Source organism: Hemitrygon akajei, chromosome 2, assembly GCF_048418815.1.
Source record: "Hemitrygon akajei chromosome 2, sHemAka1.3, whole genome shotgun sequence".
Classification (NCBI taxonomy): domain Eukaryota; kingdom Metazoa; phylum Chordata; class Chondrichthyes; order Myliobatiformes; family Dasyatidae; genus Hemitrygon; species Hemitrygon akajei.
In genome coordinates this window covers 73,925,070-74,069,248 of record NC_133125.1, presented here as the reverse complement: position 1 = coordinate 74,069,248, position 144,179 = coordinate 73,925,070, and the positions used below count along the sequence as shown (strand labels likewise).

Genomic DNA, 144,179 nt, shown 5'->3' with positions numbered 1-144,179 from the left:
AATTTAGGGAAGCGGGGTAAGCATGAGCTGTGACCTTACTGAATTTTAGACAGTTTCGAGCAGCAAGATGGGCGTCTCCTGCTGCAGTTGCTTCTGTTATTATAAGGAGAAGTGCTATTCAACGTTATTGAACGCCTGAAGTTTACCTTGGGCACTCTATTTCGTCCGAAACAAACTGGCAATTTCTAGCATGAATTTACAACCAGGACAGTCATGACACATGACTGATTCCCGAGCCCACCGACAGTGAAATAAACGACAAATGTAGACAGTTTACACAATGCTTTCGATAATTTTCTTCATAAATTACAGTGGAATTATTAATCTTAATCTCCATTCCCACTGGAATCGCCCAGAAGCTGTTCTGCCGTCCGGAATCGGAGAAAAATACATCTCAATTCCTGTCTCTCATGGTACTCCACAAGAAAACGTTGGGGAAATTTTGAATCTGCTATGTATTGACTGTTACTCTTTGCTGGTTCACGGAAGACTGAGGTACTACACTGACCTACATTAAGTCTCCTTTACTCTCGTTTCGATTTCTGGTTGTGATCTGTCGTGGCGCCGATGGACGTTTCCGCATAGAGTCCATGCACATGCAATTCTGCACGTCAGACAATTTTACTCTGACATTAAACTAATTATAATCACTACGACAGAACAAATATCAATGAACAACACATACAAAATGCTGGTGGAACACAGCAGGCCAGGCAGCATCTGTAGGGAGAAACGCTGTCGACGCTTCGGGCCGAGACCCTTCGTCAGGACGGTATTAATTAACCACCAGACAATAATCACGACAATTGGGATCTCACTTTTTAAAAAAAATAACAATCGGGATTGCAGATTGCAACAGTGACCGTGGATTGCATCCCAACACTACCGAGTACAGGAAGATTTAGTTTGATTTGCAATTTTCTTTTTGAATGTCAGGGAAAAAAAACTGTAAGGCGACATTATCAAAGTCTTTATCTCCTCTCTGAATTTAATTTGTGTAACCGCATAAATACAAGTGTTTGCACAGGAACTCAGGCGAGTGAGCAGGTATCCGATCTGAGCAACGATATATACTGGGGAATAGTAGTCCAGATCAGAATGCATGGCGAAAGCGGCGATAAAATGATTCACAGAGGCTGTCATACTGAGTAACATTTAGCTGTCCGATACAGTGAACAGTAAAATTATGGGTTTTCAATTTCCTTACAATTTCCATATCACTAGTATTGATATTCATCTCACTTCAAAATACTTCTCGGCATTTGCTGGTCACCAAACTATGCCTGACCCATTAACCCATTAAATAGAAATATTAAACCAAAGGCGCATAATGTCCCTAAGAAAACTTTCAATCGCGTGAAGGCAAGAAATGCCAGCGAGCTGAATGGTATCCAGATTAAACTCAATACCCCATGGGATATTCCCAATGATTCGCATGGGCGGAAATACAAACAGACGCGGAATGTTCTCCAAGGGTCAGAATTACTGCCGCAAGGATCCTCACAGTTTTCACTCTGCAGTTCTTTGTTTTAAACTTCTGACAACACATGGCAACATATCGGTCAAAGGCGAAGGCGATGGTATAGCATTTTGACAGATCCAGGCTTAGTATTATCAGATGCACCATTCTGATTAAGAAACTCCTGTAATACAGAAAGGTATGTGGCAGGCGTCGAATTCAAATGTCCTGTAGGACGACATTGAAGATGATGACGGATAGGTCTGACACTGCCATGATCATCATGTAGGCGCAGATACATTCAGAAAGACCGCAATTCCATATAACCATATAACAATTACAGCACGGAAACACGCCACCTCGTCCCTTCTAGTCCGTGCCGAACGCTTACTCTCACCTAGACCCACCGACCTGTATTCAGCCCATAACCCTCCATTCCTTCCCTGTCCATATACCTATCCAATTTTACTTTAAATGACAATACTGAACCTGCCTCTACCATTTCTACAGGAAGTTCGTTGCACACAGCTACCACTCTCTGAGCAAAGAAGTTCCCCCTTGTGCTACCCCTAAATTTTTGCCCCCTAACTCTCAACTCATACCTTCTTGTTTGAATCTCCCCTACTCTCAATGGAAAAAAAAGCCTATCCACGTCAACTCTATCTACCTCCTCATAAATGTAAATACCTCTATGAAGTCCCCCCGCAACGTTCTATGCTCCAAAGATTAAAGACTTAACTTGTTCAACCTTTCCCTGTAACTTAGGTGCTCAAACCCAGGTAACATTATAGTATATCTTCTCTGTACTCTCTCTATTTTGTTGATATCGTTCCTATAATTCGGTGACTAGAACTGTACACAATACTCCAGATTTGGCCTCACCAATGCGTTGTACAATTTTAACATTACATCCCAACTACTTGTCAATGCTCTGATTTATAAAGGCCAACATACTAAAAGCATTCTTCACCACCCTATCCACATGAGATTCCACCTTCAGGGAACTATGCACCATTATTCCTAGATCACTCTGTTCTATTGCATTCTTCAATGCCCTACCATTTACCATGTATGTCCTATTTTGATTAGTCCTACCAAAATGTAGAACCTCACACTTATCAGCATTAAACTCCATCTGCCATCTTTCAGCCCACTCTTCTAACTGGCCTAAATCTCTCTGAAAGCTTTGAAAGCCTACTTCATTATCCACAACACCACCTATCTTAGTATCATCTGCATACTTACTAATCCAATTTACCAGCCCATCATCCAGATCATTAATGTATATGACAAACAATATTGGACCTAGTACAGATCCCTGAGGTACACCACTAGTCACCAGCCTCCAACCTGACAAATAGTTATCCACCACTACTCTCTGGCATCTCCCATCCGGCCACTGTTGAATCCATTTTACTACTGCAATATTAATACCCAGCGATTGAACCTTACTAACTAACCTTCCATGTGGAACCTTGTCAAAGGCCTTACTGAAGTCCATATAGACAACATCCACTGCTTTACCCTCGTCAACTTTCCTAGTAACCTCTTCAAAAAATTCAATGTTTTCACGCACAAATCCATGTTGACTGTTCCTAATCAGACACTGTCTATCCAGATAATTATATATACCATCTGTAAGAATACTTTACATTCCCTCGGGAGAGAACGATAATTGTCAGTAAGTTTGCTGTTGAAAAATAAAAGTGAAAAGAAGTTATTAACGCAACTGCCTGCCTCTCTTCCTGGACCCTGTTTCAGTCATTACTTCAATGGAGGGCGGAATCATCACGGTTCTCAGAACCAAGCATTGTAAAACTGATAACGTTTGGGCAATTCCGAGTAGGACAATGTTCAAGTAAAACTGGGCGTTCAGACAATAACACAACGTTCAGAGCGGAACGGAATGACTGCTTAGATTTGCTGTAGGGTTGACGTGAATTAGTTCTTTACAGCCCAGCAAAGGAATCAATATTGTTGCTGGAAAACAAACTATTTGTGTTTTGTTCATTATTCCCAGCAGGTGGGCGTGCTCGGCGAGAGGCAATTGCATTCAGCGTTCCCTATTCCCTGCATAATCCACATCCGCTGTGTGAAGAAAAAACAATATTGGGTCAAATGATCAATTCCTGCTCGACAAGTCGCTACTTTGATTTACCGGGTATACCAAAAAGTGCTATGATCAGGTAAGCAACACTTTCCATCCGTAGAATCGGGGCTCGATATTTGTAAATTTTGTTTAAATTCTAACCATTCTTGTAATTCACGCCAGAGTAGGATTAAAATCAGGAAACCTCCCGCTTTATAGAAAACTCGAACCCAATGTCAAGGTGGAATAACTGATTGTTCACAGCTGGCTTTAATTAAAACCACTGAACAAACAAGATCATATTCTGCTCCAGTACGACCGGGTCCCCAGAGGGTCGGTTGAGCAGCTGAAACAGTAAACTTATAGACTCACATTCCACACCGGAAAATAGTCGTATAACGAGTGGCGTCATCGCAAGAATCGTGATTCCCGCTGAGCTCCTCCTTCCAGAGCGACCTGAGCTTCCTGGTGACTCGGATTAATTTTATGAAGGCGTCATTCCATCGTTTTATAATTGGATCTGCTATACACTGCAGGAATCTCCGGTATGAATTGGCTTCGTATTCATGCCGTTGCTTTTGTCTTCACATTTGTAAAGATGACTCGTCTTCAGAACTTATTCTATGATTCTAATCTAAATTTAATTGTACTGCTCTCAGCGTAACATTGTAATCATTGCCGTTCGCCATCCATTTCCAACAGACCTGGTCATGCCAGCACGGTAACAATGCAGGTGGGGGGTGGAAGCTGCACTGCAATATTGAACGTGGTCACTCTGATCGAGAATGTCTGTCCACTACCGCACAGTGGTGAATATGCACATATATATACCAATGGAGTGTTACCTTTGTCTATAGAGCTGATAAACAGAGAAAAGCACAAAATATCTGTCCATTGGAAAACTAAGAGTTTAACACTTCCTCCTCACTTCCCACTGTCGTTGGGTTCTGGCTGATCATGTTGCCTCTCTATAACTGCTTGCCTGTCCACTGAAAACGTATACGTTGTGAACACAATGTGATTTCGAAGCGTCCACAGACGATCTATGCAATGTTCCACATAATGATTGTGACCAAATGATACTGTTCGACGAATAATGCGGATTGACAATAATCGGTAACAGTTCAAGAGTGCAAAATATTCATCTGTCCAACATGTGAAAAGCGACTGGTTATCGTTCTAGTCTCTCAGTAACGGAGGTGATCATGTCTAACGTTGCAGGCGCTGATTCAACATTTACATCATTGGCCATGCGAACCTAGGATCATCCACCTTATTTCTTACACTACGCGCAATTAGATACAACGCCTTGAGTACCGTTTATGCTATCCTTTCTGACTCTGGACAGGAGGCGGAATTGCGTCACTGCGCGACCGGCTCTAACGTTACGGAGCGCGAAACTGGAGCCAGTTCCATTCGAACTGTTGGGAACTTTCTCTGGAGCGCGACCCTTAAAAGGGAGGGCGGCCGTTAAAGGGGAGTGCGTGGTATCGGTCAAAATGTCAGCATCTCGCGGTATGTTCACACATTCAGAGGTTCACATGGTCACTCTCAGTCCGGGTCTGAGTTCTTGCAGAGATCTTAGTTCCTTTTCCCCGGTCTTACTGAACTGATTGTCCCACAGCCTGAAACAGAAGGAAGAATAAACATGAAATAAACAGATTGCGTAACAGTGTTCGACTGGGGTTAATGTTTCAACACACTCACAGACAAATATCACCAGACAACCCGCCGATCCGCTGATATTTTATCACACTAAACAATAACACAACCACTCACCCAATCCACTCCAGACTCGGGAGGGTCAGTATGAGGCGGCGGAGAGCGAGGAAAGATCGGTCTCTGAGCGAATTTGATCTCAAGTCCAGCCCAGTCAGTGATGGGTTTGTACTTAGAGTGGAGACGAGATTCTCGGCACCAGAATCTGTGAGACCGACATTGTGCAGCCTGGAGATGACAGAGAGTGAGGGTGAAGGACACAGAGAGACAGGAGACGGTACAAATCCCCAGTGTTTATCAGTAACAGAATTACTGATCACATTAATGTTCAGAGTCAGACACCCAGTGACTGTAAATACAATCTCACAGAGTCTGGGACTAACCACAGTTTCTGTATTTTACACTCCGGGTTGCTCAGAGCCGCAAACACCAGTTGAAATCCGGAATCTCCCAGTTCATTACCACTCAGGTTCAGCTCCGTCAGTGATGGGTTTGTACTCAGAGCGGAGGCGAGATCCTCGGCACCAGAATCTGTGAGACCGACCTCCATCAGCCTGGAGATGAGAGGGAGTGAGGGTGAAGGGCACAGAGAGACAGGATGACGGTACAAATCCCCAGTGTTTATCAGTAACAGAATTACTGATCACATTAATGTTCGGTGTCAGACACCCAGTGATTGTAAGCACAATCTCCCACTGTATGGTACTTACCCCAGTTTCTGTATTTTACACCCCGGGTTCCTCAGAGCCGCAGACACCAGCTTCACTCCTGAATCTCCTAGGTCATTCCTCCCAAGTCTAAACACAAACAGACAAATTGATGAACAAAGTGATTCTGACCGTGGGTCGAAGGGAATTTCTCTCACTCGGTTATTTCCGGAAACATTAAACCCTTAAGTAAATCTCTGATCGGAGTACCCATCGCTGTCAATGTCCCTCACTGACTAGCTCCAGGGTATTCACCGAATGTCAGTAATTTAGTCTATCGGTGTGACCCTGTAAACTTCACATGTTTTGTCTCATTCTCCGATGGTTAGAAAAGTGTTACTGACGTGAGATGGTCGGAAGCGGCAGGGCTGAATGGTGGGAGAAAGTCTCACAGTGAGGAAGATTTGTCAATTGGAAAATGCCCATTGGAGTTGGCGGAAAAGAGATCCTTTCTGAGGAAGGTGGATGGAGAAGAAAGATCCCCACAGAAGGAAGAGATTTGCGGAAGGGAAACCCCTCCAAGAAGAAGAGGAATGGTGAAGTAATTCTGCTAGAGGAAGGGCGATGTGGAAGAGAGATCCCACAGGTGGATACAAATGGGAAAAGAGAATCCAACAAAACGAGTGGATGCAGAAATATATTGCACGGGAGTGGTGGATCTGAACTGAAGTCCACAATCAGGAGAGGAGGTGCCAGCATGGGGTCTGGGTATCTGTTAGTGAGCATAGTCACACAGGTAGACTGATGGTGACAGTCACACACGGGGAAGGGCAGGGGGTGGACAATCTCACACTGGTATTTCTTTCCCACTCTCTGGGACAGTCTGCTGACTCTCTCTGGTCACTCACCGGGAAGGGGTGTGAAGCTCTGACCCGCCTGCTGCAGTAAGTGTCGGTCTGGGTGTCAGTAACAGTGAGAAGGTCAATGGACATGTTACAGGCAGCGAGAAACACGGCCATTCCTGTGATTTACTAACACTAAATCAAAGGCTGTTGTTCCCTGAAGTGATGAAGTTTCCAACATGCCTTCACAACGAACCACAAACCCTCCTGTCCGTGGGATTTACTGATCGTTCCCCTGGGTATTTGTCGCCATTCTTCACAATCTGATTTACTACAGTTTTACGCAAATACCGTTACATTGGAAAAAAAATTGAATAATTTCGCTGATCAGAGTGAGAGATTAATCAATTACCTCAAGTCCTGGCAATTGTGCAGCCCCTGACCCAGCCTCTGGATTCCGTCTCTCTGAATGTGGCAGTTGTCCAGGTCGAGATGTTTTATTGTATCACAGAGTCCGATGACATGAGACAGGACCGCACAATCAATCGGGGTCAGTGTCATTCCATTGAACGAAAGTGTTTCCACAGATCCCAGTGTGGCCTGAGCCAGTCCATGATTCTGAGACTCAAACAGATAGTGCAATGTGTTCAGGAGGCTCCTTTTACCAGCTTTACTCCACGTGCGTCCACTCTGGCGTATAACCTCGTCCTTCACCCAGTCAATCACACGGCAGGTAGTTTCATGAGGAAACGGGCCCAGAAACTCCTCAAGGACCCGAGCTGTCATTGAGGAGGAGAGCCCAGCAACAAAACGAAGAAATACTTCAAATCGCCCATCTGTCACGCTGTGGGCTTCTGTGAGGAATTTCAGGATATTCCCGGGTTGTGATTTCAGGAATTGTGCAATTGCAGCTACAAACTCTTGGATGGTGAGGTGTGGGAATGTGTACACCACACACCGGGCAGAATCCTCTCTCTCCAAAAGCTCTATCAGGAACCCGGACAGGAACTGGGAAGGCTGCAAACTGTAACTGATCAAATCTCGATCTGTAAACACAATCTTCTTCTCGGACACTCCTCTGAAGGCCATCTGTCCAACTCTGAGTAACACATCACGGGGGCTCCCAATCTCACGGCCGTGGTTTTTCAGGATGTTGTAAATATAGTAGGAATACAGTTGGGTGATGGTCTTGGGAACTCGCTGCGGGTCCTTGACTCTTTGTGTGAAGAAGGGGCCCAGTGCCAGAGCGAGGATCCAGCAGTAGGAGGGGTTGTAGCTCATGGTGTACAGGATCTCGTTCTCCTTCACGTGTTTGAAAACAGCTGCTGCCACCGTCTGATCTTCAAAATACCTGATGAAATATTTCAGCCCAGGATTTCAGCCCAGATACTGATTTCGGCCTTTTCCAATAAATGAAATGCAGAGGGGCGGGTGGTCACCAGCACTGAACACCCTGGGAGCACCTTTCCCTGGATTAAACTGTACACAATGTCAGACACCTTGCACTTGAATTCAGGATCTCTGCATTTGTACTGAGGTTCTGTGTCTCTCCGACTATCAGCAAAATCGATTCTGTCCTTGAACTCATCCAAACCATCGAAAATGAAGAGTAAAACCTTTGGGTTCTTCCAGACCTCTCTCAGGATATTCCCGAAGTAGGGATACTGATGCAGAATCAGTTCTTTCAGGTTTATTCTACAGTTAATGGAGTTTAAATCTCGAAATTTGAAACTGAAGACAAAGTGGAATTGTTGATATAATTTCCCTGTGGCCCAGTCATGAACTATCTTTTGTATCATTGTTGTTTTCCCGATTCCCGGGACTCCGGCCACTGCTGCAGACATCCCCGATTTGTTTCCAAAGAAAGATCTTTTCAATTTTTGAAAAAAGCTCCTCTTGAATAACTGATCAGTCCTCATTTTTTCTAGCTTTCCGCGGAGATGTTTTTCTCTCCACTCCTCGTGGTCTCTGCCTCTTGCCAGCAGCTCATGTTCCATCAGTCTCCGATCTCGAACAGTAGAAATGACTGTGAGCTCAACGTATCGATTAACCAGCTGGAAAACCTTCACCCTCTCCGTCATCAGGATCGTGTTCACTCTCAGTGTTTCAGTCTGTGTCCGCAGAGTCTCCATGTGTTTCCGTCGAACCTCTGAGGATAGACAGAAATAGGTTGTCAACGCCAGATCTGATGAACACGTAACACTCACTTACTTCCCCTAATATTTAAAGAAAAACACTTTTTAATGACATTCACAAAATGATGGCTGAACCCGGCAGGCCAGGTAGAATCTATAGGAAGAAGTAGTGTCGACGTTTTCGGCCGAGACCCTTCGACAAGACTAGCTTAAAGAAGAGTTAGTAAGCGATTTGAAAGTGGGAGACGGATGGAGAGATCCGAAATGATAGGAGAAGATAGGAGGGGGTGGGATGAAGCTAAGAGCCAGAAGGTTGATTGGCAAAAGTGATACAGAGCTGGAGAAGGGAAAGGATCATGGGACGGGCGGCTTAGGGAGAAAGAAAGGGGAAGGGGAGCACTAGAGGGAGAAGGAGAGCAAGCAAGGAGTGATTGTGAGAGGGACAGAGAGAGAAAAAGCAAAAAAAGGGAAAATAAGTAAGTAAGTAAGTAAGCAAATAAATAAACAAATAAATAAATAAATAAATAAACAAACAAACAAAGAAACAAACAGACAGACAAACAAACAAATAGATAGATAGGTAGTTAGAAAGATAGATAGATATATAGATAGATAAATAAATACATAAATAAATACATACATACATGCATACATGCATACATACGTGATGCGGAAAGAGAGGGCGGAGGATCATTAACGGAAGTTAGAGAAATTGATGTTCATGCCATCAGATTGGAAGCTACCCAGACGGAATATAAGGTGTTCTTCCTCCAACCTGAGTGTGGCTTCATCTTGATGGTAGTGGAGACTTAGATTGCCATAGATTGCCATATCATGATCGGAATAGGTCGTGGAATTAAAATGTGTGGCTACTGGGTTATCCTTTCCGCCAGAGAAAGCAGGATCTCCCAGTGGCCACACATTTTAATTTTACGTCTGTCCGCCAGAGAAAGCAGGCAGAAGAGATGTGCTGGCATTGGAGAGGGTCCAGATGAGGTGGACAAGGATGATTCCAAGAATGAATGGGTTATTATATGAGGAATGTTGATGGCCCTGGATGTGTCCTCGCTGGAATTCAGAAGGATTAGTGGGAATGTCATTGAAACTACTCGAATGTTGAAATGCCTAGACAGAGTAGATGTGGAAAGTATGTTTCCCATGGTAGAACAGTCTAGAACAAGAGGGCACAGTCTCAGTACAGCGGGGCGTCCTTTCAAAACAGAGATGCCGGGAAATTTCTTTAGCCAAAGGGTGCTGAACTTGTGGAACTTGCTGCTACCTACAGCTTTGGAGGCCAGGTTGTTGGGTGCATATAAGAGATTGATAGTTCTTCATTAGACATTGCATCAAAGGTTCCAAACAGCTGCCTAGCACTCTGAAAATTAAAATAAATGATGCCCAGAAAGCAGGAGAGGGCTATAAAAAGATAGCAAAGCGTTGTCAGGTAGCCATTTCCTCAGTTGTAATGTAATTAAGAAGCAGCAGTTAACAGCAAAGGTGTAGATCATGTTTTGGGCTTGTGTTGCTGTACGGGGAACATTTCACTGGTAGAGAAAAAATGAATCCAATTAAATACCTGCAAATTCTGGAAGCAAACATTACACCGTCTGTAAAAAAGCTGAAAATGTAAAGAGGATGACTTCTACAACAGGATAATGATCCTAAACACACATCAAAATCCACAAAGGACTACCTCAAGATGCGCAAGCTGAAGGTCTTGCCAAGGCCCGCACAGTCCCTCGACCTAAACATAATCGAAAATCTGTAGATGGGGCTCAAAATAGCAGTGCATGCAAGACGGCCCACGATTCTCACAGAACTAGAAGCCCTTTGCAAGGAAGAATAAGAGAAAGTCCCCCAAACAAGAATTGAAAGACTCTTGGCTGCCTACAGAAAGATTTTACAACCTGTGATACTTGCCAAAGGGGGTGTTACTTACTATGCACTGACTAAAGGGGGTACTGACTATGCACAGTGCCCAAACTTTTGTCTCGGGTCCTTTTCCTTTTTTTGTTACTTTGAAATTGTAAAAGATGGAAATTTAAAAAAAAAATCCTGCTTAAAATATTAAAGGAATGTGTCATCTTTAGCTTTATGCCTTCTGGAAATCAGGTCAGTCAATAACTCGCTTAGTTATTCACAGTAACAGAAATTTTTACCAGAGGTGCCCAAACTTTTGCATGCCACTGATATGTTACATGTATCAGTATCGTATTGAAATAAATAAATTTACAGAGGCACGAGAGAGGAGCTTCCCCAGGTTGATTGGAGAAGGCCACTGGCGGGGATGACGGCATAGTTGGCTAAACTTGGCTAAAGTTTTTGAAATAGTTCACAAGGCGCGAGATTGATATGTCCAACAGCGGAAGAAGTTCTTAAATGGCAAATGTGAGCAACAAATTATGTTAAGGACTGCACAGAAGCCAAGGAAACGACATATAAGAAAGTAAAAGTGAGCGGGAAATTGGATAGTTGGAAAGCTTTTAACGTCCAACAAAAGTCAACGCAATTAAAAAAGCAAATAGAAGGGGAAAGATGAAATATGAGTGCAGTCTAGCCAGTAATATAGAACAGGATAACCAATGTTTTGATTCATTTATATAAACATTGAAAGGGACTTGAGAGTTGATATTTGGCCACCGGAAAATCATGTTGGTGAGGTTGCAATGGGGTGCAAATAAGTGCTAGGCAAACTGAAGGGTCTTAAGGTGGATAAGTCACCTGGATCAAATGGACTATATCCCAGAGTCCTGAGAGATGTTGCCGAAGAGATAACGGATGCATTGGTCATTCGAGGATCACTTGATTCTGGCATGGTCCCGGAGTACTGGAGGATTGTAATGTCACTTCAATCTTTCAGAATTGAGCAGGAGAAAATCAACGGAATTGTAGGGCAGTTAGCCAAAGCCCAGAGGCTGGGAAAATGTTGGAGACCATTAGTGAGGGTGAAGTTTCAGGTACTTGGAGACTAAAGAGAAAATATGTCTAAGTCAGTGTGGTTTCAGTAAAGGGAAACCTTGTCTGACAAATCTGTTAGAGTTCTTCGAAGACAAAGGAGAGCAGAGAATGACATTTATTTGGATTTTCAGAAGACATTTGTTAAGGTGGCGCACATGAGACTGCATAACAAGATAAGTTCCTATGGCGTTACAGGAAAGATATTGCCCTAGGTAGCGGAATGGCTGAGCGGCTGTCATGGTCCACTTCGCGGTCCGGTCCGTGGACTCTGGACTCCGTGTCTTCCGGCTGTCCCTTGATTCCGGCTTAATCATAGGCACCTGATGCTCGTCTTGGAACTGAGAATATAAGTGACCCTGGGAACGAGTGTAGGTGCTGATTCGTCTCGTCACTATCCCGTCCTCGCCTCCTCGGGGTAAGCCAGGCCGTCTTTGCCATTACCCTGAGGCTAGACTGTTTCCTGTCGTTCCCCTTCTTTCTGTAGCCTTTGGATGAAGTCTCGCCTGCTAGTTTCGCCTGGAGCCTCGCCTGCGTCCTTGCCTTTAGAAGAATTTAGAAGAATGCTGGGAATCTGCTGGAAACCTACCGAATGTTGAGAGGAGAAAAGATGGTCGATGTGGAGAGATTATTTTCTTTGGTGGGGGTATCCAGAGCTGGAGGTCGCAGACTCAAATCTGAGGGGCGATCCTTTGGAACAGAGGTAACGAGGAATTCTTTTAGCCGGTGAGTAGTGTTTCCGCAGAATACTCTGCCTCAGACTGCGGTGGAGGCAAAGGCGAAAGTTCATCGTTGCCTGATCTGTCAGGGCATCAAAGATATAGCAAGGAGGCATGTGTATGGGCTTCAGTGGAATCCGGGATCAGCCATGATGGAATGACGGGTTGAATGGCCTAATTCTGCTCTATATCATATGGTCTTGTGGCCTTATTGAGGTATAACAGCCAGCAAATCTCTTCTCCACTTTGGATCCGAGGTGTGAGAGCTCTTATACGGCTGTTGGACGTTCCAATTGGAACGGTTTGGCTTCACCTTTGTCAAATCCCGGGATATTTGGCGCTAGGGGAAGGCTTCCTCTCTGACCGACGGGAATGTCTGTTTATAAAACTCAGAGGCCTCTGGGCGCACGGCCCGAGACCTGGAATGTGCCATGTGTTGTGACAAATGCAAAGGTTTTCCAGTCCTACAGCCACAGCAACAAAAACCTTCCTCCCAGACTCTGATAGTCTCCAAACAGATCTCCAAAGATAGGTATTCAGGTTCTCAGAGTGAAATAAAGACTTCGAGATTTCCGGTTCATTGCTTACCTTTCAGGGGAGTGGGCACTTCAGATAAACCCCGCTCGGTGTCCATGTAGGCAAACTGGGCATCACCTGTTCAAACAGATTAGCCAGCATGAAGTCTTCTGTGTAATACTGTAAATTCATCAGCATTTACATATGTAACACAGAGTGTAATGTTCTCCGTACCACGTTCCCGTATTTCCTTCAATATTCTGCTCAGCTTCGGTAAATGGTGGTGTAGTTTCACAAAGGATTCCCACATCACCCTCCGGGCCCCGGAGCCCTTCTCCATCACCAGATCCAGGAGGAGTTTGGAAGCGCCCGCTCGGTTTCCCTTCTTCGCGAGTTCAGTGACGCTCTGTAATAAACATCGGTGAATACATTGAGACGCGAAGGGCTGAGTAGAATTCTACACTGAACACGGACAGACCCAACACATTCTTCTCGCCACATATCACTCACTGCTAGTGAAGTATTCGTCGCGTGAGTCAGATTTTAAAAAGAAGCGACCGGCGTCCGTCGAAATATTCTTCAAATCACAGACTTCAGGGTAATTATCCACTTGGCAAGGTTTATGCCGAGCAAACATAGCGTGAATGAGCCAGAGATAGAGTGGGGAGTTGAGCCTTTGTTTCTGTGTGGGTTCAGAGAGGAGAGACTTAGGCTTTGTGTACACACACAGTACACTGCAGATGCTGTGGTCAAAGCAACACGCACAACACGCTGGAGGAACTCAGCAGGTCGGGCAGCATCCGTGGAAACGAACAGTCAACGTTTCAGGCCGAGACCCTTAGACAGGACTGAAGAAGGAGGGGGCAGGGGCACTATAAAGAAGTGGGGGGAGGGTGGGAAGGAGAAGGCTGGTAGGTGCCAGGTTAAAAACCAGTAAGGGGAAAGATCAAGGAATGGGGGAGGGGAAACAGGGAGGGGATAGGCAGGAAAGGTGAAGAAGGAATGTAAGGGGAAAGCAGTATGGGAGCAGCGGCCTTTCACCTCTCTCATGATTCCGCCTTCTTCTACTACCTATAGTGCTTTCCCCTTACATATATTCTGCCATCATATTTGACCTACAAAAATGAACCACCTCACGCTTATTTGGTTTGAACTCCGTTTGCCACTCCTCAGCCAAGTTTTGCTTCCTATCAATGTTCCGCTGTAACCTGACAGGCCTCCAGACTATCCGCAGCACCTTCAACCTTTGTGTCATCAGCAACCTTACTAACCGATTCCTCCACTTCCTCATCTAGAATATTTATAAAAATCAAGAAGAGTAAGGATCCCAGAACAGATTCCTGAGAAAAGCTAAGAGAGGTAGTAGAGGTTTGCTCTCTGACTGTATCAATGACTAGTGGTATGCTTCAAGGTTCTTTGCTGTGTCTGGTTCTATTTGTCACATATATCAACGCTCTGGATAATACTGTGGTAAACTGGGTCAGTAATTTTGTGGATGACACCAAAGTAGTGACAGCGAGGAAGGTTATCAGAGCTTGCAGCGGAAGTTGGAACAGCTGGAAAAGGGTGGAAGGGAAATTAGCAGATAGAATTTAATAAAGACAAGAGTGAGGTGTTACACTTTTTGAGGACAAACCACGATAGCGCTAAGACACTGTGCAGTGCGTAAAACCAAGGTATCAAAGAACACAGATCCAAAGTGTTCTTAAAGGTAGATGGCGTTGAAATACTTTTAGGACATGGACCTTCATAAATCAAAATATTGAATACTGAATTTGGGATTTTAATTCGAAATTGATACTGCAGAGGCCTAATTTGGGAAAATGTGTGCATCTACCTCTCGGAAGGATATGAATAAGTTGAACGCGTGGAGATGTTGTTAGGACTTGAGGGGCCTGCGATAAAGGGAAAGCTTGAATAGGTTAGGATTTTATTTCATGATATAGGAGGATCAGGAGAGATGTGATAGATATATACAAGTTTATAAAATGTATAGATAGGGCAGATGCGAACACGCATCTTTTACTGATGTTGGGTGAGATTCGAATTAGAGGTCATTGGGTAAGGATGAAAGGGAATATGAGGGACACTTTTTCAATCAGAGGCTGGTAAGAGTTCGGAACGAGCTGCCATCGGAAGTGGTTGATGTACTTTCGGTTTTAACATTAAAAACAATTTGGTTAAATACATGGGTGGGGGGGGGTATGGTTGGTCTAGGCATATCACAGGTTAGTGTGGACTAGATGGGGTGAAGAACTTGTTGCTGTACTGTAGGTTTCAATGACTATGACTAGGTCGAACTATGACAGGGTCACTGTCGATTTTCCCCAGGGTAACTGCTGGTGAAACGCAGCAGGTTCACACTTCACTGTCAGGCACCACGAGGGTCCAGTGTCAGCCTTCAGCTGGGAATTAGCAGTGAGCAGCAGACGTAATTTCAAGACCTTTGTCTATGTGTGAGAGACAAAAATCAAACCGTAGTAATGCAGAGAAGGAAGTTTGGATTGAAATTGTCAGCTGTCTCATGTTGATTGCTAGGCTTAGGGATAATGTGTGGCTCTTCAGTTTTGTGAGCAATAGGTGAATGCACGGCAATAACACGAAGGCCATTCGGAAGGTGTTTCTTTGTAATTCTGTGTAAGCTGCAGATGCTTGGAACATTTTCAATAGTATTATTTTGCAGTTCTCAGTGTCCACAGTATATACTGTGGTAATTACAAATTTTAAATGGAGCAGTCACAAGGAACAGAAGGTAAAAGTACCATGAGGCATGTTGGGATATTGATCATATGCTTGAGGGTCAACCAAAAAATCCTAAACCGTCTAAAAATGAATGTGTTCAGAAAACTGGAGAGAGGCTGGTGTCGGTGAATAAAGGTTAAGGGTTTCAACAAACGAAAACTATTTTCTTGATGTTGACCACAAGCATTACAGGATTTTCAAAGTGCAGACGTGCAGCTACATCGGTTCTGTCGGTCTGTGATAGATACAGTGGGATCTACACTCAGTCTATATTCCTTCCACTCGCTCATTAAAATGATGATCATGTGTTAGCATGAAGCCGACTCCCTCCACACCCTCTTCAATCGCCTGCTCCAGTCGGTCCATGTAGAATCTCGTCAACTGCAACAGTTGGTGATCCCCACAATTTGTCAGGAAGGCGGTGATTGAGGAGTTCAGATCTGTTGTCAGACATAGAACATAAAATAGGAGAGTGTACCATACATATGCGGACCACGATGCAAACCTAAACCAAGCCCATCTTCAGCAACGTGATAAATATTCCTCCGTTCCCGGCCTACTCATGAGTTCATACACCTCTCAGATGTTGCTGAGTATCTGTTTCCAACCCCACCCTTGGCAGCAAATTCCAGACACCTATCACTCTCTTAAGACAACCTGCATCCTACATACATTTGAAACTTTTCCCTTCTAACCTTAAACCTAGTCCCTCGAGTTGCCACGAGTTGCAGACTATCGACCTTAGCTATGCCTATCATGAATTCATAAACTTCTCTGAGAAAGGTCTGCAGTGTGCGCCAGTGTCAAGTAAACAATCCAAGGTTGTTCGATCTATCCCGATATCCAATATTCTGTAATCTTGGTAACATCCTGGTGAAACTCATCTGCACCCTCTGCAGACCCTGCACATCATTCTCGTGATGTGGTTACCAGACCTGCGCACAATACTGAATTTGTCTCTTAACCAACGTTCATCCAGTTACAGCTCAACTCGTCGTTAACACGCTACCAACTGTGTCGCCACTTTCAGGGAACTCTGCATATCCATCAGAAGACCAGTCCGTACATCAGCCTTCCTAACGGTCCCAGCATAACTGCACACATCGCTCGCAAACTTGACCTCCCAAAGTGCAACTTTTACATTTGACTGAAATAACTGTACCTGGTGTACATGTTCGTGTTTCTAACTGGATGCCGAATACTTTGACAACAGACCTGAAACGTTGGTTGTTCATTTTCCTCCATAGATGCTGACTGACCTGTTATTTCTCCAGCATTGTGTGCGTTTCCCTCTCTACTTACCCTATTGATGCACTTTAATCCTCTACGCCAAAGACATTTCATCGCCTCCGTGGCACACTCAGATTCCCTGTTGAAAATATCTCCTGCTCGCTGTCTCCTATACCCAGTCCGTTCTCCCACAATATAGTGTTCATTAACTCGGCCACAGAAAACAGACACCGGGAAACATCCCTCATCTCCATTGTGCAACAACCCGAAAATCCGGGGAGAATTCGCCACTGGTCTTTCGAAAGAGAAAACGACATCTGTTTCTCTCACTGGCTGTTGGAGGCATTTACCATATCAGGGCGTAAGACATACTAACAGAAATTCCATCTGTTCACTGGACTGTTCATTATCCGCTGTTCCAATCCTGTCTGAATTTCACCCGCCCACACCTTATTCAGGACCTCCTTCTCCTTTCATTCAGGTGAAGATTTGCACGGTGAACGGAGTAATTCGACCATTACCTTTGTTACGTCCCTGCGCTGGACCTGGTGAATTGTTCCAGTGCTCAGGGTCCCTTTACCAATAGGATCAACGACCCCGTTCGGCATTTTTTCTGTGCCGCTTCAGCACCCAAATTTATTTCTCTGAACTATTGATGATTTCTCCTCACGTGTACCATGATGACAGAGTTTTACTGAGAACGAGCCCAGTGAGCATACCTGTGTCCATTCTGACTCTAACCGACGTCGGTTGATTGTCGTCTGCTTGTCTGTCGTCCGGATGGAAGAAAGCTGTACCTGCTGGCGATGATCTGAATTACACAAATAAAACAGAGGGAGTCAGTTACTCTGCACTTTATAGTTTAAAACACTTCTCTGAGATCGCTGCTCAGTCTCCTACATTCCAGGGAGTAAAGGCAGAGTGGCATTCCTTTTCTCAAAACTGAGACCTTCTGGCCCTGACAACACACTCGCAAATCTTCTCTGCACTCTTTCCACTTTATCCAAGCCTTTACAAACATAGTAACTAGAACTGTTCATTGTACTGCAAACAGACTCTCACCAACGACTTATACAACGGCGCCATAGTGGTTAACACAATCTTTACAGTTCGAACGACCCGGCTTCATTTCCCGCTGCTGCCAGTAAGAGTTTGCAGGTTCTCATCGTGATCGCATGGGTTTCCTCCGGGTGCTCCAGTTGACCCGCGCAGTCTCAAGACGTGCCGGTGGGCAGGTTAATTGGTCATTGTAAATCGCACTGTGATAAAACTATGATTAAATCGAGGATCTTAATGAGCAGCGCGGTCGCTGTATCTCAATTAAAGTTAAATAAAATAATGTCCCAACTCCTGCACTCAGTACCCTGACACCTCTTCACCACCCCCGTGTCGCCGCACTGAGCGAACTGTGCACTTAATCTCCTCCGTCCCTCTGGTCTCCGACAATCTGAGACCATGAGCTGCTTGTGGCAATATTTAGAATGAGACTGAAGATCACCAGAAAATCCAACGTACCAGAAAAGTTTAATGTTGAGTTCATCGTCCCTCAAGAATATGCCGCAGAGGTGAAGAACAGATTCAGTGGAGTAAACCTGGTAGACAGAAAGCCAGAAGAACTAGGGATAGAAGTAAGGAGCATTACACAAGAGGTGCCAACAAAAATATTGCAAACCAAAGATGACCAGGAAAGCTTTCTGCCGAGGTTGAGCCGTGAAGGGAAGTGAAGGACAATAGAGTTCGGAATAATTACCTCCAAACTGAACACAACGTTCAGGAAGATAGAAAGAAAAGATATGGAAACTTACTGAAAGGAGAGATGCAAAGAAGCTGAAGAAGCCAAATGAACTGGGGGAAAAAAACAGGAAATCTATTCAAGAAGTTTAGCGAAATGCAAAAGACAAAGAAGTGACTGACATTACAGAAGCAGAATTCATCGAAAAGAGATGGTAGAAATACACTAAAGAATTGTACAGGAGAGATATCAACAGCGAAGACACCTGCAATTACTCCCTCATCGATCCTGAGGCGGATATTTTGGGAAGTGAAGTCGAATGTGTGGTAGAAAATACTGCCAATAAGAAGGTTGCAGAATGTGACAGGATTGTTTAAAACTTTAAAAGATAATGCTGTAAGAGTGTTGTATGTATTTCTCCAGCAGATCTGGGGGAAAAAAAAGAATGACGTTTCGGCTGGATAAATATCAGTTTATATACGAATTCCCAAGAAGGGAAATGTAAAGAATTTCACTAATGTTACACACTAGCAAGGTCTTGCTAAGATCAGGCAAACAGGATTCCAGCAATATATGGAACAAGAACTGTCAGTTGTGCAGTTTGGTTTTAGAAGAGACAGAGGCACCAGAAACCAAATTGGTAACCTACACTGGTTAATGGAGAAACAGAGGGCATTCCAGTAAATTATTTATCTATGTTTTATTGACAACCTTCGACAATGTGGACTATAATAAATTACGGAAAATGATTAAAGAAATGGGGGTACCTGGACATCTGATCTGCCTTATTAGAAACTTGTTCAATGATCAGGAAACGACAGTTAGAACTAAGCACGGAACAAAAAACAGTTTCGAGATTGGGAAAGGAGTACGTCAAGGCTGTATACTGCCACCCTACTTGTTTAATCTATATGCTGAACACAAAAGGGGAAATGCTGCTCTAGAGGACTCAAATGCTGAAATCAAAATTGCCGGATGAAATATTAACAAACTTCAGATACGTAGATGATACTGCTCTAATGGCTGAAAGTGAGGAGGATCAGTGGAAGCTTCTAATCAAAGAGAAAGAAGATAGTGAAAAAGATGGCTTGTTGCTCAATATTAAGGAAAACCAAGACTACGTCGAACTGCTCTAATAACTCAGTAGTAATAAATGGAAAAAGAAGTGGAAGCAATTTCGATTTTGTCTTTCTCGGTTCAAAGATTTCTATCGTTGGTAACTGCAGCCACGTAATTAAACGGCTCTTACTTCTGGGCAGGGCAGTAGTGGCAAATTTAGATAAAATACTTAAGCGCAGAGACATAACATATTTGTATTAGGCGTGTTAACATTTAGTGGCACTCATCGGGAGCTAAATAACTCGCACGTCAGTTGTCTGGCAGAGGACGGCGCGAGTAGGTTTCCTCACCCGTCCCTGCATGATTCCGGGTGTGCGAGGACGGCTAGTCTCCGCGAGAGGGCGCGGATGGGGCAGAGGACGTGAGCAGGTATTTGCGACATAACTGCAGCACATTTGTAATTTTCTTAAAATTCGGTTATTCCAATTGACCAAAGGTTTACCGAGGAAGGGGGAGCTGGGCTGATTGAAAATGGGACTATTGAGGGAGTGATGTAAGAACTCCAGCAAGAACTGTTGTTAGAATGGCGTATTCACTAAAAAAAACAGGCACATACATTACAATGGCTCAGAGGAAGAGAATGACGTACCGATTGAAAATGAGCACCTGGGAGGAAATTGTGTGCTGATTAAAAATGGAATCGTCACTCCCCTCTATCCGTGACCTAACACTTCCACTCCCCATCGCTCTGACGCATGTATTTTCACCATGATTTTATATACCTCCATCAACTCTCCCCCAAAATCTTATGTGTTTCAAGGAAAAAAAATGTAACCTATTCAATCTTCCCTTATAACTCAGATCCTCCAATCGCAGCAATATCCTTGTAAATTTTCGTTGTACTCGGGTAACCTTATTTAATATTTTCCTGTAGTTAAGTGACGTAAACTGCACACAATGATCCAAATTATGCCTCATAGATTTTTTATGTAAATTTAACATAACATGCAATACCCTGTACTAAATAAGTTATGAAGGCCAAATAGAAGAACATTATATTGATATATTCCAGATGGAGTTACAAATGCAGAAATCTCTCTGCCTCGATCCGTCAATAGAACGTACCCTTTTAATAAATCAATCTTTGTAAGGAACTTTGCTTTTCCACCTTTATCTGCACAATCATCTACTCTAGGAATTGAATATGCATCTTTTTCGTTACAGCATTCACCTTCCTGTAGTCAGTACAAAATCGAATACTACCGTCTGACTTAGGCACCATGACACAAGGTGAACTTCAATTTGAATTAGAAGGACTAATAATATTATTCTCTAACATATACTTAATTTCTTTCTCAGCAAGTTCACATTTTTCCATATTCATCCTGCATGGATGTTGCTTTATGGGTTTGGCATCTCCAACATCGACATCACGTGAAGTTACTGTGGTTCTTCTACGAACGTCTGGAAATAAATTTATATATTAAGAAAAAACGTAATTGCTTCATATGCTGCTTCTGCTCTGGCTGTAAATGAGCTAATTTCCCATCAATATTTTCCAGAATCGTTTAGTTTGGTAATCTGTCAGAAACAATGTTGGGTTTAGAATGAGTTTCAGATGAATTATCCATTAAATTCGTAGTGAGATCAGACTCATTATTATTGTCCACAACAGACATAGTAGCAGTCTGTTTCTCATAATATGGTTTTATCATATTTATTCTTTTTTACTTTTGAATCTTTTCATTAATTTTCCAGTAAAGAATATACAAATCAGAGGAGAAGTTTAGCAAACAGATAATACAAAAAAAAACATATAAACAGCAGTTAAAGAGAAAGTATATATTGTCAAAATCAGACAGGTAAAATGTTACGCTGTCATATATACAATATAATCAAAAGAAAACCACAACTCCTCTTGACAATCATAAAAAAAGATTGGAAATTTTATTTAATAAAGGAAAACAACCCACTAAATAAACAGAACAATCAAAAAGAAAAGAAAAGAAAAGAAAGTTTGGGCAGTCATTTTAAGGATAAAATTAGAAAAAAGAGAAAGCGAGAAAGAAAAAACAAAAACTCCTCCCAGTCATCTCCGAACCTTCACGGATAGGGATTTTCCCTAAAGAGAGTAAAGAAAAATAAATAAATAAATAAAATAAAATGACTTGAAAATATAGAATAAAGGGTCGCCAGACTTGTTCAAAATTAAAAGATGTATCAAATGTCCAGCTTCTAATTTTCTCCAAGCTTACGCATGACATAATGGAGGAGAGCCAATAAAAAAACAGTAGGTGGTTTAGAGTCTTTCCAGTATAGCAAGATAGCTCTCCTAGCCCGTAAAGTTGAAAAGGCTATCATATTTATATGGCAAAGTTATGTTGGCCTCTTCGATCTGGACTTTTTATCACATTATCCACCTCATTAACTTTAGACATATTTTTATAAGGACCATGAAAATTAACTTGTAACGGATTCGTTTGCACCAGGAAAAGAACCAACACCTTATCTCCAGCTTTAATTGTCCTCCTCCTAGATTCTTTATCGTTCCAGGTTTTCATTTTCTCCTGAGCCGATTTTAAATTTTCCCTGCCTAAACTACAAGCTTTATGTAATCTATTCTTAAATTTTAAAACAGAATCCAACAAATTAGAGTGCACCTCTTTGTTAATCCATTGTTCTTTTAATAAGGCCAAAGGTTCACTAACTCTATTCCCAAATACAAGTTCTTTAGGATTAAAGCATAAAGAATCCTGTACTGACTCCTGTACTGCAAAGAGAAGAATGTATATGCCTTCATCCCAACCATTTTGATTTTCCACACAATAGTCTTGAGATAGGAATGAAACCTCTCCAAGGTTCCTTGCGATTCTGGATGGTATGCAGACGAGGCAATATGCTTACCTCCCAGTTTGTAAACTCGCTGTTGAAATAATCCAGACAAAAAATTGCTACCTTGATCAGATTGTATTTCCTTAGGCAACCCAAAATAAGTAAAAAATTTTATAAGAGCCTTTTTTGCAGTTTTAGTCGTTATATTCCCAAGAGGTTGTGCCTTTGGAACGCAGACACAGTACACGTGATAGTCAACTAGTATTGATGGCCAGTTGTTGTTTTTTGTAATGGGCCTACACAATTTATAATAATTTTGGAAAACGGTTCAGCGAATGCGGGAATAGGTTGCAGTGGGGCCACTGGAGTAAATTGATTAGGTTTACCCACAATTTGGCAAGTATGACACGTTCAGCAAAATGTCGCCACACCTTTTCTCAAACCAAGCCAGTAAAAATGTTTAAGAAACTTGTCCACAGTTTTCTTTACCCCTTGATGTCCACCCAAGGGACACTATGGGCTAAAGTTAAAATCTCATTTCGATAAACTTTAGGAACTACAACCTAGTGAACAATATTCCATTCATCACTTGCAGGAAATGTAGGCGATCTCCACTTCCACATCAACACTCCTTTCTCAAAATAATATCCTACAGGCACCTCATCAATTTCACTATCCGGAAGAGCTTGATCCCTTAATTTGATAATCTCTGGGTCTCTACTCTGCTCTGCTATCATCTCCTTTTGAGACAGAGACAAATCTTCATTGTCAGACTTACTCCAAGAATATTGATCAAACAATGGAGGTAACAAAGTTTCTGACACATCCTCGAAATTCGAAACCCGAGTTGAACAGTCATGGGTAACAACTTCATTCGGCACATCAATCTTTTTAGCCATAGATCGAGTTACAACACAGGAGGAATCTGTGTTTGAATCCATCCGTGGTTCCTCTGACTTTATTGTCAAATGCATCTCAGGAAAAACTTGTCCACTTGCCAAGTCATTGCCTAACAAAAAAGAAATATCATTCACGGGTCAACTAGGATGTAGTCCTACTTTAACAAGTCCTGTAACTAACCCTGACTTTAAATTTACTCTATGCAGATGTACAGGCATAGAGGCACTCCCAGCACCTCGTATACAATTAACCTCACCAGTGTCAGACTCATCATTAAACTTTAACACACTGTCCAACATCAGTGATTGAGAAGCTCAAGTATCCCTGAGGATTTTTATTGGCAGCGGAGGGGATCCGTATTTCAAGGATACAAATCCTTCATTATAAAATGATCATATCCCTTCTTAACTTAGTCAGACTCTAACAAAGCTTCATTTGAGTTTATCAAACCCTGTGAATTTATAGGTGTTTCAGTATTTTGCACACAAGCATCTGGGACTGCCTCCTTCTCTTTCTTTTTCAATCGGAAACAGTTAGCTATTACGTGACCAGCTTTCCTACAATAATTAGAAATGGGACCAAACTGTCTTTCCTTCACAGGTTTTCCTTCTTCCTTACCTTTCTCACTAACTTCTTATTTAATTTATGGTTTACTTTGACTCTCTGTGTTATTTTTCCTTTTAAAAACTCTGCCCTGAGAAAATTTATTCTTGTGAATTAAAGCATACTCATCAGCTAACTTTGCAGACTCCTGCAAGGTAGCAGTGTCCCTTTCATTTAAGTATGTCTTTACTTCAACAGGGATGTTCATTTTAAATTCCTCTATTAAAATCAACTATTTCAATCTATTATCATCCCCTTTTAGATTTTAAAGGAAACCAATCCCTCAAAACACAGAGCTTTATCGTAGTCAAATTCTACATGCGTTTTATTTCCACAGATTTCTTCAAATTTCTGAATTTTTCTATATATGCTTCTGGAACCAGTTCATACGCCTTCAATATATGCTGTTTCACAATATCATAATCAAGTGCTTGCTGAGCAGTTAAAGCTGTATAAACTTGTCGTGCCTTGCCTTTAATTACACTTCGTAACATCACTGGTCATTTCTCTTTCGGCCACTCTGAAATCAGAGCAATAGTTTCAAAATGTTGAAAATATTTCTCTGATTCTGTTACAATAAATGGAGGAAGCAATTTAATTTCCTGACTAACAACAAACATTTTTCTAGAACCAGAGGACTGATCACCGGACCTTAATTCTGCCAGCGCAAGTTCAAATTCTCTCTTTTTACTTTCAGCTTCTAACGTACATCTCTCCAAGTCCGCTGTACTTTGGTCTAACTTCATGTGTTTGCTTTGTAACTGCGTCTCTAGAATACTTATTGGAAACACCCGACTCTACATAGTGTGACGCGATATTTCTCTGAATTACATGCTTTTTTGTAGTCTTCAACAAACCTTTAATTTCCAACCTGCTAGCAATCTCAGATACATCACTCTTTTTTGCCTTCGCTAACAACTCCGGGTCTGGCAAAGCCAGAACGTCGTTAATATTCATTGTTGCCGAGTACCATCCACAAACCATTCAAACAAAACAATCGGGTATGTCCCTTTTCAAATCAGACTGATAAGTAAACAAGCACTTAAGCACAAAATGGATTCAGATCCCGAGAGCCCCAATTGTTGTGAATCGGCAACAATATATAGAGAATTGACACAGTTTCTTTTTATAAACAAGTAAAACATTCATTTAAACTCAGCTCAACAACAAATGGAAAGTAAACAAATGACTAACTTAACCATAAGTTAACTGTTATACGGCAACTCGAACTGTTCTTAAAGAGATAAATGCGAACACAGTTCTTAAAGCGATAAATGCAAAAGTCCAGGTTTTTTATACAGTCATTTAGGAGAGATTTTCCTGAAGTAACGAATTCCTCGACGACGTGACGTTACTGCTGATCCCAGACGAAATATGCCTTGCCCGAAGTATTTACGACAAAGTAAATAAAAATGGCTTAAAGAACTGAGCTTTTCCATAGCGAATAAAACTGCTTCCAACCCTTTCTTATCTTACAGCAGGGATTATCTCGGATGCAGTTTACTAATTCCTTGAACGAAGATTAAATATGGTCGATCCTGTCTTAACGCCAATGACACCAACTTTTCTCGATCCTTCGGGTTCTCCATACTTCGGTAAATTCTTCACTCTCCGATTGAAGTAGAAACCAAATCACAGCTGGCAGTAGGTTTAAAAAACTGCCGGAACATAGAAAGTAAAACTAAGCTTTAAAACGAGACTGCGTCATGAGACGAATACGCAGCATAACGGAGTCACTGACGAATTAAACAACGAACTGACCTGCGTAACAGCAAGGCTTTCCCGCTTTATACCTGTTGAAACTGGCCATCACATGACTTTTCACTTCCGGGAAAATTACATCATGTGACCTCACACTGACGGGATATTGCATCACCCCACCATCACAAAAGCATTACATAATGCTCACCAGATACTCAATTACATCATGGCCATAAGACCGGGTTTGATCCTACCGAAGTGCAACTATCTTGCAGGTCTGCTTTAAATTCCAACTGCCATTTTTAGCCCATGTTTCTACCTGATGCAATTCCCTCTGCAAGTTCAGATAGTCTTCCTCACTGTCAAATACTACCGAAGGCTTGGTGTCTGTAAGTGTCTAGAACGTACAAAGGCATGTTGAATATCCCAAATCAGACTTTTTTATTCAAATGCTCATTATTCTAGTAACTTCCCACAACAGATGTCAGGCACACTGGTCTATAATTTCCAATTTTATCTTTTGAGCCTTTCTTATCAGCGGAAGAAATTTAGCAATCCTCCAGTCCTCGTGCACGTCTCCTGTCGCTAAGTATAATTTAAGTACATTTTGGCTATGTCTCCGCAACTTCTGCAATCACCTTTCTTGGGATCCAAGGGATCAACCGATCAGTCGTTGAGGATGTATCCACCCTAATTTGCCCAAGCAGCCCCTCATCCATAAACTCTATAGCGTCCATGGCCTCACTTCCCCCTTGCCTCATTTCTACAGATTCTATGTCCCTTACCTAAGCGAATACTGATGAAAAAAAATCAACGTAAGAGTTCCTTTTTTTTTGTCTGCACGCATATTTTATCATCCTGATAATCCAGAGGATCAATTGTGTACCCTGCAATCCTTTTGCTCTAAAAATGTTTGTATAATCCCTCACCTTGTCGGCTAGGACAACCTTATGCCATTCTATAGACTTCCTTGTTTCTTTATCAATTGTTGTTTTGCATTTCCTCAACTGTGTAAGAACATCATTGTTTTTCCGTCTTGCCTACCCCTATTATGCACCTCCTATTTTTTTCTCCTTATTTACCAGGGCATCAATATCTCTTGAAAACCAAGGGTCCCAAAAACTGATTCATTTACCTTTTTTTCTCACAGACACATAAATACCCTGTGTTCTACAATTTTTCCCCATAGAAACATAGAAAACCTACAGCACAATATAGACCCTTCAGCGCACAAAGCTGTGCCGAACATGTTCTTACCTTAGAACTACCTAGGCTTATCCATAATTCCTCTATTTTTCAAAGGTCCATGCACCTACCCTGGAGTCTCTTAAAAGACCCATCGTTTCCGCAGCCCATTCCACGCACTCACCACTCTGCCTAAAAAAAAAATTACTGACATTTCCTCTGTACCTATGCTTTCAAGGTCTCCCACTTACCACGTACACATTTGCCAGAATATAGACTGTCACAATGTACACTTGTCAAATCATTTTGATACTATTAAAATGTTCTTTCTCCAAGTCAGAATATCAACAGAATGCATGGTGATTACCAGATGCAAAGACTTCCTCTACACCATCTTCCTTTACCTATGTGCTGTCTCATTCTCTAATGGGAGATCGAATATCACACACTCTCTCTGATTAAGGAAACTTCCTTGAAGACATTTGTGAAATACATCAATATATCTACCCAATATACAGTGTTGGAATGTCATTCCATATGTGGGAATTTACAATCAAATTATAATCATTTTTCTTGCAAAATTAGGTGACGTCAACTAGTTTGTTCCTCTAAATCCCGCAGTCTCTTGTGTGGTCTATAAGTTGGACCCATTAATATGTTCACACAAATTTAATACCTCCGGTCTACCCATAAAGTCTTACGAGATGAGTTCTCCCATCTCTCCTTATTGCACACTGCCGTGGTACATACTCTATTCTGCCTCTATCCCGTTTCCCTCAGGGCTTCGTCATTGATGTCATTCTCACTTGCCTCGCCGCCCTACTCAGTCACACTTTTTCCTCACTGTACAGCCCAACAACCCTCGCTCCTCACCGCCGATCTCACTCATCACTCTTTCTCATTGAAGGCACCTCTGCCCCTTTAGTTCCTCACGCTATGCCACGTCTAAAACAACGGAACTGCATAATATTAAGCTACCAGTTCTCAATAATGGATACAGTATCATAATTCCAAGTATTGATCTATGCCCTTGTCTCATCTGTATTTACTTCAATACTTCTGGCATTGAAATACACGCAGATCAGAAACTGACTCTGGCTGAGTTTTAAAAACAACTGTTTGAGAAACTTGGATAGGTATGTGGATGGGAGGGGGTGACGAGAAGGTCAATGGGTCTCGACATATTAATAGTTCGACACGGAGACCGGGAACCGTGCAGAGTAAAACGCCCGGTGTGGAAAGGGAGAATAGAGATCAGGCGTGGTAAAACAGCCCATGTGGGATATGGAGACCGGGAATAGTGCGCGATAAGACGCAGAGACCGGGAATCGTTTGCGGAAGAATCCCAGTGTGGGATTGGAGACTGGGCAACGTGCGTCGTAAACACGCCTGCTGTGGGTTACCAAGAGCGGGAACCACAACCTCATGGTGGATTTGTTCAGTGATTCGTGATCAGCCGTGACGAACATCCTTGCGATTGTGGATGAATAATTTTTTAATCCAATAATTCTGGCCTCCCTCACTAGTCCATGCCTCCTCAACGCCGCTCTTCACCCTGCTTCCTTCTCCGTTCCTCTCCCTCACCCCTCCCAAGTCGCCCCACTCTACTCGCCACCCGTCAACCTTACTGTCCTTTTTCATCATCCTCCTTGTGCTCACCCTCCTAGCCCTCTGCAACCCACACCTTCACTCCTTCTGCCACTATCCCGTTTCCCTCAGGGCTTCGTCATTGATGTCATTCTCACTTGCCTCGCCGCCCCCCTCAGTCACACTTTTTCCTCACTGTACAGCTCAGCAACCCTCGCTCCTCACCGCCGATCTCACTCATCCCTCTTTCTTTGCCTCCCTAGTCACACCATTCTGACCTCTCTGCCCCTCTCCCTGTCTTATTTCTCCTCGAGTCTTCGTGCACACCCCTCCTTCCGCATCCACTCACTCACCCCCTCCATTACACCTTTTATTCCTCCTTCCCCTCCCACTCTCTCTAACCGTGTCTCCTGCTCACTCTGTCACATCTTTACCCTGGGGTAATGTTCATTAATTTAAATAATGTCGTAGATGGGAATGGCACGGACTGGTTTATTTAAAGGAATCTTGAAATAAAATAAAACAGCTGTAGTTGATGAGAGCTGAGGGAGAAATAAAATGTTGTAAACTCACAACAAACGGGGCAGGAAATTTAACTGGTAACGTTCCGGATTCGAGATCTAGGTTATGTTTTTATGTCACGTTAAAGGTTCTATCACTCTACCCTGCGGTGGAAATGGTTAAATGCAATATTAAAATGACTTTGGTCACACCCGAATGAGAGTGAATTTCGATCTTGTTCCATTTGATTTCAGCAGAAATGCCGACAATGTTATGAGGAAAGTGGGCGTGGCAGTTTGAAATAACCTCAAAACGCTGTTGGACTATTCTTGGAAAATATTCTGTGTGAATAATTCAACTTTTGGTATTTATCGAAAGTTCCTATTAAAGGAAAGGACGCGGATGGAAAGACACAAGAACGTTAGATGGTCAGGGCGGTGATAAATTTGGCTAGGGCGCTAGTGCCCACAGTCCCCACATCGAGGGGGATTGCGGCGGGTCTCAGGTGCACGGTTTGATGTTGACCTCTTCACTTTACTGACCATAGACCAGATTTACTCGACTAAGCAGAGTGTTCTATCATCTTTCCTGATGCCTCAGGAAGCTGTGCTGGTGTATGAATAGCCAGCGCGGTGGCCATCCCCTGTTGCTCATTGTATGTGTGAAACACGCAGGGGAGGGAACAGCAAACAGTCACGTCTGAAGCACTCCGCTCATATTCGGAAGTGCACGGCATATAGAGAGGGACGAAATGGTCCCAGTTCTGACAATCCAGCAGTGGCAGCTGTTTAGGAATGTAATGTGATACGAGGAGCGGGGGTAAGGCGTTATTGAAGGATAGATAAATACAAGCAGACGGACAGACGGGGGAAAAAAACTCCCTGAGTCAAGTCACAAATTAGATATTATACAGATGCCTATCCTTCCAAGTTACACAGTGTCTAATCCCGCACTCCGGTATTAAAGCCCATGTCAGGACTCCATGAAATCCGCGCACAGCTTCTCCGTCAGTCCTTTTTCACAAATGTACTGTGCTTTCGAAGCTACCTAATGCCGTGACTGGGCTGCAGATAACCAGAAGCCCAGCGACTTAGTCCCACACGGCGGAGACTGATTCCCGCGTCCGGCAGCATTCAGACTTTCACAGTTGTTATGAACCCTTATTCCTGGCACAGAAAACAGCAAACCCAGAACAGCGTTTTCCCTGTTAGGTCTTAAGTTCCTTTCTCAGAAGTCCATAAGTTGTGATCGCTTTGCCAGCTGACTCGTCAGTCAGTTTGATGATGCTCAAGTTCAGGCGCTATTTCCTGTCACCCAATGGAGAAATCTTCGCTTGGGTTCTATGGCACTGTTCCCATCACAACCACAAAATGCTGGGGGGAAATTAGCAGATCAGACAGTAGCAATGGAGAAAAATAACCATTCGATGTTTCTGGTCGAGAAATTCCTCTGCAGGGAATGTGACTGACCTGCTGGTTTCCTCTTGCATATCGCGTGTGTTACTCTAGACTTTCCATATCTGTAGGCCCACCTGAAATTACTATCTCCATAGTTTAATTTTCTCCTCTATCTATGACTTAAAGTCACAGCCATTCTACATTACCACTTGCTCTATATCAAGTTTGAAGAACACTCGGATTCCTTACGTCTACGATGCCTCTTTCCTGTTGATCTGTTCTTTCAGACATCGGGTAGCCTGAAACAATGAGACACCCAGACCTGGTCACCCTACAGCCAAATCCCCATAATAGACTTTAGGCCAGACTAAAATGAAATGATTTCAGAATCGTAGAGAAAAAAAAACATTGAGGCGTTTATATTGATGCCCAGAAGAGCATAGATCAAGTTCAGCATAACACACAGCTGACACTCAGAAGTAGGAAAATCAGAGCCAGATCATAATAATTCTCGTAGCGGAAGAGACGTGTTAGTAGGGGAAATCAACGTGAACTATGTAAACACAATATGAACGAGAGAAGGGGGACTGAGTGGAACTGTTATTGAATGTACAAGAATGTTGTTGGTCAGGTATCAGACTGGAACAACGTGATCCTTCCAGCTCGGGGAGAAGCAAGTTACTTCTCCAAATTATAAAATTTTCTGAATATTTTAAAAGAAGTCCGCAAGGCAATTAGCAGAGTCCCAGTTGGGAGGTTAGTCAAGAAGTTTCACGGACTTGGCATTCAGGATGAGGTGGTAAATAGGTTTCGACATCAGTTTCAGGGAGAAGCCCGTAAGCGGTAGAAGATCAAACACGAGGAAATCTGCAGATGCTGGAAATTCAAACAACACACACAAAATTCTGGTGGAACACATCAGGCCAGGCAGCATCTATAAGGAGAAGCACTGCCGACGTTTCGGGCCGAGACCCTTCATCAGGGGTAGAAGATAATTTGAATCTGTGACTGGAGACCAGTGACTAGTCGGGTGTCATTGGGATCGCTTTTGGGCTCATTGTTTCTTATCATCTCTTTCAACGATGTGGATATTTTAATTACTCCAATCTTTGGTTTGGGTTCAGCGACAGGTAATTTGCATGTGTGGTGGCTCTTACTTCTTAAATCGGTTTACGGTAACTCCGTAGTCAGAGCTTCAGCTGTGAGCATACCAGGCAGAAACCGACCACTCAGCCCATCGAGCATTCTGCCCCCCGCAGTGAAATCATGGCTTTCGTTCCGCATTGCCGCTGGCCGCTTTCTGTAGCTGGTCAACCGTCACTGTTTGCTGTGTATCGACCATTTGAACAGAATCAAAGTTCTTGATTTTGCAGGATGTTGAGGAAACACTCACAATAAACACAGTTACAAAGAGAAAGCAACATGCATTCATCTGAAAATGCAAGTTTTGGAAAGAGAACTCGTGGTAGCTAAACAGCTTTCCGCATGCTTGCTTTGAAATTGTAACCCTGGTTCGAGACCTGTTATTAATCTTGACATAAGTTGTGGAAACATCACAACTGTGCAGACAAGAACCTTCAAGAACACAAATGCCACCTGCAGTAGAAGAGGCTTAAGGTCTAATAGTTTGTTTTGAAATACAAATCCGAAATAAATATCAGAAGCTAAATTATTCTTACCTGAATGTTCCGTTTACGTGTGCATATATGTTCAGGTCGTTTTCTTTTAACTTCTTTCCAACAAATCCAGTGAGAGATATCTAGGGGATTTGGAAGGCGGAGTTGTTGTTCTTTGAGACTCAGAACTCATTGTCTATGTGCAAGCAGCGACCTGTCCTCAAGTCGGATTCCCAAACGGAAATATCCCTTAGAATAGAAAGCACCCTTTCTGTAATTGAGGCTCAATTTCAACTGTGAACACAGCTGATGTAGTATTATTTTTAAACACTTCTATTACAGCAAAGATAATTATGACATAATTATATCGGAAATAAAGTTACCTGGAGTCTCCAAGCTCAATATCTATTTGCTGCAATTGCTGCCAGAATTTGTGACATTCATTTTAACTCACTCTTACCATTTTCGGTTTTAATATCATTTTTGCGTTTTATTTTAACACATAGATCTTCAGCATTTTCAAACACAACACCAAATAATAAAAATTCAGGATCGACCTGTTGTCGGGAATATTGCTTATACTGCTTTTCTTATTCCGAGAGATAGATAGATAGATAGATAGAGAGAGAGAGAGAGAGAGAGAGAGAGAGAGAGAGAGAGAGAGAGAGAGAGAGAGAGAGAGAGAGAGAGAGAGAGAGAGAGAGAGAGAGAGAGAGAGAGAGAGAGAGGGGGGTAAGAGTGGGATAGAGAGATAGGTAAAGACAGAAAGACAGAGAGAGGGGAAGCAGTGTCAGAGAGAGATAAAGAATGTGAGAGAGGAGGAGGGATAGAAAGAGTGAGTGAGGGACAAGGAGGGAGCGACAGAGAGATTAAGAGAGGGATAGAAATTAAGAAAAACAGACAGCCAATCTGATTTATATTTAACTATGGATCGTTGGAATAATGAAATATATAGTTGTATTCCACTTGAAAAAATTACATGCAATCTAAGAAATGAATATGATATATTTTTGAAAATTTGGCTCCCATACCTACAAAAGATAGGATTAAATACATAGGTCCTTTGAAGATAAAATTATAAAGTAATTGGGGAGAGTAAAAATTAAAATTAAAATTATTTTGAACTCCATGGAGCATGTGGGGATCCTCCGATATCCAGACAATCTTTCCCTTCTTTCTTTCTTTTTTTTCTTTCTTTAGACAAGGGTTAAGGGGGGGGGGGGGTTAAGGGAAGGGGGAGGGTTAATATTATTTTTTCTCTCACTTACTATTTTATCATTATATTTATTCTTTGTAATTTTCTAAAAAATAAATAAATAAATAAATAAATAGATAAATGGATAAATCAGTAAATAAATAGATAGATAGATAGATAGATAGATAGATAGATAGATAGATAGATAGATAGATAGATAGATAGATAGATAGATAGATAGATAGATAGATAGATAGATAGATAGATAGATAGATAAATAAATAAATAAATAAAGGGAAAGAGAGAGGAGGAGGGTTAGTGAAAGTAATGAGAAACCAGGATGGTGGGATGTGGGGGTGATCAGAGACGGAAGCCTGTCCAGACGGATATTTATGATATCACTATCAGCGTGAACGTGGCGTTCTGCGCGGATTCAGGAGAAACCATCCTGATTTGTGGTTATAGGTGTCGACGATATTTCTTTTTCAACCAAATGGACTATATTTGTGTCACTTTCTTTAAGGAGTCCGGACTCCTCTTCCCACTGAATGCTTTACTGCTCCATAATAATGCCCAGCATCGTTGTAAACGTTCAGTATTGTGCAGAATGAGAGACCACACTTACCTTTGATGCTGTTATCTGACGGCGTCCAGTGCGTTCCCAGGAAACTACAGTCTCACTTCCTAGGTGAGCGACAAAGGACCTGGACCGGTGTGCTTACTCTGTATGGATTCATTTCATTAACATTCATTTATTTACACTACCATTCGTGGATTATTGCATTGGCATCCGGACACTTTACGCCACAAGGAATGACATTGTTAACCTGCAACTTTTATTCCACAAGCAGGTATTGTTCGTTTACATCCCGACTGCAACATTTGTTGACTTTTCCTGTCTTAAAAGAGAATCGCTCAGTACTAATACCAAGATTTGGACAACGAAACTACCATAACTATTACATGCTCTTTTAAATGTTTGTTTTAAATCTCAGATTTTGACAAATTTCAATGGATGCACAGTGGAGAGTATCCTGAACAGTTGCATTCCAGTCTGGTATGAACACACCAACTCCCAAGAACGGAGAATTCTACAATAATTAGTTAATGCAGTCCAGTCCATCACAGGAAAAAAAAGTCTTCGCCCACTGTGGTGCAAGCAGCACTGCCACAGCAAAGCATCAATTAGCACCACCATCCAGATCAAGTTCTCTGCTCTCCCTACTACCATCGGACAGAAGGTACACGAGCATCAGTTACCACGGCACAAGTGGCAGCAACATTTATTACCCTTCAACGATCGGGCTCCTGAATCAGCATGGAAAACATCACTCATCTCAACACATGACTAACTCCACAACCTGTGGACTCTAGGACGCTTTCAGGAAATTTTCAAAACATGCTTTTATCTGTCTGTCTATCTATCTATCTATCTATCTATCTATCTATCTATCTATCTATCTATCTATCTATCTATCTATCTATCTATCTATCTATCCATCTATCTATCTATCTATCCATCTACTTATTTATTTGTTTGTAGTTTATTCATTATTATTATTATTATTATTATTATTATTATTATTGTCATTACGTGTTCATTCATTCACTCACTTATTTATTTGTTTTTTATGTATCAATAAATCTATCTATTTATTTGTTGGTTTCCTTTTTCATCTGCATGTTTTTTTATGTATGCGTGTTTGTCCATCTTTCTATCAATCTATCCATGTGTGTATGTATCTATTTTTACTTCCGCAAATTGTTTGTTTTCCATCATTTTTCAATAGTGTGAACTTTCTGCTGTATAATTTCTGCTGTGAAACCGTCTACCTTATCTTGTGAAGCATGAGAACATAATAATGTTGAACAGTCATTCCACAGAACCAGAGAGCACAGAAGCCGGCCTTTCCCAAATGCTCAATGCCATTTTAACACTGATTGCTCTGTATCCCTCGAAATATTTGCTATCTATGTCCCTGTCAATGTAATTATAAATGTTTTCCATCACTTCCCCCGGCAGCTCAACCCTTCGAAAATATAATTTTCCAGCAGGAAGCCGCTCTGGCGCTCTCTAATAGCCAGTCATTACAAATGTATTATAACCGACCGTGGAAAGGTTATTTGTCCCGGAGGAATTATTTCTTTCTATCGGATCGCGTTTAGTCCGAATTGGAGAACGGGACATTGATAGTCTGCATAGTGACTGCGTTAAACTTGGTCCATGCTGTCTCGAACCGCCAATGGATCAATCACACCCAGATGGACAGAAGAAGAGCGGGAGAGAAACGTGAAAGTGTAGGGGTGGAGGAGGGGTAATGGAGATAGACGCATTGAGTGAAAGACAGAATGGGAGAGTGATTACAACATCAAGATCGACAGAGACTGAATGAAGTAAGTGGTGATAGTAAAAGAGGGAACGCCAAGGGAAAACAGAGAAAGTGAAAGATAGGGCGATTAAGAGAGAGGAAAACAAGAGAGTGAGGGAGTGACAGTTAGAGAGTAACAAGGAGAGTGGCATCCGGTCGGGCAGAGACCGAGCGACCTGAAGTGCAGTGGCGGGAAGAGACCAGATTCAGATGAAGAAGTGGAGAACATCCGGCGTGGAAAGGGTTAAATTGCACAGGGTCATGTCCGAGGCGAACTGATACGCCACACACCCACGGTCCGTCCTGCCTCCTTACTTTTTTTCCTTCCACCCGGCTGACTTAAATTTTAACTCAAATTCTCTGCGTGTTGAGAAAAGTGATTTTCAGAAAGTAATTGAAAATAATTAAAGGATTTGGTCCGAAGTCACAGAAATAGGCTTCTTTTGTTCCGAGAACTGTTTAAGCTGATGTTATTCCACCTGCAGGCAGCTGACTGAGCAATGCGGAGATCAAATTCACAGTTTGGAATTCGTTAAACAAAGAACATCTCTGCGGGGTTTGTAATGGAATATCACGGAAATAACTTGAAAATTCTACAATGGAATCCCTCCCGAAAAATGTTTTCAAACATGAAAAGCTCAACATAGGCACTGTGGTTCCTCTCTGTATTTCGCCCACTTTTCGCCTGCCCACTCGCTGAACACTTCCAGGCCTGGCTCCGGTTGTTCTTGAGTGTGGGCTTGCTCTGCGACTGTTGCAACCGGCTGATGTCACTGCACATCCCAGTCCCCGTCTCTCACAAGCTCATTGAAAGGCCAGTCACAAGGTTCAAATCAGCATCCAGACTACGTCATTTAGTCTAATTCAGGAGCGTTTTGTTCCTTCGCAGAGAATTGAATTCCGAACAGTCTCTGCTGCTAGCCTCAATTCTGTGACCTCATGAGGCCTTTTCCTTTTATAACCTGCACTTGACTAGTAATGACCGATATATGGTTGTTTCCCATCCGTTATAACAATCTGTGCTCCTTAACTAAGGAGAGGGTGAGCACAGTGACACAGAATTATTATCGTTCCAGACATTACCTTCGGCAAATCAGACTACAGACGTGACTGCGAAAAATTTGTCCAGTTACAAAATCACAACAAAAGAGAAATGTAGAAATGTATACAGCGATGGTCAGCTTTGGTTGTCCTGTAATTTTCTCAGCTCTATGCATCTATCCAAAAGTCTCTTAAGACACCCTATCATATCCGCGTCCACCACCGTTGACCTCAGCCTATTCCACGTACCCATCACTCTCTGAGAAAGCCATGCTGACTATTATACCTCTCCAAATGTTCATAAATCCTGTAGATTGTAGAATGTTGTAGAATTGTCCAGAATTGTACATAAATCTTGTAGAATGCCTTGGTGTTTTCCTTAATCCTGCCCACCAAGGCCTTCTCATAGCCCCTTCTGGTTCTCCTAATTTGCTTTGTAAGCTCCTTCCTGCTAGCATTATAATCTTCTCGATCTCTAACACTACCAAGCTCTCCGACATTTTTGTAAGCTGTTCTTTTATTTTTGACTAGATTTATCACAGCCTTTGTACACCACGGTTCCTACATCCTACCATAACTTCCTTGTCTACTTGAAACGTACCTGTGCAGAACTCCACACAAATATCCCCTGAAAACTTGCCACATTTACCATAGAACTGTAGAACATTACAGCACAGAAACAGGCCTTTTGGCCCTGCTTGGTTGTGCCAAACCATTTTGTCTGCCTAGTCTCTCTGACCTGCTCCTGGGCCATATCACTCCAAACCCCTCTCATCCATATAGCTGTCCAAGTTTTTCTTAAATGTCAAAAGTGAACCCTCATTCACCACTTCATCTGGCAGCTCATTCCACACTCTCACCTCGCTCTGCCTGAAGAAGCCTCCCCCCCCCCCATGTTCCCTTTAAACTTTTCCCCCTTCACTCTTAACCCATGACCTCTGTGTTTTTTTTTCTCCGCTGGCCTCAGTGGAAAAAGCCTGCTTGCATCACTCTATCTATGCCCATCATAATTTTATACACCTCTATCAAATCACCCCTCATTCTCCTACGCTTCGTGGAATAAAAATCCTAACCTCTTCAACCTTTCTCTGTAATCAGTTTCTCAAGTCCCGGCAACATCCTTGTAAACCTTCTCTGCACTCTATCAACATTACTAATGTCCTTCCTGTAATTAGGTGGCCAAACGTTTCGTCACTTTTCGCCACTTTTCGTCAATTATGTATCTGTACTCCCAGATCCCTATGTTCTTCTGCACTCCTCAGTGTCCTACCATTTACCTTGTATGTTCTACCGTGGTATGACCTTCCGAAGTGCGATACCTCACACATGTCCGGATTAAACTCCATCTGCCATTTTTCAGCCCATTCCTCCAACTGGTCCAAATCCCTCTGCAAGCTTTGAAAACCTTCCTCACTGTCCACTACACATTCAATCTTTGTATTATCAGCAAATTTGTTGATCCAATTTGCCATATTATCATCCAGGTCATTGATATAGATGATAAATAACAATGGACCCAGCACTGATCCCTGTGGCACACCACTAGTCACAGGCCTCCACTCAGAGAAGCAATCCTCCACTACCTCTCTCTGGCTTCTTCTATTGAGCCAATATCTAATCCAATTTACTACCTCTCCATGTTTACCCAGCGACTGAATCTTCCTAACTAACCTCCCATGCGGGACCTTGTCATGTATACATGAAGTCCATGTGTACAACATCCACTGCATTCCATTTCTTCCGTACCTTTCCTTGAGAACATCTGGTCCCTATTTAAACTTTCAATTTCCTGCCTGATAGTCACATAATTCCCCTTACTCCAATTAAACGCTTTTCTAACTTGTGTGTTCCTACATCTCTCCAATGCTATTGTAAAGGAGATAGTATTATCATCACTATCTCCAAAATGCTCTCCCACTGTGAGATCTGACACCTGCCCAGGTTCATTTCCCAATACCAAATCAAGTACAGTCTCTCCTCCTGTAGGGTTATCCACATATTGTGTCAAGCAACCCGTCCTGAACACACCTAACAAACCAAACCCCATCTAAACCCCTTGCTCTAGGGAGATGCCAATCGATATTTCTGAAATTGAAACCTCCCATCATGACAACCCAGCTATTATTATACCTTTTCAGGATCTGTTTCCCTATCTTCTCTTCGATATCCCGGTAACTATTGTGCAGCCTATAAAAAACACCCAGAAAAGTTATTGACCCTTCCTGTTACTAACCTCCACCCACAGAGGCTCCATAGACAATCCCTCCATGACAGCCACCTTTTTCTGCAGCCGTCACACTATCTCTGGTCAACGGTGCCATGCCCCCACCTCTTTTGCCTCCGTCCTTATCTTTTTTCAATCATGTACAACCCGGCACTCTAAGTAACCATTCCTGTCCCTGAGTCATCCAAGTCTCTGTAATGGCCATCACATCATAGCTCCAAGTACTGATCCACGCTCGAAGCTCATCTGCTTTGTCCACAGTACGACTTGCTTTAAAATAGACGCATCTCAAATCGTCCATTTGAGCGCGTCCCTTCTCGATCATCTGCCTATCCTCCCTCACAAACTGTCTCCATGCCTTCTCTATATGTGAGCCAACCGGCTCTTCACTAGTCCCTTCAGTTCGGTTCCCACCGTCAACAATTCTAGTTTAAACTCTCCCCAGTAGACGTAGCAAACCACCCCACCAGGATATTGATCAAGTTGGAATTCAAGTGCAAACTGTCCGTTCTGTACAGGTCACACCTACCCCAACATAGATCTCAATGATCCAGAAATCTCAAATCCTGACCCCGTCTGGCAGTATGCACCTGGTTTATTATTGTGAGCTCCGAAACGGAGCAGCTCCGCTCACATTTGAGCTGATCTGCCACAACAGAGCTACGACCCATGGGCTTTGGTGCCACATTCATCCATGGGATGGTGCGTTGCGGAGGGTGGACGGTTCCAGGGAGAGGAATCAGGCGTGACATCTGATAAGATCTCAATAATCTCGGAGTAAATGCCTTGGTTTCCCTTTGTTACATGGAGTGTCCGAAGCCAGAGAACTCATCAGTTCAAACAGCAGCCGTATGATCAAAGGGTTGTTCGATGTTTGTCGTGCAGCACATGATCCCTCTGGAGCGTACTGGGCAGTGATGGCGATGACCAAAACTGAAGAGCGATAGGACTGGGCGGATCGTAGTTCTGTGGAGTAGTGGACAGGATCGGCAGTTATGTGCTCAATGCGGAAAGAATGCCGATTAAGTGGTGAGGTTGGCAATACAGATGGTGACTCGGATGTAGGAAGATTCCTAACGAGCGCTGGAGTGGGAAAGTGGTTCTGTGTGGTGAGAGAATAAACGATTGGAAGGGGAGGTGGAAGATGCTCTGGGTTAGGTGGGTCGAGCAGTGGCACAGTAGTGAAGGTGGAGTTCGGGCAGTCTCAGGGATCGGGAAAAAAATTATGGGGCTGGGTGTCACAGACGATGAGTAGTGATGGGCACTGAGTCTAGGGGATTGGGAAGGGAGAGTTGTGGCGTGGGATATCACAGAAACTGAAGAGCTGGGCGGTCAGTGCTGGGGGTGGATGGGTGGAAAAAAGTCATTGTCGCATAATTATCTTCACTGAAACACTTGGTAACGGGACGATCATTCCAGATGTCATTTACCCAAATATATAGCAAAGTGTTTTTATAGGTGCGATAGCGATTTTCAGCACGAAAACAAGTTACACATCGTTGATGTCCGTTGTTTATTCAAGGCAAGGAGGGCAATGTTTGAATCTGCTTTGACGATGGTCGCCTCAGTAACGAGAATATGTTGATGACAGAATTTAATTTCAAAAACAATCAGACTGCTTTACCGATGGCAATATCTGGAACGATAAATCGGTGTCACAGGGCTCACCCTGCCCTTAGCTCTGGAGCTTAGTCAGCGATACATGACCGAAACTATGATATACCGAACGTTACCAATCAAGTGCAGATTGTAAACGGGAAAGGCCACAGTGGGTCGTAGAAATGAGGTTAACTGGTTGGGATATCAATTTTATGCAAAGGAACAAAAATCTCCTGAATTAGACAAAGGGAAGTCGTCTGGATCATGATTTGAACCCTGTGACTGGTCTTTCAATGAGCTTGTGGGAGACGAGGACAGGGATGTGCAGTGACATCGGCGGAATGCAACAGCCGCAGATCAACCCCACACTCAAGAACAACCTGAACCAGTTTCAGTGAGTGGGCAGCGAGTTTTCAGCGAGTGGGCGGGCGAAAAGCAGGGAAATACAGAAAGGAACCGCAGAGGCTGTGCTGTTTATTTTGTGCTTGAAAACATTTTCTGGCAGGATACCTTTGTAGATTCCGCAAGTTATTCCGTGATATTCCATTGCAACTCCCGGAGAGATCTTCTTTGTTTAATAAATTCCGAGCTGTGAACTTGATCTCCACTTTTCTCTGTGAGCTCCGCCCCGATGCTGCTTGAAGGTGTAATAAAATCAGCTTCAACCTTTTCGGAACAAAAGGACCCTATTACTCTGAATTCGGATCAAATACTTTAATTACTTTCTGAAAATCAATTTTCTCTAGTCGCAGAGAACTTGAGTAAAAATAGGATAAGCGGGGTGGAAGGAAAAGGAAAGAAGGCCTGTGGTTGTTTGACGGATAGGTCGCCTCGGGCATGACCTTATGCCAATTTAACCCGTTCCGTGCCGAATGTTCTCTATTTGTCCAGCTGAATCGGGTCTCCTCTCGCCACTGAACCCCGAATCGCTCGGTCGCTGCCTGACCGTATGCGGTTCTCCTTCTTACACTCCCGCTGTCAATCTCTCTGCTTCTCTCTTTCGTCTCTCTCAATAGCCCTATCTCCCTCCTTCCCTGTTTTACCTTGGCATTCCCTCTTTTACCATCACCTCTTTCCTCTTTCTATCTCTGTCGATGTTGATATTTTTATCACTCTCTCATTTTGTTTATCACTTTCCGAGCATTGTTCTCTATTATTTGTCCTCCACCCCTACCCTTCCACCTCGCTCCCCACTGTTCTTTATGTCCGTCTGTCCTTGGTCGATTGGCGGTTAGCGACTAGCCTGGTGCCACCTCTGCCGGGGATAATGTGCCCTTTGATCCATATGGGCAATGGTTAACGCTCTCACTATTCCATGCACCCAGACTATCAACATCCTGTTCTCCAATCCGGACTAAACGCGGCCCTGTGGAAAGAAAGAATTCCCCTAGGACAAATTTGACGGTTGGTTATGATAACAGCATGCATTTGGAAAGTCAGACGATTAGAAAGCGTCAGAGCGGCTTTGTGCTTGAGATATTCTGTCTCCACTGGATTGAGCTGTCAGGGGAAGTGATGAAGCTAAAACCAACGACAACATTTAAAAATTACTTTGACAAGTTCATGGACAGGAAGTATTTCGAGGGATATGACCGAATCAAAGGTATATCCCACTAATTTACATGGTCTCATGCTCGGCATAAACCATTTGGTAACGGCCGGTTTTTGTGCTCTATGGCTCTGTGAAATGACTGACATTATGATTCGTTTCTCGTCCTTCACAAGATGGGGTGCAAGGATTCACCAGAGAAATTATATAGCAGCATGTTCACAGCAATCTATTATCACAAGCAATCTGTAATCTCACCATAATACTGATATTAATTTTCTTGCAGTAAATCAGAGTAGATACGGAGACGAAAATAGAATCATTGAAAAAACACTGCGCAAAAATGACGGAAAACATACATACACATCGACAAAAATAAATAGAAAATGGACAAACACGCAAATAAAAATAACAAAGAAACAAGGAAAGAAGCAAATAAAAATGGAAGGATCGATAGATAAACAAATAGATAGATGGTTAGATAGATAGATAGATAGATAGATAGATAGATAGATAGATAGATAGATAGATAGATAGATAGATAGATAGATAGATAGATAGATAGATAGATAGATAGATAGATATTGACGATATGAGTTGTGAAGTCCTTGAAAATGTCCCAGAATCCACAAGTTGTAGGATCATATCGGTGTTGAGGTGAGTGAAGCTTTCCATGCTCGATCAGGAGTCCAATGGTCGAAGGGTAATTACTGTTCCTGACACTTGTGTCGCACTACCTAGTGCAGCCAGATCAGAGAACTTGACCTGTGTAGTGGTGATACCTGAAGAAGCTTGCACAGTGGTGGAAGAGATTTTCCTGTGATGGACTGGACAATATCTATTACTTTTTGTAGACTTCTCCGTTCTTGGGCATTGGTGTTTTTGTATCCGGCTGTGATGCAAACAGTCAGGATAGCCTCCACTGTGCATCAATTGAAATTTGCCAAAATTTGAGATGACATGCCGAACACGAGAACGTATATAATATTTGTGGTGGCTTAATTGTCCAAAACTTGACAATAGCACAGAGCTGTTCTCATTTAAGAGAGATAAACAGAGCAAATGTTACCAGGTGCCGTGTGGATGAGCAGTCCCAGCTTAAGAAATAAAAGCCGTAGGTTAACCATGGACCGGGCATTCCTTGTGGCACAAAGGACCCGGATGCCAATGTTATAATCTCTGAATGGTAGTGTTAATTAAACACTGTTAATGAACTACTCTGAACCTAGAAGGGCTAAGAAACCCATTGATCAACTTTTTCATTGTTACAGTGCGAGGAAATTGTCGAAGGGTTTTAGTTATTTTGTAGCAAAAAGAGAAATTATTTTCCCGAGACAAGTCTGGAGTGTTTAAGTTGAGTGTCTTCTTACCGACTGTAACCCTCTTCACACATAGGGCGGAGCTTATATCCTCCCAGAATCTGGGCTGGATCAAACTTCATCATTGGACTCGTGAATTAAATAGAGAATCTCCGCCCTTTTGGTTGCGATAGAACAAAAAGAAAGGAACTTCTGAGATCTACACGGACATACTGACAGAATATATCTGCATCCGTGAGGGGAGTTTAACGCAGCCCCTGATATTCCTAACTGTGCTTCCTCCATTTGCAACAGTACCACTCGTCCCGCTGACCATTCTCTCCCGTGTAGGTAGATGTGGGTAGGAGAGGAAATGAGTCAGTCCAACTTTACCCAGACTCATCTGGTTCTAATCATCTGTAACCAGCGACAGAGTCTTTGTAACGGTGTCTTGGGTATCAGCAGCTCAGATTGAACTCTCCATACAGGGTGAACACACCATCCAGGTCACTTGTCGCTCAGCCAGGAGGTCAGTGAGGTTTCCGTGGACCACGCTGAACGCCGTCAGATAACAGCACCACAGGTAAGTGTTGAGTCTCATTCTCCACAATCACTGAATGTTTCCAGCAATGCTCGGCATTGTTCTGGACCGTAGGGCAATTAGTGGAAGAAAGGAGTCCGGACTCGTTAAAGAAAAAGACACAAACATAATCTGATTGGATTTTTAAAAAAATGACGTCGATGCCTATAACCACACATCAGTGTAGTTTCTACTGTATCCGTGCAGAACGCATTTTTCACGCCGTTAGTGATATCAGAAATATCCCACTGGGCAGTCTCCAGGCTCTGATCTATTCCCTCACTCTCTCTCTATCTCTCCCTCCTGTTCGTTCTCTTTCTCTCACTCTCCCTCTCCCTCCCCTCTCTCTCTCTATTTACCTATCTTCCTCTATCTCTATCTCTCTCTCCCCCCATATCCCCTCTCTCTGTTTCCCTCTTTCTTTCTCTGTCTATCTATTTATCTATCTCTATCTCTTCGATTAAGATATTCAGAATAACATGTCCACCGTGAAATTTTATTACTCGGCGTTGTAGATGAAAACGCTGCAGACCGATTTAGGTAAATGAATAACAAAAAATGTTATCTAAATTGCAAATGATAGGAGTTTGAGTTGCAATGAAACAGTGGAATCTCACAAATTCCGATATCAATGGTAACAAATACACATTGCGGTTGGAAACTCTCAGTAACTTTCTTTCCGATATAATTATGATTTAATCGTTTTTACTGGAACAGAAGAGTTTAAATATAATATTACCGCCTTCTGTGTCCACAGTTGAAACTGAGACTGGATTAACGAACTAGTTCAGTTTGGTTTAAACAGAGAGGCTGCTCCATATTCTAAGAAATATTTCCATGTGGAATCCAACTTGAGGACAGGCCGCTGCTCGCACACAGACAATGCATTCTCAGTCTCAAACAACAGCAGCATCGCCTTCCAAAGCCTGCAAGTATCTCTCGCCAGATTTGTTGAAAAGAAGTTAGAAGAAAACGAATTGAAAATATATCCACACGTAGACAGAACATTCTTGATGAATTAAGGTGAGCATAATTTAGTTTATGGTATTTCTTTCGGATCTTTATTTCCAAACAACTGTGTTTGAGCGATCTTGATCTCCTCTTCTGCTGGTGGTATTTCTGTACTTGCAGTTTCCTATCTGAACAGTTGAGATTTTTTACAATTTATGACAAGATTAAAAACATTTCTCGAGCCAGTTTCAAAGCAAGCAGCGCGAGATGCTGTTTAGCCAACACGAGTTCCATTTCAAAAACTTTTCATTCCAGATTAATGCATGTTTTTTCTTTGTGACTGTGTTTATTGTGGGTGTTCCGATCTGATCACCTCAACGTCCTATTGATTCAAGACGTTGATTCTCTGCTGGATACATAGCAAACAGTCGGGGGTTGGGGGGCGGGGGTGGCTGTGTACAGGGTGACCAGTTACAGTTAGAGGCCTGCCGCATTGCGGAACTAAAGCCATGATTTCACTCTATGGAGCAGAAGGTTCGGTGGGCTGCGTGACCAATTTCGGCCTGGTAAGTTCACAAGAAAACCTTTGACTACAGACTCAAACCAGTTTAAGGAGTAAACCAGTTTAAGGAGTACGGACCATCACACATGCAAATTACCTCTAGCTGAATCAAAAGCAAATATAGTTGTAATTAAATCATCCAGATTGTTAACATTGATGATAAGCACAAATGGACCCAGCACCAGTGCCTGCTCCATCCCACTACCCACTGTTGTACAGTCAAGCAATGACACCAGCCTCCTCCACTTACTGACTTCTCCCGCGAAGCCGCTTTACACAATACCAAGCCCCTCAGTCTTCTTCACCAACCTCCCAAGTCAGACACTGCCGAATGCCTTGCTAAATCGTTCTAAATGTTCTGGAATATTTTGTAATAAGTTAAATTAGCTGTTCTTTCTTCCAGAGCAGGATGCATCACGTTGTCCCAGTTTGATAGTATGATACCTGACCAACAACATTCTTACACATTCGTTAACAGTTACATCCACTCCCCAATCTTTCGCTTACAGCGTGTTTACAGAAATCAGGTTTATATACCCGACTACTGCACCTCTTACGCCATGAGGATAATTGTGATCGGGTTTTGTTGTCCACGCCCTTCCTGTACCCACACACTATTTTGTGGACTTTCCCAATTCACGTCCTCTCTGAGTTACCCCCACAGGTTGCTCACAGAATCAAAATCCAACTTCGCATCTTATTTTTTTCGTTGTATCAGCAGTATGCTATGCAGAACTTTGTCTAAGCTCTTCTGGGTTTCCATATGAACGCCTCTATATATCTACATCTATATATATATATATATTCTTCACAATTCCGAAAACATAACATTTGAGTCCGGCCTAATGTATATTATGGAGATTTGGCTGTAGGGTAACCGGATTCGTGTGCTCGTTGTTACAGTGTACACGATGCCAGAAAGAACCGAACAGGTCAATAGGAAAGAGGCAGCATAGACGGAGGGAATCCAAGTGTTCTTCAATCTTGATATAGAGCTAACAGTAATGAAGAACTGGTGCGATTTTAAATGATTAGTAGCAGCGAAAACTCGTCAACCGAAATAGTAAACCCAAGAGAGGCTGTTGATGCGGGAAATCCAGAATAACACGGACGCCAGCAGATCTGACAACATCTTTGGAAAGGAATTTTTCAGCCCGAAACGTCGTGAATTTACTCCTCTCCAGAGATACTGCCTGACCTGCTAATTTGCTCCAGCGTTTTGTAGTTGTTATGGGAACAGTGTCAAATAACACTAGCTAAGATCTCTCGATTGTGCGATCGTAATTAGCTTTGAAGGTGTGCATCTACATATTGACAAAGCGAGCCAGTTGCCAAAGCTATCACAATTTATGGAGAGTGGCACATTACTTCTTAGAGAATATGTTACGAACCCATCAGGGAAAAGGTTGGTTTGGGTTTGCTTCTTTTGTGCAGCAGATAAGGATTCGAAAGAGAATATTTCAGTGGTTCTATGCTGCTGAGCACAGGATCAGGCTCCGCTGTGTGTGTCTGAGTCCCCGGGTCACCAGCGATCTGCAGCCCGGTCACGGCAAAAGGGAGCTGTGGAACCACAGTACATTTGTGAAACAGGAGTGGCGGGGATGCCGTGGGCCGGTTTCAGGGAGAGCCTTCACATGGGCTTTAATACCAGAGCAGCATGGGATTGGAGACTGTGTGACTTGGAAGGATGAGCATCTGTATAATGCCGAATACGTGGACTTGCCTCAAAGAGATTTATTTTCCCTCCTCTCCGTCTATCTGCATTTATCTTTTCCCCACTAACGCCTTAATCCCAACCCTGCTGCCACATTGCCAGTCCAAATCACTATCGATGTCGAGACGTTAGGAAAGGAGCATTGAGTCGGTCTCTATATGCCTTGCACTCCCGAGAAGGCCGAATTCATGATCTATGCACAAGATACAGCTTCGTGCTGGGATTATCTCTCCTTCACAGGAAAAGTAGCCATTGTTAAACCCCGCACCTGTGGATCTCTGCCACCACACTCAATGTGGGGATTGCGGGCACTGGGGCACTGGCTAGAGGATCGGATGTGACGGTGGTGGAATAATTCCCAGAACAGGGGGCAGGGCTGCTTTGTCTGCGGTTCGACAAGATCATCCTTGTTCATGTGCCAGTTACTTTCAGGATTTGCAGTGAGGGTCACTTTCGGAGCCTCTCCGTCTGTCGCAACATTAATCTGCGGGAAGAGTGTTAACACATTAAATTATATGCAAAGAATATTTGAAAGAGGAAGAACAGGCATACAAGGAATGATTTTACTTTACTAGCTGGGCAGAAACTAACCACGAAAGTTATGAAACTTGAAAGACTGTGGAGTTGTGCTGTTGCCCAATAACCTATGGCTGAGCCCAGGACCTGATGTCTCCAGGGCTGCTGCACAACATCCGCAATGCAAGTATTCTCTCAGGGCAGGCTGAGTCAATCTATTTCAAAAAGGCTCGGATGTCCCTGTGAACACAGACCAAAATCGGCAGTGCCCAGAGACACTGGGTCTGTGGAAAGTGAAATAAAAGAGATAGTTTCCCATCACTGCCGTGTGGGATAGTGGCATTACTGCCCCATTACTGCTTTCGTCTGTTATTTGGTGTCGGTGATGGACATGCGATCTTTGTACGTCTATCTGTACAGTTTGTTATTGGGGATCAGAGGTAGACACAGGAAGTCGCTCTTTTACCCGATGGTGCAAATGGGAATAATCCCAACAGAACCATATGACACAGACATATGTCATGAACATTGTTGACTTTACGGCAGCAGTATAATGCAATATATAATTATAGGAAAGATCTGTATTACAGTAACTATGTCACTAAAAGGCAAATTAAATAAGTATTGCTAAAATTAAATTAGTGAGGTCGGTGTCTGGGTCCCATTGTCCATCCAGAAATAGGATAGCATTGGGAAAGAATCTGTTCCAGAACTGTTGAATGTGTACCTTCAAGCTCCCGTACCTCCTTTCTGATGACACCAAAGAGAAGAGGGCACGTCCTGGCTGATGTGGATCCTGAATGATTGATTCCGTCTTTTTGATGCATCGCTCAATGAAAATTTCTCATGATGTTTTCGATGCTACGGAGGCTACTGACCATAATGGAGCTGAGTGAATTCTCAACCTTGGGCAACAATTCTGGCAACAATAGTTGTGTCGTCAGCTAATTAGATAGATAGATAGATAGATACTTTATTCATCCCCATGGGGAAATTCAACTTTTTTTCCAATGTCCCATACACTTGTTGTAGCAAAACTAATTACATACAATACTTAACTCAGTAAAAAATATGATATGCATCTAAATCACTATCTCAAAAAGCATTAATAATAGCTTTTAAAAAGTTCTTAAGTCCTGGCGGTAGAATTGTAAAGCCTAATGGCATTGGGGAGTATTGACCTCTTCATCCTGTCTGAGGAGCATTGCATCGATAGTAACCTGTCGCTGAAACTGCTTCTCTGTCTCTGGATGGTGCTATGTAGAGGATGTTCAGAGTTATCCATAATTGACCGTAGCCTACTCAGCGCCCTTCGCTCAGCTACCGATGTTAAACTCTCCAGTACTTTGCCCACGACAGAGCCCGCCTTCCTTACCAGCTTATTAAGACGTGAGGCGTCCCTCTTCTTAAAGCTTCCTCCCCAACACGCCACCACAAAGAAGAGGGCGCTCTCCACAACTGACCTATAGAACATCTTCAGCATCTCACTACAGACATTGAATGACGCCAACCTTCTTAGGAAGTACAGTCGACTCTGTGCCTTCCTGCACAAGGCATCTGTGTTGGCAGTCCAGTCTAGCTTCTCGTCTAACTGTACTCCCAGATACTTGTAGGTCTTAACCTGCTCCACACATTCTCTATTAATGATCACTGGCTCCATATGAGGCCTAGATCTCCTAAAGTCCACCACCATCTCCTTGGTCTTGGTGATATTGAGACGCAGGTAGTTTGAGTTGCACCATATCACAAAGTCCTGTATCAGTTTCCTATACTCCTCCTCCTGTCCATTCCTGACACACCCCACTATGGCCGTGTCATCAGCGAACTTCTGCACATGGCAGGACTCCGAGTTATATTGGAAGCCTGATGTGTACAGGGTGAACAGGACCGGAGAGAGTACGGTTCCCTGCGGCGCCCCTGTGCTGCTGACCACCGTGTCAGACCTACAGTCTCCCAACCGCACATACTGAGGTCTATCTGTCAAGTAGTCCACTATCCAATCCACCATGTGAGAGTCTACTCCCATCTCCGTTAGTTTGTGCCTTAAGATCTTGGGCTGGATGGTGTTAAAGGCACTAGAGAAGTCAAGGAATGTAATCCTCACAGCACAACTGACCCCTCTAGGTGAGAGAGTGATTTGTGCAGCAAATACGTGATAGCATCCTCCACTCCCACCTTCTCCTTATACGCAAACTGAAGAGGATCCTGGGCATGCCTGGTTTGTGGCCTCAGATTCTGTATTATCAGCCGCTCCATGGTCTTCATAACGTGCGACGTCAAGGCAACAGGTCTGAAGTCATTCAACTCCTTTGGTTGTGGTTTCTTCGGTACCGGGACAATACAGTATGTTTTCCACTGTTTGGGTACTCTTCTCTGCTCCAGGCTCATGTTGAAGATGAGCTGTAGTAGTTCTCCCAGCTCAGTCGCACAGGTCCTCAGTAATCGTGGGGAAACTCCATCCGGTCCAGCCGCCTTGCTGGTACAGATCTTCCTCAGTTGACCTTCCACCTGTGCAGCCGTAATCCTGGGCGTGGGCAAGGTCTCCTGTGAGTGGCTATTTTCCTGTGAGGGAAGTAAGCCTGGTGTGGATTGACATTTGATATGTGCCTAGCCGCACAGTCATAGGTGTAGAGAGCGCAGAGCAGTGGGTAAGGAAATATCCTTCAAGTGCACTTTTATTGATTGTCATTGCGGTGGAGATGTTTTTCCGATCCACTCAGATTATAGATTTTCTATGCAGAAGTTCCGAATCCAGTAGCAGAGGGAGGTAGAGAGACCAACGGATTTGAGCTTTTCGATTAGGACTGTAGGAATAATCATGTTTTGATCTGAGCTCTAGTCGAGATACAACGTCCTGACATAAGTATTCGTATTGTCAAGGTGCTCCAAGGCCGCGTGGTAGAGAAGCATCACTGCCATGCATTATGTCAGATTTGTCTCGGTAGGAAGTAAAGGAATGTAAACCCTACACAAAATGCTGGGCAGGCAACAGCTATCGAAAATAATAAACAGTGGACTTTTCGAGCCGAGTGACATTCCTCCGGAAAATGCAAGAATCAATTGATTCTTGAAAGTTCATTACAAATGCCTACACGATACCTTCAGCCACCTCATTCAGAACCCTGAAATATATCCCTTCTGGTCCAGGTGCTGTATCCACCTTCTCCCTAGTGACAATAATTTGATACACATCTACCCTCTGACTCTAGAATTTCGGGCATGTTGCGAGTGAAGAGTGACGCACAATTCTTATTCATTTCGTCCGCCATTTCCTTGCAATCCATTACTACCTCTCCAGCATGATTTCTCAGAGGTTTGCTATGCACTCTCGCCTCTCTTTTACACCTTGTGTATCTAATGCTACATACCCCTTGGGTATCTTGGGACTATCACATGACCATGATGTAATTGAGTCTCTGCTGGGCATGATGTAATGGTCTTGTGATGGTGGAGTGATGTAATTTTCCCGCCATTGAGAGGTCATGTGATAGCCTGTTTCAACAGGTATAAAAGGAGCACGCCTCGCTGTGACGCAGTTCAGTTCGTGGCTTAATTCGTCAGTGACTCCGTTCTGCTGCGTATCCGATTTTATGACGCAGTTTCATTTTAAAGTGGAGTTTTAATTTCTACTCTAAGAATCGTTGTGCCGGCAGTTCTGAAAATCGCTGCCAGTTAAAGACCAGTTTCTTCTGTTGTGTTTAAAATGCTTCTCCATCGAGTATTATCCAACAAAATGTTGTTATGTTACAAGGTCATACATGACAATCTATAAATTTTGTCCAGGTTCCTCTATCTTATTCCATAAACTGCTCACCTTCAAATATAAAGTTTCGGTACTATATTCACCGTTTCTATTTTGTCCGCCGTTTACAAGGCAACTCACTCTGTTGACTGCAATTTTTGCCCTATCATTGGCTACTCCTTGCAAGCCGTCTCGCGACATACTGCCGACTCCTTACTGAGGTTCTCAGTCTCACTCTGGTTCCCATTCCCCTGGCAAATTAGCGTCATCCCCACCCGAGCAAATCTCGCAATCCTGCCCGCAAAGTTATGGGTGACCCTCGGCTTCAGGTGTAACCTATTTCTAATCCTTTTGTACATGTCGTAACTTCTATAGTATAGTTTCCAATGATCCATAAGTCTAAACCCCTTAACTCTGCATTAGTTCCTACAAAATGGTCCAATTCTTGTCCTCACTGGCGTTTGGCACAGGCATCAATCCAGTGATTGCCACTCTGGGGATTCTGTTTTTTTTTTGCTTCAGCTTTCTATCTTGCTCCCCAAAATATCTCTTCAGTATCTCCTCGGCTTATATACCTGTTTCATCGGAGCAAATATGTACCAAGAGTTCTGACTGCAGTCCCTTTCACCTCATTTCCCTTCTGAGCCACCGCACCAGGCAGTGGCGGAGACCTGGACACAACGTCTTCCCCGTTAAGTTGTCACTCCCATCAATATCTAAGTGGTGTATTTAGTATTGAGGATAACGGTCAGATGTCTACTCTGCATTGGTTGTGCATTACCCTTCTGCTGACCATCACCCAGTTATCACTCTCCTTCAGACTATGGGTGACTACATTCCCATATCTCCTAACTAACACCTCCTCATTCCCCCGGATATCTGAAGGTTATTGAGCTGCACCTCCAGTCCTTACTACGTTCTCGGAGAAGCTGCGGCTCTGTGCGTCTCGTGCAGATGTGTTTTTCGGGGAGACTGAAGGTTACTCAGAATTACCACATCTCAGACACATTTCAAAGCGCTATCCCTGGAGTTATTCTGGCTACACTACTACGACCTAACAGACGAGGAGTTGAGAAGTTAGAACGAAAAAGTAACCTCACAGGTACTTTTTCTCGCCAAAGTCTGATGACCCTAAGTATCTCCACACCCAATCCACTAACTTCCCACTATTTGTTTTTACTCTATTGTATGCCCTCGTTTTGGCGATTATGTTGGCTATGAATTCTCCTGTTAGCCTCATTTGTCTCATCTTTGCTTTAGAATACTTATTTTATTTTGGGAAGTATATCAGGAGGGTTTCCTCCTAATGAAGGGTTTCGGCCCGAAATGTCGTCACTACCTCCTCCCATAGATGCTGTCTGGTCATCTGAGTTCTGCCAGCATTTTGTGTTTCGGTCATGTTATGCTCACTTTAACACTTTAACATCTGCCGGACGATGCTGAGAATGTTCTGCGAGTCAGTGGTAGCCAGTGCTATCATGTTTGCTGTTGTGTGCTGGGGCAGCAGGCTGAGGGTAGCAGACATCAATAGAATCAACAAATTTATTCGTAAGGTCAGCGATGTTGTGGGGGTGGAACTGGACACTCTGACGGTGGTGTCTGAAAAGAGGATTCTGTCCAAATTGCATGCCATCTTGGACAATGTCTCCCATCCACTCCATAATGTACTGGTTAGGCACAGGAGTACATTCAGCCAGACACTCATTCCACCGAGATGCAACACTAAGCGTCATAGGAAGTCATTCCTGCTTGTGGCCATCAAACTTTACAACTCCTCCCTCCGAGTGTCAGACACCCTGAGCCAATAGGCTGGTCCTGGACTAATTTCCACTTGGCATTATATACTGATTATTATTTCATTATTTATGGCTTAATATTGCTATATTTCTACACTATTCTTGGTTGGTGCGACTGTAACGAAACCCAATTTCCCTCGGGATCGGTAAAGTATGTCCGTCTATCTTTCCCTCAAGGGTTATTCTTTCCTTACGCTCCAGAGGCAATTCTGGCTCTTTGCACTTTCTGCTTCATTGCACATCAACCAATCCAGAATGGCTGGTCCCCGACTGGGCTCAATCACGAACTGCTCTAAAAAGCCACCTCGTGGCATTCTGGAAATTCGCCTTCTTGGAATCGAACACCAACCTAATTTTCCAATGTAACTGCATATGGAAAGTTCCCAAGGCTATTGTAATGTTGCACATTTGGCAGGTATTTTCTATCACCCTTTGGAGATAGTGATCATAATTCTATCTCCTTTACCAGAGGTTTGGAGAGTGATAAGAACAGAATAGTTAGGAAAACGTTTAATTGGAATAGGGGGAAATATAAGGCTATCAGAAATTGGAAACAGCTGTTCTCAGGGAAGCGTATGGCAGAAATATGACAAGTGTACAGCAGATATTGGCTGCAGAGGTACGTTGCAATGGTACAGGGAAATGATGGGAGTGTACAGGATCAGTGCTGTACAAAGACTATTGGAAATCTAGTAAAGAAGAAATTAAGTGCTTACGAAAAGTTCGGGATAGAGCTCTAGAAGATTATAAGGCTAGCAGGACGGAGCTTAAGAATGAAATTGGGAGAACAGAAGCGGCCATGAGAAGACCTTGTCGGACAGGATTAAGGAAAACCCCAAGGCATTCTGCAAGTATGTGAAGAGCAAGAATATAAGAGTTGAGAGAATATGACCTATCAAATGTGATAGTAGAAGGAGATAGCAGAGGTACATAATGAATACTTCCCTTCAGTATTCACTATGGAAAAGGATCTTGGCAATTGTAGGGATGACTTTCCGCGGACTGTAAAGCTTGAGCATGTGCTGGAGATTTTGGAAAGCATCAAATTGGATAATTCACCGGGGAAAAAAGGAGATGCACCCCAAACTACTCTGGGAGTCGAGGCAGGAGATTGTTGACCCTCTGACGATGATATTTATATCATCAATGGTGACGGGATAGGTTTCGGAGTATTGGAAAGTTGTGGATGTTGTTCCGTTCTTCAAGAAAGGGTGTTGAGATAACCCATGATATTATAGACTAGTGAGTCTTACTTCAGTGGTTGGTAAATTGATGGAGAAAGTAATGAGAGACAGGGTTTATGAACATTTGGAGAAATATAATCTGATTAGGATTATTCAGCATGACTTTGTCAAAGGAAGGTCGTAGTTTACGAACCTGATTGATTTTTTTGAGGATGTGACTAAACGCATTGATGAAGGTAGAGCAGTAGATGTAGTGTATACGGATTTATGCAAGACATTTGATAAGGTACGCCATGAAAGGCTTATTCAGAAAATCAGGAGGCATGGGATCCAATGGAGCATCGTTTTGTTAGTCCAAAACTGGCTTTCCACAGAATGCAAATTGTGGTTGTAGAAGTATCATAATCTGCATGGAGATGGGTGACCAGTAGTCTGTCTCACTGATCTGTTCTGTGACCCCTACTATTCGTGATTGTTATAAATGACCAGGATGAGAAAGTGGAAGAATAGGTCGGTGAAGTTGTTGATGGCACAACTGTTAGATATGTTGTGGATAGTGTAGAAGGCTGTCAGAGTTTACGACGGAACATTGATACGGTATAAAACTGGGCTGAGAAGTGACAGACAGAGTTCAACCCAGATAAGTATGACATAGTTCATTTGGTAGGTAAAATATAGTATTTTTATATAGAATATAGTATTAACGGTAAGACTCTTGGCAATGTGGAGTATCAGTGGGATCTTGGTGTCCGAGTCCATAGGGTACTCAAAGATGCTACGGAAGTTGACTCTGTGCTGAAGAAGGTATATGGTGCATTGGCCTTCATCAATCGTGGGATTGAGTTTAAGAGCCAATAGGTAATGTTGCAGCTCTGTAGGACCCTGGTCAGACCCCGCTTGAGGCACTGTGCTCAGTTCTGGTCAACTCATTACAGGAAGGATGTGGAAAACATAGGAAGGGTGCAGAGCAGATTTACAAGGATGTTGCCTGGATTGGGGAGCTTGCCTTATAAGAATAGGTTGAGTGAACTTGGCCTTCTCTCCTTGGAGCGACGGAGAATGAGAAGTGAGTTGATAGAGGTGTGCAAGGTAATGAAAGACCTTGACCGGGTGGATAATCAGCGGCTTTTTCCCAGGGCTAAAATGGATAATACGAGAGCGCACAGGTTTAAGGTACTTGGAAGTAGGTACAGAGGAGATATCAGAGCTAAGTTTTTTTAAGCAGAGAGTGGTGAGTTGGTGGAATGGTGGTTAACAGCAAGAATAGTGATAATTCATATAAATTCATAATTCATATAAAACGAGAATTGTTGCTTCCTGAACCGACATATATCCTGTCTGATGCAATGGAACAGATACTTCCGAGTTTACAACTTAAACTTCCTTGGAACCCATCTTCCCCGGGTGATGGAAATACGAACCGTCACATTTTTTCCCAACGTCCTCCTCCACCCACGGGCTACGGACCCACACTCTTTGCATCACTCACTCCACACCTACACCTTCACCCAAAATCTCCAGCTACACGCACAGACAGACCCCTTTCACCACAAACCACCACCGGCTTGGGGAACCAAAAATAACCGACCCCACAGCCCGGGCACTTTTGCAAAATTAAATCCGGGCTGCCGGACAGGACAGAGCTCAGTTTAGACCTTTTGCCACTGCAACCGGCCTTCGATTTACACAACCCCGAGATCAGACCTTTCCACACCGCTACCAGACAGGAAATCCATCGGCATCGCGCTTGCGCACAGTTGGAGTTACACCCCGGCCCCGAACACCGAACCCTCGGCGCCAACAGTGGTCTGTGGAGATTCCGACGGAGCCACCATTGGTCGGAAGCCGGAGGGACAACGGAGGGTACTCGGCTGTCCGGCCTTTCTCTGTGACACTCCCGTAGTCCACATCAACTCCATCCATCTGATTCTGGGCAAACTTGAACAATCAACAAACTTAATTCCTCTCAGCGACCAACTCTCTGAATGATTCCCTGGCTTAGAGGAAGGGAAACCTCCGGTTCACATCGTCAAAGTGGTTAGTTTACCAGGACTTAAAGACTCATGGACGAGAGGTAATCTGTTGTCTACTACACTATGCGTAGACCCGGCTGGCAATTCTAGGTTACATTAGTAAAACAGTTGTTTTTTTTTTTTTTTTCAAAATACTAAACAACGAGACACTGCAATGATTAAACTACCCGAAACCAGATCAGTCTAGAAAGTCCTCCCCAAAATACTGGGGTTTTCTGAGCCATCTGGTATCAAACAACACGCTGCCCACCCACCGTCAACGGCACAGTCGAAGGATGTTGAACGAACATGTTGAAGGCAGCATCTGTAGAAAGAAATGGAGCGTTAACAGTTTAGGCTGAGACCCTCCCTCAGGACTGAGAGTAGACGGGAAATCGTCAGAGAAAAGAGGTGAGGAATGGGGATGGGGCAACAGCTGGGGAGTGAGAGGTGGATCCAGGTGAGGGAAAGGTGAGTGGTTGTGGAACACGGGGCTGCAGAAGATGAAATTTATTCCCACAGAGAATAACAAAGAGATTAGAGAGTATTTGTTATAGAGAGTGCAATGAAAGCTCACCAGACTGATCCCTGGAGTGGTGGGGTCATCATGTGAAGAAAGGTGAAATGTGATAACCTTTCCTTTAGAGAATCGAGGACTGAGAGATGAACGCATTGAAATGCACAACATCATTACTGGCTGAAACAGGGATGCCAGTTTCCGAAAAAGGGGGGTAGACTGTTAGGGACTGAGCTGAGGGGAAAGGCCCCCACACCGAGAGTGGTGAATGTTTGTAAATCCCCACCACAGAGGGCGCTGAAGGCTCACTGATTGTCTTCACATAAAACCGAAGTTGGGAGATGTGTGGAGCCCGAAGGGACCGAGGAAATGAGGATCGGGCAAGAACATATGTCTGAGATGGGAGAGCAGCCACCAGAAGCTTGTTGGTTGCATAGGCCGAACGGCCACTTCCTACTGTTTCTCACTTGTTGCTCCCTGTGTTCCTGTCCAGTGAGGCCAGACGAATCTGATTAGAAATTAATGTTTATAAACATTGAACTGACTTAAATGAAAACTGCACATATCCTGTTGGTGTGTTAATTATGTGTCGGACCAGGATGGGAATCGAACCCGTAAATCTGTGACCCGGGGGTGGAAGGAAGGGATCAGGGAAAATACAGAAGGGAGAATAAATATGTAGTTGGTGTGAATATGAAATAATTTGTAAAATGCATATGATGGGTCATGCAGCCTGTGAGTGGCGAGGAGCAGAGTCGCCAGTTCTGGCGGGAGACCTTCCACCTGTCACGTGATCTTGTTTCTGCTCCCGTTTCACTGTTACCATCTGCTGAACTGCAGACAGTATTTCGCAGATTTCAACCTTTTCCAATTATCCGTACTTCTCAAGAACTAGTACACCAAAGAAGCTTCCTTCCAGAAGTTCCAAAGCAGCAACCCAGTCTGTACAATATTTGGACACAATTAAAACCAGGGATCTGCTTGTTCCTGTTGTATACAAGTTTTGCCCTGCTGATATAATTTTACTATTTAATCTATGCATACTTATTGAATCAGAAACAAGAGGGAATCTGCAGATGCTGGAAATACAAGCAATGCACACAAAATGCTGGATGAACTCAGCAGGCTAAGAAGCATCTATAATGTATTGCTTTGTACTTCTGCAATAAGGACATTTCATGACATTGGTTGGTGATGTTACATCTGATTCGGCAATTGGCAGAGAAGACCCACCCATTGCTCACATTATCACATTTTACCGCAGATCTCTGCGGAATTGCTTGCGAGACCCCGCCACCACCACCACCCCCCCCCCCCCCCCAGTTCTGGAGATGTTGTGATTACAGTGCGCATGCTCAATTTCAGATGGGCGGTGATTTTGTCTCCGTTCTGTGTTGAAACGGGTCTGCGGCGGCGGATTGTTTGTGGTGGGGCCAGAATTGGGGAAGTGTCCACGCCCAATGGGGCTGGAAACCGGGGGAGCGATCACCAGCAGAAGTTTAATGGAATGCTTTACTAAGAAGGGTAAAAGCAGCTATTACAATTTTAGTTTCACCGTTACAAGAGGGCTACCTTGTTAATCTTTGTCATAATTAAACTCAGAGCATATTATGTTGCGTTTTGTATTCCCCTTTTCGGTTATTTTTGTATGTCGCATTTGCTCCGTTGTCAAGATAATAGATCACTAAGAAGTGTTGCACATTTTGTTCGATTTCTCATCAGTGCTGCAGAGGAAAGACAAGTAGCCTCAGGAGCAGCTGTAACGATTGATGGTGAGTTGGAAAGGGGAAAAGATGTTGTGAGCATCGACTATATGGTCTGCATTAGAACAAAATCGAAGACTAACGAATGTAAGCATTGCATTTCTACAAATCTGTTCAGGATGTCACCTGCATCCTGAAATCAGTCAATATTTGTGTATCATTTAACTAAAAGGTGAAAAAAACTGGCGATTTTGGGAGAACTCCAGTCTCCCGGATAACCAGTTGGAGCTCCTCAGAGAACATTTTATTGAAATGGTGTACAGGGCGATTACCCTCAGCTTATGCAGGAGGCTGAGGAAGTGATAGCCAGGCGCTACAGGGATGTAGTCACCCCGAGGCTGCAGGAGGAAAGCAACTGGTGACTCCGAGGAGAAGGAAGGCAAATGGGCAGCCAGTGTTGAGTACACGGTGGCCGTTCCCATGAATTACAAGTTTACGACTTGGATAATGTTGAGGCGGCTGATCTACCGGGAGGAGGCACAGTGATGAGTCTCTGTAGCTCTGGCTCAGAAGATAACAGAGGTTTAAAGGACTGCAGTGGTGATAGGAGATTCCACCGTCAGAGGAACACAAGTGAGATTCTGTGACCCTGATAGACAAATGTTGCCTCCTCGGTTCCAGAGTTAAGGATGTCTCAGATCGGGTCCTTGGATTTCTAAAAGGGTACATATTGGCTCCAATGCCATAGGATGGGATCGTAAAGAGATCCTGAAGAGATATTTTCGGGAGCTATGTAGAGAACGGGACGTCCCGGTTAGTAATCTCTGGATCGCTGACTGTGCCACGTTCCAATGAGGACAAGAATAGGATGATTTTGCAGATGCTTGTGTGTCCTGTGGAAATGGTGCAGGTGACAGAGGTTCAGATTTATGGAACGGTGGGATCTCTTCTATATTCGCTCAATCTATATATGCCAGAGACGATGTTAACCTGATCGCAGACGATGAGAATCAGGTGTGACTGAGAAATATGTATAATTCAGTGATGAGAAGGATAGATGTCCCATTGTTCAGCAGAAATGTTTCAACCCACGTCTCTGTAACAGTTGTCATAGCGCCAACTCACCATAGCGCCACCAGTGGTAGGAGGGCCAAAGTGGTGGGCGCTGCATCTCGGCCTGTTTTGCCTTTCCATTGAAACACCACTCCCGGTCCGGGAAGCAAGATTGGTTCCTAAAACGGAATTGCCTGCAATATAGCGAGTAAGTGCCCCGGAGTTTCCCGGCATGGTGTACAAGCCAAGGAGAAAGGGGAAATCGGCATTGTGTGACAGGAAATCGGCATTGTGTACCCATTGTGAATGGGCACAGGTAGATTAGGCAGTGCCAGGTCTTCAATGAATAGGCCCAAGATATTTGGAATTGTGTCGTCCTGTTTAAAACAAGGCATTGTTCTCACTTACACATCAATTAATGACTGACGTTCTACTGATAATTTTGTTTGTTACAGAACAGCAAAATCTGACCACACCCGCCCTCAAAATGGCTCAGGGACATGGCACTGAAGCTGTTCCAATGTCATCAATATCAAGAAAGGTCACGGGTATGTCGGCCAGTTCTTTTAATTTACAAATATTGCCTTGACTCTGTGTCTGGGTTTAACGCAGTATCAGCAATTCACAAAGTATTTGTGAAAACGAGCAGATAGATTAGAGAGAGAGGTAACATCTCTGGGGGAAGGACAGTTATCCGTGGAAGAGGTACAATTATTCTCTGCTGCCTGATCCTCAAATAGGTTGTGATGAACTTTAAAACAGTGAGGTTTTCTAGAATGCAAAACATTCTGCGGATGCTAAAAGCTTTGAACAAGAGAAAACACACACAACATTGGCAGAATCGGATTCATGGAGTGGAATAAACAGTTAACATCACAGATCAGGTCCACAAGGAGTAAAAAATAAGTGGCAGTATCCAGAATGTCTGTCCCTTTCATTTGCTATTTTGACTCGAAACGTCTATTATTTATTCTCGTCAATGGATGCTGTCTGACCTGCTGAGTACCTCCAGCATTTTGTGAGGTAGTCTAGAGATTTGTCGGGGTAGATATTGAACAGGAAGGCAGAGCACCAGGAACTGACCATAGCAAAGCAGTGGGGACAGGCAGTACCAGGATGGGCTACTATATTCTCAGGAATAAGTAGACTCCTTTCTAAACAGAGAGTTATAATCCCGGGGACAAGAAAGACAAGCCTGAGCCCGTTTCCCCACCTCCTCCTCTGGCCCGTGCCCTTTTTCACTAACACCGTATATATTTCAGACTGTGTCTGGTGACCTAATCCACCATCTTTACGTTCCAGAGAGAAAATAGCTGCTCAATTGGAGTTTGGTAAATACATTCATTTACCCCATTTTCCTTCACAGTTCCGAGCTCAGTGATCACCGAGCTCCTGTTTAACTGGAACGATTTCCAACTGTTGCAGTTGACGGACTTCTACCGGGACAGGCTGGAGCAGGCGTTGGAAGGAAGGGTACACGGAGTGAGTCCGGCGTTAACGGCCGAGAATCAGTTTAGTGGAGAGGAACATCGGGTGAGTGGCAGGGAGAATGGGTTTGAGTTTTCGTATATTACAGAAATGATGGGTCATGGGATATTAAACAGCTTAAAAACAACTGGGAAATAAGTACTCTACGCACAATCTGAAAAAAAAACATGTGAATCTAAACCAGTGATAGAAAGAGGTGTAAAGACACTGCGAACTGGTGAGTGGCTAATCAATGTTCAGAGTGAGTTGAGTCAGTAACAGTTGTGTGGTCTTACAATGTTAAATGGAATTATGACGGGAAGTTTCGTTTTGGGAAGACCGTGCGGCGTGATGGCAGGATATCAGTGTGAACCGGGACGTCATCAGTGGTTGCCACAGGAGCTCGAGTGTGTTCTTCTCTGGGTGGAGATGATTCCGTTACAATCTGTAACTCTAAACAGTGTGGATCGGGGAATACTGCCATGTTGTAATGTGCCATCATTGAATAATCCTTCACTGGAAAAGGCAAAGAAAAATCATCAGTTGTCAGGGGGTAATCCGCTGTCGTGTTGGACACTGGAAGACTGAATAGATGAATCACATCATCTTTTCTGCAACTCCTCTGAGACTGCTCACTCTGTTATAAAAACTCTTTACACCATCAAATCCGATTAGGGATTATATATGTATTTGCAGCCACATCAATGAAGTGGTGACAGGTTAAGAGTGAATGTCCCTCCGTGTGCTCTGCACTCAGAATGTACAGCCCACATCCAGACAGGATCATCACCCGTCCAGTTAACTGCTCAGTGTGATCCTGTTACAGAGCACATCATTTACTTCTCTCATTCTCTGTGTGAATTTCTCAGTCCCCAATATGTTCACCGTTACTCTTCACAGAAAATCTCTGATCTCGCTGATAAGGGAGTGCGGGTGGACAGTTGTAAACTCCTCCTGAGCCCGGTCATGGAGAAAGGTTCCCGCGCCCGGAGGGTGATGTGGGAAACGTTTGTGAAAATACGGAATGGTGTCCCCAAGTTGGGTAAAATACTAAAAGAAATTCAAGAACATGGTGAGTTAAGATCAAAGATTAATCTAATTTAGGATCTAAGCTCTACATATTTAATAGTTTCACGCATTTCAATTTCTTCAAATTGTTTAAATCCGAACAGGTTGTGTTCCGGTCCATCGACCCATACGGAGATTCCCAGTGAGTTGAAAGGTAAGTGAAGAAACCGCTATTTCCACCAAAGGTTGATATTGTGCAGGGTCATATCGTTTTGAGCCACGGAGACTTGAACAGGCAAATGTTGGCAACAGGACACATGGAAAATGTTTGCTGGAAGGTTGGTTTTCACAGGACATAGACGGTGGATAAATGGCCTGGCCCTGATGGAATGCACCCTCAGGTTCTAAAGGAAGTAGCTGGAGAGATTGCTGAGGCACTAACGATGATCTTTCAAGAATCGATAGATTCTGGCATTGTACCGGAAGATTGGAAAATTGCAAATGTTACTCCGCTTTTTAAGAAGGGTGGGAGGCAGCAGAAAGGAAACTATAGACCAGTTAGGCTGACATCAGTGTTCGGGAAGTTGTTGGAATCGATTTTTAGGAATGAGATTACGGAGTACCTGAGACATATGACAAGAGATGCCAAAGCCAGCATTGTTTCCTGAAAGAAAAATCCAGCCTGAAAAACCTACTGCAATTCTTTGAGGAACTTACAAGCAGGGTAGACAAAGGAGATGCAGTAGATGTGGTGTACTTGGATTTTCAGAAGACCTTTGGAAAGGTACCGCACATGAGGCTGCTTAGCAAGAATAGAGCTAATGGAATTACAGGGAATTTACTAGCGAGGGTGGAGCATTGGCTGGTCGGCAGAAAACGGAGTTTGGGAATAAAGGGATCCTATTCTGGCTGGCGGCCAGTTACCAGTGGCGTTCCACAAGGGCCGGTGTTGGGACCGTTTTACGATGTATGTCAATGATTTGGACTACTGTATTAATGGATTTGTGGCTAAATTTGCCCATAATAGAAAGAATCGTTGAGGAGCGGGTAGTGTTTTGGAAACAGAAAACCTGCACAGTGACTTAGGTAGTTTAGGGTAATGGGCAAATAAGTGACAAATGAAATACAATTTTGAATGGTGTATGGTAATGCAATTTGGTGGAAGAAATAAACGACAGACTATTATTTAGATGGGGAGAAAATTCAAAATGCAGAGATGCAAACGGACTTGGGATTCGTTGCGCAAGATACACTAAAGGTTAACCTCCAGTTTGAGTCGGTTGTGAAACAGACGAATGCAATGTTTGCATACATTTCTGGAGGTATAGAATATAAGAGCAGGGATGTGAAGTTGAGGTTCCATAGGACACTCGTGAGACGACACTTGGAGTATTGTGTGCAGTTTCGGGGTCCTTATTTTAGAAAGGATATACTGACATTGGAGCGGGTTCAGGGAAGAATGATTCCAGGAATTAAAGGGTTATCTTATGAGGAACGTATGACAGCTCTTGGCCAGTATTCCCTGGATTTCAGGAGAATGAGGGGAGATTTTATAGAAACATTCCGATTGTTAAAAGGCCTGAACAGATTAGATATGGCGAAGTTATTTCCCATGGTAGGGGATGCCTAGACAAGAGGGCACGACTTCAGGATTGAAGGACGTCCTGTTAGAACTGAGATACGCAGAAACTACTCAGAGAGTGGTAAATTTGTGGAATTTGTTGCCATTAGTGGCTGTACAGGCCAAGTCATTGGGTGTATTTAAGGCAGAGATAGATAGGTTCTTGATTACCCAGGCCATCAATGGGCATGGAGTGAAGGCAGGGGAGTGGCGATTGCTGGAAGAATTGTATCAGACCATGATTGAATGGCGGAGAAGACTCGATGGACCGAATGGCCTGGTTTTGCTCCTATATTATGATCATATTATCTCATGACATTATAAGGAACTACACTGAAAGTTGTGGTGTTTGCTGAAAAGGAACGATCCTCGCTGGGTCCTGCAATGGCAGGTCCCTCCACCGGAGTCAGAATGGAGAAGAGGGCGATCTGGACGAGTGAAAATCAGATTCTCCTTTTTTTTTTACTTTGAAAGGTGAAGTCATTCCCCTAGAGCCACCCAAACCCCGGAACAGCCCTCATCCTAAATCACTTTTTTAATTTCTCTCAGATCCTACAAGTCATAATTTTTAGAATTGGCAGTCCATTGAAGTTCTCGTCACAGAGAAAACAAGGACATCCATTTAACGAAAAAAGCAGTTAACATACCAAAGTGATCTGTTCAACCCCAAAGCAGCATTTGGAACCCAATCTGTTCACATCTGCTCTCTCAGTACAAACACTGCTACAGCTATCCACTGTAACTTCCAACTCAATAATCCTGAGAAGTCCATCAGGAGACAGTGTTAGTGAGGCTGAGATGGGGGACAAAATATTCAGCTCAGTCCACAGAAGCTGAAATTCATGTGTGCCGGTGTTGTGTTATGGACATTGTGGAATGGTGAGAGATGGGAAGTAGGACAGAGAAAGCAATGGTTCTGGGATTGCGGCAGGCAAGGTTCAAAGGACTGAAAATATCGAAAAATAATATCGCAAATTATTAAATTGTGATCGGCGGGATGAGAAGCTCACTACATTCGTAAGCGCATCGTGTCAGTGAAAGTGGAGCCCAGTGCAGTATATGGGCACAAGACATTGTAAGGCTTCATAATTGCGGGCTGAGTTGGATCACTCAACGCCACATTTACGAGGAGAGGGCAAAGGAAAGACAGATATTGCAGAAGTTATTAATCTTACAGTAGCTCATGCTTTGTTTGAATATTTTAAGCTCTTGAACAGAAACGAAAAGAGTCTCAACCAGAACACTGGGTCAGTCTGTCCCATTGCCAAGTTCAATTTCCAAAGATGTTAATTTACTTATCGCTGCAAAGATAGATGAATCAGGAAGTTTACAATCTGCTCCCGCCTCTGTCACCTCTGTAAATTATTTTACTCGCTACATTCAGAAAATAAACCCCCTCAGTTTCCCTATACCATGGATATGTTACGTAGAACATGGAACATATAAATTAACAGCACATTACAGGCCATTCGGCCCACAGTGTTGTGCCACCATGTAACCTACTCTGGAAACTGCCGATTGTTTCCCCAGCGCATAGATCTCGAGTTTTCTAAGCTCCATGCGCGTAGTTTAAGAGGCTCTTAAAAGACCCTATTGTATCCGCAACCACCACAACAACTGGCAGTGTATTCCACACACCCACCGCTCTCTGCGTAAAAATAAACTTACCCCTGACATCCCCTCGGTACCTATTTCCAAGCACCTTCAAACTATGCCCATCGTTTTAGTCATTTTAGCCCTCGGGGGAAAAAAACGCCTCTGGCTATCCACACGATCAAATCCTCTCACCATCTTATACTCCTCTAGTCACCTCTCAGGTCACCTCTCATCCTCCAGTGAGCAAAGGTAAAGCACACGCAACCTATTCTCATAAGGTCCGCCCTCCAATCCAGGCAACATCCTTTCAATCTCCTCTGCACTCTCTCTATAGTATCCATATCCTTCCTGTGGTGAGGTGACCAGAACTGAACACCGTGTCTGACCAAGCTCTTCTATAGCTGTAACATTACCGCATGTTTCTTGAACTCAATCCCAGGACTGATGAATGACAACACACCACACCGCTTCTTAACGAAACTCTCAACCTGCGCAGCAGCTTTGTGTGTCCTATTGACACAGACCCCAAGATCTCTCCTATTTTCCATACTACCATGTGCCTTACCGTTTAAATTATATTCAGTCTTCAAATTGGACCAACCAAAATTAACCTCTTCACACTTATGTGGGTGGACGTCCATCTGCCACTTCTCAGTCCAACTGTGCATCCTATCAATATCCCGCTGTAACTTCTGACAACCCTCCGGACTATTCACAACATCAGCAACCTTTGCATCATCAGCAATCATACAAACCCACCTTTCTACTTCTTTAGCCAGGTCACTATTAAAATCACGGGGGGTGGGGTGCAAGAATGGTTTTTGGCGAAGCACCACTTGTCACCAACCTCCATGCAGAATACGAAATAACTACGACCACCGTTTGCCTTCTGTGGGCAAGACAATTCTGGATCTACAAAGCAAGGTCTTCTTGAATCGCATGCCTCATTATTTTCTGAATGGGGAACCCCTGCGTGGACACCTTATAAAATGCCTTACTGAAATCCAAATACACTACATCCACTGCTCGACCTTCATCAATATGTTTTGTTACATCCTCAAAGAATTCAGTCAGGGTCGTAAGGCACGTCATGCCTTTGACAAAGCCATACTGAATATCCCTCATCAGATAAAGTCTCTCAAAATGCTCATAAGTCCTGCATCTCAGAATTTTCTCCAATAACTTGCCCACCACTGATATCAGACTCACTGGTTTAAAACGTCTTTGATAATCTCCACTCCCTTTCTTGAACAAGGGAACAACACTTGCAACCATTCGATCCTCCGGTACTTCTCCCGTCCACATTGATGATGCAAACATCATCGCCAGAGGCACAGTAATTTCCTCCCTCACCTTCCACGTCACACTGGGGTATATCTCATCTGGTCCCGGTGACTTATCTAACTGAATGCTTTTCAAAGCTCCATCATATTGTTATGTGTGATGAACAGACCTGATGGACAATGGGGTGCAGAGTTAACCATTCCCCCCCCCCCGAGAACTACGAACTATTGCTGTTTTTTATGCTGCTCATGAGCGAGAGAGAGAGATAAAGGACAGGCAAGAACATTTGCTACAGATAAGAGGGGGAGAGAGACTGTTGATTAACTGTATTAAGATTGTCCCTGGATTATTTACTTTCTACTACAAGGACTGTACTTTGCTCGTTAACATTCCTCAGGAGATAGCAGGAGTGGCCTGATTTGATGGACAAGGTCATTCAGAGTTTATAGATAGCTGAGACCCCATGAGTGGGGATAAAAAGACAGGTCTGGAGAGACACCCTTCAGACACACCAGTGGACACTGATTGAGTGTTGGGAACGCACAGAAAGTTGGGGGCTTCGAAGACCGAACCAGGAGATCGGTCAGTAAAGCTCACAGTGTTACAGCAGGGCCGGTGAAGACTTGTCTGTGTGTCCACTCATGCCAAAGTGACGAGTCCACAACAGAAGAACGGTCTAGCTGAAGACTAGAGGGGTCATAACTGAATGACCACAACGATACGACGGATTAAGAAAGCCACAAAAAGGTTTGCCTGCCGCAACAGTTGCTGTTACATCTCGCTCGCTCTCTCTCTCTCTCTCCAACGACTTCAATGTAACAACCATAACTACTTCAGCATTTATGAACTGAACTCTATACTTTCCTATGACAATTCATTTACCCCTAGACATCGATAGAGCTGGTTTATTATTGATTACTATTATTCCTAAACTTTTAGGTATATTACTGCTAACTTGTTTTATATGTATATTTGCATTTTTGATATTGTATTGTGTAGTTTACTAATAAACACCTTTAGTTTGGTACCACCAGACTCCAACGGATTCTTCTTTCTCTGCTGGTCAGACACCCAGTTACGGGGTACGTAACAATATCCTCTTTCTTAATGTCTATATGCTCAAGCGTTTCAGTCCTCTGTTCGTCATCCCCGCAGATGGCAAGGTCATTTTCCCTGGTGAATACTGAAACAAAGTATTAATTAAGTACCTCCGCTGCCCCCTTCGACTCCATACACACGTTTCCACTATCGCAACTGATTAGTTCTATTCTCACACGGATCTTCCTCTTGCTCTTCACATACTTGTATAAACATTGGGGTTTTCCTTAATCCTGCTCACTAAGGCCTTCTCACGGCTCATTCTGACTCTCCCAATTCCATTCTTAAGCTGTTTCTTAGCAACCTTGTAATATTCTAGAGCTCCAGAAGTACATATTTTCTTAACCTTTCGTAAGCTTTTCTTTTCTTCTTAGCTAGATTTTCTACATACTTTTGTACACCATAGTTGTTTACTCTACCATCCTTTCCCGACATCAATGGGACATACCTATGCAGAACTCCATGCAGATATTCATTGAAGATTTATCACATTTCTGCCGTGCATTTCCCTGAGAACATTTTCTCCCAATTTATGCTGTCCAGTTTGTACCTAATAGCATCATAATTCACTCTACCCAAGTTAAATGTTTTCTCAAATTTTCTGCTTCCATCTCTCTCCAGCGCTCTGGTGAAGGAGATAACGTTGTGGTCATTACTTCCAAAATGCCCTTACACCGGGAGATCTGACACCTGACCGGGTTCATTTTCCAATGCCAATTCAAGTATGCACACTCTTCTCCAGTTAGCTTATCTACAACTTGTATCAGGAATCATTCCTGAACACGTCTAACAGACTCCACCCCGTGTAAACCCCTTGTGTAAGAAGATGACAATCAATATTAGGAAAGTTAGTATCTCCTGTCACAACAACCAAGTTATTATTGCACCGTTCCGGAATTTGCCTCCCTGTGTGGTCTTCGATATCCCTTTACAAATGGGTAGTAGAGTTATTGCCCCTTTGCTGTTTCTGACTTCCATCTACAGTGACTCAGTAGACCATTCTTCCACGACGTCGTCCTTTTCTGCAGCCGTGACGCTAATAAGAAATGCCACTCCTGCACCTCTTTTCCCTCCTTCTCAGCTCTTTTAGAAACATCGAAAACCTAACACACTCAGCAGCCATTCCTGCTCCTGAGACATCCAATTCTCTGTAATGGCCATGACGTCATATTACCACGTATTATTCCACGCTGTAAGTTTATTGGCCTTGTTTATGATAATCCTTGCATTAGAATAGACATAGTCAAACCATCAGGCTGAGTGCATCTTTGCTCTAACGTCTGCCTATCCTTCCTTACAAACGCCCTGCAAGCTGTCTCTAATTGTGCTCCAACTACCTCATCCTTTGCTCTTCACTTGGATTCCCAGCCCCTGAAAATCTAGTTTAAACCCTCCCCAACAGAATTAGCAAACCTCCTTGCCAGGATATTGGTCCCCCACGTATTCAAGTGGAACCCGTTCTTTTTGTACAGGTCACGCCTGCCCAAGAAGAGTTCCAAATGACCCAGACATCTGAATCCCTGCCTCCTTCTCCAATCTTTTAGCCACGCATTATGCTCCTCCTCATTTTATTCTTATACTCATTACTACGTGGCACGGACAGCAGTCCTCAAGTTACACCTTTGATGTCCTGCTTCTTAACTTCCTTTCTAACCTGCTCTATTCTTCTTTCAGGATCTCCACAAATTTTCTACCTATGTCATTGGAACCAATATGTACACCTCCAGCTGTTCACCCTCCCATTTCAGAATATTGTAGACACGCTCAGAAACACATGAACCCTGGCACCTGGGAGGCAAACTACCATCATTGTTTGTATCCTGCGTCCGCAGATTAGCCTATCTGTCCCCCTAACTATAGACTTTCCTCTTACCACTGCCCCCCTCTTCCGTTTTTTACACTTCTGAGCCACTCAGCGAGAGCTAGACTCAATGCCAATGGCATGGCCGCTGTTGCTTCCGACAGGTAAAATGGAGTAGTTTTTGGTAACGGGACAGCCTCAGGGGTGCTCTCCACTAGCTGATGCCCTCATTTCCTCTCTTGACAGTCACTCACTTATCTGTCTCCTGTGGCCCCAGGGTGACTGCCTATCTGTAGTAATGTGTATCACCTCCTCACTCTCCCTAACATGCCGTATGTCATCGATCTGCAGCTTCAGTTCCCTAATTCCGTCTCTAAGGAGCTGCATCTCGATGGAACTGGCGCAGATGTGGCCATCAGGGAGGCGGGCAGTTTCCTGGACATCCCACATCTGACCTCTCAGTCATACCCACTATTCTAATGCGTTCTTTTTTAAAACTCTTCTCCCCGACCTGTGCGAAGCTCTCTCTTTCTTCGATTCGATTATCCGTCGTTAAGCCTCGGCAATATTCTACAGTTCTACAATGTGTCTCTACACATTGTCTGCAAGCTTCTTCGCTGTTCTTCATGAGTGCTTGCTCAGGGAACAGACACGGCAGCGAAATTCCCACACCCATTTCTGAAATCAATACAGATTTTCTCTCTGATTATTGAAGAACATTATTTCTACCACTGCCATATACTCTAAAGTGACTATTTCAACAATCAGTGTTCTCCTACGCTCCCTATTTCACCCAAATACATGAATAGAGACAGCACACACTCTCAGCAGGGTCCTGACTGACTGTGAGACCCTACACGCCCCTGACAGGGTCCTAGCACACTGTGAGATCCCACACGCTCCTGGCTTGGTCCTGGCACACTGTGTTTGCATTTGCTTTCTTTACCACGGTCTCAAACTGTTAATGAACCTCTGGGTGTCTCGCATAGGAGCTCCTAAGTCTCTCTGCACCTCTGATGTTTGAACCATCTGGCCATTCTGATAATAGTACACACTTCTTTCTTTTTAACATAGATGGATTACAATAGATGTCCCAGTACTGTATTCCATTGCCACATTTTACTCATTCTTCCAGTTTTATCTTGTTAAGCAGCCTCGTTTTCTTACGCTCCCTATCAGCCATACGACACCTTATGAAATGCCTTCTGAAAATTCAAGTAAATGACATCCACTGCCCCTCTTTTGTTCTCTGTGCTGTCACTTCCTCTAAGAACTCTAACAGATTTGGCAGGCAAGATTTCCCTTGACAGAAACCACGCTGGTTTTGACTTAATTCATCATTAGTTTCCAAGTACCTCGAAACCTCATCCTTAATAATAGACTCCAATACTTTCCCAACCACTGAGGTTATGCTACCTGGCCTATAATTTCCTTGCTTTTGCTTTCCTACCTTCTCAAAACTTTTTTTTAAATTTTCCTTTTGTTAGATTTTGAAATCTTCCCACTCATCCAACTTCCCACTCACTTTTGCGGCATTGTGTGCCCTTTCCTTGGCGTTCATGCAGTCGTAAACTTCCTTTGTCAGCCACGGATGCATAACCCTGCTATTTGAGAATTTATTCCTCTGTCTGACATATCTACCCTGTGGCGTGTGAAGTATTCCCAGAAAATCCAACCATCTCTGTTCTGTCGACAGTATCCTACTGCAAGTCGCCGGTGCAAGGTCTTCTCTCATGCCTGAGTAATTTACTTTATTCCATTGCAATACAGATATATATGAGTTATGCTTCTCCCTCTCAAACTGAAGTATGAATTTATTACATTATGATCACTGCCTTCTAAGGCTTCCTTTACGTTAAGCTCCCTAGTAACTATCTGGGTTATTACACAAAACCCAATCTGAGATAGCACGAGCACAACCTGATATAAAATGCCATCTCGTATGCATTCAACAAATTACCTCTCTTGCTATCCGACACCATCCTGAGTTACCCAAAGCCCTTGCGTATTGATGCCTGCATTAGAATTGTGTTATTACCATTATAACATGCCTTTTCCAGCTTCCTTTGCAAAATCAATCCTGCATTGCTGCTATTTAAGGGCTATATATGATTCTCATAATGTTTCTTTAACCATTGCAATTTCTTCACTCCACCCACGCAAATTCAACATTCTCTGACCCCTTGTCACCTCTTTCTGAAGATGTAATTCCATCTCTTACCAACAGAGCCACACAACCTCCTTTGCCTTCCTGCCTGTCCTTTTGATACAAATTATATCATTTGATGTTAAGCTCTCAACTATGGGCTTCTTTCAGCCACGACTCAGTGATGCCCACAAACTCATACCGAACAATCTCTGTCTGCGCAATGAGTTCGTCCACCTTATTCTAAATGCTCCCCACATTTAAATTTCAGTCCAGAATTTTTCGCTCTTTTGAATTTTGTCTCTATGAGTCAATTTAACTCTTAGCTCTGCCTGCATTTGTTCCCAATCATAGGCTTGTCCTATGTTAACTTCAATTTTCACCCATCATTTACTTGTAAACCTGGTTCATCCTCAGTTCTATCATATTGGTTCTTATCCTCCTGCCATACGTAAACCACTCCCGACAGCTCGAGTAAATCTTCCTGCAAGAATGTTATCACCTCTTGGATTCAAGTGCAACAGAATCTTTTATACAGGACCCACCTGCCACAGAAGAGGTCCCAATTATCCAAAATATGAATCCCCGCTCCCAGACCCAATTCTTCAGCCACACATTTATCTGCCACCTCATTGTACTCCTGTCCCGACTGTCGAGTGGCACAAGCTGCTATCTCGAGATTACTACCCTTGTGACTTTGCCTCTCAGCTTCCTTCATTCCATCCTAACTCCCTGTATTCATTTTTCAGGTTCTGACACACTATGAGGCCCCAGCCACTGTTGGCAGGATCCTGCACACTTCGAGATGCCACACACACTTGGCAGGGTCCCAACACACTGGGATCCCGCACACCCCTGACAATGGAGTGAGTGTTGTTGGATAGGTAATTGGACCTTGAGAGTGGATCAGCACATGGAACAGTGATGTTGTAGCCTTTATGAAGACTTGATTGAGAAAGACAGAACTGTTAGCTCAGCATTTCAAAGTTGTGATATTTCTGATTTGAGAGGGGACTTAATACAGTTGGAGAGATTTGCTTACTGATCTGGGGAATTTCACAGCTGTACTCAGAGAGCATACTGGGGAGTTCAAACACTGAGGCAATATGGGGAGAGCTGAACAATAAGACAGATACAATCACTGATGGGCTTTTACTAAACATCCCCTGTAGACATCAGGAGATAGAGTAGCTGATACATCAGAAAATTCTGGAAAGATGCCGAAGCAGAAAGTTTGTTGCATTGGGTAATTTTACATTTCCCCGTGTTGCTGGAGACGTAACATATTTTGTCCAGTGTTTCATTACTGCAGGAATATTTTAGGAATTTCCGATGGTGAGATGTCTTCTGGGAATAATGTGTGTAATGTGTGAACTAGAGGAGAGGCCATACTGCTGCCAGTATTGGGATGTAAGCCTACAAGATGCTCGGTTTAGGTGGTTGAGCCTTTGGGAACAGTAAACACAACTCCTGTTGTCATATGGCTATGAATAAGGAAAGGTCTAAGATTATGGTGTATGGGGTGTAGGAAAGATAAACTGGGGGAAGGCAGATTAAATGGCAAAAGGATGAAACTGGTGGCAGCTGTTGTTGGGCAAACCCCCAACTGGCCCGTGAGTTCGATTCAGTATAAGCTGACCAGAATTTGGGTCTTTTGTGTTCCAACTGGGATTGAAGTCAACGCTGTGGAACTTGACGAGAGAGATTGTACATCTAATTTGAAAGGGAAACATAGAAACATAGAAAATAGGTGCAGGAGTAGGCCATTCGGCCCTTCGAGCCTGTACCGCCATTCAGTATGATCATGGCTGATCATCCAACTCAGAACCCTGTACCTGCTTTCTCTCCATACCTCCGATCCATTTAGCCACAAGGGCCATATCTAACTCCCTCTTAAATACAGCCAATGAACCGGCCTCAACTGTTTCCTGTGGCAGAGAATTCCACAGATTCGCCACTCTCTGTGTGAAAAAGTTTTTCCTCGTCTCGGTCCTAAAAGGCTTCCCCTTTATCCTTAAACTGTGACCCCTCGTTCTGGACTTCCCCAACATCGGAAACAATCTTCCTGCATTTAGCCTGTCCAATCCCTTTAGAATTTTATACGTTTCAGTAAGATCCCCCCTCAATCTGCTAAATTCCAGTGAGTATAAGCCTAGTCGATCCAGTCTTTCTTCATATGAAAGTCCTGCCATCCCAGGAATCAATCTGTTGTAACTTCTTTGTACTCCTTTGTACTTACATTGTACCTTCTTTGTACTTATTTGTACTTTGTAAGATAAGGTTTATGTTGCTGAAATAGAAACATAGAAAACCTACAGCTCAATAAAGGCCCTTCGACCCACACAACTGTGCTGAACATGTCCTTACCTGAGATATTACTTGGCTTATCCAAAGGCCTCTATTTCTTTAAACACCATGTACATATCCCGCAAGCTCATAAAAGAACCTATCGGTTCCACCGCCAGCACCGTCGTCGGCAGCCCATTCCACGCCCTCACTACTCTCTGTGTAAAAAACTTACCCCTGACATCTCCTCTGTACCTACTCCCCGGCACCTTAAAACTATGCCCTCTCGTGGCAGTCATTTCAGCCCTGGGGAAAAGCCACTGTCTATCTACACGATCAATGTCTCACATTATCTTGTACACCTCTATCAGGTCACCTCTGATCCTTCATCGCTCCAAGGAGAAAAGGCTGAGTTCACTCAGCCTATTCTCATAAGGCATGCTCTTCAATCCAGGTAACATCCTTGTAAATCTCCTCTGCGGCTTTCTGTGGTTTCCAGATCCTTCCTGCAGTGAGGCGACAGTACTCCTAGTCCGAGTAGGGTCCTATATAGGTGCAACATTACCTCTCGGCTCTTAAACTCAATCCCACGATTGATGAAGGCCAATGCACCGTATACCTCCTTAACCACAGAGTCAACCTGCGTAGCAGCTCTGAATGCCGTATAGACTCTGTCCCCAAGACCCCTCTGATCCTCCTCACTGCCAAGAGAGAGCGATGCAGTTTTGGGTGTCGGAAAGATAACTTGGGGGAAGGCAGATTAAATCACAAAGGGTTAGATTGTGAACAGTTGTTATTGGGCAAATCCCCATCTGACATGTGGGGTCGATTAAATATCAGCTGATCAGAATTTGGGTCAGGCGTGTTCGAAAGGAGATTAAATTCAACGATGGCAGCACCTGTGGATCCTGATGGGAGGTGTTGTAAATTTAGTCTGAATGGGAGAGTTGAGGTTAATGATGCTGAAATGAGACACTGAGTTGAGGAGAGTAAAGAGGCTTGTCAAAGAATCCATTGGGATATGGATCAGTTGTAGATGCGGATGGGGAAATAGCAGATAGAGTGTAATCAAGAGAAGTGTAAGTTGTTGCAACACAGGAGATCAAATGTATGGGGGAAATATACAGTAAAGGTCACGACCCTTACATCATTCATGTCTAGAGGGATCTTGATGTCCCCGTCCATAGCTCCCTGAACGTGAGTCTTTATGTCGCAGCTGTATAAAATTTCGGTTTAGCTCCCCTTGGAGTATTGGTGCAATTCTGTCCCCCATTACAGGAAAGATGTGAAGACCTCAGTGGGAGCTGAAGAGAAATGCAATTCACATCCTATTAAAGGATATAAACTTTGAGGAGTGGATAGACCAACTTGGATTATTTTATATGAAGAATGAAGTGTTGAATGGATACCATATGTTGGGTTATAAAATCGAGAGGTGAAGATAGTCAGTGTGTTTCTGGTGTAGATATAACAGATAACAGAGGTGATTTGGGGTGAGATTGGGGTTTATGGATAGTGCATTTTCTTATACACAGAGTGGAGGGTGCCTGCAATATGCTGCCTGAGGTGGTGGTGCAAACGCAAAAAAGTTGTTAGAGATTTAGATTTAGACAAGCACATCAATATTCAGGGAATGGAGGGAATAATTACCACCAGAGGTAGGGAGGATGAGTTTAATGTGGCATCATGCTACCACCAACGTTCTGGGCCGAAGGACCTATTTCTGTTGCTGTTTTATGTTCTATGCTAATCCCGTCACATATAAAATCCTGAACCACCTGCTACCGGAATTCCTCCTTTCAACATGATATATCTGAAGAATCATTTGGTATCCTCTTTAATATTATTGTCAAGCGAACTTTACTATTCCATCTCTACCTTCTTGATGTCCTTTTTTCAGTTGCGTTCTGTTGGTTCTAAAAAAGCACCCAGTCCTCTAACTTCCTATTACTGTTTGCTCTGTTATATGCTTACTCTTTGGCTTTTATGTTGGCTTTGACTGCTCTTGTAAGACCCGTTTGTATTATCTTTACTTTCGAATAATTTTTCCTCTTTGGGATGTATATGTCCTGTGCCTTTCGAATTGCTTCCGGAAATTCCAATATTGCTGCTTTGTCATTATCCCTATCGAGTTCTGTTCAAATCAATTCTGGCCAACTCCTCTCTCATGCCTCCTTAATTCATTTTAATATACCGTAACATTGATACATCAGACTTTAGCCTCTCCTTCTTATATTTCAGGGTGAATTCGATCATATTATGATTATTTCCCCCTCAGGGTTCTTGTACCTGAAGCTCTTTAATCAATTCTGGTTCATTGCACAATACCCAATACAGAATAGTGGATGCACGACTGGGCTTAACCATGAACTGCTCTAAAAACCCATTTAATAGACATTCTATAAATGCTCTCTCTTGGGATCCAGCACCAAACTAATTTTCTAATCTACGTGCATATGGAAATCTTCATTGTAACATTGTTCTTTTGGCATGTATTTTCTATCTCCTTTTGTAATTTGCAGACCATTTCCTGACTACTATTTGGGGACTTGTATTTAATTCCCATCCAGATATTTTTACCCTTGCAGTTCCTTAGTTCTATCCACAATGATTCAACACCTTCCAACACTATGTCACCTCTTTCTAATAATGTAATTCCATTTTTTTACCAATAGAGCAACGCCTTCCCCTCTACCTTCCTGCCTGGCCTTTCAATACAATGCGTACCCTTGGATATTAAGCTCCCAGCTATAATCATTCAGCCATGTTTCCGTGATGCCTACAACATCATGCCAGCCAATCTGCAACTGTGTTGCAAGTTAATTACCTTATGCCCTATGCTACGCACATTCAGACACAACACCTTCCGACCTGTATTCATCCTTTTCGATTTTGTCTACCTTTTACTTTGCAACTCATCTTGTTGACTGCAAATATGCCATGTCTACAGCCACTGCTCACTTCACATTGCCTCTGTTTGTAAACCAGCTAGATCATCTGCAGAACTATTGTCCACCTTTCCTACGAAACTTCTTGCATTGTAATATACACAGCTCAGGACTCTAGACACACCTTGCTTAGCATTTTGATTCTAATTTCGTTTGTCTTACCAAATATACCTCCACGAGCTCTCCACTAACAGTTCTGGCACCAAGATTCCCATCCCCCTGCAACTCTAGTTGAAACATATACGATGCAGAATTAACAGACCTTCCCATTGGGATATTATTCCTCTTCCCATTCAGGTGCAAACCATCTCTTCTGTACAGGTAAAACTTCCCTGAAAGAGAGCTCAATGATCCAGAAATCAGATGTCATCCCAGCTACACGAACTCCTTTGTCACGTATGAAACTGCATAGATTTCCTATTTCTGGCCACACTAGCATATGTCACGGGTGGCAATCCTGAGATCACAGCACTGAAGATCCTGCGCTTCAACTGAACACCAAACTCCTCGCTTGAGACGATTGCTTGTCACCATTGCAAAGGAAACCACATCACACTTCATCTCCCTGTCTGACTTGGGATGTCCACAGGGCTCACCCTCTTCCTGAAGTATTTTCCTCTGTCATTATCTGTGAGATCACAAAAAAAGAAAAAAAAAACACAACTAAAACCACCTGTTAAACAACTTCTGTACTGGTGACCATGCTTTCCCGGTTAAAGCACAACAATCTTATCCCCTACCCTACTCCCGTTCCCTTTGCAATCTCTAGATATGGCACAAGATCCGAACCCACAGTGAGGTCATGAGATCTCACAAGAAGCTGATCAAACCTGTGTCTTTCTTTGATACAGAGGTCACTCAATCTGCGTTCGAAGCCCATGACATTGACACTTGTTCCCAGACTCTGGGGCTCTGTAACACAATCAATGTTGAAAAGAAGATTAGACAGTAATGAATACTGGTTCACTCCCTGGTTTACACCTTAATTTACCCTGAGCCCCATCTTACCCGGGTGTTCATACTCCCAACATCCCACCCCACCGTCTACGGACCCACACCCTTCCCCAACTCACCCCACACCCACAGTCCACCCAGAACTTCTACCAACACACAGAAAGATCCCCTTCATCCCAAAGCCCTCCGAGCTTGAGTAACCACAAGCCACCGATCCCACAGCCCACCCTCGGGCGCAAAGCTAATTCCGGTCTGCGAGACAGAAGAGTCCGGAGCCCAAGGCCATCCGTCATAGCTCGGCCCCGACCTTTTCCCACTACAACCAGCCTTCGATTTACACAAACCCAAGATCAGCTCCTGCCGCGCCGCCGCCGAACGGCGACACCTGTGTTCGGCATCGGTCCTGCTTATAATTGGAGTTGCACCACGGCTTCCAACAGCGTCCCTTCGGCCCCACCATTGGTCAGCGGACCTCAGATGGCTACCAGTGACCGGATATCCCGGCGGAGCCACCATTGGTCAGAAGCCGGAGGGACAATGGAGAGGGCACGTTTGTTCGACCCTTTTTCTGTGACACACCCGACCTCTACATCAACTCCATCCACCCAGCTCTGGGCAAACTTTAACAAGCAACAAGCATAATTCCTCTCAGCCACTAGATGTATGAATGATCCCCTGGATTTTACAGGAAGGTCCACATTGTCAGAGTGTTTAGTTTGCCACGATTTAAAGACTGTAGGTCTTCGGTTGACTAATAAACTGTATGTAGACCCGGCTGGCAATTCTGGTTTACATTGAAAAACAGTTGATTTACAAAACACTGAACAACGAGATGCTGCACTGATTAAAGCTACGCGAAACCAGATCAGCCTAGAAGTCCTCCACAAAGTCCTCCAGTTGGAGACAAGCAGCACACGACCCACTCAACTAAGAAAGGCACAGCCGGGCGAAACACGTGACTGATTATGTTATCTCTCTGCAATCATATTAAACGTCCATTCAAAGCTGCGGTACTAATTACGTGACCACGCCCGCCCGCTGCTGTCAACAGAGTATTTAAGACCTACGTTATTTCCATTGATGCGAAAAGATGTAAATCACTGGTTACACCCATAGCGGAGGCGGACCAGCCGAGAGACCTTTATCCCCGCTGGATTCGTCTCCCGAACCGGCGTCGAGCAACCCATCACGGCGGAACAAATCCAAATGTAAATGTCCGCTTTCTGATTTATTTCCATTTCCCTCCGAGGGAAGTTGGGGGCGTTTGTGAAACGTCTCCTGCGGCCGGAGTCTGAAGTATTGAAGAAAGGTGAGAGGAGACAGCTCGGCCCGGCAGCTTGATGCCGGCTCCACGGGGAGGGAGAGAACCCGGCAGAAGAAGAGGGAGAGAGGGGGTTGTATTGAAAGGAGAAGATAGTGTGAGAGGAGACGGTCAGAATGTTTGTTCCGGTGGGGACAGGAGGGGCTCATCTGTGAAAATATTTGAGCCCACGTTAGTGGGGAACGGGTGGATTCTCTACATTGGTGGGCAAACCATAAGACCATAAGATAGATGAGCAGAGTAGGCCATTCAACCCATCGTTTCAGATTCGCCATTCAATCATGGGCTGATCCAATTCTTCCAGTCATCCCCAATCCGCTGCCTTCACCCCATACCCTTCGATGTGCTAGCAGACTGTTGACCTGCCAGTGAGGCCAGTGAGACAAAGTGGGGATACAAGTGGTGTTGGGAGGTAAAGATGGACCAACCTTGGGACTTATTCTTTGCAAGACAGGCCCGAGGGGCCGAGTGGCCTGCTCCTGTTCCTGGTGTCTGTGTGTTTAAAGAAATGGAATAAACAGACCCTTCCTAGGCCTGCAGGATTTCCCAATGGGTACTGTAGGGATCAGTGCTTGGAGCTCAATTGTTCCCAGACTGTGTCAACTATTTGGCTGAGGGTACAGCAAATACATTTTCAAGTCTGCTTTTGAGACAAATGTATATTTATTTATTGTTAATGACACAATGTATACTTAATGCTTTTGACACAAAATGTATATTTGTATATTGTTAACGACACAAAACTTGTATTTCTACAAGGAACTCAGTGGGTCAGGCTGCATTTTCGAGGGAAATGGCTGTCAACATTTTGGGCTGAGACCCTCCTTCTGGACTGAGAGTAGACGGGAAATAGTCAGAGAAAAGAGGTGAGGGATCGGAAAGGGGCAAGAGCTGTGGAGTGAGAAGTGGATCCAGGTGAAGGGGGAGGTGTAAAGGTCGAAATAGTGACGGGGGTGGGCGGTGAGTGGTTGGGGCAACATGGGGCTGCAGAAGATGGAAATTAATTCCACAGACGATTAGCAAAGGGGTTAGAGGGTATTTGCAATAGAGAGTGCAATGAAGATTCACCAGACTGATCCCTAAGTGGAGGTGTCATCATATGAAGAAAGATCAAATGTGATAACCCTTCCATTTTGAGAACCGAGGACTGAAAGGTGACAAATTGAAATGCATAACATAATTACCGGTTGAACCAGGGATGCCAGTCTCTGGAAAAAGAGGTGGACTCTCCGGAACTGAGATGAGGGGAAATGTCTCCACTCTGAGGGTGGTGAATGCTTGTAAATCCCCACCACAGAGGGTGATGCAGACTCAGTGATAGTACTCACATAAAACAGAGGTCGGCGGATGTGTGGAGAACGAAGGGTTCGACGAAATGAGGATCAGGCAGAAACACATGTCTGAGTTGGGAAAGCAGCCGTCATCTTGGTGATGGTTGGGTGGTCTAAATGGCCACCTCAAGCTGTTTCTCACTTGATGATATTTCAGTGTTCCTGTCCAGTGAGGCCGGAGGAATGTAAATAGAAATTAGCGTTTGTACACAAAGAAGTGATTTAAATGGAACTTGCACATTTCCCGTTTGGGTCTGAATTGTGTGTAGGACCGGGATGTGGATCGAACCCGTAAATCTGTGACCGGGTGGTGGAGTGAAGAGATCGGGGAAGATACGAAGGGAATAATTAAAAATGTATCTGGTGTAAATATGAAGTAATTTGGAAAATGCAGCGATGGGTCATGTAGTGTGTGAGAGGCGAGGAGCAAAGTCACTGGTTCAGGTGGGAGACCCTCCACCTGTCACGCGATCCCATTTCCCGCACCCGTTTTACCGCAGATCTCGATCCTGACAGTTTTTGACCCAGGTAAAATGGACCCGAGGATTGGGCCACCAAGGTTTTTAAGGTGATGATCGAGTATTTATCTTCTGGGCTCAGATATTTGGTTCTGACGTTCTTTTGGAAGCAAAGAATGCTATTTTGAGAAGAGGATTAGCTACTATTCCAAATGCTGAGATTAAATGGGATGTCCCGTGTTTAGAACAGTAGAAATAGACCCGGTACAGTGTTCAAACTATATTTGTAAATTTCCCCTCACTGTTACCTATCTGTCAGGCATGGGAAATCAAACAGAAACTGAAGTTAACACACACAAAATGCTGGAGGAACTCAGCAGGATAGGCAGAATCTATGCAGATGAGTAAACAGTTGATGTTTCGGGGCTGGGATGTCACACGAAGATCTTACACTAGTTCGTATGTGTTACGTTTGGATCTGAGAAAGTCAGAATTCTGGAGATCTGCACTAAAAGCGGAAAATGCTTGAAACCATTCTAACGAAAGTTTGTGAACTTGAATTGTTACTTTGTTCCTCTCCCAACAGCTGTTCCTTACCTGCTGACTGTTTCAAATAATTCCATTTTATTTTTTTAATTACATTCGCTCTGGAATGGTTTAATCTCCTGATAGTGGGCCTGTGCATAGGTGCTCAATTTGTGATGGTTAGTAGAATAGTAAAAAAAACAGTTTCTTCTTTCCCCGTAAATTGTCCTGGTGCCGATTTGTCTGTATTACTGAAAATGTGTTCAGTACAGTTGTTGCTAAAAATATTCACAAGAATGATCACAGGAATGATAGAGGAGCGTTTGATAATTCTGGGCCTGCGCTCAGTGGAGTTTAGAGCGATGGGCCTGGGTGGGATCTTACTTAAATCTCTGAATGCTGAATAGCCTGAATAGAGTGGATAAGGATAGGGATACTTCCATTGGTTAGAGAGTCTGAAATCCGAGGTTGCACCGTCAGAATAAAGAAACTTCCCTTTAAAACAGAGATGAGAGGAATCTCTTCAGCCAATGGGTGGTTAATCTGTGGAAATTGTTGCCACACAGCGTGTTGGAGGCTGTCACTGTGATACAGCAGAAACTGTTAAGTTCTTGATTGAAAGGAGTTTGAGGGTTTAAGGTAGAACGCAGGAGAATAAGGTTGGATCAGACTGGATAGACCAAATAGCCTTATTATACTCGTTTTGCTAATGGTCTTACTGTGAACGGAAGGATGTCACCTCCAGATGTTTGTGTGCGAGGAACGATTATAAATTTGTTCAGTGAGATCATTGTATTTGCATGCGGTGTTCAAATCTCAATGAGGTTTGCTTTTAGAAACAGTAAGATCTGGTGATTTTCTCGGTTCTTTTAGGAATCCGGGAACGTCTTGAAAACTTGCTGCTACGCGATCGTACATTGAAAGTTTAGAAATAGAAACGGACACAGCGTCGTGTCCTAATAGTGTTATAAAATCTCCTATTAGTGTTTACTATTAGTGTTCTCCTAATAGTATTTTCATCAATCAGGCATATTAATGCGTTGCTGAGAAACTGGTGTAGAGGGCAGAGCTGCGGGTTCCTGGATCACTGGGGCCACTTCTGGGGAGGGACGACCTGTACAAAAAGGACGGGTTACACCTGAAGCCAAAATATCCGAGTAGGCAGGTTTAATAGAGCTATTAGGCGGCGTTTAAACTATTTGGCAGGGGGTTGGGAACCGGAAAAATAGGGCTGAAGAAGGGAAAAACAGAAATAAATCGAAGATAACCTGCAATAGAGATGACAGAAAGGAAAGGCGGGAGATGAAGCTTAATCACAGCTAGTGGGATGCTTTACAGGCCAATAGATGCGTGGTGCAGTTAAAACAGAAAGCAACAAAAACCAGGCTGAACGTGTTGTATTTGAATACACGAAGCATAAAGAATCCACTGGACGATCTTGAAATTCAGCTACTGATTGTCAACTATGATGTTGTGGTCATCTGTGAATCTTGACCAAAGAATGGCTGCTATTGGGAACTGAACACCAAGGATATACTGTGCATCGGAAACACAGGTTAGAAGGCAGATATGCGGGTGATATGGCCCTGTCTATAAGAAACAATATTAAATCATTCGAAAGGGCTGACATATCATCAGAAGTTGTAGAGTCTATATGGTTTGAGTTAAGAAATGGCACGGGTAAAAGGACCCAAACTGCAGCTGTATACCGGCCTCCAAACAGCGGCCGGGATGTGGATTACAAATTACAGCAGGAGATAGAAAAGGCGTGTCAGAATGACAGTGTCATGATAATCGTTTGAGATTTTAACATGATAGGTGATTTGGAAAACCAGGTCAGCACTGGGCCTCAAGCGAGAGAATCAGTAGAACAACAAAGGGATGGTTTTTAAGAACAGCTTGTTGATGAACCCACTAGGTAATCGGCTGTGGTGTGCTGGAGTGGGTGTTGTGCAATGATCCGGAGGTTATAAGAGAGCTTAAGAGTAAGGAAACCTTAGAAAGCAGTGCTCACAATATGATCGAGTTTACATTGAAATTTGAGTGCGTAGGCTGATCGGCAGAAAACCGCGAGTGGGAACAAATTGATCCTATTCTGGCAGGGTGACGGGTACCAGTGGACTTCCACAGGGATCAATGTTGGGACGGCTGCTTTTTATTTTGTATGTCAATAATTTGGACTAGGGGATTAATGGATTTCTGGCTAAATATGCCGATAGAACAAATGCAGGTGGAGGCGCGGGTAGTGTTGAGGAATAAGAGAGCCTGCAGATAGACTTAAACAGTTTAGGGGAATGGGCAAAGAAGTGTTAAATGAAATACAATGTTGCTAAGTGTATAGTCGTGCATTTTGGTGGAAGAAATGAACGGGCAGAAGATTATCTAGATGGGTAAAGAATTCAAAATGCAGAGATGCAAAGAGACTTGGGAGTCCTTATGTAGGATACCCTAATGGTTAACCTCCAGGTTGAGTCGGTGGAGAAGAAGGCGAATGCAATGTTAGCATTCATTTTAGAGGTATAGAATATGTGCAGGGAAGTGAAATCGAGTCTCTATAAGTCACTCGTGAGACGACATTTGGAGTATGGTCTGCAGTTTTGGGCTATTTATTTTTGAAAGCATATACTGACATTGGAGGTGGTTCAGAGAAAATTTACGAGAATGATTCCAGGAATTAAAGGGTTACGGTATGAAGAACGCCTGGCTGTATTCCCTGGAGCTCAGAAGAATGAGGGGGAATTCCATAGAACGATTCCAAATATTAAGAGGCCTGAGCAGATTAGATATGGGATATTTATTTCCCAGGGTTGGGGATTCTAGGACAAGAGGGCCCAACTTCATGATTGAAGGACGTCCATTTAGAACTGAGATGAGAAGAACTTACTTTAGTCAAAAGGTGGTAAATTTATTGATTTTTTTGCCAGGAGTGGATGTGGAGGCCAAGTCATTGGATGTATTCAGGGCAGAGATAGATAGGTTGTTGGTTAGCCAGGGCATCAAGGGAATGGGGGAGAAGACGAGGGAGTGGGAATGAATGGAAGAATTAGATCAGTCTATGACTGAATCGCGAAGCATGCTGAATGTGCCGAATATCCTACATCTAATCCGTTAGCTTATGTTTTTATATTTAAAATAATCGTCAGTTCGAGAAACATTTGTTAAGAATATAGCCAAACGAATTGTTGGCGACCCCCACGGATTTGTTATGGTTGTATGACATGCCTTGAACTCAAATATTTATTGTAAAAGTTGGTGATTGTAAGGGTTGGTGTATTCGATCCTTTATCAGAAATCAGAAAACATACAATCTTGTAGCGATGAAACTGAAGTTTACCCAAGTGTGAGTTCAATGTATTTGAGTGGATGATAATAAAGATATGACATCCTTCAGTTCCCAGCTGTGAACAAAGCACAAATATGTAACTGATTCCCTTCGCTTTTACCCCGTCCTACCCCACTCCGAAGCATAAGAAAATCATAAATACGCAACACAGAATACAACGAAAATAGAGAGTAGATACATGGCTGCTACAGACAGGTTCAGCTTTGATTACACGGTCTTCGATCTGACGTATCAACGTACTGTCTGTCTTTTTCAATAATTCCAGCATTTATTTTTAGTTATTGTAAATCTGTTTTTGCCAGCTTGCTGTTATTTGATGTATGGTGGGTCTGTACATCGTGTTTAACAAGGTGCCATATAACTATCTGATAATAGCCAGATGAATAGGTAAACAATTTTTGACCGGAGATTAGGTGATAATAATGATCTTAAAATCCTGGTGGAGAAAATGTCGCGGTTCTGGACAAGATTCCGCGATGCTATGGGTGGGACTGCATTGTTCAGGATTTCAGAGTGTTTCTATGTGGACTCAAACCATATATTGCCATAGGTGTCAATGCCAGGGGATGTGAAACTGAAAGGAGATGGTGAGAATCAGGTGTGACTGAGAAATCTATATAATTCAGTGATGAGAGCAATAGATGTTCCATTGGTCAGCAGAAACGTTTTCACTCACACTGCTGTAACAGTTGTCCATTACTCACCATTGCGCCACCAGTGGTAGGAGAACCAATTCAGTGGGCGCTGTCCGGTCAATCTGCCTTGCCATTCCGCAGACGCATCACTCCAGGTTCAGAACACAAGACTGGTTCCTAAAAGAGATTTGCCTGCAATATAACGAGTAGGTAATCTGGGGGATCCCGGAGAGCTGTACAATCCAGTGATGGAGGGGAAATGGGTTTTGTGTGTCCGTGGGTGGATGGGCGCAGGTAGATTAGGCCGTATCAAGTCTTCAGAGGATAGGCCCAAGATGTTTGGAAATGTGTCATTCTGTTTAAAAACAAAAGAGTGTTCTCCTTTATACTTCAATTATTGCCTGACACTCTACTGTTATTTTTTTTTTGTCAAAACGCATCAAAATCTGACGACAACCGTCCTGAGCATGGCCTCCTGATGAACATCAGGAAAGGTCACGGGTATGTTGACAATTGCCTTGACTCTGTATCTGGGTTTAATGCAGTATCTGCACTTCACAAAATATTCGTGAAAGCATCAGAGAGATGAGAGACAGAGTTAACATCTCTGGGGCAACACAGTCACAAGTGGAAGGAGTATAATCTCCTCTCCGTCTCTCCACCCCTCCCTTCCCCTTCTCCTCTTCGTCTCTCCCCACCATGGGCGTATCTATGGAAAAGAGCACCTATGGCAAGCATTGAAATTGTGCTCCTGTCCAAACGTCTGACACCCATCTTTTAGATAACTTTACCATAATATCAGCTCAAAAATACAAGTCAAGCTGGTTAATCTCTTAATTAACAAATTATGGCACTACATGAAAATTAGAACTGCACCTTCCTTGCTTTCACAGATGCAAATTAGTCTATGATGTGATAAAATTCAGTTTTTTTTTCAGTTTCGTCTCTATCTACACTCAGCAGAGCAAGATCACAGAGTCTGCTAGACTCACGGAGGCTCTCAAATACAAAAAAAAGTTTTAACTTGCTGACTGATCTCTCACAGCTGGCGATGGAAACTGTGATGGTTAGCATTATCTAAATAGCAATGCTATTGGGGAAGACGCTTTCATCTCCATACTGTACATCAAATTCAAGAAACTCTTCAGGTCTTGATATTTTCATATTGACCCGCCTTGATAGCAACATTATGCAATCCAAAATTTCTTCATATGGCTGCAGTCAATCAACATCAGAGTTGTACAATTCGCCCGAATTTTCGCACTTCTTTAGGTCGTTACTGCCGGCGCCGTAACACAGTCCCTCTACATCGAGAAGGAACCCAAACTTGGCGCCAGTGTCGTGCAAACGAGCGAACCTTTCGTTCATTTCTCTCTGAAGACGGTCGAGTGCTCCCTTCATGACTCTTTCCATTTCCTCCTTAGCAGTTAATCCAGCGTCTCTCGAGTTCTCATCAGACATTCGTTTCTTTCGTCTCTGACATCTTTTAACTTCGATATTCCATTCTTCAAATCTAGGGCAGCATCGTGGAAGTTCATGCTGGGATCCTGCAGCCACTTTTGAATACGGTCAATGCGAATGAGTACTTTGTTCCAAAATCCTCGCAAAATCAGAAAATCATAACTCAACATGTGGTTGTGCAGCTGCCTTGCATCACTTCTTGTTTCACTGGTCTCGTTTTCATTGTCTATCATGTCCTGGAGAACTTGAAGTATTTCCTCAAGGTACTTGTTGACGGGCTTCACTGCTTCTGTCCTTGCACTGCACCTGGTTTCGGACTGCCACTTAACAACCACAGGCACGGCGTATTTGAGTTTTTCCTAGTCCTGTGTTGAACGAGATAAAAACACGTGGAGAGCTTCAATGGTTCCAAAAAAACGTGATAATCATTGTATCCCGCTTGGCTGCATGTACACCCATCAAGTTGAGTGAGTGATTGTCGCAATTCACAAACACTGCCAGGTTGTTTTTCTCACTTATTCTTTGATGAACACCACTTCTGTCTCCAACCATCACAGCAGCATTATCACAGCACTGTGACAGACAATCTTGTAGCTGCATTTCGTCCTTCTCCAGCGTTTCAAGATGTCTTCAACCAAGTTTTCAGCATCCTTCTGGCTTGTCTGGATAAAACCAAGGAAGGACTCTCTAACACGGACTGCTTTCCTCTCAGAATCAACTTCCACATGCCTCACTGCTTCTGACAGCTGCTCACGGTGTGCCTGATCAGGAGTCGAGTCGAACATGAGACCATAGTACTTGGCTTTACGAATTCTTCTCAGTAAACTCTGGCGAACATTGGACGCCATCATGTGGATGAATTCGTTCTGGACACTCGGTGAAAGAAAAGACGTGAATCCAGGATGATTTACCACATTCGTGAGGTGGTCCTTTATGACAGGGTCAAAGATTGCCGGTAGTTGCAGTAAGCCAAGGAAATTTCCCACATTGGAGTCATCGTATATCTGAAGTGACTCTCTGTGTCCTCGCGAAGCCAGATTCTGACTTGCAAGGGATTTTATGCACTAAAGAATTCTCGTCAAGATATCACGCCACTTCTGCATTTCCTTCTCTATCTGTGACTGGAATATCGCGTCGATGATTCTTGGGATTTTGATGAACACTATTCCTTTCAGGTTCTTTCCACTGATTGAATCCACTTTCCTGCTCCAATGAGAATTGATGGTCTGACCGGGAATAGAAAAGACAACAGATACAAAATGCAGACATTTTACAAGGGGAATAGACGAGCAATGAGTGAGCTGCTTCCTCACCACGTGTTATAAGGGGGCGTTGGGAGCGACCCAAATGCAAGATACAGACATTGAAGTGCTGGCAACAGGACAAGGTTTATCTAGAAAGCATGGGGAGTCAGGAAGAAATGAAGCCGGACATGGACACAGGCCCTGGACGCTGGGCCTAGGCTTGGACTAAGACTAGGAAAGCAGGACTAGGACAAGAAAATTGGAACTAGGATCCGGGGTTAGGATTCTGACCATGAGACTGGACAGGGACCCGGAACCTGGGTCTTGACTCGGGCCCACCCTTCCATTTACCACTCTCCCACCCCTCCCTTCCCCTCTCCCTCACTCCCAACCCCTCCATTCCCCCTCTCCTCTCCGTCCCTCCCCACTCTTCCCTTCCCCCTCTCCTCTCCGTTTCTCCCCAACCCTCCCTTCCCGTTCTCCTCTCCGTCTCTCCCCACCCCTCCCTTCCGCCTCTCCTCTCCGTCTTTCCCAACCCTTCACTTCCCCCTCTCCTATCCGTCTCTCCTCACCCTCCCTTCCTACTCCACTACCTCTCTCTCTCTGTCACTCTCCTCCTTCTCTCCCACCTTCGGCTCACCCCTCCCACCGGATCTCTCACCCCTCCCTCTTTGACCCTCTCTCCATTCCCCTCTCCCCTAACATATATATCTCGGACGGTGTTTGGTGACATATCGCACCATCTTCATGTTCCAGAGAGAATGTTGCTATCCAATATGGGGTCAGATTTTTTTTTTAAATTTTCCCCATTTTCCTCCACAGATCCAAGCTCAGTGATCACTGAGTTCCTGGCAAGTTGTAACGATTTCCAATTGCTGCATTTGACGGAATTCTACCGGGACAGGCTGGAGCAGGCGATGGAAGGAGGGGTGCTCGGAGTGAACCTGGCATTAACGGCCGAGGATCAGTTCAGTGGAGAGGAACATCGGGTGAGTGGGAGGGAGAATGGGTTTGAGTTTTCGCACATCACAGGACTGATGGCTGTCGGAGTCATCGGATATGGAGTTAGATAAAAGCACAACAGGGAAATAAATACTGTATATGCAATCTGAAAAATGTCAATCTGAACCACTGATAGAAAGGAGTGCAAAGACCCTGCGGACTGGTGGATAGCTGCTCAATGTAAAACGTAAGTTGAGGAAGTAACAATTGTGTGAGCTTACAGTATTAAATGAAAATATGACAGGAAGTGTCAGTTTCGAAAGATCGTGCCGCGTGGCGGCGGGATGTCAGTGAGAACCTGGACATCATCAGTGGGTGCCACAGGAGCTCGAGTGTGTTCTGTTCTGGTGGAGATGATTGTGTTGCAATCTGTAACTGCAAACAGTGGATCAGGAAATACTGACAAGTTGTAACGTGTAATCATTGAATAAGCCTCCACTGAAGAAGGCAAAGGAAAGGCATCAGGTGTCGTCCGGTGATCCGCTGTCATGTTGGACGCTGGCGGACTGAAGATGTGAATCACGTCATCTTTTCTGCAATTTCCCTAAGACAGCTCACTCTGATATAAAAAAACCATCCTGACTTCTTTTTTCATCTGTGATAAATACTTTTATGATTTCTGTTTTACACTGTCAAATCTGGTGAGGAATTATTTGATTTGGAGCCACGTCAATGAAGCGGTCACAGACCAGTCAGGATCTCATTGATTTGTGGACCAGGTTCACAGTGACTGTCCTTCCGTGTGCTCTGCAGTCAGAATCTACAGTCCCCGTCCAGACAGGATCAGTACCCATCCGGGTCACTGTTCAATGTGATCACATTACAGAGCACATAATTTACTTCTCATTCCCTGTGTGAATCTGTCAGTTCCCAATATGTTCTCAGTTACTCTTCACAAACAAATTCAGATCTCGCTGATAAGGGAGTGCGGGCGGACAGTTCTAAACTCCTCCTGAGCCTGGTGATGCAGAAAGGCTCCCGCGCCCGAAGGTTAATGTGGGAAACGTTTGTGAAAATGCGGATTGGCGTCCCAAGGTTTGACAAAATACTGAAGGAAGTACAGGAATATGTTGAGATAATATCAGAGATTAATTCAAATTTGGATTGCAACACAGTAAACTTCACAATTTTACACATCATTCCCTCAATGTGTTTAATTTCAAACTGGTTGTGATCCCTCCCATCGATCAAATCCCGCTCAAGGTTTACTCAAGGTTCTCAGTGAATTGAAGTGTAAGTGAACATCCATCGAACATTGAAGAGTATAGCACAGGAATATGCAATTAGCATATAATATTGTGCCGAACCAGTTGAGAAGTATATCAAAAATACCCAAACACTTATCTCACCTTCCTACATCATGTCCAGATTCCTCCATACTCCTTACATGCACGTGTCTGTCCAAACGGGTCTTGAAAAGCATCAAAGAATTTGCCTCTACCACCTTAACTGTTTGTGAGTTACAGGCATCTGTGACACTCTGATTAGAAAAAAAAACAACTATCCCTCACATCCGACTTCATTCTACACACTGTCACGTTCAATGTTGTGTACCCTCTGGTAATAGACATTTCAACTGAGACAAACCGATTATCTCTGTCCACTCTGTCTGTGCCTCTCATAATCTTGTCAACCCGAGACAAAGCTCCACTCAGCCTCCGATGATTCAGAGAAAACAAGCTAATTTTATCGAGCCTCTAAACCAGGCAGCATCCTGGTGAACCTCTTCTGCTCCCTTCTAATGCCTCTACATCCCTCTGGTAGTGGGGCGATCGAAACGGTACGCAATGGCCCAGATGAGGCTGAAGCAGAGTTGGTCAAGTTGAAACTTGACCTCTTTTTCCACCAACGGTTGCAATTTACGTAGGGCTGCTAAGTTGTTGAGTAACAAGAATCTGACCAAGTAAATATTGGCACTGTGACAGATAACACAGTGAGACACAGGGAAACATTTTTGCCTGCGTGAGAGGTTTCAAAAGTCATTTTGAGGAACGAGGCAAAGAGCTGGCGAGTTTGAGGAAAGTGGTCACACCGCTCCAGAGCCTGCAACTACAGATCCCTCCACCGAAATCTGAGTGGAGAAGGGGACGTTCTAGAGAATGGGGAAAAAATATATTTCTTCACACCAAAAAGCCAAAACCTTCTCTTGCCAGCCATTACCCCCTCATGAGCAGACTCGTCCTTAACCATTTTCTAAACTCCCCCAGCTCCTGCAGCTTATCATTTCTCAGAGTTGGGCGCCCACTGAAGTTTCAGTCACAGAATAGTATTAATGGCATCACTTTAATTAGAAATGCAGGTAATATCCCAACTGGTCTGTTCAACCACAGAGCATCAGATGAACACCGCTGTGTTCACATTTGCACTCCCTAGTGAAAACACTGCTACAGTGTTAGGGTGACATTGGGGGACATGTTATTCAGCTCAGTCCACAGAAGCTGAAACTCATGTGTGCCGATGTTGTGTGATGGACACTGTGGAAGGGTGGGAGATGGGAATCAGGACAGGGAAACCGAGAGTTGTGGGATCATGACAAGGAAGGTGCAAAGGTCTGAAAATATCTATAAATAATATTGCAATTATTTAAATTATGACCGTCTGGATGGGAAGCTTACTACATCATCGAGTCCTGACACACTGTGAGACACCACACGTCTCTGGCCGAGTCCTGACATACTATGAGACCACACACACCCCAGCCAGGGTCCTGGCACACAGTCAGGCCTCTCAAACTCCTGGTAGGGTTCTGACACTCTGTGTGACCCGACAGACCTCTGACAGGGTCCTGACACACTGTCAGATCCTACACACACCTGAAGGGTCCTGAGACACTGTGAAACTCCGCACACGACTCACTAGGACCTGACATATTGTGAGACCCCTGGCTGGGTCCTAACACACTGTGATACCCCACACACCCCTGGCAGTGTCTTGACACACTGTGAGACCCCACACTCCCTTGGCAAGCGCTGGACAGACAATGTGAGACCCCACAAAATCCTCACAAGCTCCTGACATATTGGGGAACCCCACTCAACTCTGACTGGGTCCTGACAACCGAGAGACCCCACACAACCCTCACACGTTTCTGACAAATCCGTGAGACCCCACACACTCCTGGTAGGTTCCTGAAACACTATGACACGCTGCACACCACTCACTAATACCAGACACACTCTGAGACCGCACATTCTCCTGGCAGTGTCCTACCACTCTGTGAGACCCTGCACACCGCTGTCTGGGACCAGAAACCCTGTTAGACGCCACACACACCTGGCAGGGTCCTGGTACACTGAGAGACCTAACACAGCCCTAGCAGGGTGTTGGCACATTGTGAGATCCCACACACCCCTGGAAGGGTTCTGACACATTGCGACATCCCACACACCCCTGGAAGGGTTCTGACACATTGTGAGATCCCACACACCCATGGAAGGGTTCTGACACATCGTGAGATGCCACACACCCCTGGAAGGATTCTGACACATTGTGAGATCTGTTACGAATCCCGTAACTGGGTCACTTACCAGCAAAGATAGAGAGGTCCGTTGAAGTCTGATGGTACTATTTTTAACAGTATTTATTAGTAAAAGTACACAAAAATAATATCAACGCAAACTTATAGATAATATACGTCGTCAATACGGAATCTAAAAGTGCGGGTATAATACTAATCAATAAGAAATAAACTCTATCGTTGTCTAGGGGATAATGTATTGTCCGATGGAAATATAAAAGTCACTCAGTTCATTCAGGCTGCAGCCTTTGGTTGGAGTCAAGAGAAAGATTTTTAGAAACTTGCCAGCTTTTCCTTTTTATGAGTTCGATCCTTGGAGTTTCGTTGGTGTGGCCTCTTCTTTAGCTAAAGCCGTTCTTCCATGGCGAGCCCGCCAATTCCCAGGCAAGGGAAAAGGACGCACGCGAGCCCCACTGGCTGTCGCTATTAAACGCTGTCACGGGATTTCTAGCGTTTCTCCTGGTGCGTCTAAAGGGGTTGTTCCCCAGACCATCTTTTATCCTTACTCACGGGGTCTCAGATGTCAATCAGGTTGGGATGATGCAATCCCTCAACCAGCCCACACTGGTCATCTCCTGAGGGGCTTCAATGAATAGTACAGTACTCAATACACAAGTCCGTCTCCAAGAGACAATAGCCGTTATCAATGGTTCCGCCTTGCTGAGGCCAGGACACATTCCAAACCCTTGTGGATTCTGCGTGTCTCTCTCTCATTTCCTGGGTCCCAGACCCGAATTAATAGCGATCTTGAGATTCTCAAAAAGGAGGGGGCTACTTTGTACCCTTCGGCCCCTCAGAGTTGTGGCACATTCGTAACACCCCCTTCCTTCAAAGCCTTTTTACCATCGGTAAAAATGTATTAATAGAGTCTTACAGAATTTCAGAATCTAACACAATACAAAAGAGTTTTTTTTCACTACAGAGTAATACAGTTATACATTCAATTCAGCATCTAAACAGTTAACGATTACATTGTCACTTCCTTTAATATCTTAACATCTTGTACCTTACTAAAGTCAGAGTTGTGGCACATTCATAACAGATCCCACACACCCCTGGAAGGGTTCTGACACATCGTAAGATCCCACACACCCCTGGAAGGGTTCTGACACACTGTGAGATCCCACACACCCCTGCCAGGCTTCTGGCACACTATGAGACTCACGCACCACTGAATGGTTCCTGACATACTATGAGATCCCAAATGCCCCTGGCAGGGTCCTGGCACTCCGTAAGTCCCTACAGACCCTGACAGGAAAGAAGGAGACTGCACTCACCCATGGTAGGGCTCTGCATCCTGTGAGACGCATACACACAAAAAGTGTTGTGACACATTTTAAGACCACACACGCCCCTGGTAGTACCCTGACACACTGTGACACCCCACTAACACCATGCAGGGTCCTGACACACTGTTTAACTGCAGGAACCCCTGACAAGGTCCTGATACACATTGAGAACCCACTCAGACCAGGAAGGGTCCTGACACACTGTGAGTCTGCACACACCCCCAAGAGGCTTCTGACACACTGTGTGACAGATATCATATAAGGCAGCTTAATGTAAAGGAACCTTTTGGAGCCAATTTGGGACTGTGTGAAGCCACAGAAAAGCAATATAAGTTATCAAAAGTTTTCTTTTTCTTCCTTCCATGTCCTTCCATCTCTGTCACCTGCCTGGCTCTTTGCTTCACCCCTCCCCCTCCTGTTTCACATATCGCTTGGCGTTTCTCTCTCCCCTGAACACTGCCCCCACCGCACCTTTCAAATTTACTCCCTAGCTCTTTGTCTCCAGTCCTGCCGAAGGGATTTGGCCCGAGACGTCGAGTGTACCTTTTTTTCTATAGATGCTGCCTGGCATTCGGAGTTCCTCCAGCATTTGGTGTGTGTTGCTCGGATTAATGAATCTACAGATTATAGGCCAGTCAGTTTAACTTCTGGGATTGGGTAAGCCTTGGAGTCAATTATTAAGGTTGAGGTTTCGAGTAGGGTTGACAAAGGAGATGCAGTGGATATCATTTACTTAGATTTTCAGAAGGCATTTGAGAAGTTGCCATACGTGAGGCTGCTTAACAAGATAAAATCCGATGGTGTTGCAGGAAAGATACTGGCATGGATAGTGGAATGGCTGACAGACAGGCAGGAAAGAGCAAAATTTCCAGTCCACATTCAGACAATAAAACCCACCAGTATCCTTGGACCATGGATTGGGTAAATCGTTACAAACCTGTAGTTCACTGTTCCTCATGTTGTTTGCCGAGGGAACAGACTGGGCAGTGAAATCTCACACCTAGTTCTGAATGCGAAACTGTTTCACTCCCGGATTTTTGAAGAACATCATTTCTACCGGGGTCACATTCTTTCAAGTAACTATTTCAACAATCAATGTTTTCCTACGCTTCGTAAACTACCCAAATACGTTGAATGGAGAACCTGCACACTTCCAGCAGGGTCCTGACACACTGTGGGACAACACACACCGCAACAGGGTCCTGATACACTGTGAGACACCTCGCACCCCTGACAGGGACCTGATATACTGTGAGATCTCACACATTCCTGACAGGTTCCTGACACACTGTGAGACCACAAACTCCCCTAACCGTTCCCTGACACACTGGAAGCCCCGAAACACGCCTGACAGGGCACTGAATCACTTTGAGGCCCCACACATTCCTGACATGGCTTGGACACACTGTGAGGCTCCACACATGCCGACAGGGTCCTGACACTGTGAGAACTCAGAACCTTGGAATGGTCCTGACCCACTGTGAGAGCCCACACATCCCTGACAGAGTACTGATACGCTGGGAGACGACTTGCGTTCCTGACAGGGTCCCGACACACTGTGAGACCAAGTTCCTATCAGGGTGTTTAATTGAAAGGAACCCTTAGGAAGCATCTAAGGACTTCGTAAAAGCCAGGAAAACACAATAGCAGGTAGCAAAAGTGAGTTGGAGGTTTGTTGATTGGGAGGCTTTTAAAATCTAACAAAAGACAACAAAAAAGTTTACAGAAAAGAGGAATCGAAATGAAGTTATAAGCAAACACACAGAAAACGCTAGAGATAATCAGCAGGCCAGGCAGCATCTATGGAGATATTAAGTCCCCGTTTCGGGCCGTTCCCTTCGGAAGCATAGGAGAAAAAAAAACGAGGATTAGGTTTGAAATGTGGGGGCGGTGTGTGGAGAGAGGGGAGAAAGGGCAAAAAGTAACAGATGGAATACAGTGTGGAGAAATGTTGAGAAGTGTGGACTATTATCTGAATGGGGAGAACGTTCAAACATCAGGGTTTCATGTGAAATCGTGTTGGCACCAACGTTGTGGGCTATAGATCCTATTCCTGTGTTGTTCTATATTTTATTCAGGTCCTGTCACAGATGCTATCCTGTACCACCTGATTCTGAAATCCCTCGGTGTCTGTTCTCTTCTTCACCAATCGACCTGATATCAGCATGGTTCTCAAGCTTGTATTGAAAGTCATAGTAGGATCTGCCATTTCCACAGACGCTGTCTGACCTGTACTCGTATCTACACTCGCGTCCTTCTACAGCTGTGCAGTAGAGGGCAGGCCAACATGCTGCATAACTGTGGCGGACTGGAAGGCTCGAGAGCAGGTCGTCAAAACTGCCCAACCCATCACAGGCACCCCAGCCTACCTTCCATCAGAGACGTATATACAGAAAGGCTGCGGAAAAGGATCAGCACCATCAGGAAGGATCCCACCAATTTTGCCTATGGGCTGTTTGCCCCTCTTCCATGTTGGAGGAAGCTACGTAGTATCCACATCAGGATCAACAGACTCAAAATCAGTTACTTTCTTCAATCACTAAGACTGATCAACACCTCCAATGACACATCCACCCCTCCACAACTAGCAACCTCAATCCCACCACCAGCACTATTTTAACATTTTCTGGCAGCACCACCTGAAGTCAGTGTCACTCCTATATCCTATGTATTTATATTTATTCTGTTTTCCATTGCGTGCTTTATCTAACTTTCTTGTACTGCATCACAGCCGGTTTAATAATTATTTCCTTCTCCTTTACACTTCTATTCTTGAATCTGTTGAGTATTTGCAACAGATACTCTTTAAAAAAAAACAGAAGACTGCAGATCTGCCGACTCGGACCATTTTCTGATCGAACTCAATGAGCTGAGCAGCATCTGCGATGATGGAAGTAGAAGGGAGATTGTATGTGTTTTGTGTCAAAATGCTGACTGTCTCAATCTCCTGAACAAGATATTGACATTTTCTTCCCCAACTTACCCCCATAGTGCACGTGCTGACCAACAAAGCTACTACTATTATTTTGAGTCAGTGAGGGTGGGAGGAGGAGCTGCGATTTCACGACCAGTTCCTTTGACAGAATGCCAACTTCCCTCCTCTCTATCTCCATACGCCACGTCAGCACTGGGGATTAAAAATTTCTTCCACAGGTTCAATGATAGCTGTGACAGTAGTGGGAGTTTGTCCAGTACGGGATAGTCGGGGATCAGTAAACTACGAGGGAAATATTCACTTTCACAGCACAATTACTGTGGAAGTGTGATGATCTGATGTTTATCTAGACCAGGCCTCTCTGTCCAGTTTGCGGTCTGTTAATCGAATTTGCGTTAGCTTTGAGCTAACTCTTGTGTACTTAAATACTGAGTTCTGTGTTGAGACATCTAACAGTTTGACCACTGTCTGCTTCCATGGAAAATGTTCAACAGAAACACAAGGAGACTCTGCGGATACAAACTGAAACACTGAGAGTAAACACGATCCTGATGGGGGAGAAGGTGAAGGTTTTCCAGTTGGTTGATCGATACGCTGAGCTCACGGTCATTTCTACTGTTCGAGATCAGACACTGGTGGAACATGAACTGCTGGCTAGAGGCAGAGACCACGAGAAGTGGAGACAGAAACATCTCCGCCGAGAGCTGGAAAAAATCCGGACTGATCAGTTACTCCAGAGCAGCTTTTCTTGGAGTAAATCCAAAATTGGGCGTTCGGCTGCAGTGGCCAGAGTCCCGGGGATCGGGAAAACAACAATGGTACAAAAGATTGTTTATGATTGGGCCACGGGAAAAATATACCAACAATTCCATTTTGTCTTCAGTTTCAAATTCCGGGACTTAAACTCCATTAACTGCAGAATAAATCCGAGAGCACCGATTCTCGATCAACATCCTTACTTTGGAAAAATCCTGACAGAGGTCTGGAAGAACCCAGAGGGATTGCTGTTTATATTTGATGGTTTGGATGAATTCAAACACAGAATCGATTTTGCTGACAGTCGGAGAGATACAGAACCCAAGCACAAGTGCCCAGATCCCGAGTGGTGGCGTGAAGTGTCTGACATTGTGTATAGTTTAATCCAGCACAAGCTGCTCCCAGGGTGTTCAGTGTTGGTGACCACCCGCCCCACTGCGTTACATTTATTGGAAAAGGCCGAGATCAGTATCCGGGCTGAAATCCTGTGCTTTATTGGTGAGGAACGGAAATAATATTTCATCAGGTATTTTGAAGATCAGACGGTGGCGGCAGCTGTTTTCAAACACGTGAAGGAGAACGAGATCCTGTACACCATGAGCTACAACCCTTCCTACTGTTGGATTCTCGCTCTGGCACTGGGCCCGTTCTTCACACAAAGAGTCAGGGACCCACAGCAAATTCCCAAAGCCATCACCCAACTGTATTGCTACTATATTTACAACATCCTGAAAAACCACGGCCGTGAGATTGAGAACCCCCATGATGTGTTACTCAGGGTTAGTCAGATGGCCTTCAGAGGAGTGTTCGAGAAGAAGATTGTGTTTACAGATGGAGATTTGATCAAGTACAATCTGCAGCCTTCGCAGTTCCTGTCCGGGTTCCTGATGGAGCTTTTGGAGAGGGAGGATTCTCCCCGGAGCGTGGTGTACACATTCCCACACCTCATCATCCAGGAGTTTGTAGCTGCAGTTGCACAATTCCTGAATTCACATCCAGGGAATGTCCTGAAATTCTTCACTGAAGCCCACAGCACGATACTTGGGCGATTTGAGGTATTTCTCCGTTTTGTTGCTGATCTCTCCTCCCCAATGACAGCTCGGGGCCTGGTGGAGTTTCCGGGTCTATTTTCTCATCAAACAATCTGCCGGGTGATTGACTGGGTGAAGGAGGAGGTAAAAAGTCAGATAGGAAACAGGAGTGAAACTGGTAAAAGGAGCCTCATGAACATATTGCACTACCTGTTTGAGTCTCAGAATAGTGGGCTGGCTCGGGTCACACTGGGATCTCTGGAAATACTTTCATTTCGTGGAATGACACTATCCCCGATTGACTTTGCGGTCCTCTCTCATGTCATCGGATTCTGTGATACAATAAAACACCTCGACATGGTTCGCTGTTACATTCAGTGTGTAGGAATCCAGCGGCTGGGACCCGGGCTGCACAAGTGCCAGGTGTTGAGGTAACTTGATTTATCTTTCACTCTGAGCTGTGAAACTGTTCAGTTGTGCTGATTCATTGTGAAAGAATTTGGGTAAATCTGTAGTAAATCAGATTGTGAAGAATTGTAACAAATGCCAGGGGATCAGTCAGTAATTAGCCGAGGATTGGAGGGTTCTGTGGATCCTGATGAAGGGAGGGTGTAGACTTCATCAGATCAGTGCACAACAGTGATTTAATGGTAGTAAATCACAGGAATGCCCATGTTTCTCGCTGCCTGTGACACGTCCATTGACACCCAGCCCGACACTGACTGCAGCAGGTGGGTCAGAGATTCACAGCCCCTTCCCGGAGAGGGACAAAAGACTGTCAGCAGACTGTCCCAGTGAGAAGGAAAGAAATACCCGTGTGAGATTGTCCTCTTCTGCCCTTTCCTGTGTGTGACTATAACCATCAGTCCACCCGTGTGACTTTGCTCACTACCAGATACCCAGACACCATGGACACATCTCCTCTTCCGATTTTAGACCCATCCCTCCCGTTCAATCTATTTCTGGATCATCTCATCTCATTGAATTCTCTTTTCCCATCGGTATACTGCTGTGGGAACTCACATCCCCATTCCCTTTTGTCCTGTGGGACTTCTCATCCCCGTCCCTCTTCTTCCTGTGGGACCTTTCTTCCCCATCCCCCTTCCTCCTGTGGGATCTCTCTTCCCCATCCCCTTTCCTCCAGTGCAATCTCTCTTCTCCATCCCCTTCCTCCTGTGGGATCTCTTTTCCCCATTCCCCTTCCTCCAGTGCAATCTCTCTTCCCCATCCCCCATCCTTCTTTGGGATCTCTCTTCCCCATCTCCCTTCCTCCTGCGGGATCATTATTCCCTATCCCCCTTCCTCCTGTGGGATCTTTTCCTCACCTGGGGCCTCGTCCGACTTTCTCACATTTTTACCGTCGGGATATGAGATGCGTAGTTGAAGGGGTCACACCGGCAGTTACTGATTCATAACTACTGATATCCTATGAATACCTTGGAGCTGGTCAGTGAGGGGCATTGACAGTGATGGGAACTCCGATCAGTGATTTACTGAAAGTTTAACGTTTCCTGAAATATCCGAGTGAGAGAAACAGACCCACTGTTTGAATCACTTTGTTAATCAATTAGTCTGTTTCTGTTCAGCCTTGGGTGGAATGAACTGGGAGACTCAGGTGTGAAACTGGTGTCCGCGGCTCTGAGGAACCCGGAGTGTAAAAATACAGAAACTGTGGTAAGTACCAGAATGATCAGAAATTGTATTGTTGATAAACACTTGGGATTTGTCAGCCCTCTGTCTCTCTCTGTCCTTCACTCTCAAACTCTCTCTTCCCGAGGCTGGACGAAAACGGTGTTACATTTTCTGGTGCTGACGATCTCGCCTCCAGTCTCAACACAAACCGATCACTGATGTGGCTGGAGCAGAGCACTAATAAACTGGGAGATTCAGGAGTGAAACTGGTGTCTGCCGCTCTGAGGAACCCGGAGTGTAAAATACAGTCACTGGGGTAAGTGGGAGATTGTGTTTACATTCACTAGGTGTGAGACATTGAACATTAATGTGATAGTAATTGTGTTACTGATAAACTATGGGGATTTGTACCGTCTCCCGTCTCTCTGTGTCCTTCACCCTCACTCTCTCTCATCTCCAGGCTGTGGGTTGTCGGTCTCACAGATTCTGCTGCCGAGGATCTCGTCACGGATCTCAGTACAAACCCATCACTGACGGCGCTGGATCTGGGATCAAACTCGCACACAGACCGATCTGTCCCCACTCTCCGCCGCTTCATACTGAACCGCCCGAGTCTGAGTTGGATCGAGTGAGTGTTAATGTTTAATGTGATAAAATATCAGCGGATCAGCGTGTTTTCTGGTGATATTTGTCTGTGAGTATTGTTGAGACCCCAGTCCCCCGTTACTGACACTGTTGTGCGAGTTGTATATTTCAACTTTATTCCTCCATCTGTTTCAGTCTGCGGTACAATCGGTTCAGTGAGACCAGGAAGAAGGAACTGAGATATCTGAAGGGATCCAGACCCAGTCTGAATTACAATCTGTGAACGCCTGAATATGAGAACATTCCCGCCGACGGAATGGGAATAATTAGGCCGATTCGTCCCCCCCCCCCCCCCTCCTTTAACGGCCGTGATTCGGATTTAAATTCCAATGATTCGAAGAGACCCCGGCTTGAGTCGAGAGTCTATGGCAGCAGAGGAGGATCCACATCACGTAATTCCACCTCCTGCCCAGCGGCGCACCTCTGCCGGAAGTCCGGTTCGAGAACGCCCCCCCCCCACCTCCCCCCCCCCCCAAAGTGGAACCACGTGAAATTACGCAGACAGAAAGAAACAGGGAAGCGAGACTCAGTCTGGGACACCAGTGTCCTGGAGTGGGTATCGGGGGAGAGAATTATTTTGCTCTCTTTGAGCTGAGGACGGTACATTCGGCAGTCTGGCCGATATAATGATGTTAAATTGACAAATCCTTCGGCCGTGACCCTGGATACGCAGCGATCTCGGACACAACCCTGAAATATGATTTTATAATCATCGGTTTCCCGATGCATAGTGACGGTGAGAAACGGGAATGATTATTCAAGCTGTCACTTGTTGTCACCGGTCAGTTCATTGTGTGTGACTGAGTAAATACAGAGCAGCTCACCTATTTCCGCAAATCATCAGCTCACACGTTGTTTAATTTGCAGTTGTCATGATAAAATCAATAGACATGTAACTTCCTCTTTTGCTGTTCGACTGGAGTCTTATTTGAGAAGACGTTTATTTGAGTGCAGTCCCACGCGACAGTGAATTGCAACAGTGGTCCAGGACGTCTGTCTTGCAAAATCTGGTGCCCAGGAACTCTTCACCCTCTCTCTTGCAGACCTCCGCTTTCTCGTTCCCCACACAATTCAGCTTTCCTCACTCCCGAACACTCCCTCGAGAGCACGCCTCGTTCCCGCCACCCAACATGCTCTCCTCGCTCCCGTCCCCAGTCCCAAGCGCTCTACGCGCTCCCGTACTTCCGCGAACTGTCCTCCCTCCCGCCCCACCAACGCTGTCTACTGCCCTTCTGCAACTCGGAAGGGGTAAATCCCCTGGCTTAAAAGGTTTAGCAGATTTAGCAGGCTTTTTGGGATGTCCTGTGATATGATTACAGCCCTGCTCTAGGGGAGATCCTAGACACTGGGGAAATGCCACTCTCATGGCAGAGAGCTGTTGTGGTCCTACTGCCCAAGAAAGGAGACCTCTGACTGCTATAGAAATGGCGCCCGGTAGCCGAAATGGCCAACCGTCTTAGTTCAGTAACGACATAAATGATCCACCCTGACCAATCTTACACAGCCCCGGGCCGCACATTCCAGGAAAATGTCCACCTAGTACGGGAGCTGATCCACCAGCAACAGGAGACTGGAGCCCGAAAATGTTTATTTCTCTTGACCAGGAGAAGGCGTTTGACCAGGTAGACTACAGTTCCCTAGTGGGAAATTTGCAGGCTTTTGGGCTCGGACCACACTTCGTGGCCTGAGTTCAGCTTCTATACTCTGTTCCAGAGTGCATTGTTAAGATCAATGGATCACTGGCTGAGCCCATCCCTTCTGAAGAGGAGTACGTCAGGGATGCCCCATGTCCGGTCAATTGTATGCGATCTGTGTCACGCCATTCCTGAGCCTTCTTCGGCGAAGGCTGCCAGGTAAGGTTCTGCGTGAACCGGACATGGAGGTTGTCCTCTCAGCCTACGCCGATGATGTACTCTTCATAATGAAAGATCCCAGTGACCTGCGGAGGATGCGCGAGTGCCCAGAAGTTTTCTCATCGGCACCCTCCGCTAGGATCAACTGGACGAAATGTTCCGGACTCTTAGTGGGTCAGTGGCAGGTGGACTCTCTGCCGGAGGAGATGAGAGTTTTTGAGTGGAGCACCAGACAAAAACTCTCATCTTCTCCAGTAGGGACTCCCAGATCGTCCACCCCTTTCTCCCCCTTCCGGGGAGACCTGGCTGGCGAACTGGCAGGACCTGGAGACCAAAGTCATGCCCAGCTGGGGCGCTGGTCAGGCCATCTCAGGGTGCTTTCCTATCGAGGCAGGGTGGTGGTCATAAACCTGCTGGCGGCCTCCATATTGTTATACCGGATAGACACCTTGGCCCCTCCTGCCCCGTTTTTTCCCAAAATGCATAGTAAGTAAGTGGACTTCTACTCCACTACAGCTGGAGGAAGCAGAACCCTTTCGGTCTCTCTCTCCGGGTGACGCAGAACCCTCGGAACGAATCCCGGAATCGGCTGTCCTCTAGCAGCCGGTTGTTAAAATGCCAATATACCCGGATCCCGCCCGAGGGTGCAGAGGAGCAACTTCCATCCACAAAAGGTGATGATCCGAGCACGACACCGGCCGCATGGAGGACGCCGACACGCAGGAGATGTAAGACCGAGAGATATACAGGCGGTCTATCCGGGCACCTCCCTCTCTAGATCTTCACGTGAAGGCGCTTGAGTCGGGGTAAAGATTACGCCAGCTGTCCACCAAGTCAAAGGAGCCGACTAGCTCCTTTAACTTTTTTGCCAATGCTGGGGAGGATAACACGGTCCCCAGGATCGATGGAACTCAGCAGAGTGGTCAGTCGCTTTGCGGAGTCCGCCAGGCTTCTATCAAGACCTACTGAGAGTCTGGAACATGGTTGCCTCAGGCCGGGAATCCCCTCCTCTGGCAGAGGGTGGAGTCCTGGCCGACCCTTGCCCTACCTCAACAAATGTCGGTGCGGCTCAGGTGTGTGGAACGACACAGGTTGAGCTGCTTGTCGGGCCCAAGCCCCGCAATCTTATCCGAGAGCCGAATCCACACAACTTGAGCCGTCTCTCCTCGACACCCACAATCCCATTCAATGATGCTAGTAAGAGATATCTGTATGAGCTGCTGCTCTACATACCACCCCCCCCCCCCCCCCAATTTCAAGCTCTTGTCCACCGTCCCGACACGCCATGGCGATTGGTCTTTCCACCTGGAGTTGAGGGGGGTCCCCAATGGGAGTCCCTTTACGAGCGAGTTCTTCCCATGCATTTTGGGAATCTCGGCTGGAGTGTGCATCACAGAGCGCTGCCTTGTAATAAAACAGATGTAAAAATTCACAGACCAATGGGTGGTTGGCATTCCTGAGTAGTTGTTTCATTGACATCTGGCTGGTCCAATGACCTAATGAGTCTCCAAGAAGTTGCCTGGCCACTCCCACCACACACACTATCCTAATGCCAATGGGGCAATCAGCCCCGGAATAGCACCTGGGAGATCAGGTGAACGTGAGAAGCAGCAGACAGGACAAGAGAAACTGCGGCTTCCTCCGGTTTATGCACAAGACCAAGCTTTATTACTGAACTGAAGCACCGAGTTGACCGGATACTTCACCGGGCTGATCAGCTGCTTCCTGAATTTCGACTGAGTCACCACGTAAATAAATGTGTTCGTGCAGCAACTAAAATTCTTCAGAAAAATACCGACGTAGTGAAAGATCTTTTCAGAATCAGTGAAAACCTATCCTTTTCCTGAGACCTGATAATATATGACATCTACAACCATCGTCATCCACAGGAGGATGAAGCTACCGGAAAGGGTGAAGAATAAAACCACAGACCTCCTGCTGCTCTACATCTCCGGGTCGCTGAGGTTCTCCCCCTTGCTCTGACCCTTCAGCCCCTTACGTACCCGACTGGACACTAAAATGTGTCTGACTGTCAGGGCGTTAAGCAGCAGGATCACAGCCAGTATCGTAAAACCGTATCGAGCCAGTCATATCCGACCCACTAGCGGTCAGTTAAATCATTGCCCCTGAGTTTATAGAACCACGGTACAATGTCGATGATTATCGCGGTTTCTGTGCGAAGTATTGGGGAATATTTTTCAGAGAGGACAGTACGCCGGTTGTTGTTAGAGCGTTCAGCCGCAGTTTTCCCGGTGAAATATTTTTGTCTCCAGCTTCTGGCAGCAAATGGCGACAAACCGATCAAAGTTGAAAGTGGCAGTGAACCACACAGAACAGTCAGTGGCTGTGCGCCTCAGTACATGAATAACACTGCACACAGGGGTGATGCTCAGAAAACTCCACAGGAAGTAATACAATCTGATTCGGTGCAAAATTGCATTGGTGACAACGGCCAGTAAATAGGCCCCTGCCATCGCAACCAGATAACGAGTACTGCAGATAGAGAGACCGCACTTTCCCCGGGACAGGATCACAATCGCTAATAAATTCACTGTCAAGAGATAGGTAGAGAGCAGACACAAAACCATATAACTAGGCCTGAAGAGAAAATCAATAACCCAAATGTCAAATCTAAGCCCAATAAATAGGCCTATTACAGAAACCTAGAGCTCAATGATTTAGTCCTAAAAACTAGGTCTAAAAGCACTGACTGATTCGATAGAATTAGATCATTGAAAATTGTACGACATGTTCGCTGTTAATTTAATTCAGACCAGGGACTTGCACTGAGCGAGATACAAACGAGATCACTAAAAACGACACAAAGAATGGGAAGTATATTTGAACTCTCGTACATCCCTGTACATCACCCGACACGGATTCCGCCAAGGCAGATTCACACATGGGGAATCCCATTCCGTTCCGCTGATAGATGCAGGGCGAAATGCTATTTTCAAATAACATTTCCTCAAGCAGGTCTGGCCACTCTCCTTCGCCGCCTTGTCTCCATCTCGATCCCAGATGGATACCACTCATTTCCCCACCTCAACCACGCCAGGTCCCCTCCTCTCTGTTAGACTCGTACCCTCATATCCCTGACAGGTCCTAATCGTTCTGCCCATCCGATCACCCTCCCCCGCCCCAGCAACCCACACACTCTTTACCCGACAGCCCAACCCTCACTACGCACCATGTCCGCATCTCCCTCCCGGTCAGGTCCCTATAATTTTCCCCGCTTGGACCCCACTCTTTCCCACCAGGTTTCCATCTGTCTCCCAGCCAGGGCCCACTCGCTCTTCCCGCCAGATTCCGCTCTGCTTCCTCGGCAGCCTACCCTTCCTCTCTCCTTTCCAGGTCCCCAGCTCACTCTCCCCGTCAATCCCCTCTCTCTTCCCGAAAATACAGTCTCCATCCCACCAACTCACACACTCTCCGCACAAGGACCTACACTCTTTCCCCGACATCTCTCCTTATTTTCTCATACTCACTTTCTATGGCAGAAACCACCCTCCGAGCTGACTCTCTCTCTCATACAGTAAGATGCCACACCCTCCTCACCTGCCCACCCCCATTCTACGCGCCAGTCTCCTGCACACTGTCCCCGCTAGGTCAGCAAAACAGATGAGAGGTGGAGTACTCTGTAATTCAGTGGCCAGGGTAGAGCAGAAGCGGGGACAGAAGCACATGGGGCATGAAAATAAACAACAGCACAATAAACAAAATCACGGACTGACGGCTAGGGGGAAACACACCAAAAAGACAAAATTCAACTGGAGCTAATGAGTGTCTGATCCAAGCTGAGCCTTTCCCTTTCAGGTTGGAAGAGAAATGAACAAGAGGTCACAGGTTAATGGTAAAAGGTGAAATGTTTAAGCGGAGGATGACAGAGAAAAGAGGGCAGTGTGAGTGTGCAATGAGTTGCCACAGCAGGTTGTAAATTAAGATTTAATTGCAGCATTTAGGAGACGTTTAGTTAGGTTATGATGGGAGGGATATGAAAGCCTGCGCTCCGCGTGCAGGTCGATAGGATTAGGCCAGTAAACAGGCCATCACAGTTTGGAAGAGCCGGAGGGTGTGTTCATGTGTGTGGTGGTCGATAACTCTACATCTTATTCCGAACAATAACTTCCCTATCCCTGACGTGACTCGATGTATTTGGTTTTTTTGATGAACAGTGTTGATCTACAGAGGGATCTTGGGATCCCAGTTCATAACTCCCTGAAAGTAGTTGAATTGGGTGATGGGATGATAACGGTGATGGCAGGCCTCCTTGTCTTTAGTAGTCGAGGAACGCAGTTCCAGTGTCAGGTCGTTATGTTGCAGTTTTATAAATCTGTAGTTTAATCGCATCTGAAGTACTGCAATTTGAATATCGGATAAACTTGTGTTTTTAGACTGCGAGTAGTAAGACTCTTGGCAGTGCGGAGGTTCAGAGCCATCTTGGGGAGCGAGTCCATAGGACACTCAGAGCTGCTGCTTAGGTTGACTCTATGGTTAAGAAAGCGTACGGTTCATCGGCTTTCTACAATCGTGGGATTGAGTTTAGGAGCCATGACGTTATGTTGCAGCTATATAGAACCCTGGCCAGACCCCACTTGGAATACTGTGCTCAGTCCTGGCCGCATCTCTAGAGGAAGGAAGTGGAAACCATAGAAAGTGTGCTGATGAGATTTACAACGATGTTGCCTGGATTTGGGAGCATGCCTTGGAAGGATCCACAGCTGAAATTTTAACAGCTTTTGTAACTAAAACTCTGTGTGCAGAGACCCATAAGAAGTGGACAAATAAATCAATACTTTGTGTATGAAATAAGGTTTGATGAGTTTTCCAAGTAAATCTATCCGATTGCTCGAATAACCTGTTTTAAGACTCATCAGAACCGAAAAGGCATCTGAACAATACATATTTACATGGATAAATTGCCTCCACTCACTGTGGGCCAAATATTATGGCAATAAGTTCTGTTGTATATACTAAATGATTAGTATGTTGTTTCTTTATCGTTACCTGTAATTAAGACACAAGAACAGCCACACCGACGTCCCAGTTATCTTTTGATTTTTCTGCAACAATGGTTAACGTATAACTTTCCTAAATATACTGATGAAACAACACTGTCACAGACAGAACAGAATCCTTAGATTTTATTAAACTGTGTGACCTAAAATCAACGAGTGACAGGCAGAACAAGATGCGGTTTTATCGAATATGGCAGCGGGGTATATTGCATAATCCAACAATCACATCTGGTTTCACAGCGTGATAAGATCCCAGCCACCTAAAACTAAAAACACTCTTCGTGTGATGTTGCTAACAGCCCTCTAACACTACCTCAACAGGATGTCCCTTCACTTTAATCCAGTGTGTTAACATCAAATGCATCTCTGTGCATCTGGTTTCATAAGGCATGCTAGACAATCCAGGCAACATCCTTGTAAATCTCCGCTGCACCCTTTCTATGGCTTCCACATGCTTCCTATAGTAAGGTGACCAGAACTGAGCACAGTACTCCAAGTGGGGTCTGACCAGGATCCTATATAGCTGCAACATTTCCTCCCGGCTCCTAAATTCAATTCCACGATTAACTGAAGGCCAATGCGAGCTATGCCTTCATCCGGGATTTCCATCTGGACCATCCAGACAAGCCTTGGGGTTCGCCTGGAGGCTCCCGTTGAGGGAGGGGTACTGTCATGGTTCCAGTTGGCCGTTCCCCCTTAACACTTCTTTCTCCCTGATTATGCCCTAATTTCAGTCATTTAATCTCCATTGCTGTTAGTTTACCCAATTACCGTACACCTAGTTTTCATCAGACACTGGAAAATAAATACGAAGGTGTCACTATCACAGGTTGCCAGTTCGTTGGTCTATTCTCGTGTGATACTTCATTCCCTTGTCCGATTAGAACCGTTAGTTCTAAGTTTCGCTCTAGTTTCCGGGAAGTCCCTGTAACTTCCGTCTCTGTGTCAAGGTTCCTCCGGTTTCCTGTTCTACGTTCAGGTCTACGCCAGCCTCCCCAACTCAGTCGACGTGACGATGTCCTGCACTTGGGTCCTCCTCAGTCGCCCCAGGCAACAGTGACAGAATAAACAAAACTCATTGAAATACGTCTATAGATTAAACAAAATACCACGTATGTTCCCCTACTGGTTATGCTGAAAAGAAAAACAATGGATTCGTGTCGGTTCTCCATCTCCCGGACCTTGTCATTCTCTCCACTCTTTTGTCGCTGGAGCCCTCTGCGGGCTCAACTGGCCACTAGAATCCGCCTGGCAGTCAGAATATTGAACAGTAAAGTCAGGAAGAATGGGGAACAAGGGTTATAATAAGGTCAAACATTTCAAATGCCGCCCAGGAGGGAGAGTTTGTGAAGCTCGGAGTAACAACACAACCCCAGGGAACACCATCAATTATTTGTCCAGTCCGGTATACAAAGCCCCTGGGGACACTCTCCAAACAGGCCAGCACACTTACTGTCCTGATAACTACAGCCGCCGTTCTCTCTGTGCAGTATTTCATTTCTAGCTTCTCACAGCAAATAGCCAGAAATCAATCGACGGTGAATGCGACAGTCAGCTAGGCTGAGGTCGCTGTGTTCGCAAAAATCAACCATAGACGGAATCTGCACACAGAAGTGATGAACTGAAATGATCCGGGAAAATATATCCGAGCAGTCCACCCCAGCAGCGGATCGGAGATAACGACCAGGAGATCGGCCGCTGCCATTCCCACCAGGGAGCGAGTGATACAGTTGGAGAGACCGTACCTCCTCCGGGACAGGATCACAACCGCCACCAAGTTCGCTGGAAGAGAGACGAGGAACAGCAAGTTGAGAAAATACTGAGCAGAAGCGGATGCAGCAGCTTGAGGGGATCGTGTAATATTTCCAGTTTATTGTTACATTTAGCGGTGGGAGGGTCGAGAGGGGGCGCCGAGCTGGGGGAGACAGAGAAGGAGTTTACACAGTAAAATAAAATCAATATGATCTGAAAACGGACTCTTTACTGATGAGCGAAATGTGAAGTGGCAGCGGCAAGCTAAAACTGTGTAACTAACTCCTCAGAATCAATACTCTGCCGGTGCATTCCTTGTCTGGTCTGGATGAAATTAATAATTCCGGACGCTGATGCTGGATTCTTCCAGCATACAAGACCAAAATTAGAGAGCCGAAAATTTCATTATTAATCACAAACCGCCGGGAGAATGCTGCCTGACACATTCAGTCCACAGAAGGTGGCCGATTCGCTGAATTCCTGCAGCGGTTTGATTTTAGAACCAAATCCCAGCATCTACCGTCCTGGTGTTTCCTCTCCATTCCTGAAATTCGGAATACTGGGACTGGAATGTAAGAGTTAAAAGCAGCAGAAGAATCAATCACAACTTTGGAATTAAATTTCAACATCCACCCATGGCAGCTGACGCTGCGGCTTACCGGGAATTCCATAGGCAGAAATAAAAGGATAGTATACTGCTCGAATCCGCCAGATGACTGGATACACCATTTCAGCGTGAATCTGTGATTTCTCTTGCTCCTGAATTCACAGCTCCGGCAGACTGCTGATGCATTCCAAACGGCCTTGATTTATGCAGAGGATCTGTCACAAGAGATATGGTTATACACCTCACTAACTTTCTTAGTTACAGTTACTTGACAGACAATTTAATTCAATATTAGGGCGACTGGAGACAAATACATCAAAATTCTTTGGCATTACCTCAACAGCGTATCTGGTGCAAATCGGCCGGTAGATTTACTTTCAAAGACTGAGCTTTGTCACGAAGCAGCTACACTTACAGATTTCATCTTTTTGTTGGCTAATTATTCATCTCTGAACGGAGACCAGTGACACTGACCGATCCCTACCTCTGTCCCTGCAGTTTCCCATTTTGAACTGTCCTTCAGTCCTTCAGCTTCTTCCTGGTGACAGACACACACAAACATGCACAGAAACAGTTACACAAATGTATTCCTATGTTATAGTGACTGTCCTGTTGTGCATACTATTTACTAGTTGCTACTAGTAAATACTAGTCGTATGTTACTACTAGTTACATAGTTACTATAAATTTCGTATTGCATATTTACACAGAGACATAACGTAAACATTTTTACTTCTCATGTATATGAAGGATGTAAGCAATGAAGTCAATACAATTTGAAATACACAAACACAGGTTCGATCAAAGATACAATAGACAGACAGAGATCAGGATGGAAATGGTAAAATGAGCACGTTGCTAATGCACAAACACCAGCAAATCTGTAAATGTTGGCAATCCAGGGCAACACAAGGAACTCTGCTGAGTTCCTCCAGCATTTTTATGTCATGTTGCTGATGTAACAGTCTTTAATTGGTATTTCAAATCTGTCAAAGGTCAAAAGAAATCGAGAATAAATATTTCAATCTGCAAAGGAATGAACAGACTGTTAAATAAGACGAAAGAATTACTGGAAATTGGCAGATGAAAATGTGCTTGGCGGCTGGGAATGAAGGAGAGAAAGACAAGCGTGAGGTAAATTGTTAGATGTAAGAAGAGAGAGAGAGAGAGAGAGAGAGAGAGAGAGAGAGAGAGAGAGAGAGAGAGAGAGAGAGAGAGAGAGAGAGAGAGAGAGAGAGAGAGAGAGAGCGATAGGCAAACTGACAAATCGATAGGACAAGCAGGTAGAAAGTCAGCCAGAAACAGATGCATAGATTGCAGGACTGTGCTGTTCCTCCTGTATTTCCTACTCTGTGGTACAGTGTGAGAGTGTGGGGTACACTCTGTACCTGTCAGCCTATGATACAGTGTGATATTGCACAGGACCGAAAGAAGTGAAGCAGCTTGTAAATATTGTCAGCTCTATCTTGGATACTAGCGTACAAAGTACCCGGGACATCTTTAGGAAGCGGTATCTCAGAAAGGTAACGTCAATTATTGAGGACCTCCAGCACCCGGGGCATGCCCCTTTCTCACTGTTACCATCAGGTAGGAGGTGCACAACCCTGAAGTCACACATTCAGTGATCGAGGGACGGCTTCTTCCCCTCTGCCTAAACGAACATTAAATCTTTGGACAATACCTCATTTTTTTAAATATGCGGTATGTCTGACTTTGCACGTTTTTTAATCATTCAATATACTTACACTGTAAATGATTTACATTTTTATTTAGTATCAATATTATTTTTATATTCCTTACTATTATTTTCAGGTTTTTCTCTTCTCGATTATGTATCGCATTGAACTGCTGTTGCGAAGTTAACACATTTCACATCACATGCCGGTGAAAATAACCCTGATTGTGAATCCAATTCTGAGAGTGTGGACGAAGTTTGTACCTGTCAGTCTGTGCTTCTGTGTGAGAGTATTAAGTTCCCTTTGCATCTGTCAAATTACTCTGTAAAGGATTGCTTCCTGATGTTAGTGCAAAATCTCCCTTTAACCAGTCTCCACGTTTCCTTGTTGACGGATTAATTTTGAAGTCGCAGTTAGCATCATACTTACCTCTACCCTTAATGATTCTGAACACTTCTCTCATATCTCGTCTCATTATATGTCAACTTAGGCAAAATAGATTTAATTCTCTCAATCTTTCTGCATAGCTCAAACCCTGCAGTCCTGCAATGAGAGTAGTCACCCGTCTCTGATAACTTTCCAGTGCCTTCTCATGGAGATGAGAATTGTACAGAGTTCTCAAGGCGTGGCCTCACAAGTGCATGAAACACCTTAAGGAGACGTGTCTAGCTCTGAATTCCTATGAGCGCATTATATAGCCCAACATTATATTAGCCTTCCTAATTGCTTCAGTGCATTACCTATATGTTGATAGTGCTGTCTTCCAGGAGACTCAAATCCTTCTTATACAATGCACTTTCTTATTCAAGACCACCATTGTATATTTATATCTATTACCTATACTGTCCATATGTAATATTTTACAGCACCTACTTTCTTCCTCAAGATATAGTTATATCTAATACTTCTTCTTCCTATATGTAATATTTTACATTTACTCATATTAAATTTAATCTGTCATTTATCTGCCCACTTCAGGATTTTGTTCAGATCCACCTGCATTGATACTGCTGCCTGAATATTATTAGCCCAACTCTCTAATTTTGTGTCATCTACAAACCTAACTTCTCCAAATCATTAATGTAAATAAAAACAGCAGCATCCCCAAAACTGATTCTTGTGGAATTCCCACTTTCCGGGCGGGAAAACGATCCTCTCAACATGACTCTTTCCTTTCTGTTTTGCAGCCAATTCTGAACACATTTGCATCCCATACCCTGAATCCCTACCTCCTGTAGTTTAAATATTAACCTCTTCTCAGGTACCTTCTCAAAATCCTTCTGACGCCCGAATAAATGATATCATCTCTTTATTGTTATTATAAATGTTAGTTCCCTCTTCATAGACCTGCAACATCTTAGTAAAACATGATTTACCCTTTCTGAACCAATGCTGCCTTTCTGCTAATAGAAGATTATAAAGGTTTAAGACATAGGAGCAGAACTAGGCCATTTGGCCCATCGAGTCTGCTCCAATGTTAAATTATGACTGATCATTTTTTTCTCCTGCTCAAAACCATTTCCAGGACTTTTGCCCATCAGCTTTGATGCCATGTCCAATCAAGAACCTATCAATCTCTGCCATAAGTACACCTAACGACCTCGCCTCCACAGCTGCACGTGGCGAAATATTCCACAAATTCACCAGCCTCTGGCTAAGGAAATATCTCCACATCTCTGTTTTGTGTTGACACCCCTCTGTCCTGAGTCTCTGCCCTCTTGTCCTGGACTCTCCCACCATGGAAAACATCCTTTCCACATCTGCTCTGTCTCGACCTTTCAACAATCGACAGATTTCAATGAGGACGTTCCTCATCCTTCTGAATTACAGTGAGTACAGACCCAGAGCCATTAAATGTTCTTCGTATGATAAACCTTTCATTCCTAGAATCATCCTTGTGAACCTCCTCTGGACCCCTTCCAATGCTAGCACATCGCTTCGGAGATGAAGAGCACAAAACTGTACACAATACTCAAGGTGAGTCCTCAGCATCACATCAATGCTCTAGTATTCTAGACCTTTGAAATGAATGATCACATTGCATTTACTTTTCTCACCAACAACTCAACCTCCATGTTAACCTTTAGCGTGCTGCGCACAATGACTCCAAAGTCCATTTACCTTTCAGGTTTTTGGATTTTCTCCCCTTTTAGAAAATAGTCTGCACATTTATCACCACTACCAAAATGCATGACAATGTATTTTCCAACATTATATTTCATTTTCCACTTCCTTGCCCTTTTTCCTAATCTGTCTAAGTGCTTCTGCATTCTACTTGTTTGCTCAACGCTACCTAACCCTCCACCTATCTTTATATCATCTGCAAACTTGGCAACAACTCCATCTATTTCATCATCTAAATCATTTATATACAGCAAAAAGTAGTGGTCCCAACTCCAATCCCTGCGGAACACCACTAGTCACTGGAATTCATCCAGACACGGATCCTTTTATTCCCACTTGCTGCATCCCTGTTCTTATCAGATGCTTTTCCAACTCGGTGTGTATTAATGTTTAGCTTATCTTACCCACGATACACGTTAACGTTACTGGTAAGGAGTTAAAAGTGTTAGTGCTGTTACCCCTCTTATAGACCAGGAAAATTTTAGCCCATTCTAAGTCCTTCAAGACTTCATCAATCTTCACAGAGTTTCGAAAATATTCTTGTTATGTGTTTGCAATTACACTCATAGACTTCTTTATGTACCCTTGGATACATGTTGTCCGACACTGAGATTTATTAACTTTCAATCTTTTCAGCTGAAGCAGCAACTTACTTACTAAGATCTCTGAATCAGCTTAAGCAACTTTATTTTTAACATCTTTGCAAGTGAACACTTTAGCAAGATAAGTGTTAATAGTATCCGCTATGTCCTCCTCTGCATAATTTAACACACCACTGTTATTCCTAATACACTTAACTTTCCACTTAACATTTATTTTATGACTGAAGTATTGACAAAATCTCTGGGTCAATCTTAATATTATCAGCAATATCCTTCTCAAACTTCCTTTGGCAACCTGAATTTCCCACTTCACTATAGCTCTCATATTTTCATAGGTCTTATGGTTAAAATGGATTACTATTTTATTATGTATTCCTTACTGAGCTGTCTTTTCTTCAATATTTTATATATCTTTGCTCATCCATGTAGTCAGTCTATTGTTATCTTTCGCATCTCCTGACCTTGGGTATGAACATACCCTCTACTACATGTGTTACCTATTTAAATTGATGTCATTGTCCCTCTGCTGACACTTTGTCAAGCAGTTTCGTCCAGTTTGCCTTCTGAGATCTTTGCCACATCTACAGAAAGTTTGTCTTTGTAAAATTCAATCAAAGGGTTTCCGTTTTTACGGATATACTGCCCTAAAATACTTCGAGACTAACAATGTTATGATCACTTCTTGCTGAAGGCTTAACAACTTCCGTACTCAAAATTGTCCCTAAATGTTACAGAATATCAGATCTAGACAGGCCTCCCCTCTTGTTGGTGTATTAGCATACTCGGTCAAAAATAATGTAGTGTATTGTGGTAGTACAAGTTGAAACACTAACAAAATGCAGAAGCAAGTATAACAGCTGCAGAGAAAGGTAAATCATAAGGTGCAAGGTCATTATGTGGCAGATCATGAGGCTGAAAATTCATCATATAGTGCTAGCGTCATAACAATGCGATAAATGTTGTCATTAAGCCCCGTGGTACGTACTTTCAGGGTGATTTCTTAATGATTCCTGTGTCCTTACAATGTGATTCAGACCATGGCCATGAACTCGGGCTCTCTCTGGGAAGGACATAATTGTCATGGATATGGCTCTGACCCGGATCAGGGTAACTCCCCTGTCTCACATCGTCTCTTTTCTTCGGTTATTCATGTACACAAATGACAGTGTGTTACAGCCAGTGAACGCACCATTCAGATCACCGTTGGTGTCTTGAAGGAAACTGGTGCGGTCACCTTCTACTTACACCAGCCAAGACTTGGTCTCTGGGCCTGATCTCTATGATCATCAATTTCTAGAGCATAGCAGGTTTAAGTGAGGTTCTCAGACACTCAGCCTGATTCCACAAACACTTTCTGAAAACTTTTGCTTGTACGTAATTCTACGAATTTCAAATCGAGATGAGGACACCATGTGTGATTCCGCTTTGGCAGGAAAGGGTAAAGTGAGGCAGTGTGACAGCAACAATTTAACACTAGCTAGTGCAGAAAGTCAGGAGATACTTTGGCCATAAAATAGACACAAGGATGGTGTGTTGCCGCACGGGTGCTAGGGTCCAGGGTGTATAGGTGCAGCTGCAGGATGCTGTCAAGGGGAAGAGTGAAAATCCAGAGATCCTGGTGCAAATTGGTGCCAATGTCATTGTCACAAAATGAGATGAGATCCTACATATTGAGTGGATTGAGTAAGGAAAGAGGCATCTTTCCTTCTGTCACCCATGTACACTAAGGTCTATCTCACGACCAGCGAATGCACAATGCAGCTCGCCTTTGATCTCTGAAAGAAAACCGGTATGGCCACTTTCTAATTGGCAGTCAGACCAAGTCCACAAACACTTTCGGTAACTTTTGCCTGCACCAGATTCCATTAATTTCTTTAAGTTCAAAATGAGATGAAGAAACCCTGGTGGTTCCTCTGTGGCAGGGAAGGATAAAGTCAGGGAGTGCATCAGTGACAGGGGACTTGATAGTTAGGGGTACAGACAGGAGATACTGTGGCCGCAAAAGAGACTCCAGGATGCTGTGTTGCCTCCCAGGTGCTTGGGTCCAGATGTATCGGAACAACTGCAAGATATTCTCAAGGGGAAAGGTGAACAGCCGGAGGTCGTGGTGCATATTGGCACCAATGTCATTGTCAAAAATGTGGAAGAGGTTCTACACACTGAGTATATAGAGTTAGGATATAGGATGAAGAGAAGGATCTCCAAGGTAGTAGTTTCTTGATTTCTCCCAGTGCCATAAGCTTGTGCATGTAGGAATAGGATGATAGCACAAATGAATGAGTACCTGAGGACATGATGCAGGGGGGAGGGTTTCAAGCTTGGATCATTCGAACCGTTTTCTGGACAAGGTGTGACCTTTCAAATAGGGATCTGCTGTACCTGAACTGGAGGAGAAGTAATATGGTGGCCAGAAGGTTTGCTAATGCTACTCAGGAGAGTTTAAACTCGTTTTTCAGGGGACGGGGAATCAGAACACCAGGTCAGTAATTGAGGATTAGACACCAAGGTAGACATCAGTGAAAGTATGGACAGGCAAAATCAAATTAACAGGTATGGTGAGACATATAGTTTGGTGTGTATTTGAATGTCAGGAATATTATGCATAAAGATGATGCACACGGAACATGAATCAGTACGTGGAACTGTAATGTCGTCTCCATTAAAGAGACTTGGCTGAAAAGTGGGCAGGGTTGCGTGATTGTTCTACCAGGTTTTGGAAAAGCTAGAGAAGGAGGTAAAAGAGATGTGTGTTGGACGGCTAATCAGGGACAATTTCACAACTACACACAGGGGAGAAACAGTAGAGGGTTCAGACACTGAGTCCATTTGAAAAGAACTGAAGAACAGGAAGGGTGCTACCAAATGAGTGGGATTGTACTACTACTTGTTCTTGGGTAAAGAGTCTATTCAGGTTGCTGCCCACTCATTGGATGAGCTGCTAGATGACTGAGACCACAACTCCCTCACTTTCATGATAGCAATAGATAACGATGGGATAATTTTAAATAGGTGAAGGGCAAATTAGAAGGGCATCAGGTAGGAACTAAGAAGGGTTAAACGGAAATAACTTTTATTCTGGTAAAGCCACATCATACATAGGGAGAGTATTTATAGATTAACTGCACGGAGTAGAGGAAAAGTATCTTTGTAGTGTTCTCATTCAGGTGTAAGAACTCTGAACTAAACACCGAGGTAAACCATAGTCAATGAAGCAGGATCCCAGTAAGATTAACCGTTTACTGTTCACTCTTCCACATTAATGTATGGTGAAAACTGTTGATAAAACAATACAAAATATATACAGTATTTGTTTCCTTCTTGACGTCACATTTACATCATAAATACTTGCAAAAGTAAAACTACAAACTATATTACATTAAAGTACAACATACAGTCAGAATTTACCTACGCCTTCCATTGGCTTTAAATACACTTCAATACAAACTATCCAGCAACTCTTTCAATAACAAAGAACATAAACTTTATCAACCGTCATTACTTTTAACAGAATCAGCGTTAACATTTTTACTTCAACATATGGATTATCTTATGAACTTACGGCGTTGCTTCTATGATGTTTCTTAGTGCGTAGAAAGAAAACTTTTCTCGCGCTGATCCTACACACACAAGCCCCCTCCTTCCCGTTTCTCCAAACCGGTATTTTCCCACAAGACGTGGCGAAACCGGGTGTGACGTCATCGCATGCCGCGATACATCACAGACATCAAATTTACTTTCAACAATCTTAACTTTAACTAGAAAATAATTACAAACGAATTACTAAAGCGAAAATATAATAAACTAAACGAATGCCTTAAGGGCAAAACAATCTTCCTGTTAGAACGAAGGAAGGAGATTGAAATAGAAGAGAAACTTGGATGCCCACAGAAGTGAAGAATTTAGTTAAGAATAAAAACGAAAGGTACGTCAAGTTTTAGAAGATAGGATCAAATGGAGTAGTTAAAGATTATACAGAATCAAGAAATTAACTAAAAAAAGGAATTTACTAATGTCCTTGGCAAGTAGAATTAAGGTGAATCCCAAGGCACTCTATACGTATATCAAGACAAGAGTATAACTGAGCAGAGGGTAGGGCCCCTCTTGGATAAAGAGTGGAACATTTGCTTGGATCCGGTGAATATTAATAAAATACATAATAAGTACTTTGCTTCAGTATTTACCAAAGGGAAAAGATGTGGACGAGTAGACAGTGCTGCATGTATAAATATGTTAGGGAGTTTGGAGGTCAAGGAGAAAGAAGTATTGGGTCTCCTAATGAGTCATAAGGTTAATAACATCCTGGGGCCTGACGGGGTTTACGCCAGATTTTTGACTGAAGAGACGAGATTGCTTTGGTCTTGACCAGGAGCTTCATATCTTTCCTCGGCACAATCGAGTACCCAGAGGACGGGTGAGTGGAGAATGTTATACCTGTATGTAAGAAGGGAACAAGGAAAAATCCAGAGAACTATAGACCAGTAGGTCTCACGTCAGTTGTACAAATATTGCCCAGAAAAATTCTTCGAAATTGGATATATGAGCTTTTTGAGGCCTGGGCCTAATTAGGGAAAGCCATCATGTCTTCGTGTGGGGCAGGATCCATCTTCACAACTTGACTGAGTTTTCTGACAAAGTGATGAAAGACATAGATGAACGTAGAGCTGATGATGTCGTCTGCATGGATTTTACTAAAACATTTAACAAAGTCTCTCTTGATTAAAGAAAGTGTTTGAAGAGACTTATTTGAGCTGGAGGTCTTTAATTCGTGACGTTGTGCAGTGATCTGTGCTGGGACCTGCGCTATTTGTCAAATATTAGAATGACAGGGATGAAAATGTAGATGGGTGATTTAATATGTTTTTGAATGACACCGAGAGTGGAGCAGTTGTGTAGAGTGAAGAATACTGGCAAACTATACAGCGCAATCTAAATCATTCACAGGTAAGGATAGTGAAATAGCAGATGGAGCTGAACACAGGTAAATGTGAAGAGTTTCACCTTGGTAGTAAAGGGTTAAAGGGAAGATCATTAACAGTGTTGCTGAGCAGAGAGGTTTGAGGTCCAAGTTCACAGCTTCTTGAAAATGACGACGTAGGTCAATATGCGGTGAAGATGCTTATCAAATGCTTGCTCTTATTAGCTGAGTTGTTGAGCTCAAATTTCAAGCGGTGATGTTGCAGCTTTAAAAAGACTCAGGTTAGGCCGCATCTTGTGGATCTTGTGGAGATCATTGTGGCCTTCAGGCATGGTAGGAGCCACCCTCATGACCCCATCTACATCAACGAATCTGTAGTGGAGCGTATATCCAGCTTCAAATTCCTTGGTGTCCATATTTCTGATTATTTCAGCTGGTCCCTGAATTCTTCCATTCTGATCAAAAAGGCGCAACTGTGCCTTTATTTCCTGCGGAGCATCGAGAAAACTCACCTCTGTCTAAGGATATTGACGGACTTTTAACGCTGTATAATTGAGAGCATACTCACCAACTGCATCTCAGTGTGGTATGGAAATTGTACCGTATCAGACTGTGAAGTACTCCAGCGGGTGGTGAAAACTGTCCAGCAGATTATCGGCACCCAATTGCCCACCATTGAGAACATCTACCAGCAACGCTGCCTGGGCAGGGTGAATAGCATTATCAAGGATGCATCTCACACTAACCATGGACTCTTTACTCTCCTCCCATCCGGTAGACGCTGCAGGAGCCTCCGCTCCCGCACCAGCAGGCTTAGGAAGAGCTTCTTTCCTAAGGCTGTGACTCTGCTGAACCTCACATCACAGCAGTAAACAATATTGCACCCATATTGTACTGTCTCAGTACTTCTTTATTTGTATGCTGTAGCACTTACTTTTTATTTGCAGTTATTTTGTAATTAACACTTTTCTTTTTCACTTCCGGTTAGATGTTAATTGCATTTCATTGACTTTGTATCTGTACTCGGCACAATTACAATAAAGTTAAATCTAATTTCATCGAATCTAATCTTAAGTACTGCATATAGTTCTGGTTGACCCAGTATAGGAAGAATTTTGAGGCATTGGAGAAGGGGCAGAAGAAGCTTATCAGGATGCTTTCTGGTTGAAATGACGTGTACTAACAGAAGTGTCCTGACAAACCTGGGTTGTTTTCTTTGCAGCAGCAGAGGCTGAGGGGAGATCAGATAGAGTTTTATAACATTATCCGAGGCGCATTTCGAGAAGATATGGAGTGTCTTTATCACATGGTAGAAATGTCAAATGCATTGAAGGTGAGAGGGGGTAGTTTGAAAGGAGATGTGAGTGTTATATTTTTTATTCAGAGTGCTGGAGTGGTGGAGTTAAATGCATTAGGGTTTTTTTGTACATAACGTTTAGATAGGTGCATGAACATTATGAGGCTGGAGGGAGATGGACTTTCTGTTGGTCGGAAGGATTAGATGGAGGAATTAGATGTTAATGTTAAAGAGATTGGAGTCAATTATAAAAGAGGAAATTACGACACATTTGGATAGCGGTAAAAGGATCAGTCTGAGTCAGCATGGATTTATGAAGGGAAAATCATGCTTGACTAATCTTCTGGAGTTATTTGAGGATGTAACTATAAAAATGAACAAGGGAGAGCCAGTGGATGTAGTGTACCTGGACTTCCAGAAAGCTTTTGATAAAGTCCCACATAGGTGATTAGTGTGCAAAATTAGGGCACATGGGATTGGGGGCAGAGTACTGACATGGATTGAAAATTGGCTGGCTGACAGGAAGCAAAGGGTAACGATTAACAGGTCCCTTTCAGAATGGCAGGCTGTGACCAATGGGGTACCGCAAGGTTCGGTGCTGGGACCGCAGTTGTTTACAATATACATTAATGATTTAGATGAAGGGATTAAAAGTAACATTAGCAAATTTGCCGATGACACAAAGCTGGGTGGCAGTGTGAAATGTCAGGAGGATGTTATGAGAATACAGGGTGACTTGGACAGGTTGGGTGAGTGGGCAAAAGTATGGCAAATGCAGTTTAATGTGGATAAATGTGAGGTTATCCACTTTGGTGGCAAGAACAGGAAGGCAGATTACTATCTAAATGGAGTCAAGTTAGGAAAAGGGGAAGTACAACGAAATCCAGGTGTTCTTGTACATCAGTCAATGAAAGCAAGCATGCAGGTACAGCAGGCAGTGAAGAAAGCTAATGGCATGATGGCATTTATAACAAGAGGAATTGAGTATAGGAGTAAAGAGGTCCTTCTGCAGCTGTACAGGGCCCTGGTGAGACCCCACCTGGAGTATTGTGTGCAGTTTTGATCTCTAAATTTGAGGAAGGACATTCTTGCTTTTGAGGGAGTGCAGTGTAGGTTCACAAGGTTAATTCCCGGAATGGCGGGACAGTCATATGTTGAAAGATTGGAGCGACTGGGCTTGTATACACTGGAATTTAGAAGGATGAGAGGGGATCTGATCGAAACATATAAGATTATTAAGGGATTGGACACGCTGGAGGCAGGAAGCATGTTCCCGCTGAAGGGTGAGTCCAGAACTAGAGGCCACAGTTTAAGAATAAGGGGTAGGCCATTTAGAACAGAGATGCGGAAAAACTTTTTCACCCAGAGAGTGGTGGATATGTGAAATGCTCTGCCCCAGAAGGCAGTGGAGGCCAAGTTTCTGGATGTATTCAAGAGAGAGTTAGATAGAGCTCTTATAGATAGCGGGGTCAAGGGATATGGGGAGAGGGCAGGAACGGAGTACTGATTGTGTATGTTCAGCCATGATCACAGTGAATGGCGGTGCTGGTTAGAAGGGCCGAATGGCCTACTCCTGGACCTACTGTCTATTGTCTATTGTCTATTGCATTTCACTGGCTTTGTATCTGTACTCGGCACAATTACAATAAAGTTGAATCTAATCTAATCTGAAGTACTGCACATAGTTCTGGTTGACCCAGTATAGGAAGGATTTTGAAGCATTGGAGAAGGAGCATTTGGGGGTTTACTTGATTTACTTTTTTCAGATTGTTTGGCATGATATTATGGGCCAAACGTTCTGTTACTGTGTTGTACTGTTCAATGAATTGTTCTATATGCTGAGAACCAGTATGGCAGAGCTGAGGATGACCCAACTGGTTTACAATTAGATGATGGGTGTAACATGAATGTAAGGAAGAACAGGTCAACGATTGGCTACAAATGCAAACAGAGCGAAGAGTTAAATTGTACCACAGAGGCAACAGTTAAAAAGCCAAAGTATACAGGAGTGAAGGACTACATGTCGCTTGCTGAATGCTAGATCTGTGGCATTCAACTCTGGCGACCTATGCTTGTACCTGAAAACCAGGTATGATTTGCGGAGGGCTATTTCAAGGGCGAAGAGACGAATTTGAACGAGGTTCGAGGTGACATCGGATGTACGACAACTCATGCAGGGCGTGCAAGATATTACATCCTGCAAAACAAAAGCCGATAGCATGAATGGCAGTGATGCTTCACTACCAGATAAAACGGAGAAGTTCCCTTCTGCAGCTGATGACCCAGTGACCTCTGTCTCAGAGACCGATGTTAGGCTATCATTAAAGCGAGTGGATCCTTACAAGGCGAAAAGTCCCGATGGAGTACCTGGTAAGGCTTGAAAACCTGTGACAACCAGTTAACGGGAGTATTCAAGGATATTTTTAACATCACACTGTTACAGGCAGAAGTTCCCACTTGTTTCAAAAAGGCAACAATTATACCAGTGCCTAAGAAGAATAATGTGAGCAGCCTTAATGATTATTGCTCGGTAGCACTAACATCTACAGTATGACCAAATTGAACTCCTGCCTCAGCTAGGACCTGGATTCATTGCAGTTTGCCTATTGCCAAAATAGGTCAACGGCAGATGCAATCTCACTGGCTTTTCACACGACTTTGGAACACCTGGACAACGCAAACACCTACGGCAGGATGCAGTTCATCGGCTATTGCTCAGAAGTTAATACCATCATTCCCATAATTATGATTGAGAAGTTGCAGAGCCTGGGCCTCTCTACCTCCATCTGCAATTGGATCCTCAACTTCCTAACCGGAAGTTCACAATCTGTGTGGATTGGTTATAACATCTCCTCCTCACTGACGGTCAACACTGGTACACGTCAGGTGTCTGTGTGCTTAAGCCAATGCTCTACTCCCTATATTCCCATGTCAGTGTGGCTAAGCATAGCTGAGATACCATCTATAAATTTGTTGATGATACAATCATTGTTGAAAGAATCTTAGGTGTTGACAAAAGTGCTTCCAGGAGTGAGATATGCTCACTAGTGGAGTGGTGTCACAGCAGCAACCTGGCTCTTATCGTCAGTAAGACGAAAGAGATGATTGTGGACTTCCAGAAAGGTAAGACGAAGGAAAACATACCAACCCTCATAAGTAGAGCAAGTGAGCAGTTTCAATTTCATGCATGTCAAGATCTCTGAGGATCTAATCAGGTACCAACATATCTATGTAGTGATAAAGAAGGCAAGACAGCAGCTATACCTCATTAACAGTTTGAATAAATGTGTTTTGTCAACAGAAAAAAAACACTCAAAAAAATATATGTATGTACCATGGAGAGCATTCCTACAGGCGACAACACTGTCTGGAATGGGGGTGCTACGACACAGGACTGAAAGAAATTGCAGAGGATTGTAAATTTAGTCGGTCCCATCTTGGGTTCTAGCCAGTATATCTTCAAGGAGCGTTGTCTCAGAAGGGCAGCATCCATTATTTAAGAAATGGGCATGCCCGTTTCTCACTTTCACCATCAGATAGGAGGTACTGAAGCCTGAAAGCACACACTCAGCGATTCATGAACATCTTCTCCCCCGATGCCATCCGATTCCTAAATGGACATTGAACCCTTGGACACTACCGTACGTTTTTAATAGATCGCTTTTCTGTCTTTTTTAACATGATTTTTATCTATTCAATATACGTATACTGTAATTGATTTTACTTATTTATTATTATTGTTTATTCTTCTTCTTCTATATTATGTAATGCATTGAACTGCTGCTGCTCAGTTAACAAATTTCACGTCACATGCTGTGTGATGGTGATAATAAACCTGATTCTGTTTCTAACAATAAAGATAATGACACAATTGTAGTGGGGAAGGTCAATATGCAAGGGGATTGGGAAAATCAGGTTGATATTGAATCGCAAGAGAATGAATTCGTTGAATGCCTATGACATTGCTTTTTCGAGCAGCTTGTGTTTGAGGCTGCTCTGGAAAAGGCGATCTTTATATTGGGTGTTATATAATAGTCTGATCCGACAAGGGACCTTTATGTAAAGGAACCGTCAGGAGGCTGTGATCATAATATGACTGAATTCATACTGTAGTTTGAGAGGGTGAAGCATAACTCAGATATATCCTTATCCTAATTGAATAAATGGATTTACAGAGGCATGAAAGAGCACTTTGCCCAGCTGGATTGCGGGAGGATACTAGCAGGGACTGCAGCAGAACAGAGATGGCTGAAGTTTCTGGGAATATTCACAAGGTGCTGGATACATAGTCTGCACAGTGGAAGACTTTCTCAAATTTACAGGCATACCAATAAAGCATAATACCAAAAGTTATTTTTTGATTCTACGTTTGTATAAAGAGTAAAAGGGAGTTGAGAGTTGATCTTGAAAAACTGGCAAATGATGCTGGTGAGGTAGCAATGGGGGACAAAAGTAGCAGATAAACGCAACGGGTATTTTGCATCTGCCTTCACTGTAGATGATACTAGTTACTTTCCAGAGGTCTGTGAGTGTCAAGCAGCAGGAGAGAGTGCCATTGCTAATAAAAATATAAAACTGCTCGGAGGTCTTGAGGTGGATAAGACACCAGGTCCAGAGGGACCACATCTCAGATTCCTGAGAGACGTTACTGAAGAGATACCTGATGCATTGGTGATGATCTTTCAAGAATCTCTTGAATCTGGCATGGTCCCAGAGGACTGGAAGTTTGCAAATGTCACTCCAGTCTTTAAGAAAGGAGAAAGTCAAAAGAAAGGAAAGGAGAGACCAGTTAACCTAACCTCAGTGGTTGGGAAAGTGTTGGAGTATTGTTAAGGATGATGTTTCGAGGTATTTGGAGACTAATGATGAAATAAATCACAGTCAGTATGGTTTCTATGAAAGGACATCGCCCTTGAAAAAGATGTTAGAATTCTTTGAGGAAGTAACAAACAGTGTGGACAAAGGAGAGGCAGTGGATGTCATTTACTTGGATTTTCTGAAGGCGTTTGATAAGGTACCACACATTAGGTACATTAAATCCTAGAGCGTTACAGGAAAGATACTGGCGAGGATAGAGGATTGGCTGACAGGTAGTAGGCACCGATTGAGAATTAAAGTGGCCTTTTCTGATTAAGATGTACAAAAAAGCTGGATGAACTCAGCTGGTCGGGCAGCATCCGTTGAAAGAAGCAGTCAATGTTTTGGGTCGAAACCCTTCGTCAGGACTAAAGAAGGAGGGGGCAGGGGCCCTATAAAGAAGGAGGGGAGAGGGTGGAAAACCAATCAGAGGAAAGATCAAGGAGTGGGGGAGGGGAAGCAGGGAGGGGATAGGCAGGAGAGGTGAAGAAGGAGTCTAAGGGGGAAACACTATGGGTAATAGAAGAAGGCGGAGTCATGAGTGGTGATAGGTAGCCAGAAGAGGAGACAGAGTAGAGGTGGGATGAGGAAGGGAGAGGGAGGGAATTACCCGAAGTTGGAGAACTCGATGTTCATACCAAGGGGCTGGACACTACCCAGACGGTATATTTATATGTTGTTCCTCCAACCGAAGCTTGGCCTCATCATGGCAGTAGAGGAGGCCATGTATGAACATATCCGAATGGGAATGAGAGGGAGAGTTGAAGTGAATGGCAACCGGGAGATCTTATCTGTGGTGGCGGAAGGAGCGTAGATGCTCGACGAAGCGGTCCCCCAATCTGCGTCTGGTCTCGCCGATGTAGAGGAGGCCGCACCGGGAGCACCGGATGCAATAGATTACCTCACCTGGAAGGACTGTTTGGGGCCCTGAATGGTGGTAAGAGATGAAGTGTAGGGACAGATCTAGCACTTACGTTTGCAGGGATAAGTGTCAGGTGGGAGATCTGCTCCACTACAGATTCGTTGATGTAGATGGGGTCATGACTGTGGCACCTACCATGCCTGAAGGCCACAATGATCTCCACATAATGCGGCCTAACCTGAGTCTTTTTAAAGCTGCAACATCACCGCTTGAACTTTGAGCTCAACAACTCAGCTAATAAGAGCAAGCATTTGACGTGTGGACAGAGCAGTCGCGGAGGGAACGATCCCTGCGAAAAGCATTTTCTGATTGTTTGCCAGTGAATGCTGTTATTCCTCGGGGTTCTGTATTGGGAACATTACTTCTCACATTGTTTATAAAAGATTTAGACAATCGAATTAAAAGGTTTATAGCACAGTTTCCGGGTGATGTGAAGGTAGGTGAAGAGGTAGGTAGTGCTGAGGAAGCAATGTGTTTGCAGCAGAAAGTAGAGAAGTCGGAAAAATAGGCAAAAATGTGGCACGTGGAATGTGGAACATGTATCACAATGCATTTTGGTAAAAGGAACAATAGTGCCGAATATTATCTAAATGGGAACAAGGTTCAAACATTAGAGGTACAGAGGGACATAGGAGTCCTCATTCGGGACATCCAGAAGATTTTTTTTAAAGCTGAGTCTGTGGTAAAGAAGGTGAATGCAAGTTGGCAGTTATTTCAAGAGCAATAGGATGTAAAAGCAAAGAGATAATTCTGAACCTTTATATGACACTGGTCAGGCAGCACTTGGAGGATTGTCAACAGTTTTGAATTGAATGGAATTGGATGATCTTTATTGTCATTATACATAGGTACAATGAAACTCTGTTTGGCTTCCCCTCAGGCAATCAAAAAAAGCGGTAGATAAAAACAAGACAGCAATTTAAAAACGGTATTAAATAGATAAGTAGCATAAAATAAGTTACAGCAGCTCTAGAATGTCACAGTAATGCACAAAGTGCCATTAGTGCAAGCATTTGAGTCCTTGTGTGTGCTCACAGTTTCAGTCATTGTTCTGTGGGAGTGGTACAATATAGGCCACAGCTCTAGGATAGAAGCTGTTCCTCAGTCTATTTGTTCTGATTTTTAGTGTCCTGAACCTTTTGCTGGACGGAAGCGGGTCAAACAGGGAGTGGCCGGGCTGTGTGGTGTCTCTGGTTATGCTGATTGCTTTCCACCTGAGTCTGCTGGAATAGATGGTGTCCAGTCCTGGGAGCTCCATCCTGACAATTCGCTGGGCCGCCTTCATCACAAGATGCAGGTCTTGTCGCTCAGTGGGTGTGCAGCTAGCATACCACATTGTGGCGCTGTTGGTCAGGATGGTGTCAATTGTGCTTCTGTGGAAGTTGAGTAACAGCTTTTGTTGGAGTTTGGCCTGTCTTAGCTTTCTGAGGAAGAAGAGTCTTTTTTGTGCCTTTTTCACAAGCAGTGAGGTGTTGGTGGTCTATGTCAGCTAATTTGACAACATAATTCCAAGGAACTTTAGGTTTTCCACACTTTCCACTACCTCTCCATGTATATGGGGGGGGGGTGTACTCTGTCCTTTGATCTCCTGAAGTCAATGATCATCGCTTTTGTTTTAGAAGTGTTGAGGAACAGGACGCTGTCCTTCCACCACCCCGTCAGATGATCCACCTCGAGCCTATAGGCTGTTTCATCCTCGTCCGAGATCAGGCCAACAGCTGTGGTATCGTCCGCAAATTTAATTATGAAGTTTGAGGTGCAGGTGGGGGTGCAGTCATATGTGAAGAGCGTGTAGAGCATAGGGCTCAGCACACAGCCCTGCTGGGTGCCTTCTTTTTAAGATGAGGGTGGTGGATGTGTGCTTACCAACTCTAACTTGTTGTGGTGGGTCTGTGAGAAAGTCCATGACCCAGGAGCACAGGGGGGAACCAAGGCCAAGAGCGTTCAGTTTGCTGACCAGTTTATGGGGGATGACTCTGTTAAATGCAGAACTAAATTCCACAAACCGAGGTGAGGCGGGGATATGGCCTGTCCATACTGTCAGGGAGGAGGACATGGTAGCCCAGAAGGCTGGGTCACAATCTGAGTTGCCTGCATTTGGAGGCGGAGATTTCAGAGACAGGGTTCTACCGTTTATGAGGAGTGAGGGAAAAGAGTGGTTGTATTTGGAAAGCTTAATTAGTCCCCGTCCCCCAGGGAAGAGTGAGGGTTCTGAGATGGCAGCAGCCTTTACCTCCCTGGCGAATAAGTGGCCCAGTGCACAGGCAGATGGTCCCCGCCGGAAGCTAAGAATTTTCTCTGGAATAACGCCCACTCCCAAGGGGGAAGAGGAGTATGAGACGTGGGTGGAGCAGAACTCCAAGTTGTTAGATGAGTGGCATTTCTCTGATGACGAAAAGCGACAGAGATTGCTTGAAAGTTTGAATGGATTGGCGGCTGATGGAGTGAGAGCCGTGAAAGTTAACCAACCCTCTGCTTCCTTTGCTGAGTAGCTAGACGCATTAAAGAACGCTTTTGGTACGACAGGGAGCCCACTGGAGCTCATGAGGGGATTTCAAAACATGCGTCAGGGGAAGGGTGAGAAATTACGCGTACATGTTTCAGCTGCAGGGATAGCTAAATTGATTGAGGTGCCGGTGGGACATTCAGGCAACTGAGGTAGATAAATTAAGGATAGACAAAATAACCAAGAAAGAGCCCAGTCCCAGGGCATGATTACTTGGGGTCTCCAACAGTCCCTTAAAACGCGCCCTCTCCCTCATTTGTTCAGCTGATCAAAGAGGTGCGGGAGGAGGAGAACGCGACCGAGGCGCGAGAGGACAGGGTAAAGTCCTCGGTAGTAGTCCCTTGTGGTGAAGTGAAGGGGACAATCCCAACCCGGGCAATGGTGAAGGAGATGGTGGCAGAGCTGAGAACTGAGATGTCCCGGGTGTTAACAGCGGGTATGGATCCTCCGTATGATATGACTGTTAGAGAGGGGCACCATTAAGGGGACGGACAACGCAAAGGGCTGCGGTAGCCGGGGGTTCCACAAGATGAGGGGCGGCCAGTAGCGTGCGCTATAACAGTGGGGAAGAGGGACACTTCCGGCAGGAAGCCCCTCGGAGAGCAAGCCTCCGGGTACCCAAGCAGAGAGACGTGTCGGGGAATTTAGAGGAGACCCATTGAGGGAACGGCCTGGTGTCTCTGGGGGAACACGTTCCCTGCAACGTACCAAGGAACTCCCGAAAGCAAAATACCCTATTCCTGACGGCTTAGTGTGTCGCTACAGATAGAGAGTATTTACTCTAAAGCCATACTCGACACCGTGTCACAGGACCCGTTACGGTACTTTTCTTTTTACAACCGGTATCTGAAGCATTTAGCATTGATACCAGTCAGTGGACTGGAGATCTGAGGGCTGGTGATTATCCATACAACGGTTATTTGTCAGTGAAACTGGAGTTCTCGGAGGCCGACGTGGGAGCGTCTGAGGTTCTTGATACATTGGTGCTGGTTTTTCCGCAAACTGTCGAGAAGGGCGCGTTTCAATTCTAGTGGGGACCAACACCCCTCTTCTGAGGAGTCTCATGGGGGCCTGCAGGGAAGGGGTGTTGAGAGCTTTTCGGGGACAATGTCCGTGCACCGGGTTTTTCGGCTTGCTTTCGAGGAAGTGGGTGGCAGGCATTGGGCCGGATACCGAATTTAAACGAGGGACGGTATGGTTCACACAATCGAAGCCAATGGTAGTAAGGACCGACGAAGTAACGAGAGTGATGGGGACCCCCAAATTTTCTGGTATGCCTGAGGGTGAAGCCCTCTCGGTGGACGTTCCGGACGATCACGAGGGGGAGTCGGGGTTTCCTGCTAGGGTACTGGTGAGGCCCGAATTGCAGAAACCCTCGATTGTACAGGCGAGAAAGATGGCAGTGCAGTGATGGATGAGAGGGAACTTCTTTACTCAGAGAGCAGTGTGAGTGTGGAATGAGTTGCCGGCAGCAGTGGTTAGTAAAGGTTCATTTGCAAAATTTAGGAGACTCTTCGATAGGTACACGGATTGGTGGAGTATGAAAGTCTATGGTCTTGGTGCACGTCCATGGGGCCAGGCCGGAAAACAGATCATCACAGATTGGAAGACCCGGAGGGTATGTTTATGTGTGTGGTTTTTGATAACTCTACATCCTGTCCCTACGAATCATCACCTCTGACCTGAGTCTAAATTTTCCAGGATTATCCACGCTCTACTTAGATAAAGAAGCAGGAGCTATTTTGTGAATTGTTTGAAACGATTCTTCCACTGGGATAATCTAATGTGCATGTGAGAATGTCAGAGGGATTGGGGTGCGCACGGATCTGAGTATTTCGGTGGATTTTGAGTGTCACCAGGTTTCGGGGTGCGGTTTGCATTTGGGGATGCACTCTGATTTGCAGATTTGGGAATGACGATGGGTTTTACGGTTTGTCGAATCTCTTTTCGTTTATAATAAGCATTTCATTATGCCACTTGCATCTTGACCGCTTTTCTTGATATTTTTTGAGGTGGAGGAAGTTATTTTGTGAACTGCTTGTAATGATTGTTTTTGTGAGATAATCTAATGTGGAGATGAAAGTGGCGGCAGGTTCGGGGGTGCACACAGATTTTGGAGTGCAGACAAATTTGAGGATTGTGCCGCTTTAGGAGTGTTCTGGCAAATATGGGGGTGCCCAGGGATTTGCAGATGTGCGCAGAAATTGGAATTTGCCGATTCTGTGGGTGTCGGTGGATTTGGGGGCACCCGATGACGCAGACATGCAGACGGGTTTGTGGAGTTGCACAGATTTGGGAATGTCAACGGATTTGGGGTTACACACTGATTTTCGGAGTTGGATGTTGGTGGATATGGAGCAGCTTCTGGATTTGGGTTGTGCACGTATTTCACGATACTCAGTATGTAGAGGAGTGTTCATTCTAAAAGTTGTTTCATTTACAGATACTTTCACAATAAATGCTGTTTGAGATTTGAAATTTGTTCTTGCTATATTATTAAAGTGGAACTGCATGCCATAATTCTTCATCTGGGATAATCTAATGTGCATATGAGAGTGTAACTGGGTTTAGAGACCGCTCAGAATTGGGGTGCAAACTGATATGGGATTGTGCACTGATTTGTTGATGCACAGGAATTTGGTGGTGCCTACGGATTTGGACATGTGCACAGATTTTAGGGGACCTAACACATATGTGGGTGAATACGCATGTGGATGTGTGTTTGAATATAGAACCTTGATCTTTCTATTTTTAAGGTGAAGGCAGATATTCAGTGAAGTGTTTGGAAAAAATCCTACTCTGGGGTAGTCTAATTTGTAAGTGTATGCACGGAGTTGGGGATGTGCGCATATTTGGGGGTTTGTCGGTGATTCTGCGAGTTAATCCGCATCTGGAGCATGCAGCTTCGCATTTGTGCACAGATTTAGAAGTATGCTGGAGTATGTTTCCCAACCGAGTCACCATCTTTTTGCCGACCAGGTACTCCATTTTCTTCCCCCACGTCTCCATCTCTCCTCCAGCTAGATACCACTCGTCCCACCCCCCGCCAGGCCTCCTCCTCTCTGACAGCCAGGTACCCTCACTATCCTTGACAGGTCCCAATATTTCTGCCAATATGTATTACTATCTGCCGCCAGTACCCCCACTCTTTCCCAGTATATTCTCTCTCTCCCCCCTCTCTCTGTCTGTCTGTCTGTCTCTGTCTCTCTCTCCCTCTCTCTCTCTCTCTCTCCCTCCCCCCCCCCCCCCCCGTCAGATATCTCACTTCCCGCATTGGCTCACTCTGCCTCTCCCTGTCAGATTTCCCTCTCCTTCTCTGCCAGATTCCACTCCCCTTAAACTCACTAGTTCCCTCTCTCTTGCCGCCTCCTTCCTCTCTCCCTCACCGCAGGATACGCAGCCTCTCCCCGCCAGATGTATCTCTGTCATGCTCCGATGTTCCTCTCCTAATCAAAGCCAGGTTCTTCTCTCTCATGATCAGTAATCCATCTCTCTTCCCTTTACGTCCCTTTCTCTCTCCCCACCCGGCCCCACCCCCTATTCATGCCAGGTCTGCTCTCACTCCTCCCCAGCCTACACTCTACCCGCCAGCCAAACCCCTCTTTATGCGCGCTGTCTCTGTCTTGCCACAGAACGCCCACTCTCGCCCTGCCAGAGACACGTCTCTCACCCGGATCGGTGCCCCTCTACTTCCTAGCTAGGTTCCCCACACTCTCTCCGCAGCAGGTGCCCCTTTCTGTACCCGTCAGGTCCACCTCTCTCTGCACTCCAGGTCTATTCACCTTTCCCGAAACCTAAACTCTCTCTCTCTCCCTGCAGATCCTCAACTCTCTCTCTCTGTCCCGAGTCCCGCTTTCCCGCCGGACATTCCTCCTTTCCCGCAGGTAAACTGTCCCTCCCACCAGCCGACGCTCTAAACCCGCCGGGACTTCACTCTTTCCCCGGCATCTCTCCCAGCCAGATCTACACTCATTCTCCGCCATCCTCAGTTCTGTCTCCCCTCCAGCACATCCACTTTTTCCCGGCTTTGTCCCTTTCCCTCGCCCCGTCAGGACCTCCTCTCTCATCTCTCCAGGGTCCCACTCCCTTCCCACCAAGTCCACCCTTCTCTCTCTCCGTTAGGTCCGCCTCTCTGTCTCTTACCATCAGGTTTCCATCTCTTCCTATCATGTCCCACCCTACGCTCTCTTCCCACATTTCCCTCCTCCTCCCCCAGATACCCCTCTCTTTCCCCGGCACGGCCTCTCTCGCTCCCCGCCATTTTCCTCTCTCCTCCTATCAGGACATCCTCTCTGCTTCCCCACTTATACTCCAATCTTTCCCCGCCTTTGTCATGTTCAGTCTGTGGGATGGGATTCGCTCAATTATCTTCACTGCAGACGCACCAGTGAGTTCACACTGGGGCGATGCCATTCTCTGATCAGTGTGTAGGAAGGGTTTCACTCAGTTATCTTCCCTGCAGACATACCAGTGAGTTCAGCCCAAGAAGAGGCCGTACACCTGTTCATTATGTGGGAAAGGATTCACTGGATCATCTGTGTTGTTTGCACATGTGCGACTTCATGCTCTGTTCCCCTTTGTCATTCTGCCAGGTCAGCATCTCTTCCTATATCTGCCAGGATATGTCTATCTGTCGGTGTTTGTGTGCACAAGTGTGTTTCTGTGTCTGTTATTCTGTACGTCTGTGTCTTTGTGTGTTTTAAGTGAGTAGATCTGTCTTTGTTATTTGTGTGTTTGCCTGTGTCTGTGTGTGCTTGAGCTGTGTGTGTCATAACCACGATTTCGGTAGTTGATATGGCAATTGTGCTTGTGAAAATGCACGTGTCAGCTAATTATATTCTAATTGTGATAGTATTTAACTCCATTCTTTCCGTCGCATTATTTGTCGAGACTTGGATACAACAACACTTTGCTCCCTGCTGGCATTCCACCTTGCCTGAGAAATTAGACTGTCAACTGACTCTGAAGTCCAACAGTATTCGTTTTATTCTTAGCTGTTCTTTTCAGCCGCAGTGTAAGCTTCATTTTCCATTTGAGAGGTTCAGTTAATGGCCCTGTTTGGCCTAGCGTTTATTGTTTTCCTTTCTCTTCAACACTGTTCCCATTAAAGTTTAGCAATTAACATGAACTGGTCAAGACATCGTGGAAAAAGAGCAAAGAGGAAATGCTACAAACCTGCTCCGCAAACAGTGTAAACGAAGCCTCAGACCTCGTCCTAAAAACAAAACCTCAGCCCCAAATTGTCAAAGCCAAGCATAATAACGAGGCCTGTAACATGAGGCTACTCCACAATTTGTCTCAACCAAAGAATTAAGCCGAAAACAAAAACCGACATCTGAAATGTCAAGTCTAAGCCCAAAAACTAGGCCTCTACTATAAACCTACAGCTGATTGGTCTGTTCTTAAAAACTAGGCCTAAAACTACTGTCTCGATCAATAAAACTAGAGCATTGAAAATAGGACGACGTGTTCCCTGCTAATTCATTTCAGATTAGGGTGCACCACACACCAAGATCAAAAGCGTTCTCGAAAAATTACACAGAGGAGGGAAAGTAGGTTTCTGTGAACTCGCGTACATCCACGCACATCCCCCAATACAGATTATCACAAGGGGAGCCCATTCCATCTGCCTGGAAGATGTAGAGCAAAATCACGTCACAGAATAACATCTCCCCAAGGAGGCCAGGTCAGTTCCTCAACCCACCAGTTCTTTATTCTCTCCCTGCTAGGTCTCATACTCTGACTGACCCAACTGTCCGAGCCAGGGCCCCCTCTCTCACTCAGGCAAGTGACTCTTTCCTTTCCCACCAGAGTGAACTCTCTCTACGTGCCAGGTCCACCCATCCCCCAAACTTTCCTCGCCAGATCTGCCATTCTGAGCTTCTAGATTCGATTCTCTCTTTCCCAGCCACGTCCACACTCCGTCTCTGACAGCCCAACTCTCTCTCCCTTCCAGCCCAACTCTCTCTCCCTTCCAGCCCACCACTTTACTCCCATTCCAGTCCAACTCCATCGACTCGTCAACTCCCACCCTCCTTCTCAGCCAGGTTCCACACTCTCTCCCTGTCATGTCCCCGTTCTTTCTCCCCGACTTGCCCTCACACTGTGTCCCTACAAGGTCAAAAATTCATTCCCCGGCATTTCTCCTTATTTTAACGCACTCTCTTCTCATTGCAGAAACCACCCTCTGAGCAGTCCCTCTCTCCAGCCAGGTGCCACTCCCTCCCCGCTAGATCAGCAAAACGGGTGACAATGAAAAACAGGTGAGAGACGGAGTACTCAGTAATACACGTGCTGGAGTAGAGCAGAAGCGGGGACAGGAGCACATGGGGCATGAAAACCATGGCAATATGGCTATACAAAACCACAGACTGACGGCCAGGGAGGAAACACACCAAAAAGGCAAAGCGCAACTGGAGCTGCTGAGAGTCTCATCCAAACTGAGCCTTTCGCCATCAGGTTGGATGAGACATGAACAAGAGGTCACAGGTTACTTGTAAACACTGAAATGTTTAAGCGGAGTATTAACAGAGAACAGAAGGTAGTCTAAGAGTGGAATGATTTGCCAGAGAAAGTGGAGAATTAAAATTCAGTTGCAACATTTAGGAGACACTTGGTTAAGTTATGATCGGAGGGATATGAAAGTCTATGGTTCCGGTGCCGGTGCATAGGGCTAGGCCAGAAAACAGGTAATCACAGATTGGAATAGCTGGAGGGTGTGTTTATTCATGTGGTGTTCGATAACTTTACACCTTATTCCGAACAATCCTCTCTGGTAACCTCCCTACCCTTGACGCGAGTTTATGTATTTGGATTTTTAATGTCGTGTTGATCTACCAAGGGGTCATGGGATCCCAGTTCATAACTCCCTAAAAGTGGTTGCACTGTGATGGGATGGTAAATGTGATGTCAGGCCTGCTTTTCTTTAGTAGTCGAGGAACTGAGTTTCCGTGTCAAGTCGTTATGTTTCAGTTTTATAAGTCTGTGATCTAATGGTATCTGAAGTACTGCAATTCGATTAACAGATAAGCTTTGAAGTTTTATACTGCGACACAAAGATTGGAGGTGTTGCTGATTGTGTGGAGGGCTGTCAGAGGTTACAGCGGGACATTGATAGGATGTAAACCAGGCTGAGAAGTGGCAGTTGGAGGTCAATCCGGATAAGTATGAAGTGGTTCATTTTGGTAGGTCAAAAATGATGGCAGAATATATATATGGTATGACTCTTCGCAGTGTGGAGGATCAGAGGGATCTTGGTGTCTGAGTCCATGGGACACTCAAAGCAGCTGCGCAGGTTGACTCTGTGGTTAAGAAGGCGTATGGTGCATTGACCTTCATCAATTGTGGAATTGAATTTCAGAGCTGAGAGGTAATGTTTCAGCTATGTAGGACCCTGGTCAGACCCCACTTAGAGTACTGTGCTCAGTTCTGGTCGCCTCACTACAGGAAGGGTGTGGAAGCCATAGAAAGGGTGCAGAGGAGATTTACAAGGATGGTGCCTGGATTGGGGAGCATACCTTATGAGAATAGGTTGAGTGAACTTGGTCTTTTCTCCTTGGAAAGTCGGAGGATGAAAGGTGACCTGATAGAGCTGTACAAGATGATGAGAGGCATTGATCGTGTGGATAGTCAGAGGCTCTTCCCCAGGGCTGAAATGGCTAGCACAAGAGGGCACAGTTTTAAGGTGTTTGGAAGTAGGTACACAGGCGATGTCAGGGATAAGTTATTTACGCTGAGAGTGGTGAGTGTGTGAAATGGGCTTCCGGCGACGGTGGTGGAGGCGGAAAGGATAGGGTCTTTTCAGAGACTCCTGGATATGTGCATAGAGCTTAGAAAAATAGAGGGCTATGGGTAACCCTAGGTAAATTCTAAGATAAGGACATGTTCGGCTGAGCTTTGTGAGCCGAAGGGCCTGTATTGTGAAGTATGTTTTCCATGTTTCTATGTAGAAGAGGTTTACCAGGCTCTGCCTAGATAAGGAGAGGGTGGTGAATTTAGAGATTTTCTCTGGAGCAGCGGAGGCTGAAAAAGGTCTGGCAGAGGTTTATCGGAATATGGGTGGCACAGACAGAGTGGACAACCTGTTTTTTTTTCCGAAGAAGGAAATACCTCATACCAGAAGGCACGTATTTAAGGTATTTGAAGTACTGCGTGCAGTTCTTGTCTCCTTACTTGAAGAAGGATATAGTAGCTTCAGAAGGGATGCAGAGGATGTTCAACAGGTTGGTTCTAGAAATGAGCGTGTTAGAGTATGAGGAGAGAGTTGTACTCTACTCGCTGCAATTCAGAAAAAAATGAGTGGAGATTTTACGTAAACATAAACTTATGAAAGGGGTAGCTAAGATAGCTGCATAAAAATTGTTTCTCTGATAGGTGAGACTTGAACTTGGGGAAATACTCTCAAGATTCGGGAATGTAGAATCGGGACGGAGGTGAGGATGAATGCTTTCCCCAGGGAGTGGTAAATCTGTGCAATTCTCTGCCCAATGAAACAGTGCAGGCTACCTCAGTAAAGATACTTATGACAATGTTGGTAGATTCTTGCATAGTAGGAGAATTAAAAGATTATGGGGAATGGCAGGTAGGTGTCGATGAGGCCAGGCCAGATCAGCCATGATCAAATTGAATGGCGAAGCAGTCTCCACAGGCCAGGTGGCCTACTCCTTCATGGAATTCTTATGTTCTTATGTAAGGGATTCATATTTAGCACAATTTCTCTATTTTGGAATTTAGTGTTACTTTGTATCTTTTCCCTTCACTGTTGTTCTAAAAACTACTTATATTAGATAGTAATGTTCAACGTGACTCAGAATCTTTAAAGGATATGTGCGTTAAAATATTTTTTTCATTCTCATAGTGGTGGGTATCTGGAATGACTACCAGGGGTGGTGGTGGAGGCAGATGCGATAGAAATGAGCGGTTTAGACTATGAGGAGAGATTCGGACTCTGGTCGCTGGAACTCAGTAAAAAACTGAGTGGAGATTTTACATAAACATAAATGTATGAAAGATATTACTTTTATTATTGGATACCACATGAATGTGAGGAGAATGGAGAATATTGATCCTGTGAGGGCAGAAAGGATAGGTTTAGTAGGCATGGAATGACCAGTACAATTGGTTCAGAAGAAAACCCGGTTTGAATAGCAACTACAGCTCCCGTCGTCCCCACGCTCATTTGGCTGCAGCTACCGAACTGACCGGACCGCGGATCTGTCTGGGAGTTGTATTCAGATAGTCTCACCACTTCAGACGCTCCCTGGAATAAACATTTTCCCTCAGCTACCACAAATATCGACCACCGACAGCAGCAACTAGCTGAACGTCGCCCTTGCGATGAAGCCTAAGAGGAGGAGTTGAAAATGGGACAGATTTTCACAAGACCTATCGTAGCTCAGACCCAGCTCTGTCCCATGCACTCACTGACGGAGGTGACTGTCGGTAGCATGCGAAATCACAGGATCATTAGTTAATATGAACTCAATCAGCCTTACAAACAGTGAAAGCGAATGTTGATTAAGTGTTTCCAGTCAGAGAACAGATGGTGTCGTCAGTATATGTATGTCGGCATCACAGTCTCCTCAATAAAGATACTGTACTGCCAGATAGAGCTGAATAACGGATGTGGTGACATCTCGTCCTACTGAGGAAATTAAAATTATTGTGATAGCTGCAGAAAAGTATTTTGGTGTAACTGGTGTCATGTGGGAATCTGTAAATGAAGTTCTGATAGGTGGGGTATCTGTATCCCAGTCTACTTGTGAAGGTACATAATGAGATGATGTGGAATGCGGAAAACCTGATTTGTAATTTAAAAAAAAACACTTTAAGAAGTTTATTTTACTTTGAGAAGTCAATTGCTGATTTGACAGATTCTCCCGTTGTTAAATGCATTCAGGATACCTGGTTATTTGCACATTTAAGACATTTTTTTCTTTGCAGAGTTATATTGTCAATAGGCGTGATGGGTTAGATGGTGGAGGGGTGGTGTTACCAGTTTTATGTGGAAAGGGCAGGGTTTCGAGTTATGAATGTTAATGAATAGTATCAGGACTTATGAAATAGAAATATTTCATTCAACTGGTAGAGATGTTGAAGAGGTTAATTTTCACAGCATGTGAAAAACGGCAGTAGTGCCTATTCTAAACCCCTGGGATCTCCCCGTCTGAAACTTCTAGTTGTAGGCCTATATCGTCAATGTGCCATTCATGAAAACTTATGCAAAGTATGGCGATAGACCATCTGAATTATATTTTTTAGGTGAAGGAGATTATATATCACTTTAACAGAATGCGTTTTCGAAGGGCAGAATAACCCGGAATCAGTTTGAGGTTTGTAAGGTGTTATTTGGAAAGCAGAAGTAAATAAAAATTATGTAGTTAAAGTATTTTTGATAGTAAAAAGACATATGATATTTATGGAAGGAAGGAATTTCGATTAAATTGTGGAAAGAATGTTTCCCATAGTGGCATAGTGTAGGACAAAAGGGCACAGCCTCAGGATAGAGAGGTGCATTTTGAAAACAGATTTTTTTAAGCAAAGGGTTGTGAATGTGAGGAATTTGTTGCCACATGCAGCTGTGAAGGCCAGGTCGTAGGGTGTATTTACTGTAAGGCAGATATTGATAGGTTTTTGATTGGACGTGGCATCAAAGGCTACGGGGAGAAGGCTGGGAACGGGGGTGAGCAAGAGGGAAAAAAGGATGAGGCATGATTGAATGGCTAAGCAGACTCGAAGAGTCAGATGGCCTAATTACGCTTCCATATTTTTTGGTCTTATGGAGATGAGGGCTGAGGGGGAGATTGTTCGACTTTTCTGGGTTTTATTTTTGGACCGTCTGTGCTGGTACGGTGAGAGTTGCATTCGGGTTTTATGAGATAGAGATTCGTAAACAACAAGGCAGTATGTGTAACCTTTTTTATTTAATTTTATGATGAATGATATTTTTTGCGGGATAGGCACTGGGGTGTGTAAATCACTATCTGTAGACAACTGAGCTTTATGGATTAGAGGTAGATATTTCAATTATATTGTATATTGGATGCAATTAGCAATTAATAACTTTGAGCAATAGATAAATATATGAGGATTTAAGCTTCCTGTCGTTCATGAGAAAGTTATGTGTTTTATAAATAATTAGTCCTTAAGTTGATTTGAAATTATATGGTCAAACTCTCGAAGAAATGTCAGTTGTAAGATTTACAGGCATATGGATCAATAACAAGTAGACATGAAAGCACCATATCAGAAAAGAATTGATAAACATAAAGGAACATTAAATATTCTCAGTCATCTATGTGGTATTCTGGGGTGTTACATGAAAATCATTGTTGATCATTTTCATTTGTTTAATTGGATCTGTTCTTCATTATAGTTGTGTGGCTTATAGATCAGTGTCACCTTCAACTTTAAAATGTTAGAGTGTGATACCAGCACAGGTTTTAAAATTGTGTTGTGGTGCTGTAAGATCGTTCCCTGATTCGTCTTTACTAGTTGACTGGGACAACTGCAATTACGGTGACTGCAATTGATGTTAACACACTAGATTAATTGGTCTGGCTGCTTTGTGTCTTATTTACAGATAATGATAAAGAAACAACATGCCAACCACTTACCAGTATATACAACAGAATTTATTGCCATAATGTTAGACTTAAAGTGAGTGGAGGAAATTTGTCCATGTAAAGTTGTAATTTGTTCAGATGCTTTATCGGTTTCGATGAGCCTTAAAACAGGTTATTCGAGCAATCATATAGATTTTACTGTTGAAAACTCATCAGACATTATTTCATACACGAAATATTGGTTTATGTGTCCACTTCTTATGGGTCTCCGCACGTAAAGCTTTAGTTGCAAAAGCTGTTAAAATTTCAACTAGCAAACTAGAAGCCGAAGTGTTGGTGGGTTAAGAATTATAGCAAGACTGATGGTGTAATGAGCATTAAATGAGACACCTTTACAGAATATATAACTGTTAGGTTTATGGAGGAAGGAGCTAAAACATGAAAGGAAGGAACTATATGTAGACACGACTTAGAATTATGTTGTAGTATTCGAGAACATATTTCGGGTCGTGTAGGTTTTGTTATGAAACCGTTGAACACACTATTTCAGGGTGAAATATATCAGGTAGAAATAAATCAAATGCAGACTTCATTACAATCTTTTGTGTTGATGGTTTTCAATTAAACGTTTTTTTATAAGTTATAGCAGTAACTTTATTTTAATTCACAGTATTGTGTTTCATTACGTAAACCCATGGGTTTTTTGGGAGATAATTTTGCTTTCATTTGAGTTTCATTTCCCTATTCTCTGCACCAGTCTCCAATCCAGTTGATGGCGGGAGTATTCCTTTAAATTAGACTGTCAACCACTTTTTATCCAAAACCCGCCCTATTTCTTCACGTTAGTTATTAATTCAAGGCGGAAACTGGCGTGATTGACATTGGATTAACCAACAAGCATCAGACCCCGCACTCTTGTGGTAATGTCGGACTGTGAACTTTGTGGGCAGAACCGGAATAGATGAAAATATCCTCAGTCCAGTGGGTGGGTGGCTTTCCGGAGTAGTTCATTGACTGACATCAGGTCGGTGAAATGAGGTGCAAAGACTCCAGGACGGTGCTCTGCCTCGCCCCCCCCCCCCCCCACACACACACACACTATCCTAATGTCCTGGAGTTGGCGCTCGATAGAGGAATCCGCCCGGGAATAAAACGTGGGAGATCAGAATAAAATGTGAGGAGCTGGATCCCGGACTGGAGACACTGCGGCCGCCTCTGGTGTAGCTCAGGACGCGACTTTATTAATGAACTGAAACACTAAGGTGAACGGATATTTCACTGCGCTGATAACCTGCTCCCTGAATTTCGACTGAGTCACCGCGTAAATAAATGTGTTCGTGCAGCAGTTGAAATTCCTCAGCAAAGCCCCGACGAAGTGAAAGATCCATTCAGACTCATTGAAATTGAATCCTTTTCCTGTAGCCTGATAATATATAAAATTTACAACTGTTGTCATCCAGAGGAGGATGAAGCTGCCGGAGAGGGTGAAGAGTAAAACCACAGACCTTCTTCTGCTGTCCATCTCCGGGTCACTGCGGTTCTGTCCCTTGCTCTGACCCTTCAGCCCCTTACGGACCCGACTGGCCACTAAAATATGCCTGACTGTCAGAGCGTTGAGCAGCAGGATCCCAGCGAAAGGGAGGAACGGAGTTAAAACCGTATCGAGCCAGTCATATGCTACCCACCCGAGGTCAGTGAAATAATTATCTATGATCACACAGAACCACGGTACGTTGTCGATTATTACCCTGGGTACCCGTGCGAAATATCGGGGTATGTTTTTCAGACAGAACAGTACTCCGGTTGTTGTTAGAACCACAGCTGCAGTTTTGCCGGTGCAATATTTTGTTTTCAGCTTCGGACAGCAAATGGCGACAAACCGATCGACGGTGAAAGTGACGGTGAACCAGACAGAACAGTCTGCTGCCGTGAACCTCAGTACCGCGATAACACTGCACAAAGGAGTGATCTCCAGAAAACTCCTTGGGAAGTAATATGCTTTGATTCGAGACAGAATGCCCAGTGTAATAACAGTCAGAAGATCTGCTGCTGCCATGGCCACCAGGTAGCGAGTGGTGCAGATAGAGAGGCCGCACTTTCCCCGGGACAGGATCACCATCGCCAATAAATTCACTGGAAAGAGAGAGGAAGAACAGACACTGGGCATTACTAATACATTCTCCGGGAATTAACACATGATCGGGTTTCAGCTAAAAATCAGGAGCGCTAGAGACATTGAACGGCTGCTAATCGAACATCAGACACGGGTCGCACTGTCTCTGACCTGCTTTCATCAGTGTGAAGACAAGATGACATGTGGGCAATCGTCGGAGCTCCAAGAACAACAAAGTTTGGTACCGATCCCGATTCCAGTCGCTGATGGGGCCGGTTTCACTGGTTTAGCCGTGACTGACCAGGCCCCTGGAAACTCAGCATCTGATGAGGCTGAGGAAGAATACAGAGGGGAGCAACACACACAAAATACTGGAGGATCTCATCAGGTCCGGCAGCTTCCATGGAATTGAACAAACTCTTATTTCTGATCGAGACCTTTCTTCCAGACAAAGCAATGCCCCGATTTACGATGCGTCTCAGAGGGAAAGCAGGAACAACTTAGTAACCAAAGTTCTAGTGGCTTTCATTAAGTGATAACTTTTACAGAGCTGCTCAATTTGGAAACACCCGTCAGCAGATCCGTGGACACTGGCTTAGGTGATCAAATCCAATGAATGACCAACAGACAGTAAGAGCGGACTGTGACAGACTCCACAGGGAGAAGTGATAAACAGAGCCAGGGATTCTCTCTGATGAATAACTCTAAAACAGTGAACTTTACAATGTAAAACTCTCCCAGTGTCACCTTCCCGCAGAGCTGTCCCAGTGTCACCTTCCCGCAGAGCTGTCTGTCCCCAGGACTGGGACAAATTTGCAAATATTCTCATTAAATCCCTCTCAGTTTCACCATCTTGAAGAGCGGGCCGCCCCCAGCACTGGGACAAGTCCGCACAAGGTGTCATTAAAGGCAAGAACAACATTCAATTCGATTCCGTTAGTCATAGGAGAGACATGGATTTAGTTCTGCTTGTCATTAAATGTGAAAAATCAGAATGTTATATTGACAGGATCGATATCCCTAATGGATACCTGTGCAATGATCATGAAATTGGAACCTTTTAAAATTATCATAAATAGGTTCACACCGGTTAACACATAGAAATACCAGACATGAATTGCTCTGCTCACTCACCAGGAACTCCAATGACGGCAATGAACACGTACAATATTTTCTGCACAATCAAGTACAAATCCATCATTTTCGGTGTCCTGTGATCTGTCCCCCTGCCCAACAGGTGAACTCCCGGAGTGAAATATTGAGACAGC

General features: G+C 44.2%; 1 protein-coding gene across 1 annotated transcript; it reads left to right on the top strand.

Moving 5' to 3' along the window:
• The first annotated feature begins 56,549 nt into the window (after positions 1-56,549).
• LOC140720771 (NACHT, LRR and PYD domains-containing protein 3-like) lies at positions 56,550-101,328 on the top strand. Its single transcript, XM_073035607.1, is given in 11 exon segments — positions 56,550-56,560; positions 58,738-58,865; positions 61,138-61,304; positions 62,139-62,314; positions 86,946-86,981; positions 90,616-90,641; positions 97,519-99,259; positions 100,415-100,578; positions 100,581-100,776; positions 100,921-101,088; positions 101,241-101,328. Coding segments are annotated over 11 exon segments (2,901 nt in total).
• Positions 101,329-144,179: the final 42,851 nt, after the last annotated feature.